We start from the raw sequence: 119,168 nt of genomic DNA, 5'->3' as shown, positions 1-119,168 counted from the left end.
TGATGATAGGACGAAACTTGTAGTGGCTGTTGGGCAAATACAGAAGGCGGTTATGCAAAAAGGGAAAGCGTGGTTTCTGAGATTGAATTGTGTTTGGTAGCGGGCTGAGCGGGGCTGTAAGTGGCTCTGGTCAGGGAGTGGTTTCCTTCCATGTTGCACCCGGTGTCACAACAGAAAACCGTATTGCGTGGGGTGGTGGGAGTTGCTCTAGGTCACTTATCTTTCATTTTTATTAGCAACCTGGATAACAAAATGGTACACACGTTAAATTTGCAGTCAACAGGAAGCTGGACAGATGTGAAAGATAAGATAGCATTAGAATTCAAAATAGCCTTGGCTACTTGTAGAAATGGTTTCGACAGGGAGGAGATGGTGGGGAAAGACAAGATCCTTTTCAGCAAGGCACTAAATTTAAATTGTGTTGAACAACTGCACAAATTCAGAGTCAGGCCAGCTAGTTAATATTATTTCAGATAAGGGATCTGGCAGTTTGTCCTGCTGGTGGTAGAAAAGCAAGCTTCAGGCTAAGGTTCACAAATGGTGATATATTTGGTGAGACTCAATCCCGCGCCTCACAGGAGCACCTGTGGTTTGCAACTTGAGACGCTGCACTTTGGACTAGAGCGTGCAGTGGAGGGTGGCATGACGTATCTTGAATATGTGGGAAAATGCACTTTGTGAGGATACACTGAAATAATTGAGCTTGAAATCATACAATAACTGGGCTTAAGTTACAGCTGGGATGAATGATAGTTTCTTATAAGGCCAAATATAAAAAAACCTAAGTGTAGAGAATCACTGAACAGATGTGTGGGGAGACAGTAGCTCTTCCACAAATGGAGATCAGTTAAGAGCAAGCATCTGTCAGGGGCAATAGCTGCATTTCAGCCTACTTTGGGGCAGGAAAAAGGCCATCTCACTTCCCACTGTCCTTTCCCATCCTATTTTCCTTTTCATCTGTGCAACCTGCATCTTCGAGCAAGACTAGAATAACAAGGCGAATCACAGCCGGAGGAAGAGGAGTTGAGAACGTGGCAAGGAGAGCACTCTGGAGCAGAGGGAGGAGCTCCCAGTGGTTCAGCTGTGATCTGTAGATTCCAGTCATAGTTGACATTTGCTAGAATTTAGGCCCTGATGATGTAAGCTTGGGCTAAAACGTCTTTTGCTCCTAAAGCACGTTTGGTTTTAAAAGACTTGGGGTGGTGGGAATGAGCGCTCTGGTTTGCAGCAGAAATGCAAAGTGCCCCATGGGCAGTTGCTGCCATCCAAGCTGTGTTGATGGCTGGGTTTGTAATCTCAGAGGAGACCCCATAGCAGAGGTTTATTATTGTTATTGTTATTATTATTATTTGATGGGGGCAGACTTTTTAGCAGGGCCTTTTGCAATAGGACAAGGGGTGATGGTTTTAAACTAAACAGGGAGAGATTCAGGTTAGACATGAGAAAGAACTGTTTTACACTGAGGGTGGTGAAACCCTGGCCCAGGTTGCCCAGAGAGGTGGTGGATGAACCATCCCTGGAGACATCCCAGGCCAGGCTGGACGGGGCTCTGAGCAACCTGAGCTGGTGAAGATGTCCCTGCTCATGGCAGGGGTGGCACTGGATGAGCTTTGAAGGTCCTTTCCCACCCAAACTATTCTATGATTCTGTGATCTTTCTGAAAAACATGAATGTGTATTTCTCTGTATCCAAGTTCGTTGTGGTAGGGTGGTGCCTAGTGAATTTACATTTGCCCTCAAATTGCAGGTAAAGATGCTGATTATCTGTTGCTGTAAAGCTACCCTCTGCAGAAGCCCTGAACACGCACAGGTTTGTTGTCTAATTTCAATGCTTCTTGCAATTAATTAATCTGAAAATGTAACTGACTCCTGTGAAACTAGTCCAGGCTACTGGGAGAGTAATGTGCCTTCCTAGGATGTCCTTACTGTCTGGTAGAAGTTGTTGAATGTTTTCAGTAAAATGCACTTAGAAACACAATTAGTTCTCTTTTTTTTTTTCTTCCCTCTCCTTTGTAAGTGAAATGGAAGGTCTGATTAGTGGAGAAATCCAGTATTTCCCTAATGAGGTTAAGCAATTAGATGAAGGAAATTCATGATCATAGTATGTCCTGGCCTAGACACTCCATGCAGGAGCCTGTGCTTCCCAGGCTGGGAGCAATTCAGCCTCCTGGCCATCATTTTTTTGTTGTTGTTTTTAGAGCAGGGATGGAAATATCCTTATTTAACCACCAACGGGACTGCCAGGATGATTCTGAGCCGTGGATGGCAAGGGAACACTTCCTTCAGGAAGCTGTGCGTTCCTGATTACACCTGTTTAGAGACGACAATACCATCACACACAATTTCCACTACTTTCTTGTACTCTCTGGGGTCTACTCTTGGTCTAATCATTGGGGCTATACCCTAAAACCGACGAGGGAGCCTGTGGCAGAGCTGGGGTGAACACAAGGATGCTCCGCTCTCGCTCCCACGTTGTCCCTTTGCTGCAGTGCTGGAGGGCTGGTCCTCAGGTTTTTTAACATCAGGTGTGTTCTCTCACCTGGTTTTTCCAGCAGGACCCATGTGCTAAATCACCCTTTGCATCTTGGTTGCACCTACTTTCCATAACAATGCACCCCAAATGGGTTTTCTACACTGTTTTGTAGCCTGGTTAATTTATTTTATTTTATTTTATTTTTAAATTTTATTTATTTTTTTAAGTTTTCCTGCTCTGGCTGGAAGCTGACAAGGTCTGTCTCCATTATGCTCGCTCAGCCTCAGCCGGGCACGGATTTCGGTTGAAGCGGTTTAACGAACGTCAGCGCTGGCCTCATTGTGCCGCATTGTTTTTTGTGGGTGCCTGCACCTTTCAAGCGAGTTCCAATTAGAAGAGGGAGGGAGAAGCAGAGGGAAAGAAAGGAAGCAAATAGAGGCAAAATGATTCAGCTTTCAGCAAATCTGCAGCCTGTTTATCAGACAGATGGAGTGGATGGCTTTGCTGCAGCCTGGCCCCCGAGCAGGTGGGTATTTTGGAAATGATGAGCGGTTTGCCCCTCTAGTTCGCGGCTGCGCAGCTTACACCGGACATATGTTGATTACAACTTGATTCGGCTCCTGCTGTTGCAGGATTCAGAACGTGTTCACCCCTCCCCGCCGGCTTTAAAAAGAAGTTGCTGGGATAAAAACAAAGAGAAAAAGTTACAGACACTTGTTGCATTGGAGTGGGAAGGATAAATGAGGGTTCAGAACCAGCTAGGCACGATTTCACTTAAGTACTAATTGCTGAGTGCCTTTCATTAAGAGACCATCGTGGTTGTCCCAGCAGCATTTTGAACATATATGCAGATGGGCAGATGGCCCTTGGCTGAAGTACAGGTGGACGCATCTAGTGTTACAGATGGATTATTATGTTGATTCATTGCTAAAAGAAAAACTTCTCTCACAATAGGGCATTCGTTTGAGCACAGTTCCTTCTCGAGCTTATGTTCCTCCTCAGTATTGACAGCGTTCACTCCATGAAACAGTTTTCAATCTGCAAAGCTAGTGTTTCCCCTTCTGTGCTGCAAAAAGAGAGAAAAAAAATAGTTAAAGAGGCTGTCTAAGAGAAAAATGGTCCTTTTGGGAACCTAGAAGATGCTGTATAACTTTGGCCACTGCTGGGCAGGGAGAGCACATTTGGGAAGTGTTTATTCTTCATCTTTCTAACCCATGCTGAGCTGTGATCATTCCTAGGTCAAGTTCTCCAGCATCGCTGGGTCAGGAGGAAGACCTGGGGCAGACACATCCTGTTGTTCTCATGGAAAGGAGTCACTTTGAAGCTCAAGGTAACTTGCCCAGAAGATGATACATGGGCTGTGGGCACCAGCATAGCTATTTGATTGGTAGATATGGGCCAAAATGCCTGCTCCACCTCTATGGTGGGATGAACGTGGTACTTCCACAATGAATACTGAGATGTATTTGTAAAGACTGCGTGGTGTCTTATCTAATTGTTTGAAGGGTTATCTTGTCCAATGTGAGGGCAGACACAACATGAGACCTGCCCTGTTCCAGCTCCAAGAGGAACAAAACAAGGAAAACAGGTGGGTGGGTGGGTTTTGGTAAATCATGGCTTCTCCTTGTGCTGGTGCCAAGACCAGCTTCTGGCTACTCCCATGGTGATCTTCATGGGCTGCAGGGTTTGTCACAGCCTGGTCCAAGGTAGTTCTTTTCCCTGGGACATCCTCCATGGGACACTGGAGCAGTGGGGGAAGGAGAGTCAGGTAACAGCCTCCAACATCACTTGTCACCACCTATGTTACAGCTGTGACAAAAATATCACTCTTGTTTCCCCCTGTTTCCAAAAGACACCCCGTTTCCAGCCTTTTTAACTTGGCGTTATTACCCCAACCAGAGCTCTACCAGAGATCTGGCCAACAAAATGAAACAGAAGGTGAACTCAAAGAATTCTAGAGCCACACCTGCTGCAGACAAGGTTATTCTAAAGCAGAGCGGCATTGCAGACTTTAAGAACAAAGCAGCAGCACAACGTCCCAACAGTAAGAGCAGAAATTGTCCTGTAGCTGAGATATGCACACCTATGGTTGTGTCACTCCCCAATAACAATCTGTCCTGAGATCACACCTTTTCTCTCCCTCTTTACAGGGTGTAGTTTAACACACCCACTGCCCCAGGGAGGTCTAGGGAGTTAAAAATCCACTGATCAATGGTGTTTCTCCAAATAAAGGGGGAAGTTGTGTGCCAAATGCTGAAAATAAACCTCAGGTAGTGGTTTACGTTCGTCAGTTGTTACCTGGGCAGACGTGCCTTCTACTCAGGCTTGATGCAGGATTTCTGGGTTTCAGATGTGTCTGGACAGTCATTAATCATTAAAGGTTTGAGTGTCTGGTTTACAGCTTGCCCCAGTGATATCTGCTTGAGGTTTGGGTCCAAACCATCCCCTCCAGTAGCTGTGAATGGGGCTTGCTGATGCTTTGTAGGGATGGGAGCTGCTGGGGACTCCAACGAGTGATGAAAGCCTGCAGATAAGGGACATTTCCAATAAATAAACAGAACACTTATCTGTGGTTGCAGAACAGACAACCATGGAAGCCAGCAAAAGCTAGAATAGACACACACGTAAAATACTAGGAAAAAAAATGCTTACATAACATGAAGTAATGTTACACAATACAGGGAATGGGAGATAGCCCTTAAAACAGCAAATGACCTTTTGGTTTTAGTTTCTAAATGACATCGAGTGGCATTATGCAACAGTTGACCTGTCTGCAAAACCAGGGGAGCTGATATTTACCTAACTTGCCAGGATGTGAATCATCAATTAATATTTGCAGGGCAGTTGGAGAACTTGGGATGAGTGGCTTTGCAGATACAAAGATACGCGTGACAGTCTCCTCACGGCCAGACGACACAGTAGCAAGTGCCTCCACGTGCCTTTGCACAACCACACGTGCCCACAAACAGCTTTCCTGAAATGTGGTTTCAAATGAGCAAGAAACACAATTTGCTGTTAATGAGGAGACCTTGTAGTCATGCTACAGATGCATTTGTCATATTCAAAGAAGGAAATGGTTTCTGTACTGGACATATGAGGACGGGCTGGATGCATGATGTAGGTTCCTCCTGGCCTCAGTTTCTTTGATAGGATGCACAGATTCAAAGCACGAAAATGTGTTTGCTTAAATAAGCCCAGCTATATCTAACACCGCTAACTTAGTGGTCCCCACCTCTTCCAGCTGTCTGATGCTACCAGTGTGATGTTCTTTCCCAGGCTGTGTGGGAGGCTGTAAAGAGGAGTGACTGTCGGCATGGGAAGATGTTTGGGAAAAGGTTTGATAGAAGGTCTCTGCCTTCAGTAGCTCCCACTGTGACTTCTATGACCTGATTTTTCAAAGAGCCTCTTAGTTCTGAGGGAAAAACAGACCATTTGTTTGCTGTGTATAAACGGGATTTGAACTAATCTTTGAAAATTTGGCCCAAGTATTTCTTCTATAACTAAAAAAAAAAAAAAAAAAAAAAAAAAAAAAGTAGTTTTTAGAGTTATAATTGTTAAGGAAATTCTAGTGTCTTTGTTATTTGAGGCATAGCCCCTGAGACTTCTCATGTCTATATTTTGCTGAGAGGCAGCATCGTCCCATGTGGCTCAGAAAAACAAGACAGTCAAAGCAAAGACTGAGGGAATCATAGGACCGCAGTGATAAGATCTTCTGCAGGGTTTAGAGTGATCTCATTGCTTGGTGCTGTGATTTAGCTGACTGTATTTTGAAAAAAGATAAAGTGAATAAATCAGGATTTGAGGGGGAAAACAAGCAGCCCATCGCTTTGAGGAAAAAGACAGGAAAGCCGGCTCTTGCTAGGAGCTTGTTCAGTGCTTTCCCTGCAAAGGACAAGTTTGGGCTGGTAACAGGGTGGGACATCTCTGTGAAGGTGGGAAAGAACATGAGCATGGGGCTCTGCTGCCTTCAAAGCCACTTTTGTGTGAGGAAGAACTGGAGCTTTCCTGCAAAAGAGAGTTGATGAGAGCAAGTCATTTGCAGCTAAACTTGGAGATGAGTAGGTGTCTAAATTGCGTTATACGTATCCAGGTCAGGATGTGAAAAGGGAAGATATTTTCTCCTCTGCTGCCTGTAAGATCCAGAAGCGCCATCTGCAAAGCAGCAGTGATGTTGGTGTTTGGTAGGGTCCCATCCACCCTGGCTGAGGTCTCTTTTTCTCTATGTGATTCACATCATCTGTGGCCTCCATCCTTCTTTCCTCCTTGCAGAATCCCAGTTTCCAAGCTGTCGGCCCCACTGCATAAAGGAAGGCGCTGGCTCAGTGTGTTAAGACCATGCCGAACATTTATAGAGTAGAATTAAAAAAGTAAAGGTGAAATGTGCAGCCCAGGGCTCCTAGTTCTTTCTTGTGTGCTCCTGGGAATGGAATTTTTGCCCATTGGACTTGAGCTGCTCAAAAAGCACAGAACAAAAGCTGATCTTAAAAGTGATCCGCAAAGGAGTAAATGGCAGGCTCACTCTTTGTTATTCATGTATGGTTCTCAAAGAACACTTGAAATGGTTGGGATTTTCTGCTGAACATTTTCTCTTCTTTTAATTCTGCTGGGGTTTTGGAGGGGCTGAGTATTTGTTTTAGCAGTGGCTCAGGCATATGTCCCTCCCGAAAAACATTATGGCTGGGCTGGGAAACTCATACATTAATGACATCAGGGGACGCATGTGAGTGAAACGAGCGTAAATGGGAAAAGCTGGGTGGTTGGGGGTCGATATTCTCCAAGAGGCAGCCTGGCCTTTGTCTTTTACTTAATTTTATTCCTGCCTGCCCTGTGCTCCGTGCCATACGATTTATGCACTGAATCATGCTCAGCAGCCGTATTCACAAGCTGGCATAAATTTATTTTCGTCTGCTGGCCAATTACGCCAACTGCCTCAACTGTTGTTTATTTTCTTCTGTTGCATCCTCTTGAGTTACTGTTAACAGTGTCCCTTTTGAGCAGAGATGGGCTTTTTGGCACAGAGGCCTGTCGGCCTGCCAAACTAATGGGCCATATCTGTTATCTAACTAGTTGTAAAGGCTCCAGTTTCAGGACAGCTTGCAGTTGCTGTGGCCACCTGTAGTGCATTGGCAGAGCTGGAGGCCACTGCCCACGTGGGACGTGTCACCCCAGCTCAAGAGTGTCCTTTGGCACCCACCTGCCCTTGAGGAGACACTTAGGGGCTTTGCCTTGGAGAACAACAGGATTTCTGTGACTGACAATGTCACCTCCCCAGGGGTGGGTGGCACGAGTCTGGCTGTGCCAGGGTACCCTCGCTGCCTGCATGGGGGACCAGGAGGTCTCCTGCATACAGCTGGTCTGGAGACCAGAGGGACCTGATCACGGGGAGACTGTGAGAGGGAAGAGCCCTGCAAGATGACAGCCCTTGGACTCCCAGTGATGGTGAAGAGGTTAAATTAAAGGAGGAATTAAACAGCCTGAAAAGCACAATAAGGTAAGAATGTCTTTCATGCCGTGCAACTATAACTCTGTCCATTTTGAGGAGCACCTGCGTGTACCAGTGGTGCCAGCAAGGGTGGGATCCTACCTTTGAAGGATGCTTTGGACACACAGTGCTTGCACCCTGAATCTTGTCTGGTTCCTTCTTTTAGCTTTCTACAAATATTTCTGCAGATATGCTGAGGTTTCGCAAACAAAGGCTAATTGTGCCTTGTCTACATAAAAACTTTGGGCCAACCCCACTCATATCACCCCTGGCTTGCAAAATACTCCAGCCACCTGAAAATGGCTCTATTGTTTTACTGTCTTTCTGGTCTCATTTGCTCTGTTTGCTGTGTGTTGTTTACTGACTACCTTGGAGACTCATCTGGGAACTGGAAAGCTGAGTTGACTCCTTTCTTTCCCTACAGCCAGGGTGTCCCAGCGCAAGCAGATGTAGCAGGGTGGTGGAGGACCACAGCCTCCCTGAGCCATGGCTACAGCCAAAGGAGAACTGCACTGAGACCACTTGCTGATGCTGGACCTGGGAGGGGGTTCAGACCACAGTCTGTATTTGCAGGGTTGGCATTTGGGAGGAAAACATTGTCTCGCCGGTCAACAGAGCACCAGTGGACTATGCTTGCCCACCCCTGCACTCCTCATTGTACCTGTGGTCTGGTTCTCAGGGTCTCACCTCTCCAACCTGCTTCAGCAGCAGCTTTGTTGATAAGCAAGAAGACGGGGTAAGTGCCATGGCAGTTCCCTTTCCCTTTGGGTAAAATATATTTTTTTTTCTTTTTTCTCCTCAAGTTAGTTGACCTTCTGTTCATCACCCTGCATTCTCTGTGAAGAGCACTAGTGCACAGGCACAGCTTGTCTGTGCATCATCCTTTGCAGCATGGATCAAATCCTGACCTGCCCTGGTAGGGAAGGAGCAGCTTTGCATTTTTCTCCCAGATTTCCTACCACATGAAAGAAAATGGGTTTGGTGTCCATATCATCTCCTTTACAGAAGCTCTTGGCTTTTCCCTTCCAGGTGAGCAGCGTAGATAGGTCCTACCTGGTGCACTGATGACAGTCATGGCTGTTTTCCCAATACATATGCCAAGTGCCTGGGGTTACAGCAACAGGAGACAGCAGAGCTGCCCCAAGAAGGGTCCAACTTAAAATGTTCCTTGCTGGAAGGTGGTGCCTCTTCCTCCATGGGGGGAAACAATCCAGCCCAAGAGGGAAAATGTTACTTGAGCCCTGTGTCTTGCATGGGATGGTGCTGCTGGCAAGGTGAGGATGTGGATCTTGATGGACGTTTGGCCTGGCATCATCTGTGCTGAATTATGGGGGGAGCGCGTTCCATGATGGACTGCATTGTACCAGGCTTGGAGAGGGGAGTGGGGAGATACTGCTGACGAGTGATTTGGTTAATGTGTGGATCTCCTTGTAGAACCACCAGATCCTTGCACATCCTACAAAGTCTGCACTTGTGCTCATAAGCCAAGCCATCACAAGCAGCCTTGAGGTATGAGATCTTCGTTCCCTCTGAGTCACATTCACAAGAAACCCTGTGTGATCCCACGGCAAAACAGCCTCATTTCTAGATGTGCTGTTGACACCACAAAATTCATGAGTCTGACAGACCAGTGGCTTCCCTGCATCATTTTAAGTGCAGTATGCACTGAGGGACAGGTGCTGATCTCCTCTCTGCAACTGATGACGGAACCCAATGGAATGGTAGGAAGATGTGCCAGGGGAGGTTTAGGTTGGACATTAGATAAAAGTTCTTCACCCAGAGGGTGCTGGACACTGAACAGGCTCCCCAGGGAGGTGGCCATGGCCCCAAGCCTGACAGTGTTCAAGAAGAGACTGGACAACACCCTCAGACACACGGTGTGAACTGTGGGGTTGTCACATGCAGGGACAAGAGTTTCACTGGATGATCCTTGTGGGTCCCTTCCAACTCAGGACATTCTATGATTCTGTGCTTTTATTTGCCTTCACTTTGATGGCTGTGACAAAAAGCACTGCTCCACTCACCTCCTCTGAGAGGTTTTGCTTTCTGCTCTCCAGCGAGTGGCAGGACGTGCAGGCGAAGATGTGCCTCGCGTTGCCAAGTTCGGAGTCATTTCCTCTTCCCAAGTGCTGGAGGCTGTCTGGAGCAGAGGTTGTACTTGGGGCTCATCTGTAGCCCTCAGCAAACTTTTCATAAACAGGAAAGAGCCCCCGGGGAGGACGACAAGACAGAAATCAGTCCCGCTCTGATCTTTTGTTCTTCCCCTCCCCTTTTGTCTTAAAACTAACAATGCGTCGCTTGATTTGTTGCACGGAGAGCTGCCAGATGGAAATAAAACTCCTTCCTTCCAGAGAGCGTGGAAGTCCTTGGTGGGGCCTGCAGCTCGCTGCACAGCCATGGCCAAGCCCTGCTTGCAGCTGAGGAAATAAATGCCACTTACTGGGCCTGGTCCCTGGTTGTAGCTCACATGCTTTTGCAAATTTATAGTGTGTAAGAGAGGAAAGCAGGTACAACCATGGCTGCTGCCTGGAAGAAGGCTCCTCCAGCCATCTCAGGGTACAGCGGTGGTACCATGGTGCTCAAAAATTTACCACAGTGAGTTCAGCAGAAATTAATTAGGGGGATCATAAAAATGCCAGCGAGTGACAAGGACCTTGGTCTTTGCAGCTGGGACATGTTCTCTTTCTCAGGCTTTGCAGCCTGGAAGAGCATGGGGAACCCTAGCAGAGGCTTAGACAGTGTACAGGGCATTATCTCAGCCCTGTGTTGCTTTTTGTTTTGTTTCCTTCCATAATGTCACTGCTGTGAAGGGGAAGGAAACCTTTTATTTATCAAACGTTCTCTCCAGCTTTTCACTGCAGCACCCCCACACCCCAAAGCTTGCTGGCAGCCTCCCTGTTGCCAGAAGGTTGTTGGGAAATCCTCCCTTATGCGAAGGAGTCTTGTCCGGCTCTGAGGGGGCAATGGGCCAGGGGCTCCATGATAGAAATCAGCTTTCTCAAAGTAGATCCCTTCAAAATCAAAGAAGAGAGCTAGTCCTCTCTGCGCAATCTATTCCTAGTCCTCCAAGATTGAATGGACCCCTTGAAAATATGGAAGGATGAGGAAATGAGTGGTGCACTGCAGAGTTTGTTCTGGAGACAGGAGACTGGTCTAATGATAAGAATACCCAGCTGGAGCAAGAAGTAGAAGCCAGGTCCCTGCTGAATGCCCAAAGTGTCAGATCTTGTATCTCTTCACCTGGAGTCTTTCCTGTGTGACTACAATTTGAGCAAACTTCAACAGGACATGCCTTGATCCAGTAGTGCCAGTACCACTGTGTTTAAGAACCTTCCAAGCAACACAGGGATCTGAGTCTTTTCCAGGTGGAGGAGGAACTCTCATTTCGCACATTCCAGGCGAGATCCTGCCAGTGAGCAGTACCACACAATGCGGCTTCTAGCAGCTGTTTTCAGGTTCTGTAATACCTCAGCTGTCTGTAACTCACCTTCATCACTTGCGGCTGCACCCACAGAGCATCCTGACTTCTCTTTGGCAGCTCTAGTACCATTGAAACCATCATGGGAATTTCCTTCCGAGTCTCCTTCCTTCTACTCCACCCCAAGACACCACAGGGGCGTGTGAAGGTTTGGATCCATTACACATCTGCGAGGCACTTGGCTGTAGACAGCCACATCATGAGGTTATTATACACCGTGTGGGCCTCTGTAGGGGTGAGGTGGTTAATGACTAACTTGTAAAACTGCTCAGTGCATGGGTGAACTGAGTAGGTGTTTTCAGAAACAGCTGTGCCAGTTTACCCTGTCAGGATGGGCTTGGGTGCTGGCCAACTTTCCTGTCACACTCTCTGTTTGCAAAGCTTTGTGGGGTTGAGTTTTGGTTTCTGAAACCTGTCAGGCACAACTGAAATTCAAAAGCGGCGTTGCTTGGTTTTGCTTGGTTTCCATACTGGTACTTTGTTCTATACTGGTACTTTGTTATTCTCTAAGAGGCTGAAGTCAGTACTACTGCCAAGAAGCTCCAATCCATTGATTATAGCAGGAAGAGAAGCCAAAATTAATTTGGATGATGCTTATTCACCAAGACTTCTATACTCAGGGGTCTGTACATAGTGCCTGGAAAGCTGGGTATTAGTATGGGTGGGAGCTACTAATTTGGCCATTTTGGTATCTTGGCTTTTAACGTCCTACATCAAAGAACTTCCAGTGTATTTAGCACTTTGTATGAAAATCTTTCTGGAAAGGACTGTCAAGGAAATATGAATTTGTTCAGCTGTCACACAAAAGTCTGGCCATTTAGGTCTCTGCCCCTTAGAGCAACTTGTGGCCAAGACCTGGAGAAAGCTCCCAGATAGATCTAAGGGGGATAACGCTTTTCTCTCACTGGTCTCGTTACTTGGGAACAGTAACAGGTGAGTCAGATTTTGTACATCAGCCCCACTTTGACACAAGTGATATAGTGTCCTGTCAACTGCTCTTAGTGCCCAGACCTTCTCCTCCAGGATGCTGAACCTGTCACATCCCCTGATGCTGATATTCCTGGAGAGAGCAGAGACTTCCAGAATTATTTATTCCCTTACAAAACTGTAAATAGGACTTTCCACCCACCGATAGTATTTATAAGTAAATAATAAAAGCATTAAACTAGAATCCCTGCCATTTCTGATGCCACTTCAAGACTACATGGTTGTTACAGTCCCATCATGGGGCGTGCGGGTGTGAAAGGAGCAGCTTGTTTTTAACCGTTTCTCATTTATTCTCATCGCACCCGAGCACCTGTGAGTCAGAGGTCTGTCTCTTGCTTTCTTTCCTTCTCTCAGTCTATCTCTGCAGACTGAAATGTGAATTTTCTGGTAGACCTTGCCACATATATGTAATATGGCCACCTCAGAATGAAATACCTATATGGTCTTAAGCTGTTAATTGCCCTGTCCTCTGCACACATTATGAGTACACCAGTATGAATCGTTAATAGTCATGGTTTTTTGCAAGGAACCTAATCCAGGGCTTGGGGAAATTAAACCTACAGATGAGACAGCCTGCTTCTGGTGGCATTCCCTCTGGGGACCCGTCTCTCCATCAGCTCTTTCCAAGCTGAAGAGCAGATGCTGTCACTTGGCCTGCAGATGCCACTCCAGGTTTCTGACCAGCATTGCCCTTCACGTCACTTTTTGTGGTTTTACTATTGAGAAATATTGACCAAGGCTGTCAAAAACTTCCAAAATTTGGGCATGTGCAGTGGACTTCTTATTTTTTTTTTTTCTCTGCCATTTTCTGGTAATTCCTATCACTCTTTTTCAAAGCTGCTGAGCTGAAATTTTCAGACAATTATTCACAGTTTATTCATTCCTTTTCCTATGTATGGCTAGGAAGATTTTTCCCACATACATTAATCTGTGCTTATTGAGACTGAGAATTGACTGTGGTTTCATTGCCTGGTTACTCAGTGTAAGGAGAATCTCCCACAATTACTCACATTCAGGCTTAGATCTGAAAATCCTGGATAACTTTTAGTACCTGATCATTGGTCATTTCATCACTCTTTCATCCCTTTTCCACATCACTACAGCTGCACTAAACAGCTGAAATTCCAGCACAGCTTTCAAGGTGTTTGGGAACTTTCCATAAAACATATTACATATGTCAGAATGTCCATATAAACAAAAATATATGCACATAGGTACACACACATATATATTGTTATTTATGCCTACTTATAACTTTCAGTGTTTAATATGATATCTGCTTATGATTATCCATAACAATGATTTCTTTAGAGCCTTTACCAGCTGACAATGTTTTTCGAAAACCAAGTGCAATGAATTAACCAAACTGCTCTGGCTCTCATGTCTGGCAATCCTTCAGAAGTATCTAATAGATTTTTCAGGTATGACTTGCCTTTCCAAAAGCTATGTTGATTTCCATTGATTGATTGATTGATCCATTGATCTATCTTTTTACAGAGTAATAGGCACACGGGTTGAAAGGGACCTCTGGAAGTCTCTAGTCCAACATCTCATGCAAAACAAGGCTATTGCCAACAGTTAGTTAGGCCAGCTCAGCCTTTGTCTCGTCAAGTCTTGAAAACCTCTGGGAGTGGAGTTTCCATCCCCTCTTCAGTTACAGGTCTCAGAGCTGCCAGTCTGAGCTTCCTAAGCTGTAACTTGGGAACCTCTTCTGCTAACTTTTATTACTGTCCCTTGATCTACCTGCTACCACTGCCAAGAAGAGTTTGGTTCCGTTATTTATTGCTCTTCTTCCAGTAGTCTGAATCTGGGGACTCTCCATCCTTGAAGATGCTCAAAGCTGGAGCAGACAGCTTTGAATCTGACCTGGTTTCAAGCAGGGGTTAGAGTAAGGATTTCCAGAAGACTTCCAACCTAAATTATTCCGTGATTTTGCAATTATGCTGGTCTCTAATAGTAGGTTTCTCCTCCAGGGACATCAGTCCAAGGTGACATATTAGGAGTTGTCATCTAGTAAAGCACAATTCTGGCACCCCAGGTGTTTTTTTGAATTTTTCAAGGCAGGTATACTTGAGAATCCTTGGCATGTTGGAGCAATGTGAACAAAACAGCACAGGAGGTGTTTTTCAAGCATTTCTTCCATGTGTTCACTTGGTGTTTCTGGAATGTGTCTGTCTTGAGAAAGAGGCTGTAAATTCTGCCACTCTCCTGTCATGGGTTGTCAGTCCATTTTCGGATCCAGTGCTTGTTAAAATAAAATGATGACTGGAAGACAAAGCTCGTGTCAGCCCTTACCAGCAGGTCATTCTCTTGAAGATAAAGAGCTGGAAGGCAGCATGGTAGGAGCAGTGAATCCTATCAGAGCCAGCAGCAAAACACTTAAATGCTGAAATAATTCAGCATCTGCTCAGAGCAAGAACTGTCCATGTGAAAGACACTAATCTGTCATGGACTTTAAGGCTGGAAGGGATTATGATGATCTTTCAGTCTGACCACCTACATGATTCAGACCAGAAGATATCATTTTGCATCAAGCTCATAACTTCCAAATGAGCTTGCAAAAGGCGTCACTCTTGGCTGAAGGACCCTGGTTTTGGAAGGTCGTGGTAATTTTATCCTCACAGCTGGGAAAAATACTATGTATTTCAGTGCTTTATTTCAGCTTTCACCCACTGGGATTTGTGATGGTGTGGGGTTTGGTTTGTTTTGTGTTTTCTTTTTTTCTTTTTTTTTTCTGTTTCTGGATTAATTATTCTTCTACCTTCAGTGGAAGCTGATCTTCTGAGAACAATTTCAACCAAGTTTCTTACCTTTTTCAGTACCTTCAGTAGGACCCAGAAGAACTATTTCTGACTGAGTTGTAGACATTTCAAATAACCTTGACCTTAGTTTGTTTCTGATAACAGTGATTCTCTTCAAAACAGAGATGATACTACTTCCCTCCCTCTCACAGGTGTTGGCTGGAAAAAGACCATTAACATTTCTCAAATTCTATAGTGGGAGGAAAATATTAAGTCAGTCAGAGATCAGAGGCTGGATATTGCATTCCAAAATATACTTTAGTGCAGTAAACTTATCTACTGGAAACCAAGTCATCTGATATTATTAGAAGACATGAGCTGAATTTTCATATATGATTATTGGTGTTCTGAATCAAATGACATAATGTGAAGACCTTTGTGTACAGCAGTAACTGGATGGACATGAAAGTAAGAAGGTATTTGGGGACAGTAGGGTTTAATTGTTTCCCTTGTAAGGGTCCTTGGGATATGGCAATGTAGACCTTGTTAAGAGTATTTCTCATACGTAAAGACTTATAAAGATGTGAAAACAGAAGCTGGTCTACTTGAGTCAGTTCAGCTGTTTACTCTAGATATGGCTTTTACTTGTAATAGAGCCAGTGATCTCAGCTATCAGCCACACCATTTACAGTCAAAGCCTAGACCAAAATAGCTCCCAGGTCCTTCTGGTTTTCTATTTTTGTCAATGATATACTTAAATGCTGACTAAATCTCATCTAGGACACTAAGATCAAACTAATTGGCTGAGCATCAGTTAGCTGCACAGTGGCAGAGGAGTGGATCACCTCTCTATATTTAAAACAAACATATACGTGGTGTCCTTGTGGTGGATGGCTACGGGCAGGCCTGGTATGGCCAACTGCAGAGTCATGGCTGAGGACGATGCTCCACCTCAGTACAAGACTCGAGTCTCCCACACTGTTGCTCTGTGGTGCTCAAGAAGCAAAGTGCTATGTAGGGATGAGTCAAGAAAGTGGATGCTGTTCTGCTGCTACCTCCTGTGCTGGGGTCAGTTTGTCCTCTAAGAGGTCACCAGGGCTTTTCTGGTGATGGGGAATGATTCAGTGGGGCAGGAGTGCTCTCAGCCTTGTGTGAGGGAACAGGTCTTTGCTCTTTTACGTCAGCTATGACCCTCTCCTGAAGGGCCAAGGAAGTTCTCCCTGTCGTCCACTGTTTTCTGTTGTTCATAGCAGATGCAGGTGGATTTTCTTATTTATCTAGTGCCCCAAACACATGCGGTGCTGGGCTGGTATTCGGACTTGAGCAACAGCCCATAAATCTATCCATATTTTCATACACAAGAACTGAAAGGCTAATGCAATTGTCTCTCTCTGCTGCTCTGTTGACAAGTTATCATAAGCAGAGCTGTCTCCAAGTCTGTCCGAAAGAAATAATTTATCCTCTGTGGAAAAAAAAAACCAAAACAAACCAACAGATATTGAACAGAAATCTGAGCCTTCTTCCAGATTATTCTGGACTGAAGTCTTTGGTCATGTGCCTTATGTAGCTGCTCTGGGTCATTTGCAGGTTCACAAAGAGTAGTCCAGCATTAACCTGCTAAGCAGAAATGCAGACAAAGTTGGGTCCAGCTGTCAGAATGATTAATCTGCACACTTGCCTGCTAGAGAGTCTCACCTTCTGATTTTCAAATCTTGAATACAATGAAGGAAGAGATTTTTTTAAAATCCTCCCCAGCCTTCCCTTGTTTATGAGGCTAGCTAGACTCTACAGAAAACAAGTGAAAAAGCAAATTTCCTCTCTATTTTTAAATACAAGTAGCTAAACCAGTGGAGTCCTGGGATGGAGTCGTCCATGAAGAAAGGATTGGGCCAGATGCCTGTTTGGGAGCTGTTGGGTGATTGTGCTGAGGGGCACTGGGTGCTCACAGCCTTGACTTTGTTTAGAGGGCCCATGCAGTCCTTATGGATTGACTTAAAATCAAATAAAATACAAAACCCAACATCACAGGACCAGACACAAGAAAGTCTGGGTAGTTTAGCCACAACTTACAGGTCAGGTCATAACTGACCATAGCAAACCCAACAAATTCTTTAATGATGTTACATGTTACTTAAATTAATTAAACACTGGGAAACCTAAATCATAGCCCAGGTCTCTCCTGGGGTAGTAATTACAAAAACTGCTTTGGCAGGGCCATATGTAGCTAGAAATGGTTGTTGGTTGTTTTTCTTTCTTTTTCTTTTTTCCTCTTTCCTTTTCTTTTTCCTTTTCTAACATTTTTTTTTTTCCCAGTGAGAAAGGTTTTGTAAATTATTATTTCCTTTCAAAAATTTTTGAAGAAAAAATAAAAGGGCTTGGCATTTTCCCACCCACCCATCTTGGATTTCATTCGGAAATGCTGTGATCATGATAGTATTTTGGCTTTGACAAGTGGGAAGCTTTTGGACGCCAGTATGGAATATAGGCGTGCCTTGTCTCTTCCTTCTGCTAAGGACGTGCCCTATGTTTTTTTGCTAATGGTCTTGTTCCTGTTTCAGGCTTTTCTGGTGTCCTATTAGCAATACACCACGGAATGTTTTAACTAACAGTGTTAGTTACAGGTGGGATGCAAACATACTGTTTCTCAGGCTCCTAAAAACGTTGCTTCTGATACATAACAAAAAAGTATATTAAATGGATAAAAACTCCCAATTCCTGCAGCATGCAAACTAAACCCTGGGTGCTTACTTTACAGCAGGAACTTTACCCTATATGTTATTCCAACAGCAACAGTGCAGTTGAAAAGGAATGGAAATTTCAGCTTTATTTGATTATATGATATAGGGAAAACTCATGTGGCATCACCAGTTTGAATTTAATAGCATGGCTTGGTTGATGGGGTGTTTCATTGCTCTTTACTGACCTCTGAGCAGGCGTTTCCTCCATCTCTCCACTCTCAGAGAAAGGAAAAGCATTTGCCAAGGTGACCTGCTCTTAGAAAAAAATGCATTTGTGAAATTAGCTTCTCTTTGGGAACATCTTTGGTACAAATGTAACCCTTATTTTTAGTGGAGAAGGTACATTGCCCTACGTTACATGAAAGCAGGACAACATGAAGATCCTTACACTTCCTGGGGACTCTGCATAAGCTGCATCAGCAACTTTATTGCATTTTTCCATGCTTTCCCATGAAGTTGTGGCTGAGTGCCCCTGGCACCCCAGCTGCCTCTGAGGTCATGAGATGTTCTGGAGGGATGGGTGGTCACTAGGTGAACAGACTGCAAATAAATATATAAATAAATGCCTGGAGGGCATATCAGGTTCAGGTGGCCTTGTGTGACAGGGAAGAGCATGATGTCCAGAATGGACGGGAACAGATTTTGTTTAAATTTAGCAGCAGTGTTGTGGCTGGAAAACGCTGATGGGAACTTGGCACCTAACTCCTCACCTCACACTGCTCCCCACGGTGGGGTTGTTGGCCTCCAAACAGAGCATTGCTGTGCATAGCCTGGGCAAGCACACTTTAAATAGCCTGTTCCCTTCTGTGGACTGTTTTGCTGAGCCATTCTCATTTCTTAGTGTCCTCAACAGCCTTTATGTGCCAGTGCTCCCATGTGCGGAGGGGTCTCAGTCCCACACAAGTGGATCATGAATCAGTGCGAACCTCCCCCATCAGGCCACCATCACCTGCATTTTTGGGTATGTGCCATGACCTCTCTCCCACCCCGTGGTCCAGGTAGCAGATACATCTGGTTGGGCTGATCTGTCACCTCTTGAAGTCAATACCTCCAGGTACCACGAGGCCACTCTGTGATGCAGAGGAGTTGGTTCCACCTTCCTCTTCTCCTTGCTTTCTCACAGCCTCCTCCCTGAATGAGGCAGGTGGGATCTGGGCTTATTGTCTCCATCTGTTCATCAGCCCAGCACCACTTCTAGACTCATCCCTCCCATACCAAGCCCCACCGTTTGTCCTCTGGGATGTGGTGCCTTCAAGCTGCCCTAGTGCAACCATAGGTCAGGGGACAGATCCCATGCAGGTCTGCGAACTTTCTTAACTCAGAGCAGGTAAGGGAGCCCACTGGACATTTTGCTGCCGTCAGCTTCCTCTCTGTTGGGAAATTGGATGGGTGTTTTGCCAGAAAGTTACAAGGAAAATGGTTTTCCCTTCCCCAAAACTAGGAGAGTGCCATGCTCGCTGGCAGGTCCTGCTAGGCAGCTGGGAAGCCAGTAAAGAGAAAAACTTTATGCCCCATCCATCCTTCCCACCCCAAAGGAAATAGTCCTGTGCATTTTCTTATGCTGGCACATCATGAAAACCAATGCTGTCATGTTTTCTAGTTGCATATTGGGACTTGGACTTTCCACCATGAAGACACCAGCGCTGTCCTTGTCACCGGCTCCTGGTGCTGTGAACATGCTGAATATGGCTGATGTCCCCATCGCTAGGGTGGGCATGGGGGTATCCACATTATATAGCCCTACAGAAAACACATGCTCTCTTCAGTGAAAACAAGAAATGAGTTTCACTGAGGAGTTCTGCAGACTCTGTCAGCTCATCACAGGTCTTTTCAGTGCTGCTATGTTTGCTTTATTTTGGGTGGCAGAGCTAATGACCCCTTAAATGATCATTTACCACTGCCTTAATTGAAAAAAAAAGAAGTCTTTTCAAAAACCTGAGTGCCCCTGTGTGAAGCAACAACCTGGCTTTCCCTCTGCCCCCCCTGCCCTGTCCTTCCAGATTACATACACCAGGCTCAATGTTTGTTTTCTACCCTTGGGATTTAATTGCAGAGTGTGTTAAGCACGCTGAAAAAAGAACCCTCGCTCAGTGTCCATCTGCTTAGCTCAGGTCAGCAGGGCTTGTAATTGAGATGGACTTTGAATGCCCTTAGTGCTGCAGGTATCTTTGGACTCTCTTCCAAGAATAGAAGGAGAAAGCTTGGTCTCTCTGTGCTAATACAAAATCAAAACGGTTTGCTGAAAAACCCAGAGAGGCTTCCAGACAGAAGTTTTCAGAAGGCTCATGCTGAAAATATGACTGTTTCGGCCAGTGTTTTTCTGCACACTGCAGTGGCCAGGAACTATGTCCCCACTGAGGCTGCAGGACTGAACACCAGTAAAGTGTGTGCTATGGGTGTTGGATGGAGCTGTGTATGTTTCTACACTCACGTTTTAAGGTCCTTTTCCCTTTCCTCCTCCCTACACAAGAGACAAGGCCAGGCTGCCTGGGGAGACCGCCTTTGTCAACTCACAGTCAAATGAAAACCCCCTGCACTGAGATTAGGAGGGACTTTCTGGTTAAAGGAACCTTTAGACAAGGTTCTATGAGCCTCCTGCTCCTGTCCTGACAGTCACCCCAGCTCAAATCCCAGTCCTGCAGTGTACAACCATGACTGGGGCAGCTTGTGACTCCTCTTGGCCTTGGAGCTCAGAGGCCATAAGGGCAAAATGTAAGGATGGAGTTCCAGAGGCAACCTCACCTTGTGTGGTGGCCTTGGGGAACATAAGGTGAACATAAGCATAAGTGCTTGATGAACAAAGCTGCTGGAGCATCCTCATGCCATGTGTCTGTCAAGGAGCAGCATCATGGTGCAGTGCCTTGGCGTGTTGGGGAATGGAGTCAAGACCTGTTGGCCACCAGAAAGGGGACAAACAAAAGGCTACAAAAATGAGTAGGGGCCTAGAGCACCTTTCTTATGAGGAGATACTGAGAGAGCTGGATCTGTTCAGCCTGGAGAAGAGAAGCTGAGAGGGGGTCTCATCAATGTTTATAAATATCACAAGGGTGGGTGTCAAGAGGATAGACCAGACTCCTTTCAGTGGTGCCCAGCGATAGGATAGGATGGGGGGCAATGGGCACAGATTGAAACGTAAGAGGATACATCTGAATATGAGGAAAAACTTTACTTTGAGAGTACCCGAGCCCTGGAACAGGCTGCCCAGAGATGTTGTGGAGTCTCCTTCTCTGGAGACATTCAAACCCGCCTGGACACATTCCTGTGCAATCTACTCTAGGTGTACCTGCTTCAGCAGGTGGGTTGGACTAGATGGTCTCCAGAGGTCCCTTACAACCCTGGCCATTCTGTGATTCTGACATGAAGTGTGTTGCTGCTGCCTGGGGAGCTGCCTTGGAAAGCCGTGGGGTATGTGTGTGTGGGGAGACAAAAAAAAAAAAGTCAAAAATAATAGCATAATTGGCTTGCTGGCAGGCAGAGAGGCTGTGATTATACTTGTCACTCTCTGCTAACCTCCAAAACAGGTGTTGTGGGTTTGAAGTGCCAAAATGCTGCTCAGGCTGCAATCTGTGTGTGTGCAGACTAGGGCAACAGGAGCAGGGGCTGGGGAAGGGCCAGGGGAGTCCTTGCCAAATGGGCATGGGCACAGAAAAGGGACAGTCCTGGGAAAGCAGTGTGTGTGACGCGAATGGACTTGGCCGGGTGTGAAAGGGGGAGCAGCTCCCGGCGGTGCTGGGACCCAGCAGGACATGTCCTCGGCTGATGGCAGACGGTGCTCCAGTGAGGAGCCCGGGGAAGGGACTCCTTTTGTAGGCTAATTTAACTGCTGAAGGGTTTGGTCCAGGTTTATTAAAGGTCTCAGGTTACTGAAATCCAACTGGAGTAACTTCAACTCCTGCCAAGATCCTGAATTTTTACTTGATTTTAGGAATTAGGACTATAATGCTTTGTTGCACTCTTGGTCCGGCTCAGTGCCTTTCATATATTTAGGGTTTGTTTCCTTTCTATAAATGTCATTAAAAATGTAAAACTTTTGGTTTTAATAACTGTTTTGGGTAATAAAGTAAGCATGTAATATTTCAGTGGGTGGAAATTTAAAAAAAAGTGCTTTCTGTTTTCTTCCAGGGAGTTTTTACATTATCAAACATTGCGACGACAAGTGTCTTGGGATCTTGCAAGGCTGAATTGTTAAGTAAGTCAAGAGGCAATGTAACACTTGGCATGTGTGGAAGGTGAGTGAACCATGTTCAAATGGGAAGATTAGGCAGAGCTCTGAAGAATACCTAAAAATCTGAAATAAATGGCTTTGGAGAAAAACGTCAGGGGTGAAGATCAGAAGATTGTAAGGTGCTAATAACTGGCAACTTGCATGGCTTGTAAAGCAAAAAGACTGTCGGCACAGTTAAAAATCTCCTCTTTTTGTCTAACTAAATGTAATTGGCTTTACAATCCAAACTCAAACTGGGGTGAAAATATGCTTATACCATATGTATGAACAAGATAATGTCACATCTGAGTTCCACTGTGAAATTTCTTTTATGCAATCCATAATTTAGACTATCTGATTACTTTTTAAAATTAGTATACACCTTTATCATGGCCTTGTCCCAAATGAGCACAGCTGAGAAACACATCTCGTCTGGACGTGCGTGACAGTCATCAAGCAGAAATAGCTGATTGTTGACATACTAAAAGGTTTTCTGTACTTGTTGATGAAACTCCGGAGTCAGTATTTTTTTCTCCACCTAGTGTTTGTCAAACAGATGTTGGTTTGGGTGTGAAATCGGCAGGTGTGGAAAATTAATTTCTATCATCAGAGGTGGTGCTGCAGGGTATGTCTCGGTTTGGGCTCTTTGTTGTTTTTTTTTACATATACTTTGGAATATTGCAAATCATGATGTGATAGCGCAGTACCTGTAAACAGTCCCTTGGCAGCATATCTTGATTATCAGAGATGTGATGCAAATGTACCTCCATACCATAGGCGTTCTCATAATGTGCGCCTCCCAACGTATTTCTGCAAGTGGGGGATTTTGTACCAAAGGTTGTGGCCTAGGATGACCTGAGCAAAATTGCTGGTCGTTTCTTAGAGACAGAGATGGGGAGGACAGTCTTGGTACAAGGGATTTACATCCCCTGCAACCCTGTCTCGGATGCAGTGTTATTTCCCAGCTGGGGCTGGAAGGACACACAACAGCATTTGGGAAAACTCTGTTATTTTCCTTCCCTTAGAAGAGTCAACAGGCACATCCAGAAGTGAGGAAGAACAAATTCTCAAAGAAAACAAAATCAAAGAGAAATCACTGCAAAGCCTTGGTTTGTACTTATTCTTGAAAACAGGCATGGTGTTTGCAAAAACCTGAGGGTATCTGCACCTTCAGACATTGTGCATTATGAGGACAGAGCTGTGAAGCAGAAAAGTTTCTATAAAGTTGAGCAACAATGGGGTCTTTGAAAGAACATTTGCTTTAAATCAGTAAGCAGTGCTTTCTGTATAGTCCTGAGGAGAAATTTTATTACTGAGAGAAATTTGTATTGAAATATTTCATTGGAAAAAAAGAGCTCTGTTTTCCTGCTGCAAAGCATTGGATACATTCCTCTCAAAAAAAAAGATGTTAAAGGGATTTGTGTGGGGTTTAACCTGCTGATCAAAGTGGGTGTCTTCTTCAGGGAAATTGCTCTCCAGATCTCACTGACTGCCTAGGCTGCGTTTCCACTGACCTCAGAGGGAATCTGGACACCTCCTGTGTCCTAATCTGGAATTGCAGTCCCACCTCTCAAATCACAGACAATTTTAAAGCAAGAGTGACGCTTTGGGGATTGAAAGTGAGTTTTGTCTCCATATGGTAAAAGGGCTGTTGGAAAATGCAGAAATAACTGCAAAAAGCAAACAGCAACGTGAACCCCCGTCATTGCCTGAACTCGGTAACCTGCCACTGCCTGCTCCATCTGGGAGTGGTGAATTATTTCAGAAAGTGGGATTATTTCAGAAAGTTCAGGGCAAAAAGGGAATTTGTCTCTTCACCCAAAGGAATTTGATGTGCCTCATTTCGGCAAAGAAATGACAGATTTTAAAAAAAAATGCTTCCGTTATTGACAGAGACCATGCTTCATGCCTGTTTCTGACTTGGGTGGAGACTAGATGAAGTTGCTGTTACTCTTCTTTCACATATACTTTATTTCTTTACATTGGAGGTTAACTACTGAAGTGTATACAAAAACAGAGGGGAGAAGAGTATCTCATATAATCTATGGGTTCCTGCAGCTGTTCTGGATCACACTGCTATGAAGCTTTATACCATTGCTAAAATATGACACTTACAAAAGTCTATTACTATATCACCACAACTCACTAAAAAATTTACAGCTTTCAGCCGGTAATTTTCAATGAAAAATTATATCAAATTGTACCAGCCCTAATTAGGACCTCCTCCATCCTTCTACGTTTGATAACAAATGTGTTTTTCAAGGAATGCAAGTCTGAATTTTGTGTCATGTTTTCCTAACCCCCAAATATTTCTTACCTGGAGGATAAAGTGAATATTTTGCATCTTTTGTGGAGTGGGAACAATTGAGAGCAGTGAGTCCTTTTTGTCTGTCTTTCACAGTGATTACATTAGTAACTTCAGAAGCTATGTTTTCTATAAATTCTTGCAAAATGTTGTTATTTAGAGTACTTGCTTGGATTCTTTAGCAGTCAAATCTTGTATCAAATTTGCTGTTATTGTTACCCTCAGTAAGTGTCACGCTAACAGACTTATTTGATCGTTTTCTTTGCTGTGTCCAAACATTGCTGTAATATTTACTTCCTCTAAAGCTTCTGCCCCTTCTGGACCTGCATTACTAAAATCAGCATCTAGAGGAGCTTCCTGCTCTTTTAGTAATCCTGGTGCAAGGTATCTGCTTGTACTGACATTGAATAGTTTTACTTTGATTTTAGTTTGATTATGGCTAGAGTAGAAAATAGACATCCTTTCCTTATGATATGAACACAATATCTGGTTTACTCCTGGCAAGGAATGGATGTTTTTGTTAAACACTTCTGGCTTTCTGCATTATTACTGGCTATTCTCATGGTCTTACTATTTATGGGCTTATAGTATTGGTAGGGTTACTCTTGGTCCCAATGGACTCAAACATCTGCTTCTTGCTGTCCTTTTCTCTGGTCATATGTATTTCCTTGCAGCCCTTTTCTTCCTTATTAATTTTATATAGCTTCAGGATGTATTTTCAATGTTTACAACATCTGCCTTCTAAACATCCATCCGTTCATCGTTATTATTGTTCGTCTTCTCTAATCTGGATTGTTTTTTGAACAATGCTTCCTTACTTATTATTTTAGTTCATTTTTGTTGTTGTTATTTGGTTCTTTTTACATTTATCTAAATAATTTTAAACTATTAATTACGTGCATCACATTTAGTCTTCAGTCCTTCTTTACAGCTGGCTTGTACTTGATTCAGCTTTGTGAAACTGGCTGTCTTGACATACCATGTGTTTTTAACTGGCTTGGACAGGAATCAAACATAATCACTTCCACCTTAGTTACCATTAACTTTTACTTCTTTGTTAGAAAACTGTCATCCATGATTTGTAGAAATTCCAGAGAAGTTAGTACTGCTAGCAGGAGATTTTTATATATATCATCCAGAGTTACGTTTCCCATGACAGTCCTGCACCCATGGTAGATAAATGGCTTTTGAGCTGCCCCACCTGATTTTCAGGGTGGTTTAGTGTTTTGGGGCAGGCAGCTATTAAAACCTCATTTTGTACTTTACCAATCTGAACAAAATCCATACACAGTCAAAATAATTTGCTCCAGAGCCATCACTGCTATGGAAGAAATTAAAGCCAGCCTAGGTCTTTTCACACCTGATACGCCTCTGGAAGGTTATGGCCACTACCCCCACCCCACTCATGAAAGCAGATGTTTTCTCTGGGTTTCACTAGCACAAATCAAAAATAGCAATTTGACAATTAATTTTGAGAAATATTTCACAAATGTAGATGAACATTTTAAATTGTTCTTCAAAGGTTAAAGTTTTGAACCTAAACCCTATGTTTCCCCATCCCCAAAACATCACTTTGTTCTCTCACCAGCTTTAGTTATAAAGCCTACAGAATGCCTTCTCTAATGTAAGTTTTCTTTTAAAAGTTGTGAATGAAGGAAATAAAAGTCCATTGCTTTCAAAGGCTATTTTCTGAACTGTGCTCTTGCAGACCTCAACAAAAACACATGGCAAAAATGGAAGCAATGATAAGAACTTCAGAGGCTAAGTCACTGTTGGTGTGACTTTTGTGTTCATCAGCAAGGGCAAGAAAAAACTCCCTCTGTAATCAGAAAAATTGTATAAAGAAGTTCAAATGATCCAGAACAGAACACATCCTCATACGTTCTGTCTGTGGTTATTTGTGAACTTAGGCTTTTGCTGTCTTGGGGTTCAGTAGACCTCACACAGAAGAATTCCCAGCATTTCGGTGTCAATTATCAGCACTGAAAACTGCTGGTCCAGAAGGGGATACGTGGGAGAGCGGGGACATCCTTGGGGTAGGAGGCCCCATGGAGACAACGCTGTCCTCAGGGTGGTCTCTCTCAAGCCAGTGCAGGGCCTACATGTGCCTAAAAGACAAATATTGACCTCTGACAGAGTCTGAACAAATTCATTTGGGTGTTTCTGAGAGTTTATGAAATAGCCAGAAATGGAGATAAGTCCAAGGTTATCTATTTCATCAGTAAAGAAACTGTTGACTGAAGCCTAGCATGAGCCAAGTACCTACATGTGCAATGTTTGAAAGAATTAATCATGTCTTCAGATATGGAGCCTGGTAGTTAGTTTAATTACTGTCCTCTTTTTTTTTTTTCCTTTCAGTAGCTAAATGGATCCAGTGACAATGAATCTTATTTTATTTTTTAATAGATGAAAGAGAAGCAAGCTTCAAAACAGATAATGAATTTCTTCTAACTCGTCTGGAGACTGAGAGCCATAATTCTGATTGATCAGATATGGCCTGCTTTGGAGAGGCACCAGATGTGATCCAGATTTTAAATAGATGCTGCTACTGTCAAAATGCATTTGCTCCCTCCTGGTATAACAAAGTAAAGTCCATCTGTCTGGAGTTGTGCACTTTTTTTAGTGGTAATAACAGTTAACATCAACAATAAGCTTTGTTTCATTAGTATCACATAATCCCTACTACCAAGTCCCCAGTTTCTGGTCCCCATATTATCTGCCATGGAAAAAATAAAGACCACAGCAGGAGCTAAGAAGGTCAGTGCATTCTCAGGGTAATCAGCTGTAGTAAATTCAATTCTGACAAGACAAGACTTGCAAATGTCTGGGGAATTAAGGGATCATCTATAATTTCATATGTTGAGTGGGAAAGTGTCCTTCCAAACATTTATTAATTACAGATGAGGATGCTTATAGTGATCATCCTCAGAGAGACTTCATCTGAAGCAAAGCAAGAAAATAGATTTAACTGTTTGATGCTGCTTCTAAAGAAAAACTACTGATCTTAACAATTGGCCTTGCAATAGTTTCAGTCAGTATTCTTTCTCTCCCAGTTTTTATTGCTCTGTCTTAGCAACTGGTGCCTGTCACCCTTTTTGAAACTTCTTGCATAACAGTTACACGCTGTAATTGATGGGGAAGCACTGGCTTTAGTCTGGGACAGTGTCATCTCTCCAGGGTTTGCACTCCTTAAGAAGTAACAAGCAGAGAACAACAGACAAAAGAGCTTTTCATTTAGAATTGAACTCTTCACTTGAATATCTTGGGCATTTTAGAAACCTTAATTACTCCTCTCTGAGGTCTGTGTTGTCCTTTCTGTTTTATAGATGAGGAAATTAAAGCACGGGAAGGTTAAAAGCTAATGTTTTCCAGCTTGAACAACTGGAGGTAAGAGCTTACATCCACACCTTTCTTCCTCAAGAGGAACTCCTCAACAATTTAAAACTATTTTTTACACCTTTTTCTAGCACATGGGCTACAAGCTTCCCAAGCTCACCAAAAGCCACCAAAATTGCTGACAAGGCCATTAAAATGTCTTAAGAAAAAGAGAGATCCAAAGTGTGTGGCTTTTTTATTTCCCTTAGTGAAACCAAGGCTGAGGAGGAGAAATGAATGATAAATTCATCACGGGGCTAAACATCCATGGAGGAAAAGAGCTATTTAAGACAAAGAATAAAACTGGCGTGAAAGAAGATTTATTTCAATTAATCAGAAACAAGCATGGGTTGGAAATTAGAAGGGGGTTTGTAACCATTAGAGGAGTAATATCTGGGGACAAATGGGGAGCATGGGGGAAAATACTATCACTGGGGTTGAGATGGAGTTGGATCAGTGTCCAGAAACGATAAGGGGATGCTGTACCAGCACCTCAAAGGGACTGGATTTGGTTGTCCAGCGTGTCCTTCCCTGTGTTGTGTTCACAGGATTGCAAATCAGTTTCCTAACCCCTGGACACACATAAATGTGGGGAAAAACTGGTCTTCCTTCCTGCAGGAGACCCTGGGTAATTCTTGTTTAGCGTTTGGGTCATTTGGGTGGGAAAATGCTGTTGCTGCCACAGGAAGAAAATTAATACCTGGTAATACCAAATACCGCTCTCCTTTTTAGACCTACAGTGCCTCGCATGCCAGATTGCAGCTATTGTATGAAGAATTTTCAGTTCCTTTTTGTGTCTGGTGGCTGATTGAAAGTTCATATTATTTATGGCAGAAAACAGCAGTGTACTTTTGAGTCAGAGGAAGCTGGGAAAGTGCAGTGAGTGTCAATCAATTAAGCCATTCAACTTATTTATGAAACATGACAAAACAATGTCTAGGATATGAATTCCCATCTCAATAGGATCTTCCCTGATATAAAATGTCAGAGCTCAAAAAGGGTCATCTTGTGACCCCTGGATATTCTTTTAAACTATTTGCAAATCAATACCTCTTCTCTGGGTTTGTTCAGGGACCATCGTTCCCTTTTATTGTAAGTCACAGGGCATAGACAGCTTATCAGCAAGTATGGAGACAAATCATTGGACTAAAGGAACAGCTGGCTTTGGAGACTGGGTCTGACTCATTTATAAGTTGGGCTCAGTTCACACCATTCTGGCAGCGCAAAGAGTTTTAAAGTTAGTATAATTATGTTTTTTGCTGACTCTTGGGCTCCTTTATATCTGCTGAAAGAGCAAAGAAGTCCCTCACTGCGCACAGGATTTATTTAGGATTATCCCTGTTTTACTGGTGCCTTTATCAGCCATGAACATCATCTCCCATTTTCTCTTCCACGTGCTTCATGTCAGAAGGTCCTTCTGTGTCCCCATGTAGCTGGGTTTTGGGTTTGCAGTCCCAAATTGTCTCCCTCTCTCTCTTAACAGTTCTGCTAGCCATAACCTGTTTGGTACAGGTAGGGCTTGAGTAGACAGATGGCCTGCTCCTCAGCTGAGCATCTGGCCTATTAAGCTGTCTAAAAATGCATCATCTTTACAAATCCTGGTCTTAATCTCATTGCCCACTGTGTGACCCGTGGGGGTTTCAGATCAGTGCCAAAGAGGGGAAGAGAAGGAGGAGGAGGGTGGCAGCTGGAGGATCCACCAAGTCAGGGGAGGGAGGTGTTTGCAGGGCAATTTGGCTGGGCTGAGTGTTGGGGACGTGCTTGATTCTTATGATGAGGAGATGGAGAGGGACAACAGGTCTGGCTGGACCAAAGAGTCTACCTCAAGCTCTCCTGCAACAAGGACATACACAAAAACCATCTTTGAAATAATTGGGCCAGGCCTTTGGGTAGGTTTGTCTAAGGGTCATACCATTGCATCTCCTTGTGATATCTTCTTTCTCCATGTGAAAATGTGGCATCATCCTAATACTTTCCGGTAGTGTTTGGGCAAGCTCAAGTCCTAGCAGGTGAACTGAGGATAGAACAGAAGAAATGCTCAGTTGTCTACTGAGTTAGATCAATAAGAAGAGGACTTTTTGCAAAAGGGAGGCAAAGAAGACAATGGTTTGTAAGGGAGTGAGTTGTTCACATCAGTGATCCTGTCTAACAGCATGGCATTCCTCAGAGAAAACCAAGGTTACATATTTTTTGGCTAAATGGCCAGCAATGTGGTATACCCATAAAACAGTTGTGAGAAAGGGACTTTTCCTCTCATTTATCCCTGTTATAAAGTGAATTTTGAGACAGATATTTGGTAATGGTAATCATTTGAGAAGTGACTTCTCACTTGAGAAATTAAACCTGCATAGTGCTGAGTGACCTGGGAAAAGTCTTGAATTTGGCTCTGATCCCTCCCGCTATGGACTGATTTTGAGGTAGAACTAAATTTTACAGGTTTTTGATGGACTACCCCAAGACCCCATCCCCAAATATAAAATAATTTGAACTGGGCTTGGATCAGATAATTTTTGAATGAAATCTATTAAGTTGACTGTGTTCCCTGAGATTTTCCCTCACAAAATTCAAAAGGATTCTTTAAAAATAACTAAACACAGATACATTAAGTTCTTTATGGTAAACAAGTGTAGAGATGGTCCCCTTTCTGATTTTCAAATATGAAATATTTTTAAAATGTATTTTTAAAAAGTCAAGCTAGAAGTCTTTTTTTTTTCTTCAACCCACTTCAATATGTGAAAAGCTGAGTAGTTCTGATGCCTGGAATTTGTGCTGCTGGAAAGAAAGTATCAGTGAAAGTCTCCCCCGTGTTTGTAAAAGAAAACTTGGACACTGCTTCATGTGCAAATTTGTTCACACTCATCAATTTTGATGCAGGCCTGTACTGATGTCTGCATAGGTAGAAAATGTGAAACAACCCCCCCGCCAGGGTTTTACAGGGTTTTCCCTTGATTAGGGAATCTTGGAGAAATTGCTGTTCACTTGCATGTATGATGTACAATGAATTCTTACATCAACATGAAAGGGTCAAAAGCAAAATGAACACCTAAGCATGAGGCGGACTGTAGCACAAGCTTTCTGTAGTTGTTGTAGAGAACCACTCTTCTAACCTTAAGACAGTGTGCCAGATTTTTGGTTCAAGCCTCCATCTAGTAAAGTTATTCAGGGACTTTCTTAATTTTATGCACATAGGGTACTACAAAATACCATTCAAAAAGGACTGTGCACAGATACAGCTTAAATTTGATACGTGTAGGGAGGTGTTACAAACATTATGTTTGCCCCTAAGTAATCAATCAAAAATGTTTACGATCACAATAAAAGCCAAGCAGCTCATGTGCTGCCAATTTGCAGTGAAGGTAAAGAAGGGCAGTCAGAAACCAAGAAAGAAACATCTAATTTCTAATTATAGGCATGAAAGAAATATATTTAATACAGCATTTACCAGAAAACTTTCTAGACAGTCTAGACAGCTCTGTCATTGAATAGTGAAAAAAAAAAGGGTAAAAACTTTTCGAAGAATGGAATATGAATGTTGAAAAAGGAAACTTCCAGTCAGCTCAAGGTTTGTTATTAAGAGACATTTGCTGCACAGTGCTTCTTAGAAATAGATTTGGAGTTGGAAGTTCACCATGAATGTGGCTATAACAACAACAACAAAAAAGTCACAGTTGCTTCCCTGTATATAAAGAGTAACTAAGCGAGGAACCATCTGTCGGTGTATGATTACCAACTTTCTTTTTGTCTTTCAAAACAGCCTGAGAAATCAAGGGCACTGGGAGTGAAGTGGAGAGCACACACATGCGGCAGCCTCGCCAGCAGCCAGACCCAGAGGATCCAATCCCATCCTTGCCTTTTTCTCTTGGCACACTGATTTCTTTCTGCTGGTTTTCATCTGGCATGCCTGGATATTTCAAATACACGCTAAACACTAAAGGGGTTATTCTGCAGTAAATGTGGCTAGTTTTGGTACAGTTGAGACTTGGAAAGCAAAACTATTCTAAGAGAGGGAAACCCTTAAGTCTTCTCTCTTAGTTTGTGAAACCAACAGAATAATATTAATTCATTTTTTCCCCCCTGCTATTGAACAGTAAAAAGCCCGGGATACCCTGGGAAAACATTTTCTTAATGGTTTTCTTAAGGCTGAATGCCCTACTAGCAGTAAGAAAGACAAAGCAGTAAGATCTAAGGCCTCTTAGTCCCTAGAAAACTGCAGAGGTTTTTATGCCGGAAAAATGAGGGATTTATTCCTTTTTTTTCGGTCAAATGAGTTCAGGGTCAATGTACAATTTCTCTTTTTGTTTCTATTCCAATGGCCACTTATTTTGGGGCATTTTATTCCCTCAAACTCTGTCTGACTCTGATCAAACTCTCTCTTTGTTGCTCAAGGGGCTTTGCCGTGTCTGTAGCCACGTACCCACAACTCACATGAAATCCAGAATACTGATGGACACCAACAGATTTGCCAGTGAAAACCTGCTCACATCCTAGCCAAAATCATATATGCTGTGGTATATTTTTACAGTTTCCCCACCTCTGCCCGTGACTCCATCCCTTGCTCTCCCTCATTTCCTCCAGCACCGCTGCTCTGGGATCCCCTCTCAGCTTTTCTCCTCACTGCATTTCCCCTTGTCCCCAGCCCTTAATCCACTGTTCCCACCTCTGGTCCAGTGACTGAGAGCAGGTGGAAAGGCAGATGACAGTATAAATATTTATGTCAGGAAGGCTGCACCTGGAAGTGTTTCCTGCTAAAGCTGTCACCCTAAAAAAAAAACAAATTAAAAAATCCTATCCATCCCAAAATGCAATCCGCGGAGGTGTCTTTCATTGGCACGGCCACCAGAGCAATATGTATAATTATTAGTAAACCCTGGGTGTATGAAATTAAACAGACCTGAAGTTGCCAGGATCAGATTATTGATATATTTCTAAAGGACAGTTACAATGGGAAGCCAGATGACTACACGAGTAAAGCAACCATTTAAGTATATAACACATCTTGTCAGTTTGATATGTTGGTTTCTGACTCTGGTCAAGTGTAAATGGGAAAACTCCCACTGAAGTTTCTATTTTTTTACCTAATATACTGACTTCCATGTTAGTCTTGCACCAGCCAGTACAGCATCCAGGTGCCAGTGAATATCTTATGGACACAGAATTAAGCAAATAAAACAATTTGCAAGCGGCTCTAATAAGCACCATCCCAGTGCATGCCTGGAAATTCTTTAAGATTCATTAAGCAGTCAGCAAATAAGACACATTTGTCTCCCATTGAAGAGTAAATTGGAAATACTGAAATGAAACCTATGCATGGCTATGATTTGTCAGAGAGCATATTAGCAGGAACAGCCACAGTATGTTTAGCAGTTGGATATGAGTTAAAGCAGGAACTGGAGTGAGAGGAACTATTTTAAGTCATACTCTGAAAGTACATTTAAAAGCATCTGCAGTTACAGCCATCTTTGACTCTTCCAGGAGGAAGTTGCCATTTGTTGCAGAGCTGCTGTTGCTTTAGTTTGACACTCAATATGTGTTTTCCCCACAGTATTAGATATCTTGGGCTCTATCCAGGACACATTTGGAAATGAACTGATCCCTATAGTTCCTATGCAACGATGAGATTTACTACTTAGGCCGACACGTATCTTTGGTGAGTCAAACAAACATAAGGGGCATTAATTAGGGCTGCTTGTTGAATTCAGATTGCATTCACAGAACCTGATATGGTAGCTGGTACAGGCAGTGATGAGGGCCTGGATCAGCTGTGGGCTGAAAAATAAACCAGCCCAGCTGAGCTCCAACCCAGGCTCTAGGCTGACTTTGGAAAACTCCTTGGAGTTTACCTGAAATGAAATAATTAAGGCATTTAAAAAACCAAACCAAAACAAACAACTTTTCCTGGATAAAGAGAAGTTTGAGATCATTACGGGCCATGTCAGCAGGAGAGTGCTTCTGTGATATTGTAACTGATGCTTTCGCACACCACAGTAATCAGATATATATGTGAGTAAATTAGTGTTACAGGTGTTAAAAATGCAGCTTTAAAATATTTTAAAGTCAGGTTTTCATGTAGGAAGTTTGGAAGAGGGGTTCATGAGTGTTGTTGCTATCTATTCTCAGGCTTGCATGAACTGTGGTCTCTAACCATGGAGATAACACTCTCTTGAGCTGTTTGCCTCCAGTTGCACTGAAATAAAGCAACCTGGGCTGCTGGTTCAGAAATCACAACAGCTTTTTCTTCCTTTGGCTTTTGAGTGCCAAGTCCTTGTAGTTTCAGAGGGGAAAGATTTTTGAGAATTAAGGCACTGCTCAAAAAAATCATGCTTAGCCAGCAGAGCCAGCATATTTGAATGCAATTGCAAGCATTTTGCAAATTATTTGACATCTTGTGCTGAGGAGGAAAGCTACCTGGTGATACCAAGTCAAGTCTTAGCGGAATCACTCTAGTTTTCAACAAGCCCAAGCTGGACAGGGGAAGTCTTCAGTGTCCTGCCTGGAGGGTTGTGATCACCTCTCCTTGGTGTCCTACCTGAACTGGGGTGGTGAACAGCTCTTTGACTGACTTTTTTTTTCAATTGTTCCCCTACCAGTGGTTTCTAGGGTCACTTTTGGTGAGGTTACATGAAGTGGGGCCGGAGCCCACTGTCACTCAGTTGTTGTTTCAGCCTGACTATGGCAGAGCACTGCAGGGACCTCAGCGTGGGAACTGCGATGTTGAGCATCATGGAGGGAACAGGTAAGGTTGCAACTCACTCATGTGTTTGGGAAGTCAAACATGGGTGAAGCTCTCTTGCTGAGACATCCTCCTTTTGCAGCATGCACAGGGACTAGCAGGAGAGACTGAACACATATAAATCTCCTAGTATTTCTGTTTGAGTTATCTTTACTGTGATTGCTTTTGCTTTTTATGTCAGATGTTTTTTGCCAGACATTTTAAAAGTAGAAATATTTTTCACAGCTTTACTTTTGCCAGTGTCATGTTAATTCACTGCAGACTTCACAGAGGTGGCTTTGGGAAGTGCTGGTTCCTGTGTGCAACAGGGAGGAGGAGCAGAGCAAGGCAGACCTGCATCCTTTGAACCTTGCCACAGAGGGTCTGTCCAGGAAAACGCTCATCCCTGCTGCAGGAAAATAAACAAATAAGTCTCTAGGCAATGCTAAAGTCTCCAGCAGAGTTGAAAACTGGGGGCCGATTACTATGGCTTTTCCTCACTAATGGGGGGCAGAGACATTTCTGTAGTGTCCTGTTCCCCTCTCTCTGGATCCCTTGTCCTTTGTTGGTGTTGGTGGAAATAGGGTATGGGATTGAGTCCCACCATTTCCCATCCATTGCTATCACAGCGTCTCAGTGACATGGGATGTGGATGAGATTTCACCTGGCTTATCCCTGATATGGGACATATCCTCTGTTTGTGGGTGCTGGAAGGACTGGGAGTAACTTAAATGCTGTGTGGTTGATAAAGACTTGATGTTCAAGGGAGGTCACATATCTTGGCAGGTTCGCTCAGCATGGCCAGAGACGAGGAGATGCAGCTCTGCTCACAGGCAGTAAGCACCTGAACCAGGCCACATCACTCATGGTAGAAGATCCAGCTTTACCCACTGCGGATAGCCAGAGGGTAGGATAAGGATAGGAGAGTCCCAGAAGAATAATTTTGAAAAGGAGAATGAGGTCGCATTACTGAGGATGAGATCAAGGAATAAAATAAGCATGTAGGGCAGAAAGGTTGCTGTGCTAAATGAATTACAACCACTGAGGAGTGAGTGTTAGGAAACAAGGAGAAAGGTGCTATAAATACAGTAAAGTAAAAGAAAGACAGCAGCAAGCAGAAGCCCATTACCTAATTGGGAACAGGAGAGGCACAGATGACCTAGAGAAGGCCAACATATTTAATGCCTTTTTGCTTCAGTTTTCTACACCAAAAACGTGCTTCACTGTGATATAAAGATGGCAAGACACAAGAGAGAAGAGGAAAAGAACGTGGTAAAACTGAATTTATTCACTAGAGGGTACAAAGGTAAGCAGGCAGCTTTGGCATACAAACAGAATGTCTGTCCTCAAAGGAGTAAAAAATGTGAACCTGGGGTTATATACAGCAGTCAGCACCAACACTTACCCAGATAGGCGTTGGAATAAAAAGTAATCAAACTGTACACACCTAGAGATGTATGCTGTTATACGAAACAGCCAGTTGGATTGACTGAGGAGCAAATATTGTCCAGCTGATCTTGCATGTGTCTGTGAGAGGGCAGGTGGCTCAGAGAGGCAGACAACGCAGCTGCACATCTCAGTGTGTATGGGTCCAGGTGTAGTAAGGCTTTTGGTGCAATGCCATCCCTGAGAAATGTTTGTTTGAAGCAGGTCTGGATGGGAACCGAGGGCACCTGAGCTTATCCAGTGGCTTTGTCACAGCTTCTCACATGGCTTTGGGTAAATGGAGCAACCATCTTGCTCTTTGTCGGAAAAGTGGAATAGTTAGCATCCCATATTATATCAGGGAACAAAGAGATTTTTTCTGCTTTGACTAAACTGGGTCTGTTTTGTGTCTGCAAACAGGACCACCACTGGATTTTTAGATGCCTCCAAGAGCAATTAATAAGGAGGGGTGTCCCCACGAGGAAATTGCTAGATACACTCACATGAAGGATCTCCTTGTGGAGTGCTTTCAGTCTGCTACTGTGAGCTGTATAAGGGAGAAGAAGGAGATGGGTCAATTAGATTTATTTTGCTTTTATGCATGGTAGGTGTTTCAAAACACTGAAAAAGTAAAAGAAGGCTGAAAGGCATGGATAGCTTGGTGAGAGGTGATTTTGCTGGTATAATTGAGTGAGAAGAAGCAAGGGAGAGGGAGACCTTTCCTTTGAAGACAAAGGAAAAGGAGATCATTTTTAGGATTTCCACTTCCTAGCACTTCTTCCATCAGTACCTACTGATCCTACAACCAGCCTTCTATTTGTAGGTTAAAAAAAGTTCAGAAATTCTCAGGTTTTTTTTCGAAGGGCAGAGCGTTGTTTGGGGATTATGCAACAGGAGGTACACACCACAGAAAGACAAGAACCTGCACATTCAACCCTGCACAGGATTAACATGCACATGACAGCACATATGAGTTTCATGCATTGCAAAAGCTTTGGTGTACTGATCAGAACCTGATATATTCAGCTTATGGGCTGGTGTTACTCTTCTATTTATGTGGTCTAAGAAAAGGAAAAGAGAGAGGCAAGCCTTCAGGGGCAGTGACCCTTTCTTTATGCAAACCTGAACAGAAGGAGGGGCTTTACTTCCAATAACTCATATTTTCTTTCTTCTTGCCACACAATGAGAGCTCTGAAAGAAAAGGTCCTTGGAACTAACAAGGCTGATCATCAAGGAAACCTCTGTGCCTTCTGAATCCTTGGGCTGTGGAAAAGATTTAGTGCTATACTGAACCAACCTTCAGAAGCAGAAGTTACGAAAGCTCAATTTAATGGTTGATTTTAAAACTGGCTCTGCACAGATATTTTCTGCTCTTCCCTGAAACAACACAGCATGGACCTATGTATGCATTCATCTCCCAAAGAGCCAAATAATGCCCAGTATTTCACATATGATTGCAGCAGATGCCTTCAGCAGTCAATAGTGGGCCCAAGGTTAATGTTTGACATTGAGGTGGGAGGAGAAATACAATGGCGTTAAATTATGGTCATTATAATGGTAGGTTAAAACCAGTGTTGCTGCAGAGAGGTCCTGGTGGGAATTGTCTTCTTAGAGGGTGTTAAGTAGAACAGCCTGCTGGAAAGGACAGCATGAAGAAATATAAATAACTGCACACAGGAGGACAGGATGTGCTTCAGAGGAAAGAGCAGTGCAAGGGTAGGGCTGTGCTTTGAATAATGTTAATCTGATGGTTTTATGCCTGCTTGTTTTTCACACATGTAACATGGTGGCAAGAGCAAGGAAAAAGGCTGTTGGGAGAACTGCTGGTCCCAGCCTTCAAACCTCTGGGTGACAGTAGCTATGCTGTGGCACTGACTTAGTTAATGCTGTCTGGAAAAATACATAAAGACACTCAAAAATAGATAAAAGTACTCACATGATGCTGTGTTTTAACCATCAAATTCAGTTCTTCCTATGGTCCTTTCTCAGCACACTGGCTGCCCTCATGATGCTCTTGAATGTGTCTACCAAAAGTGTAGCTCCAGCATTGCAGAGTTATCTCCTTGGACACTGGTGGAAATGCTAGCAGGAGCCAAAGTAGACTGCCTTAGGAAGAATGTCATTGAGAATGGCTTTAGTAAGTTTTCTTGATTCTTGTGTTTCTGTTGCCAGCCTGATTTCTTGCTGCCCAGGTGTACCACTGCGGTTTGAACTGCATAGCTGGGCACTTGGTGTATCTGAAAATAGCAACCTGAAAATCTACTGCCTTGTGCTCTGCTATAGGAGTGCAAATCACAAAAGGAGCAGGCCCATAGCCTCTGCCTTGCACAAGAGTGCTGACAAATGCAAGAGACAGTTAATATAAAATGCATGATGCAGTTGCTGATTTTGTTGCAAACCCAGGAAAGACATCACTGACATCCCTGGAGAGTCAAAAGAATAAAACTGATGTGAGAAGATAATAAGTTTTGTCAGTTGTACTAGTTTTTCTAGTTGTACTTATTGTTTTTAATTTTTAAATTTGGCCTCTGCTAAGACCCTGACTCCTGTTGATCCAGCTGGAAGAGGCAAGGTGAAGTTGGTTGACATCAAGCTACTGCAGTGTCCATCCTCACTGGCAATGGGCAATACACCACCACAGGTAGGCTGGGATGCCAAGTATGTGCCAAGATGTACCAAAAAGATGTAGCATTGGGATTAGCACGGCAGGGAGGTGCCCAGGACACTATGTGTTAGCCACACTAACACTCTGGTGTTAGCCAGGCTTGGTGGTGACCCACTGTTCCAGAGCTGATGTACCCCGGATATTCTCTTCCTCTTCTGCTGGACCATATTTCACAAGTCTCATCTTCCACCTTCCATGCAACATCTCTGACTCTGTCCCATGGAGAGAAAGGATGGAGCTGACCTCAAGTAGAAGCCATTACTGAGCACACTGATGTCTGGTGACCACTGACCCCAAAGGCCAAGGGCAGGAGCTGAGTTTCACATCCTTTGGGATCCTCTTAACAGCAGAGCTGCTATGCTGATGCTCACACAGAGAAGAAGAAAAGCAGGGGTCATCAGTACTGTGTGTAGATAGATACTAATGACATTAGATGGGCACTGAGCAACAGATTTGGTGGAGGCTGCAATAACACACACCTCCCCGGAAAGGTCAGTGGTCCATGGGGCTTGACCCCACATTCCTTGTGCATCCTCGACCCCCACTGAGGCCAATCAGACCTATTCTGTGGCACCATTAACTTAGAAGATTTATGTTCTTCAGGCAGTGGGAGGAGAACTTGATCTAATTTCCAGCATAGTTTTTTGCTTTCCTACCCTCACTCATGTTAATGATAACAGACGTGAATTCAGCTCAAGTAGCCAGGGAAACAGCTGAAGTTTGACTCTGTTCCCAAGCAGATGTGAACAACTGGCTTATTATTTAACTAAGTTGTTGACAACTAATGGTCTAATTGGGGGAGCAATTGATTTTGGAAAACATTTTAAAAGTGCAAACGCAGCTCAACAATTTATAACCCAAGTGATGGTTTATTGCTTTGACAGAGTTAAGTGGATTGGTTGGTCATGAACTTTCATTGGTTTCTTGTTACCACGAACCACATTTGATGCTTTGTATTTATCACTTTCTGAAAATGTGAGTTTTCTTTAAAAAAGAAAGCCCCTACAGTCCTGGATGTCATAAAGAAAGGTGTCCTGTAGCATGCACATGAAGTTTAGCTTCAGAAAATGATGATTCTCATCACACCTGGCCTATTTTTGGATAATGTTTAGTTGTTATGCAGTTTATTGAGCTGAGCACACTTCATTCCTCCCACAGCAGGAACAGGACGTGTTTAGCACTGGATGAGCATGAGCCCGCACTTTTAATCCAGAAACTGTTTGGAGAGTTTTGAAAGGCATGAAACAAGGGTGTGAGCGTGAGAACTGACTGTCATGTGAGAGTTGCAGCAAGAGGCATCCTGGGGCAACCTGTGGTCTAAATCCCCTTTCCTGAACCCAGACTGATCCGAAGGCATCCCTTCTTTCAGCTGACTTCCAATTAAGCCCTTTATTTTAGAATAGGTGGGATTTTCAGCACCACTAAGAAGAGCTAAAGGAGAAATCATCTCTGTGGCGAAAGACAAGTCACCCAACTTTGCTACCTGAGCTCTTCCCTTCTGCAAAACAAGGACAATAAAATCCAGCTGCTTCAACATGTTGTGAGGATTAATGGATTAAACAGGCCTGATCTTGCATGAATTGAAGGTTACCAGTTGCCAACTGTGTTGAACATGGCAACCCTACGTGCTGGTAAATATCCAGTCATTAATACTTAATTATTGTTCTGGATAGTCAGGTTCTTCTAAGTATCTACCAGGATTCACCCTGCAGTCCATGGGACTGGGCACAAAAAAGGGCAAATGTAGTCCACCCTTTCTGCCGTGTGAAAACAGTCAGCACTTCAAACATTTGGTTGCATGAATCATCTTCACCACCCTACACCAGCAGTAAGGTCTCTGGCAAAGGACATTGTTGAGGTCCATGTCTGGGCAGGTGGCCGGGTCCTTCCTCAGTGGCTCTCGACACAACTGCAAAATAATCATCTACCCAGAGCAACCTGCGTGACTCCCCGTGGGATGCAGGCAGGGAGGAAAGGCAGGTGGACCAGCACAAGGCAGCGAGGTTGTGGGCTGCTCGCACACCGTGAAATTTAACACCCTGAAACCCGAAGAAACAACATGAGGAGAAACGAGGTAGGCTATGAATGAACTGACTCAGAGCCGTCGTGATCTTTGGTCATGGTGAATGAAGCGAAAGAAATGCTGTGAAATCTGTACCTCTGTGCAATACCTTTCTGGCTAATCCTGCTCCAGCAGTGACTCCAGAAAGCTGATTTCCTGGGAGCTTTAGCTCATGTCACAGTCAGATCTGGTACCTGATACAGAGCCCAAGACAGAAGCGTGCACACCTAGCAGACCAAGGGATTATCCAAACACTAAATCGCATCAGACAGAAAATGGCAGGGCAACTGTTTTGGGGGTCATTTGTATAACTTTTCTAATGTGTATTTTTTGGTGGGTTTTTTGGTGTATTTTAATTTTAAAGTGCTTGGCATCGTTGAGACGGGATGTTTTGGATTAACAATTATACAACTCAAGTGCAAAAGCGAAAGGGCCTGCTAAACTAAGTGAGGGCTTTACTTTGAACTTTCTTGGAAAAAGAGCCACGTCTATAGGGTCTAAGGATATAGTCCTGCAATACTGGTTTATTGTGGAGAGTGCACAAGAAGAAACAATAAAATCAATGAGGCTTTACAGAGATCTTGGCAAATCGTGTATTATCTTGTTTTAAAATGCACTTCTCTGGGGCAAAAAGAGAACATTTACAAAACAGTGGGTCTTTTTCTAATTTGGATATGAAGCATAATCCTAGTTATCCTTGTGTTCAGAAAGACAGAGGAGAACTGGCACAAAGAAAGGCAAAAAGGATGGAGAAGAATGCAAACAACTTTGGTGCACAGACTGTGACCCTTCAGCTTAGAAGTGAGGTGGCTGAAAGCAGTGCAGTGGAGACACATAAAATTCTGAGCGTTGTGGAGAAGGCAGATACAACCCAAAAAGTCAAGGACACCCAGTCAAACTATGAGGTTTAAAAATAAATTATACCAACGCACTATTTTTCCAGCCAGTGGAATTGTGGAACACATTGCTAGAGATGATGTGGAGGCCGAAATCCTAAATTAGTTCAAAAAGGCATTTTCAAGGAGGAAGAGTCCATGAAGAGTTATTAAATGTTCTTCCTGCTTGGTAAATCCCTGGATGACTGCACTTTGAGAGGGTACATCATGGAAATAATTGACCTACATGTGCCGTGTTTCCTTTCGCTATGGCATTGATACTGGCGAAGAAGGACTAGGTGGGGTATTGCCCTGACTTGGGGTGGTCTCTTTTGGTCTTACACCACATTTTTGCCCAGAAATGTCTGTTCAGAATGAGAAATGAATGATTGTATGTATTTTAATCTTAACATACAGTGTCCTAATAGTAAGTTTTAACTGCCTTAGACCAGCTTTTACTTTACCCAGACATTCAGGATTGGTTTCACATCTTAAGCAGAAGCAGGGCTCCCATTAGTGGTGCCCTTATTTGCCTCCTAAAAAGAATGCAAAATTAAGATCCCTTTTCCATTATGCCCTCTAGAAATATGAACAATTTATTCTTTAAAAGAACTAAATGTGGTTGTCAGTGCATCTTTGAGCTATGACCTATAGTTATCTGTGTTATCTGTGTTGCTCCATCTTGCCACGGTCTCCTTGCGTTTCTGGGTCAGGGAGCCCAACTCCAAACACATGCCCACTTCTTTTCCCAAAGATCTGAAGCTTTTCATGAGTAGGACAGATCTTAGTCTTGTGCAACTGGCAGAGACCCACTGCCTGCAGGAAAGCTACAGTGCTTTGTAAAGTATTGCTGAATACTTACATTCACGACTCTTTGCATCCACCTCAACCATACCCTGGAGTTCCTGTGTGCAAATGTAGCCAACATCTGTTGCAAAAGTGATATTAAACAGCTTTGGGTTAGCATATTTACCAATGAAAACCTGCTTTTACGTGGTGGAAGCAGTTATCCTTCAAAAATCATTTTCTTCTTCTGCCAGTTATCTTAAAACTCTGGGGTGATAAATGGCTTTTCTTCAGCTGTTTTAGACTTTTGTTCTCTGACCTTTTGAAGTTATACTTCTTCATCTTTCCCAGTGTTATATTCTCCTGGAGCTGGTTCTGATATCTGAGGCACTTGCGAAGATTTTTCTTTCCCCTTAGCTTTACTGACAAAGTCTAGATAGACTGTTGAAACCAAGTTTCTTTGAAGCCAAGGATTTAGCAAGGTTCAACTAGGAATTGGACATTTTTTATTGATAGCAAGTGCAGAGAGAACTGTAACTCTAAAGCTAACAAAACTAGAGACTTGGAAATATTATCAGACCTCATTCTTCAGGGTTTAAGTGTTTCAGTATAAAGATTTAAGATGAAATTCTCCTAGCAGGCAGATTATCCCACAGCTGCATTAATTTTCTCTAAAGCATCTGATACTGGCTTACATGTTAAAAAATGTCTTGCATGGATGTACATTAGGTCTGGTCCAGGGTGTCCCTGTTGACTACTGCCCAATTCATTATTTTAAGCTTCTCTGTAAGAGCTTGTGGAAAATCACAGTGGGACTTTCTTATAATCTGAGACAGACCTCTCTTTTTAAGGAATTCCTTCAAGATCTTTTAGTAGGGATTTTATCTTTTTTTCATCTTTTAAGGTTATTAAAACTCTGCTAGAACAAACACCAGGCAATTTATTATGGTGTGATCTTAGCAAAACCCCTTTCTACCTGGAGCCATAATAGAGCTTGCTCATCTTTTGTAAAAGCCAGTACAAACTGGTCTGAGATAGTTAAAACTGAGATCCATACACTAGATACTGCTGATCTGAAATGTGTAGAATAAGTGACAATATGAAAGAAAGATCAAACAATATTTTTTCAAGTTAGGAAACCTCCTTTGTATCCAGTTCTGCCTCAGAGATGCTTACCCTTATTTTCTCACATTTGAGATGAAATTAAGATTAACAGTGGGTATTGCAGAGTCTCCATCACTGTAGATTTGGCAGAATAGTTCAGAGAGATGGACAGACATTGGGAATGGTCTAGGCAGATGGATTATCTGATTTCTGCCCACAGGACCTTCAGTCCTTGGAAAAACTGGGGCCATTGCTTCCATGGAAAAGCAATGTCAAATAGAGGTACATTCTTTAAAGATATTTATTTACACATTTTACAAAAAGTTTAATAAAGAAAGAGGTGTCATAGTGAAAGCAATAGTTGTGGGTAACTCGTATTTTCAATATTTTCATGAATTGGATCAGTAATCCTCAGGGAGATCAGCCTAAATCCCTATGCTGTATCTCCCCTGTCACCATGTGAGTGACCCCATTGAAGTTTCAGGCCTCCTGGCTCTGTATGGATATATTTGTGGTGTAAAGGACTTGCTGCTAAGGCTTCTAGCACATGCTAAAATGGTTGTTTGGGGCTTTTATCTTTGTAATAGATTCTCTACTTCTTTGTTAAAGCACTGAAATTGCTAACAGTAACCCAGAGACCATCCCACTAGAGGAAGGATTTACCAGGCAGGGAAGGAAAGGAAGGAAGATAGGGACAAACATGTATATAAAAACATAATAAAATAAGTTATCTTTACAGGTTTTCTCTTTATAATCCCATTCCACCATGCTGTACCTACTTTCCTGCTGTAGGAGCATTAGGTGTTTGTTTCCCATTTGCAAAAATCTCCCCTGTGATTTAATTTCACAACAAACTTCGCTCACTTTCTCTTATACTTTTCCTGCACTAGTAATAAAAGTTGCTGTAAGATTTATTTGGCTGTAGTTGCATGTCTAGGGGCAGATACTAAACTGGCAAAACCTTGGTACCCATCAGGCAGCTCTGGCAATGCCCGTGATTGAGCCTCTGAACACCATTGTGGCTCCATCCCATGCTGGGACTGTGCCAGAGAGATGGCAGCTTGGCCTTTGCGTGGATACAGCGGTGGTCTTCTAATGCTGACAAGCAGTGGCAATGTAAAAGTGTACCTAAAACAAGGGGTTTCAGTAGGTCGTGGGTGTCCCAGGGTAAATGGTGTTCCTGCCACCAGGGAGCAGTCCACGAGCTCTGTCCCGAATGCAGAAGCATCTTTCCTGATGCTCTTCTGCTTCCACAAACAACTTCCTTTTCCAGGAATGAGCAATTTCTAACAAAAAAGTTTTCACTGAGAAATTTCTACAAAGGGAGCATTTATCTCCCCACTTTCTTTAAGAACTTGTGGAGATTTTGTTTTTTAGAGGTAGGTAAGAATCCATATTTATATAGCCGTCATCACCAGGTCATTTGCATTTTGGGCTATGTAAAGGCCTCGTTCATCTTTGACTTGAAAAGTTCCTCTACTTTCATTAACTGAATTTTGCGCAGGCAGAGATTTTCAGTCCTGCAAGACTTTGCTTAAAATTCCCCAGTGTTGTGCCGATTTTCTACCAGTTCATACACTCCACCTCTCTAGTCTTTACCTTTATGACAATTATGTGTTTTTGCCAAAGGGTCTTGGCACTGAGTTCTTGCCAGCCCTCTCTTCTCAGCATTAACAGCTTCCTTCTGCAGGCTGCTAAAAAGCTTCCTGCTCAGGGCTGATGTAAGGCAAAGCCACTACAGGCTCGTGCCCAAGGCCACTTCTCCAGCACTGATGTGACTGCATCATCTTTCAGCTCTCATTTATTAGGAAAAACAACTGTCTAGCTCTTATGTTTGTAAAGAAAGGCTTAAATTTACTCTGAATGAATTTACTGTCATTAAATCTTGAACTGTTTATTCACTGTTAGGGATAGGCTTGGTCACAAGAGTCATGGGGCTTAGCAGCTCTTCTGGGATATTGCAGGGTACAAGAACCAAAACCATTCCATGCCTCATCTAGTCTGACCGCTGCCTCCCCTCTCCTGTGCCGCTCTCTCCCCCTCAGGCACAACCCTCTTTTTCCTGAGCTTTATTTTAAAATCTCCACCCACTTTCTTTTATCTGAAACCTGGACCCTTACGAGGCTTCTCAGGACAATTTCCATGGGAAATATTTGTCTCACAATGGAGTCCTTTCCTATGGTTTTGGGAGCAGAGGGGCAATTTTTTTCTCATAAACTGGACTATGCACCATTGTGCATACTGTAAACCTCTGTCAGAGGCCTAAAGAAGGATCAGTTGCCTCCAGCTAACAATACCACTGGGCTAATTGGTAGAAATAATTATCCCAAACGCTGGAAAAACTCAATTAGAAGAAAAACACATTAAAATATTTTTCCCAGATACTCTATCTTCATTATAAGAGACCACCCATGTGAGTCCAGTCCTCCCACAGTTATACAGAGGTGTTATTATTTTTTTAAAAGTAGCAAATTTCAGGCAGAGTAGGGAAGGAGGCTAGGGGAGTGTTTGGGAGAGACACAAATCACCCTGTTATTCTGCGCTGAAGAGACAGTGTTAGAGGAGTAACAAGCCATTAGTGAAAGCCAAGTGCCTAGACTTCATCTTTTTTAATAATGTGTGGTCCAAAGCCATTGTATTAAACGTAAATGGAAGGAAATTATATTCCATATAGTCCACATTGTATTGTAGTCGCGCAGACAGCTGGTTGCAGGACACACAGCCTGAACCACCTCTCCAGCGGTACATGCCATCCTCACTGAGGTCAGTATTATTTCTTGTCCTGACAAGGATTCTCTGCTCAAAAGACTTTAATTTTTTTGTCTGCTTCAAGCAACAGCGGGGGGTATGAGCAGGGCATTTTTGTCAAGTGATGAAGCCTGTTCCCACGGCTGTGGGAAGGAAGATGGAGGGAGAGGGAGCGGGAGGCAGGAGCAGGCGGAGGAGAGGGATATGCAGAGACATCTGACCTTTGCCAGGAAGATTTGGGCAAAAACACTGAAAGGAAGTTTAAAGCAGTTGTTTGAGAGCCAGGAGGCAACCTCCTCTGCGATAGGTCTGCAGTCAGCAGAGGGTTTGCTCTGGCCTGTGCCTGAGACACAGCTGAGGAGTTATTTACCCGATATTCCTAAACTTACATGCCCAAATCAAAGCAAGGAGACACGATGAAAACCTGCCTCACCCTCTTTGTGTTGGGTCAGCAGCATCTGTGTCTCTGGCTGCTCTGTGAATATCACTAGGAGAGATATTTAGGAGCCCTGATGTGCACGGTGTGAGCTAGACAAGAGGCAGGGCTGCTGCCTGCCCTGACCGCTCACCACGGCTAATCATCTGTATTGTTGTTGTGCCGGGAGGCCCTGGCTGGGACGGGGCTCCCACTGTGAGCTCTTATCTGCAAAGCTCCAGCCCGATGAAATCCCTGTCCAAGTGCTTAAGTAGCCTAGACAGTCCAGGCGTGGGAGAAAAGAAAAGTTATTCCATCTTTATAGAGGGAGTGTTTTTGGCACAGAGGGTTTCCTGATCATGGAACCATAGAATAGTTTGGGTTGCAAGGGACCTTCAAATGTCATCTAGTCCAAACCCCCTGCAATGAGCAGGGACACCTTCACCCAGATCAGGTTGCTCAGAGCCCTGTCCAGCCTGGCCTGGGACGTCTCCAGAGTTGAGGCATCCACCATCTTTCTGGGCAACCCGGGCCAGTATTTTAGCACCCTCATTGTAAAAAAAAATTTCCTTATGTTGTGGCACAGCTGGGAGAAACATTCAGGTCAACACCTGCTCATTTCTGTTTAGTAGGACAACTTGACTTTGTATGCTGGGCTGGTCTCAGTGAGATGGTTGCATTTCTTCATCACATGCAGTTAACCTAGGCAGGAGAAACACCTGGAGATGCTACTGGTTCTCACACTCCTGGGGCTGTGGGGATACTCTGCTCCCAGGAGCCTGCTTGCTGCTAAAATCCAGATTCTGGCCTCCAGGAGAAGCATCATCCCTGCATGTGAAGGATGGTTGTTTCTTCTGCTCTGACCAGACTGAGCCAGAAATGGGCAAAAGATGCTTCTGATCTATGCCTCTTCCCTTAACTTCAGAGTCCAGGTTAACTTCCAACATCACCACCTTTGAGTGCAGCTTCCCCTTCCTCTCCTGTACATCCTTCATCAGATAGATCTGACATCAAAGCTGCAAATAACAGTGTCCTTAGGTAGTAGATAACATCTGACTGCTCCTCCTTGCTCTCAAGGGTCATCAAAGTTCCTTGTTAGCTAAACACTCCACTTTTTTTTCTCTTGGTGCAACTTGCAGTCTCAAAGTGCAACTTGCCTGTGGAAAGGCCAGCCAAAGCTCTGACCAAAAACCATGTAGGATAAGGTTGCAGTCATATATTCAGTAATATATGCATAGCTGGAAATGAAAGAGGTAGCAACAATGGGCATTTTGGAGACACAAGTCAGAATTTAAGAAGCAAAAATACTTTCCTCATGCTTAAATTTGAACTGGATCCACATTTTGGATCGCCATATTTGCAGATAGAGCAGCTGTAATCATGTAATTGCCTCGCTTTGTGACCAGGAATGATATATTGCTATTGCAGTACAGAGCAGAGGTGTTGAAAGACATTTTACAGCTTAGAAATGGGAAAATTCTTCCCCTCTTCCTCCACACATATATGCCATAATGTGAGCAAATATGGCAAAGTGCAACTATGTGGCACATGTTGAAACTGAAATCTGCCTGGTCTTCTCCTCTGGGACTGAATTTGACAAGGCCTTACTATTTCAGGAGTGCTAAAATGAAACAGTAATATACTGCTGAGTTTCATCCAAACCCAGTTTTATTATATGAGCGACTTTCATCTACTGCCTATGCCTCTTCCCATCCAAATATGGACAGAATAAACAAAGCAAACCCACAAACTCTGCTCAGAGCACACATCAGCTCTCCAGTACGCTCATGAATAAATGAAGTTATCTCACCTCTGTATAGGAATGTTCGTCTGTGGTCCTCAGCCTGGTTTATAAAGGAGATAAAGGCAGTGTCTGTTTTACTGCTGAAAATGTAGGATGAATAAAAGTAAACCCAAATTCTTTGGAAGTTTGAATCTTGACTCCAAATAGGAAGATGTAAGTGGCTGTAGAGAGAATATAAAGATATACTAATATATTCAAATATGTCCTATGCTGGGAATCTTCAATGGACATGGCTCAGCCTCTCACTGGGTGGGGATGCTGTAATTTCACCTTTCCCAGCTCTGGAGAGAAAAGTGCCTCTTTTTTTTTTCCCTCAGAAACTGGGAATTTCGTTTTAGTGAGGCTGGTAGGAAGACTGGCAGGGCTCAGCAACACCCCCAGGTGTGCTGAATTCAGTGGGACTCCTTCTAACCAGACCAGGCCTTAGTCGTAAAACAACTCCTAGGTTACTTTGAAAAGAATAATCAAAAAGCTCCCAGTTTAGGGATTTCTAGATCTCCTTCTTTTTTCATGACCCTTCTGTAGGACAGTTCTCCTGATACCCAGGTGGAAAGCAGCCAGCTGAGCTGGTGGCTTAACAGCAAAAGGACAAATATGTTCACAAAAAAGTTGTAGTAGTGGCTGATGAACAGTATAAATAAATAGGATGCAACTAACAGCAATATTATACAGACATGCATTGTAGTCATTTTAGCTGGATGAGCTCATTCAGTACCATGAAATTAAGTTTTATAATTGCCAGGGGGACATAGTGGATGACTTTAAGGGACAAATGATATTAATTATGTTTTTCAAAAAGATTAATGCCATCGTATCACAGAGTCCCCCATGATTCCAAAGAGCACATCTATTAATGAACTTACTTATGATTAAAACATGCTGAGCGAAACAATAGTTAATTGAGCAATGGAAAAAAATACAAGGGAAGATTTTATCTTCCATGAAAGCAGATTTATACAATTTAGCCTGTGACTAAAATTGTCTTTGAGGTGCGTAGGATCATGTTTGCAATCAGAGAATGTCATTGCTTGTTGGACAGGACACAGGAACTGGCCACTGTGGGCTTCTTGCCATCCCAAATTAACCACTGCACATCTGGCATGAAAGAGCTTCAACACTTTCCACCATTTTACTGTTGTAATATCTACACTATTGCTTTGACAGGCCTGCTGAGGGCTACTGAAGCAAAAAGACCGCGACAAAGCTTATGGATACCAAATGTCTGTGGTTTTGGAGAACGGCCACAGTGAGAAATCCAGAGAGTGGTTAAGTGGTGTTGCAGGGCATTTGCTGAGTGTGATAACTGCTGGTGTGCCTGCTCCTGCTCTGCGGGGGGAGGCAGGGAGCGCTGGCCATGCCATGAGGGTCTCTGCAGACCACAGGGACTGATCCCAGGAGGAACTCAGAGCTGTGGACCTTGGTCTTGCAGAGGGACCTGCTGCAGGGTTGCCAGGAGGTATCTGAGGTGGGGAAAGGGATATTTCAGGCAAGGTCCTTGCCAGTCCTGTCAAGGCAAGTCCTGTCCTTGCCTGTCAAGGTCCCCTTGACAGCAGACATAGAAGGATCTGGCTTGTGGAGGCCCATCCTAAGGGACACACATCTCCATCTGCACTTGAAGTCCTGGATGAAAGGTCTTGGAAATCCCCAGGGTCTGTTTGGGTCTAGGTCCATTATACATTTTTTCTTGCACACATACAGTGTTATGTGTATAAAAGATACTGCTGGGAGTTAGTCATGGACTCCTCCTACAGTAGGCAGCTGAAGCTGTGAAAATGTTGGATGACCTGACTTTATGCAAACTGTTTTCTAGGCAAGACCTTTTTCTGGGATCTTTCAACTCTTTTTATGAGTAACAGCCTGGCAAGATCTCCACTTCAACAAGCTACCTCAAGAAGCAGTTGGAGATTTTACTGAAACCTGAAATCTCCAGACCTGTCCTAACCTGCAGCTTCTCAAGTGGTTTCGATTATTTCAAGAGCCATATGGCTGTACTGAAATTTTTCTTTCACTTCCTCAGGCTTAATTCCCCAAAATCACCAGAGACATCTTGATCAAAGCATGGCTCTGGCCCTCTGGTCTCTGGGAACCTGCTGCCAGAGTATGCTGCCTTCTGCCTTGCCCAACCCCACGGCCAGAGGTGGGATGTCCACACAGGATAAGGGATAATGGTTTTAAACTAAAAGAGGGGAGATTCAGGCTGGACATGAAGAAGAAACTTTTTACACTGAGGGTGGTGCAACAGTGGCCCGGGTTGCCCAGAGAGGTGGTGGATGCCACATCCCTGGAATCATTCCAGGCCAGGCTGGACAGGGCTCTGAGCAACCTGATCTGGGTAAAGATGTCCCTGCTCATGGCAGTGGTTGGACTGGATGGACTTTGAAGGTTCCTTCCAACCCAAACTATTCTATGATCTCAGGGTGTCCATTCCTGCAAGGGGAATGGTGTTTCCTGGGAGCGGAGCAGGGATGCTGGTCTCTGAACCTCTTGCTGACTCTTTTCCTGGCCATCTGCCATGGTCTCAGCTGGAGGTTGCCCCTTCTCCATGCCCTCTGCTGGATGAAACCTCTGCCACCTCTCATCCACTTTGATGCAAACTCCTCCATCTTCACTCGAGCACTCAGGGCTTGTGGGCCAGCAAAATGCACCCCGTTCTTCTTTATAAGCAAACAGCTGCAGTTCATTTTCCATCTCATACCCTCTTTTCCCTTACAGGCTACACTGTACATGGCTTTTGCTTTAAAAAATACCGCTCCCCCCCATGCACATATCCCTTCTTCCACCCTCTGTACGTGCCAAACTCCGCATGCGCTCGGTGTGCTTGGCAAGCCCTGTCTTGGCACCGCGGTGGGGGTCTTCGTTCTGGGGCAGCTGGTGTGATCTCACCCTGGACACAGGCATTTTCCTTCTGCTGGAAAAAAGAACATTTGGGCTGTTAGCAGAGAGGAAGCTCACAGTGTCATGCAAGTTTATATCAAACAATTGTTGTACCAAAGGAGCTGGAAAAACAACTTTTTTAAGCACCACTGTATCATTTCCCCCCTTTTTTTTTTTAAACAAAAGTTCAAATATTTCAGCTATAAAAAAGTGGACAGTGTATTAACACTTTATGTTGCTTACATACAAAACCAAAGTATCTGTAGGTTGAAGCCCAGAACACTGTATGTCTAATCCTTCATGCTGGATCCTTATCTTGAAGTTGTGATTCAAAATAAGCTCTAACAAAAATTATGCACCAGCCAAGGCAGGAAATACAATACTTGCCCTACCCTTTCTATCTTGTTCCCCATGATTACAGACCTATTTAGTGTGCCATAAGGAAACACACAATAGAATGAGATCAAATAATAAATGGAAGCAATACATCAGCCATATACTCCTTTAACTCAAAACAACTTTCACCTCCAGTTTCAGTCTATAAGGCCATGAACAGAAGAGCACGTATTACCTTTTGTGGAAAATAAGCATATTATGGGTAAAGGAAAAAAAAATCAGTTGGTTTTGCTGGTGATCATACAACAGAGTTTCCTAAAAGAAACCTAAGGTGAAATGATGTGTGGATTTAAGTTCCATATCAAAATATTGACTTTTTTTTTCTAGTAATTTATTTCAAAAGATAGGTATTTTATTGGTATCTGTGAAATTTTTTTAGTTGGGGATGTGAAAAGCTGTAGTTCCCTGAACCGAGTGTGTTTTCTCATCTCTAGGGACACTTAAGTCTCTGAGTATTTGCTCAGAATTGGAGAGAAGCAAAACATCCTCTCATGTTTTTTACCCTGACTAAGCTTTGATGAAATCGGTTTGCATGAACTCAGTTCATGGCCTGTACTGGTCCCCAAGATACAAGAGTTGCTCTGCTTTGCTACACAAAGTCTGGGTTAACCCAAATTTTATCATAGCTTTATTTACTATAATATAGTGACATGTTGCCTGTTGTCTGTAAAACTTAGCAGGGAACTGAATTACGTGGTGTAAACAACGTTACACTATATGCTGTTGATAAACAAATTATGTGTTACAATAATCTTCCATGATAAAGAACTCAAAAAGTTACAGAAGGCTGTGCTATGAAATTGTTCATCTATTTGTGAAGCTGCAGTACAGTAATATAACTTTAGCATTCAAAATACACTTTTACCGCTAATACCTTATTAGATTTTGCAACCTAAAAGGCATTATCATAGAGAGAGTGAAGCTCCATTTTGTCCGTAAAAGGTTTAGCAAAGGTTATATATCCTTAAATTACACTCATGGCAGTATAAATGTTTTGAGTTCTTTTGCAATCACAGTTTTGTTAAGCAGCAGAATTACTTTTGTTGAACTTGTAAACTTTCCAGTACAAACTTGCTTTTGTTGACAGTATGTTTTTTGTAGCATTTTCAAGATAAAAAACTATTTTCGTGATCAGAAGAACCTGGCACTTACTTATAAGAAAAATAGGAACAAATGTTGACATTACTTTTTTGTTCTGTTGTGACAGGCACTTACAGAGGACAAAATCCCTTAATGCATAGGAGCTAATGAGACATAATGTTAATAAGAATGATGCAAATACATAAGTAGATAATTGTCTGGACAGCTGAATGGACTTAAGAGTTTTAAGCATTTATCTGTGTTTATTAACTAGTCCATAAGTCTCTGGGCCTACTACCTGATGAGCATTACTAGCTAGGAGAGGTGAAAAGCTGCTGAGAAACGGTGATTCAGGGAACTGCTGAAAGCTGTGACAAAGGGCTGTTCCAGTGAGCTTTGACTTTGAATTAGAGCTGGGGTAACCCTGATGGGTTGCAAAGGGAAGACCTGTCTGACTTGATTTCCAGTCATGTCTTTACTCTGATACTTCAAGAGCCAAAACTTTTGCTATCACCATTCCTTAGCAAAAGCCACCCCAGCGTGGCTTCTTGTTTGCAAAGCGGCTGTGAGCGCAGCTGCTGGGGCACGTAGCGGTTGGTAGCCCTTTGCTGCATGTGTTGGGGAGGATGAACTAAATACTCACAGCCTGTGTGCAGGAGGAGAAAACGATACTAATGCCTGTGGAAAAACAAAAGGAGACAGGCAGGAAATAAATGAAAAAAATCCATGAGAAAATGGATTTTGTGGTGTATTTAACCATGGCTGGGAGGGGAGTGCCTATGAAATGAGAAAGTTTGCTTGCTTGCCTGTGGGGTTTATTTGTTTTTTAAAGTTTCCTTTAAAAAGAGCAGGAAAATTCGAGCAAAAAGTCAAGTTTCTCATCAGCTGGTGACTCAGACAGCTCAAGCTGCGAGCAGCTCTGCGATTTCTCACTAAACAGCATGTGGTTCTCTCAGCCTTGGTGCAGAGACCCCCTCGAAAGACCCATTTGGACAAGCTACAATTTATGCTGGTGTCTAAAGCTAGACAAGCAGATGGATTTTTATTGGAAGAAGAATGCTCTGAATGAAAGCAGGATTAGCTTTGTGGAAAATCACCTGTGCTAAATACTAGTTTGGGCCAGTGACTGATTTAGTGGTAGCAGATAGAAGAAGCCAAACATCTGTTTCCCTCGATCCTTTTTAAATGTTTCCCTCATCCTTTCATAGTATCAAGCCTGCAAGTATTTCAAGATCAAAGGGTTCAGCTTCCTGAGCCTTTCCTATATTTAGCGAATACCTGAATGAGGCAATGACCTTTCTCAGTAAGAGATGAGCTGGTAACTGAGATGTGATTTCTACATATGTGCACAACTTTCTTCCCTGGAGCCAGCCTGGTCACAAGTGCCACAGTTACATGTCCCCATAGTGTCAAGCTCAATAGGAATAAGGTCTCATATCATGTTGATCAATGATGGGCAGCACCAGGATCTCCTTTACTATATGCCATTGATCTGGGATGTGTAATATTACAGGAGGGCTAGACTTGGGTTTCTATCCCATGTAAATTGCCAAAATATTGACATTTTTTTACTTGAATCCCTTCTTTAGCATTTAATGCAGACCACTTGAAATCTTCAACTTCAATCATTTCCAAGTATTTTTGTAATTTTTGCCTTTAATGGTTCCTTCCAACCCAAACTATTCTATGATTCCTTGATTCTATGATTTTATATATGAGTCAACTTACTACTAATTTGCTATATATTGTATAGATAGACATTGTAGAATATATGTGTATATATCAACATCTACTAATTTTTTTCTTTCATTGAAAAGGTTAAAATGGGGCATTCTGACAATCTTGAATCTGAAATTCTTTTTTCCAGTTTCACTGGAGAATTTCCCACCAGCCCTATAACGAAGCCATTCAAAATAGACTAAACAGGCAAAGTATTTAAATGACAATATTCCAAATGGCAGACACTTCAGAGAGAGGCATTGGTACATGTGATGTGTTTTTTGACACATCTTGGTTCTTCGGTACAGTATGTATTAAAAAACCTTTCCATTTTTCCATGATGCTCTTTGAGGAGGGTGAGCTTCTTGGAGCAAACTTGCTATCCAAATGCACTCAGGATGAGGGCTATTACAGTTGTACAAGCTGTATAATTGGCCTTTTGTTAATTAATGGCAATATACCATGCATTTGTTAATAGTTATGCTATGGGTTATTTTATTTTTGTTAAAGAACAAGAAACACGAAACTATCTGTACCCATGCGCAGCTCCCAGGAGAGCTTAGATACATTGAAAAAGCATTTCCAAGAGCTAACTGAAATGGGTAATTTTTGTTTTCCAGATTTCTTCTCTCTTTTTCCCATCCACACTGACATGACTGTCATTTTAGTTACATAATGTTACACTTGTTCAAATTGCATTTCCCTGTTGCTGATGGAATAGCAGTTCTCCCATCAAGATGCATGAAAGCGTATACAGTTGTGGGTGGGGGAAGGAATTTAATATATTTTTATGCAGAGCTCATCTATACTCCAAAAACGAGGCAATTTCCATGTGGAAACAGATTTGGCCTCCTTTAAAAACTGGCTGACTTCCCTGGAAAATGTATCCATTTCGGCCAACAGCTCCCTAAACTAACAGAATTTTCTTTGCGAACATTTTGAACCCAAAACGCAGTACAGAAAACTTTTCAGGATGAGTTTGTTTGCTGTTTTATACTTCTTCAGTTGTCACCCAGCTATGAAATTGGCTTGGTCTCATGGTGAGCAACTTCAGTCTTTCCAGAAGCGCAAAACAGCAACTGCAGCCACAAGTAATTGAAAACCTGAGTTTATCCTCTCATCGGGAGCGTGGTACGGACCACAGCATAGAGCTCCCTGGTGCCATGCTGGGATATTCATTCTGCATTCATGGAGAGGGAAGGTCAGCCCAAGCCAGTCCCAAAAAACCTAGACCAAATGCTGCCTCAGGGTCTGAAATAGCCTGGTGTTTGTCTTATTTTATAAATGATGTACTATTCTTATTGCCTCTCTATCATCCCAGTCCTGCTAGATCTCCGAGTGGTTGGCTTTTGGTGGCGGCATCTATTTTGCACATCACAACCAGCACAAACTGGTGAGGCCTCTACAAAGTACCCAACTGGAGGAAGCTGTCATAGGAGCCCCAAGTTCTAGCACCAGTCCCTGTTAGCTGGCCCACCACATCCATCTCTGATGTGACCCACTGCTCCAGGTGTGTCACCTGCCACCAAAGAGGACACAATGAAGAGGACACTCATCAGACTGAGGAGTCCAAACGCAGCTCAAGGGGGAGAAAAGCTGCAGACTTTCGCTTGATCTGAGAGCCAGGAGACTTCATCATCATGAGAGCAATGAGTTCAAGTAGTTTGCTGTAGGACGGGCAGAAAATGAATGGGAAAACCTGTTTTACAACAGGTTCCTCTCAGCATTAAAGCACACAGTTCAAAACCCACTCACTAGCTGCTTAAACAGGTAAAGAAAATACTCTCTGAGGATTTCTGCATTCACAGTGAGGTTTAACATGTGATCTTATCTTTCCTTTGTGAAAACGTATATTGAAAGCTCCAACACCATTTCTTTTCTTGCCAATGTCGATGTGATAGGAGGAATAATATTGTCATTTGAGTTACCAATGTGCTATTCTGGGTTGTCATAGCAATAAAATATGATTATTCTGTTCATTTTTTATTTAGGAATTGTCTTTAAGCTTTGGAATTAAACAGAATTAACCAATTTTCTCAAGGAATCGGTGTCAAACTTTGGACAAGAAGATCCTTAAATGGAAAAGAATGGCCAGATCAGGTACTTTTTCATCTTTCTGATGATTTTACATCTCTTCTTGACTTTGCTGTCCTTTAATAGAGACATCCTGAAGCCAGTACAGCTAATCAATGTATTTATGCAACAGTCAGGAGCTGCCATATGGTGACATTCTCCTCTGAGCCTGTTCCCGACTCCTGGCTGGGTCTATTCCTGGCTTTACTGAGAATCCTCTGAGAATAACAGCTGGGTGTAAAATGATAGCCCGAGGGTGCTGTCCAACACACACTTCAGATTTCGGATTATTTATATATTTAGGCAGAGAGTGATGAAGTGGAGCTCACTCTCCTTATGGCTTCTGATTATAGAAAGCAGGTTTCTGCACAGGCCCACCACATGCTCTGTGACTGAGGGAGTGCAACGGCTTCCTGGAGGAACGTGGTCTTGGTAGAGGCACATCTACAAATTGAACCCAATGAAACACATAACTGTTGGCTTAAGGAAGTGCTTGTCTTTGGTGCTGGTTGCTATAAATACTGGGACTGCTGGAAAGTCCTGAAATCTTTAATGGTGGATTGAATTTTTGGGCTTATCCAAGGGAAATTTCTGGAAGAGGTGGTAGAAGTGAGCTCCCTGACCTCGAATTATATCTGCTTGGGCTTCTCAGGTTTATTGATGTGTAGTTTTGGTCTATTGTATTGGCTCCATAGCCATTTCTGCACGTGCACAGAGCAGGAAAGTACAAACTAATCCATTCTATGTTCGGCTGCACCTGGAAACCACCAATTTCCAGACATTCTTAGAGCTGCTTGTGTCACTACCCTTCAGCACACACTGTTCAGAACTGTGGCCAAAGGCAGCTAAAGTTTTCCCCATTGGAGATTTTCCCCTCTCAACATTCCAAGGCAAGTGAACTGGTTTGCAGTTCACTCAAGATGCAACTCAGTCAGGGGATATGTTCCCAGCCTGTGTACATTTCCACAGCATGTCCAGTCTCAGTGCTGGAGGTCCACAGCACATACGAACCAACAGTCCCAAACACTTGTCTTTGGTTTGGAAAGGAGTTGTCTGTGTGGGAAGAGATGCATGCAACTTAATCTGCAAAAGGCTTCAAATGACCCCAAACTACCTTTTTAAATTTTAAATTTTAAAAGACCCCGCAATTTAGACCAGTCTTTTTTAAGTGGATGGATAGTATGGAGTGTGAGGGTATGAAATGATGAGGAAGAAGAATATTCAGGTTTTACAGATAGAGTAGTTAGTCTAGATGTCAGGCCACCACAGGTTGTTCAGTGTTTGGTGGTTGAACAGCTCACACCTCCTCTGTGAGGATGCAAACTGCTCTGGGGCACCTGAGATAAACCAGGTGGTGCTGGCACGGCTGGATTTCTGCCTTCCAATGAATGTGTGCCTAGCACAGTGACCATTACTTGATGTGCTTTGTTTTAGTTACACACTAACCCCATTTCAATCCAGGACCTTCTTACACTTGTAATTGTTTTCAAGATTGAAGCTGTAGGCACCACTCCTAAATGATCCACATTTCGAGAGGCAATTGTTCCCATAAAAGACTTTGTTTTATTTTGTACATAGGAGTGAATGACCCTATGGAGAGTAGAATATTTTCCTAGCCAGTTTATTTCTATGCTGGAAAACACTATCCTAAGATTAACTCATCCAAGGATTTCCAGATACAACTTCCAATTGACTTTAAAAGTAAGATGGATTTTCCAGGCAGACAGAGGCCAAAGGACATTTTAACCTAACTAGTCACTGGCAACAGCAAGATGTGCATTAACTGATTAGAAAAAAACCTTTGGTATGTCATGATAGGACCTCTCAGTTTAGTTCTGTGTTCCACCATTAGTGGAAAAAAATGCCCTAAGTTCTGTACCATCTACTGCTATTTCTCTTTCTTAGTACAGAAGGCAGAAAGAGAGAAGAGACAGTTTTAAACACAATTTCATGCAGACCTTTGAAGATTTATGCTGGAAAGTGTTTTGACATTTATAAGGCACATTTAATCACCACAGGTGGTGTAGGGTAGATTGATACTTTACTGCTGACATTGAGAAATTGCAGGAAATATTTCAATGTGGTCATGGTATAATGGGAGGTGTTGGTATCTCTTGAGGCTATGCAGTGCATTTAGTACTTCATGGATGAATTCCTGGTAATATTCATAGAACACAGACATGAGGTTTGAGCTGGCTATTTTATTTTAGCCCTCTGTCGCCATCGCCCCCTGGAATCCAATTTCTGCCTTGACTTGGATGTTGTTTCCTGTCGCAGTAAATAACACAGCCGTAAGGGAGCGCAGGTCGTGGCCAGACTGAGCATCTGGATAATATGGTGATCACTGTTCCCAGAGAACGTTATGTTCTATACCTTATCCGTCTATATGACCCAGAAATTATGCTTCCTACACATGTAAATGAGCTATCAGAATAAAAACCAGCAGCATGCATTTGGTTCAGAGAACAAAACCAATTCAAAACATAATTTAAAAAAACTGTTTCATATTTTAGGTAGCCTCTTATCAACCCAGAAAACACTAAACTTCTTGAATGACCAAGGCCTGCCCATACTTGGAACAAAATAGGCACCTTCTGCATATGGTGAGAGGGAGCCCAAGGCAGATGAAGTCCAGGGTCCACCCAGGAGTGCTGTCAGGAGTAAAAGGAGATGGGGCTGGACACAGGACTACCTATGCCATAACTGAGGCTGATGCTGATAGGCCTGGGCTGAGCTGAAATGGGGTTCTGGACCATGGGCAAGGGTGTATATGGGGATCTCGGGGGAAGCTGGGCAGGCACATTAACACCCAGTGATGCCCTTAGGACCTGGACACTCTGTGCTGTTTCCTTTACGTTTCTTAAATTATCTTCACAGGACCAAAGGACAGGGACCAGCAGCTTGGCAAGGTAAGCAGGAATGTGCATTCGGAGGTGTCAGCTTGTTAAGGACTTCTCTGAGCTTAGCAGCCCTTGAGGGGGGTGAACCAAGGAAGGGAAATTATTGAATTGAGCCAGTGTCCGAGGAGCTCTCTGCTATGCATAAAAGTTTATAGGCCTCAAGTAACCTCGAAGAAAGTAACCTGTAAGCTCTGTAATTGATTTCAGCAAGAGTAAGGTTAAGGCTGTATGTTCAGAGACTCCTGTTAGGAAAAAGATTTTGAAATTCCCTTTGAAAACAGCAGCTTGGTGTGATGAGGACTTTAATCGTTGTTGGATGTTTATTCAGAACAAGAACAACAGTTACGTACTATTTGAGTATGGCTGAACCACATGAGAGGGTCTGTCCCTAGCTGTTTCATGGCTACAATCCAAATATAGCTTCATCCCATATAAATGCCCATATAAACACAGGCACTTTGCTAACATGCATGAGTTAGGAATGAATTTGCCATAGGCTCTTTTTATAATAAATGGAGTTAGAGACGAATCTATGACTAAGATCTCAGTGAGATGAACTAATATCTTGAGAGAGAAAAAGGCTTCACTTTCCTCAGATTACTGCTTTTTATGGGGACAGGCAGACTGCCATCTGTGTATCTCCTGCACCTAAACCAAGGTCAGATGAATCCAGGCTACAGAGCTTTCTCCTGTTTTTCTTGTCTTGTCTTTCTCCCTCACCTGTTAAACTACATATATTGCGGTCTTCTCTGTGCAGCCATATTCTGGGAGGGAAGGTTTGATTAATGCCCAAATACCTGTGCTGCTCTTCTGCCCGTGAGGCCAGCATGTGGCCAACATGTGGCACCTACAGTTTTAAGTTAGTTTTCTCCCTTAAAATGGAATCCTAAACCCATGTTTCTCTAGCTCGGGTGGTGAGGAAAGTGTGCCTTAAGTGTATCTATCAAAGTTCATCCCCTTTCTGGGACACTTACTGGGGCAGCCACTGTTCAGAAAGAGACACGTGCCTTGGAAATATTCACTGGATATATTAAGAGACATCATGTGTCAGAGCCTTTTTAAAAGCCAGCTAATTTTCTCATTAGTACATACTAGTTCTTAATAAGCCAAATAAAAGGTGAACTTAGAGTCAGGAGAATCAACATAGCATTAATTTATTTTCTGTTTGCTCATTCACAGCACATTGCCAATAAATCCCTTAGGGTCCAACTATTGCCCAAAGGGCTTCAATTTGGGCATGGTTAAGGACCCTCCAGGCTACCAAGCAGAACTGCAGCAACTGGCTCTCCTGATGTGACTGCATTAATGGCATCAATAGAACACTAATCCAGGAGAAATGTGAGCAGTAGGTGGGGAAAAAAAAGCCAGAGTGATATAGTTGGTATAAGTGTAGGTGTTCAGCCTAGACAAAAATGTAGAAGTGTGTATCTGATGCTTTTGAGTATAGGACCCTACTGTGGAGTCCTAAGTGAAACACCACACACCTTTGCTCAGTGTCTAAGTTACTGCACTTCAACATTAATGAGACAAAAATATTATTCCCCCCAAAAAGGTGTGTTTTGTTTTCTGACAGTTAATGCAGTGAAGCAGATTTCCCAATTGGCAGGAAAGTGAGATGCTGTAATTTCCGAAGTGTATGGGTAGTTTGGAGGGCTAGGCAGACAGTGGAAACTTTTTCAAGAGGTGGAGGCCAGAAAGTTGTTTGGCCAAATAAAAGCCTCCCCCTGCACCCCCACGTGCTCCCCACATCTGACCTTGCACCCAGGGAAGATGGTGGAGGTCTGGCCCTTGTCCTCATGGGGAAAGTAGCAGCCAGAAGTGGAAAAACACCTGCACTGAGCCCAGCCAAACAGGGCTGCCAGTCTGAATTAGTCCAGTTAGGAATGAAAGACCCAGCTGACACCCTGTGTTGCCAGTAATATTTCTTTTTAGTCAGACTTTTTATATAGACTTCACTGGGCCTACTAATTTACACCAACATGTATGAGTATTTAATTTGCTATATGTTTCTGTGAATAAAAGAAAACTGCATTGGGTCTAGCAATTTCCATCAGTATGCTCTCTGGGTGTTTAACTTTGATACACACTTCTGTGAATGAAATCTGAGCACAACGCTGATTCTAGTGTCCTTGAATGTCGACACTGCTTATGACTTGTGTCTGAATTTAGTCCCAGTCCAGACCTGGCACGTCACCTTTGCCTTGAGCGAAAACACAGATCCAAGCACTTTTTGTTCTTGCAGTGTTAGATTTCTTGACCCAGCTTCTTAGCTCAAGAGTTCCTTTTTCTCTTTCGCTTTCGCTTTCACTTCTTGATTTCTTTTTTTCTTCTCCCTCTGAGTTACATGGGGGTTATTTCTGATTTCTGACAATGTAACTTATAGATGAGAAGCAAAGGCAGTCTCAGCTGTCACATGCCCTCCTTGTTATATACTTGGTTTCTGACCCTTATGGCCTAGTTTTGCCATAGTATCACCATTATTCTTCAGGAAAGGTAATGAAATAAACCAAGTCACATAGCCGAAGACTTCCTAATAGATTTACTAGCATTTCCATACTGCTATGACTGGTACAAGTAATGCCAGTATTGCTGTCTGTTGTGGGCTGTCTAAAATTAGCACTGGTTTTCCAAAGAGCAGTACTGATAAGTAATCTGTGAACCTGAAAGCAGCCTTCATCTATCAGATCTTCAGCACTGATAGGTTGTTCAGGCTGTCTCTGGGCTGGCATGCAGCTGGAAAGTGAGTAATTATCTAATTGCAGTCATCCGTCTTTGGTCAGAGTTGCATCTCATATCATAGACAAAGCCATACTTGAAAGTGGAGGAATCTGTGGTCTACCAAACAGCCACTGAGAAACTGTTACATGCAAAAAGGAAGAGAAAAGGATCTCGGTAGCCTATTTTTCACTAGGAAGGGGCCTGTTGGATCACTTCTGGCACTGTCCTTTTTTAAGTGTCACTAGGAATTATGGTACATTTTGCCAACGTGGCAAAAAGTTTGGCATGGGGTGGCATGCAGATGTGTGATGACTTTTTTTTTACTCCTCATTCTAAGATCTCCACCTGGTTCGCATAGCTCATTTGAAGTTAACTGATTAGAAGTCAATGAGGCTGCACAGATTTCTGTCAACTGAAGATATGGCAAGTAGTTTCTTCTGCCAACTGGAAACAAATGAATCTGTCTTATGCTGGTCTTGCAAGTGTGGAAGCTGTTGTAAACCTCACTGATCCCTTCAGTTCAGTGTGATATTTCTGTTACCTTGTGCATAGCGTGCTAGAAAAGTATCTGCTGCCTGAGCAGATGTGAGTAATCCAGTGTTCATGTACAACCAGGGATTCAGACTAGATTACAGCTTGCAAATGTGAAAAAAATTAATCACTGAGTAGCACAGCCTTTATTCAGTAATTAATCAGTTGAAGAAGTGCCTCAAGGAAGGAAATCAACCAGACTATGTGTGTACATGTATATATGCACATTTCTTTCTCTCTCTCATTATACATATGTTGTCACGGATGAGTGGAATGCAGCTCGCTTGAAAGAGAGGAGCAGCAATATGTTTTATTGAGGTAAAATAATAATATGAGAGAGTTCAATGAATTTTATGGAATTTAGCAAAGCTAACAGTCGTTTGACAAGCTTCAACAAGTTTGATGGCAAGATTCACCTTCTTAATTACTCTATGAAGGGTCTATACAGAGGGAAATTTAGTTAACCTTGAGTCAGAATGATTTACACAAAGATTGGGGATGCAAAATGTAAGGAAAACCCTCCCATTGAGTCAGAAAATTCAGAATGGATCCCCTTACTCTCTAAACTCCTTCTCAGAGAGGACTCCAGGTGCAGCTGGATCCAGACATAGTCTCAGACTTGGTCACTAGTTTATATCTAAGGGCAGAGATACAGGGAACAAAGGTAAGGAATACAGAGGTTATAATGATTAATATTGGATGGCCACATGGATTGGTAACATTTCATTAGTATCAATCAGCATGCAAAATCAAAGTTACTATACTACAAGGTTATACACAGGATCAGTCATTTAGGAAAGATCTGCCATTGGTAAAAGGTCTCTCTGCCTGGAGGAGGAACCTTGAGAGGGGTCCCAACTCAAGGGGAGGTCACTGCCATATGGCCACGCTGCCTAGTAGGGAAAGCTCAAAGAAGGCTCACCTAGGCTGTTATGTTTTTGGAATAAAGTGGTTGGCTTGTAGTCAAATCATATGTGACAGGAAAGGTAGGATTGAGACTCCTTGTGTCCATAACTTTGTTCCTCAATAAATGAGTCTCAGAAAAGCCACCTGTTGTTCATGCATCGCTCACATGATCGGTGTTCCAAGCTCATATGCACCAGGGCTCGCTGTACCATTCTGCTCCTTTGTGGGGAAGATGGAGGAGCTCATGGCCTGATTACAGCTCAGGCCTTTGCCTCCTTTGGAGCCTACCAAACCACTGCCAGTCTATTCAAGGGGTTGAGCACACCCATTACACTCCACCCCATGTCTACATTCAGTCCATTATATTGACTCATAGAGTGGTAGTACAGTTACCTCTTGTCCCTCTGTCATAAATATGTAGTGTGGCAAGAGTCCAATTATTCGACAAAATGTTTAGTTTAACCATAATTAATGTTAGTTTTATACCATTTAACATACAGAATCAATAGATTGTACATGATTTACATGCTCAATAGATGCAGTTGGTTTCATTTTTTTGCTAAATTTTGATATATAGAATTATTATAAGCAATAAACATAATAAGGTCAAAACTAAAAAAACTACAACTGGATGTAGAATCAAATTCAAAGTTCCAGTTGCTGTTGTTGGCCATCCAAAAATACTTTTCCTTTAGTGGTGTTGTCGATCTTTATTCACTCTTTGGGGGACATGGTGTATCTTCTCTGCATCAGCTATTTTAGTCATATAAGCCATATATACAGCTAAATTTATCCTTCCGTGAATCTGGTTTGCTCCCTCAGCAGATAGAAGATCTCAGATTATGGAGAACTGGAACATCTACAGCCTCTTTTCCTTGGCGCTCTGCCAGATGGCCTGGGGTAAATAGATACAGCCCAGAGGCTGCTTTTGGCACCCAAGAAAAAGTGGATCCCAGACACGTAAAAGCTGCAGTGAATTGTAATGTTTCCAGAACAACTTCCCCAGTAAAGCTTCGTTGGGACTCCATAAGAGGGCAACAGCATGGATGCTAACGTTGTCAGCTGCTCCCAGAGGAGAATGAAACACCAACCATGCACTGTCCAGAAGAGCACAATGGTATGGCAAGCCTTGGGTTACTTTATTGAAAACCAGTTAATGTAATCTTTACAGAAAGGAAGGACTATGCAGATCATATTTGTTCATAGAACGGTGCTTCTCCCATTGTTAAGGCATGCACGATGACATTTTGCAAGGATCTAAAAAATGTAAAAAATGGTTATTGACAATTAAACAAAAATTACTAGGAAAAGTATGCTAAAAATCCTGAAAGCCTTAGTTATTGTTCATGCTTAGCAACCAGACTTTACAATCAGGTCACGGAGTTGGGCAATGTGTTTTTAATATCCAACAGAATTGTTAATATATTTCTTTGACATTGTCCTGAGGACCAGGTTGAGGATCTCATTTTCCACTGGGATCACTGAGAGTTATGGGCATGCAGTAGTCAGAGCACTTCATAGACTATGAAAACCATCTCATGCTGACAGTTCCCCAAAAGCTGTTGTCAGTGGGGGATTATTGAACAGGGTTTTTTCTGGAAGGGGGACATAGCAATAAGAACCATATGAGTATTTGTAAGGATCTTTTTTATGAGTGAAACAAAAGGAAAAAAATATGTTGCTGATAAGATTTAGGGGAAACTCTGAAATTGGTAGTGTAGCCAGGAAGGAGAACTGGATGGTCATCTAGAAGCAGAAATGTGTTGATAAAACATATTGCAATGCAGCCAAATGCAGTACATCCAGGAACAAAGAGAGCAAAAATGAATTCAGAATTGTTCAGTGGCCATACTTGAAAAATTAATGAGCCTGAGTTCTGCTGTCATGGTTTAGCCAAGGGGTTGGTATGAACCAAGAAACACTTTGAGTTTATTATGGATTTGGCCTAAACAATGAAAAGCCGTACTCAGTTCTGCTGCCTACAATTGACAGAAATACCATTACAATGATTTGAAGATTAAAGAAAATACTTTCACAGGCAAAACATTTGGGACTTATAGAGTTCTATGTGTACAGCAAGCCCAAAGGAAGTGAAGTAGTTGAATTAGTTACACCATCTTCACATAGAAAAAGAAACAGCATTTAAAATGTTTTTTCAGCTTGTGGAGAAAGTTGTAATAAGAATGAGGGTCTAAGCACGAAAGCCAGGCAGTTTCAAGTTGACAACGAAGCATGAGTTTTAGCAGTGACAATTGTTAACCTTTGAAACAAAAACTGGGAAAAGAAACAGCCATTTCTCCATCCCATATTGTCTTCAGATCAAGACTGGTGGCCTTGCTAGAGAGACAGATATACTTTAGAGTTATAAGACTGAAAATTCTTAGCCTGGTATCAGATAACTGGGAGAAATGTAGTGCCCTGTGAGAAAAGTTATGCAAATTTATTCGAAAGCCCTTTATTTTCAGTTAAAAATCTATGAGTTCTATGAGCAAAATTGCACATCGATCTGTCTCAAGGTGAACTCCCTGATTAGGGAGTTCTATCTGGTTTCCGATTGGACTATTTCTGTCTAGTTATCCATTTCAGTTTCAAAATATATCATTTGCATGTAATGTTTTGAGCACTGCGTTTTACAAGCTTATAAGAAGATAGTGTCCCTATTGCAAAGAACACTTTCTGTGTCATCAGTGAAGAGCTGAAACAACTTCTTTATTTCAGGCATCTGACTCAAGTCAAAGGTGATCTCTCTCTGCTTTCCAAGAAAGATCCATCTTCTGGCCAACCAGTCAACCTGGGTTGGCCAGCAAAGCAGCACGTGCTCCTCCTGGCTCAGCAACAAGTAAAACAACACTGGGACATTGCAGAAGGTGAGGGGACACGGGAGATCAGAGTGGTGGTGCTGGAAGTGTCCTGGAGGGAGACACAGCAAGCATGCAGGCTGTAACAAGAGGAGGGGGGGATGAGATATGGGACGTGGTGGAGCTGTTGGTTTTGCAGTGGGACAGTTATAAGGGACAAGGCAGACGCAACCGTAACATCTGCTGCCCACTGAGATCAGGTGGAGGCTGGATGGTAATGCTTGAAATGAGGGCAGTGAGTATTTAGCACCTTCCCTTGCTGAGGCCCTCACCGTTCATCCTTGAATGTCTTTTCTACCCAGCCAAGCCAGCTTGTGCTTGGGAGAGATTTAATATCAAACGCGGTGTGAAATTCAATCTCTCCTGTTAGACGAGCTCTGACAATGGAGCTGCCATGTGCTTGGTGGGTCATGTCAGCATTAATTTACTGCCCCTGGGTGCTGTGGAAATGTCTCAAGACTGTCACGCTCCCACACTGCTGAGCTCTTGGCTTGTACACAGCAACTGGGCAGAAAATAATCACAGAGATGGGGCCTTTTAGAGGCCAAAAAAAAAACCCTTTAAAAGCAACCATAGATACCCTCCAGTATTATTAGACCTGTTTAAATTTATGTGGACTGAAACAGTATTGACAACACAGAAAGCCACCAAATGACAAAAGTCAGTTGGTGACAGAGGAATGCGTAGGACATTTGAGGAAAAGAGGGGGAAGGGAAGAAGTATTATCTTTATAATCAGGGGAGATTGAGAGTTAAAAAAGTGTCAGACAACCTCCTCCTTTAGTGTCAAATCCACTTAGACTGCAACAGAGGAAGTTAACTTCTTTTGCCATACGTAAAGCATACACAAAACTTCAATTTTTTTAGTGGGAATAATAATCAAAAAGGGAAATAATCAATAGCATCTTTCAGCTGAGCCAGCTTGAATGTCTTTCTCATGCCCTAACCCAGATGTTACTGCTGTTGTTCAATTGACACTGTTCTTCCCACAGTGTACAGAGACACAGCACATATGAGGTTAATTCTCCAATTTTAATTCCATTTCCCACTGAACATTTTTTTTTCCTGTATTTCAAACAGTGCAAGCAACAGACATTGTTTTACTTATAGAAACTGAGCATAAAGAAACCGGAGCTGTAATAGCAGGACACCCTCATTGAAGATGAAATATAGATATTGTATGGTGCTGTTTAGTAGCCAGACTGTGCAGAGTTAAACTCTCTTAACACTGTATGAGCTCAAGGGCCCAAGTGCATTTGCCTGTCCCCACACTGCCCCTCTCCGCAATTCAGATACCTTGTTTTGTGCTCAGTTCTTTAGCATTTTGTGGCAGTCCATGTACTTCTTTAGCTCAGATTAGTGATCTGCATGGGAAGCCACATTTAAATAAAGACAGAGGAAATATTTCTTTCTAAATAAATACTATAAAGCCAAATATTCATTAAAATACTGGTTTTGTAGGAAAGAATCCAGTAAAATCACGCATTGCATGAAGGTGATGAGCCATACTGTAAGCTTGTTGTCTGACCTAGAGCCCTCTGATACAGCTTGTGGAGGCTTCCTCAGCAACAGCCAGCAAGACCTTCTTCAGCAGCATTAGTTTGGGGAATGAAGCTATGGATTTTGTGATGGATGCCCCTCATGGGTCTGCCAGAAATTCAGCTTTCATTCTCTGCTCTGGATCAAGATAGTGAGATGTAGCTCAAAGTGGATCTGGTTGGTATATTGTGAGGGTCCCCCTTCCCCCTGCTCCCAGGACCTGAATGCAAAATATGTGGGTGACCCCTTGGACACAGGTTCTTTGTCCTCTTCCCCAGAAAAATACCCTGATCCCAGTGCTACAGGATCTCTCTGGCCATGTGAATTTTGTGGTCCTTTGTTACACATCAGCACAAGGTCCATGGAAGAGATCCTGTAGTTCTCCAGGGATGCAGGATCTGAACTGCCTCAAGCAGAGCTGAGAATTGAACCCAGGACTTCTACAATCTGCTTTGCCTGCTGTTTCCCAAGGGAAAACACAATCTTACTGCTTCTGGAAATGACAGAGACAGGTCCTGTAAAGTCAAGACACCCTTGAGAAGCATGTGCTGCTGTGTCTCAGAGGAGTAGCGGTATTCTTCAGCTCACTGACGGTAACTCCATACTGCAAGGTGGTTGAAGTTGAGCCTATCTGCTTGTGAGCCTATCTGGTGTTTTCCTAAAAATCACAATAAAGTGACGTTTCCAAGTTTGTGAGAAAAACCTGTGGCTACTGGGGCTCCATTTTTGGGTGGAGTCTTACACCAGCCTTTGTGTTCCTTGAAACCCCGTCAAAAATCATGCAGCAACCTTATCAGTCCTGGCATGAAGTTACACTGGTACAGCCTCAGGTTGGAAATTACCTCACTGACCTTTATCCATCTACACATTTGGCCTTCAACCAAACCTATTCATGCATGCTCCTGCTATGGCCAGTGAAGACAGACACCTCCAGATGGCAAATCATCCTCTCCTGAGAGAAACATCTAAGCCTGCCTTTCCCCATGGACTACAGGCAGACTGGACGACTGGTTCAAGCTAGGTGGCTCAGGACAAATGAACTGAATCCCAGCTTAAGCCACAGAGTCTTAGTCTTCACAGAAAAGCTGCTTTGGCTAAGTGAAACCAGCATTTTCTCTAGTGCATGCACTCATGGCTGCCCTCAGGATAGCCCTGAGACATGCTTCTGGCTTCTCTGAGCTGGAGCTACCTTTAGGTGTAAAGGTTACATCGAAAGCTGCTTTCCAAATTTCCATTTCTGCCACAAACAGAGCTGTACAGTGATAAGAGGCTGTACTTTTTGTTATGAGATGGTGTTATTCTTGTTTTATGGGCTCCATTACTGGGGCAAAGGTTTATGGAAGAGGTGCGCCTATCGCTCATTTGGTATCCGGTGCTGTCAGACTTGGGAATGATCTGATCTTTATTATCAAACTGTTCCCTGGCCCCACAAATTACTGGCTAAAATCCTGTAGCTCATTAAGAAAGTGACACTGAACAATCATAATGGTTCCTTTTGGCTGTTCAAGATCTTTTTGGTCCTTACATTAGTCTTCTTCCTGTTTGATTCCTCTAACTTTATGTAATTTTGAAGGAAAATTGGACTTTCTGAAATCATGACTTTAAAACTGTCTCTGAGACAGCTGTGCAAAAACTAGGACTCTCTTCTGATGAGAATTTACTCAGAGGATCAAGGTGCAATGTGTACAAGTTCTTCCTGTACAGTAGCAAAGAAGTTATGGAAAAATTAACTTGTCATAAATCTAGTAGGGATTGTTGTGCCTTATACCGTGTTTAAAATCACTTCTTCATGCAAATGCCACAGCCCTCTGGTTTTCCACTGCTCTTATACAGGCATTTTTTTTTCCTAATTTCGTTGTTACTGTTGTTCAAATCCCACCACCCCCGAGCAGCACTTTCTAAGTATGTAATCTGCAGTCTAATGGGAGGTGAGGTCACAATCCAGATCATGGACACCTGACTCGCAAATGTCTCTACATCTCTCCAAACACCTTCTCCCTCTTCCGGTCCCCTCCTGGCTTGCAACACATGGAAAGGTTTTGTCATAGAGGACACTCATGGGCAGGAAGGAAGTGAGGGCTGAGCACCATTGCAGGCACCTGCTTGAATGTTCACCTCAAAGGGCAACCAACCAACAACCCCAATGTGCAACCAGCCAAGCTGAGCACATCCAGATGCAGAGTTTGCCCACTCTCTGGGGTTGTGGGATACAAGACCTTTGCCTGGACTACATCTGATCCGGGATCCTCAGACAACAGCAGCAATAGGATGGTGCCAGTGAGAGCTGAGCCAACATTGTGCTGGATGTGCTCTGTGCTGTATTACGTCTGAGGGATGCCATTCTTCCCACATACATTGCTGTACCCACCCAATTATGAAAGAGGCCTTGGCTGCCTGCCGTGCTGCTCCAACATTTGCATCTTTATCCTGAATTAAACTCCAGTCCAAACTCTGCTAATATTCCTTTCCACTATTGCCATTTGGAAGAAGAGGACTATGATGGTTTAACATCCTGGAAAGGCTCCTAACCAAGTGCTGCCAAAGCAAGAAGAAGGTGGGCTTGATGTTCGTGGTTTAGACTAGCTTATGTAGGTTAAAACCAGCAATGAAAATGTTACTAGAGAGACATTAACTGATGATAACAACCCCACTACTAAGCTGGGCTTTCTGGAAGATTTATTTCCTGGCTACATGCATGTGCTGATGTCTGGGCCATCCATGTCACGGTGCAAAATAATATTTTCTGAAGAAAAGGGTCATTCACAAGGAGGAGAGAGGAAAGGTTGGAGGAGTGGAATAGCAAAGGGGTGGAGGATCCTGGGTACTCCTTGGAAAATGGCAAAAGGGTCTCCGTCTCTCCTGGAGAAAGGCAGCATGACTTGACCTCCTAAGGTTAAATGAGCAGCCAGACACTAGTCACGTCTTCTTTTTGCACACAGATATATTTTCTTCACAGCTGATTTCTTTGCAGTTGCCCTTATTGTCTTTGCATGCAGAGTGTAACATAACACTGGGACCTGGCTCAACATCCTGCCCATTGTGAATGGACCATTGCACACAGTGCCTTTTTGGACGTAAATTCACGTGGTTCTATGGTGGAGCTGTATTATTAAATGAAAGCAGTAAGGAAAAGAGAAATGGAAAACAAACAAAAAAATTTAAATGTTAACTCCTACACAGGTTCAAAAACCAAGAGAAGCATGGCTGTTGCCAGTCTTTGTACACTTTTATTCAAAATAGGGAAAAATGTCACTGAAAATGTGGTTCTTTGTGTTTTTAAATGGAGGAGATTGTCCCAACACCAAAATTAAATACTGTATTTCTGAAAGACCATCTCCTGGGATGTGTTGAGTAGTTCTACTCACCACAGTAACTGCTGCTCACCGTGGTCTAGAGTGACAGAAACAGGTGATCGAGGTGCATAATGTGGACATGACCTGTTCTCAATACATTTGGAAGGAAAATTTATTCAAACCTGAATTAAAGTGTTGAGTAAGACCCATATGGTACACCAGGGGCTGGTGAGTGCCACATGAAGAGAGGGTGAAGGGCCTGGCACATCTAGTGAATCATGAATCATGTCATCACAAATTTGTGAGAGTCTGTTTGTTTTAGCTGACTGTGTTTGAGTTACAAGATGCAGCATTTGGCTCCATATCTAAAGGTAATTGTTTATCGCATATTTTATGACTGTTTACAAAAGCGGTTTGAAGAAAATAATGAAATATGTAACACATTGTCTTTCCTGAGGCCTTTAATCCATTAACTTCATATTATCTTAAGTGGCTAGACTAGAAATTTAAGTCATTGTTATTTATATTAGAGATGTAACTAAGGATTCAGTTGAAGTCTAGGTTGCATTATGAAAGTTGCTGTGTCAGGGTTTGAAAACAAGACAGGTATTGTCTTGATCTGAAATACAAAAGGATCAGGACAGGTTGGTTCAACCTGCAATTAGAGCTACCCACAAACCTTGTAAGAACAGGCCTCCACTCTTGAGCTTCCTGAAAATTCCTTCTTGCATGACCATGGTCAGTCTTTCAGGGTTAATGTTTAAAAGGCATTTATTAAAATAAAATAAAAAAGAAAATAAAAAAAGGATTTTTAAAAAAAAAAGTATAACCATTTAGCCATTTAGGATATTGGCATTAAGGGAGACCTAGATACCATGGTAGATTTAAATGCTATAATGCTGAGCTTAATTTTTAGTTATTTTCTACCATATATTGTGTACCACTATGAAATGACCCTCAGGAGTTCAGCTAGGTCAGCGTATGCCTCCATCCCATGTTAGTTCAGGTCGTCCTATACAGCACGCACTGCCTTGTAGGGATAAACCTCAGCAATTCCCATCTGCTGAGATCTGTAGTCTCCAATTAGTCTTCCTAGTTCACTGTGAGAGATTTTGACAAGGTCTGTAATGACTGAAGGATGTTGTTCGACTGATGTTCAATGGTTTATTAGGTAACAATTACTACTGAAATATCACTCATAGGCAAAAATAGAAAAGAGAGGTGTTTGTGTTTAATGAACAAGAGAGGGCTGCAGAAATTGTGGACGCTGCTCCCAGCTGTCCTGCAGACTTGCTGAGTGATAGGGCGGGAACCTGCTATGATCTCTTCGTATGTCAATTCGCCACTTAATAATAATTCCTCCTTCTTCCTACTGTCTCTTTAGCTTGTCAAGTGTCCAAGGCAGGAAACATCCTCATGATATTCCTTGACTGGCATCACAAGGACATTGTCAGGTGAGGAACTTTTTGGGGCTGAGTGTGTTGAAATAGCTCATGTAATGTGATAACCAAAACCTTTGTGGAGCAAAGAGGAGAGGGACGCCAAACCTGGAATAGGCAGGAAGACTAAACTCATCATGCTGAGAAGTGCTGCCCTAAGGCAAGACAGGGATTTGTAGAGGAGCTTGCCTTGCCAATGCTCACACTCTACCTGTTCACAGAAGATCGTGTACCGTGCTCTAGGGCTGGCAAGCCAGGACATATCTGCTTAAGAACAAATTCTGATAGAGACTGGATGTCATTTCTATGCCTCGGGTTGGTGTAAGCAATTCTTCTTCTGCAACAATTCTCATAGGATCCAAATCCAAGGTAGGGTTCTAGCTATCCTGAAATATAGGATCCATTGCAAAATCTGCAGGCAATGGTGCTGGTAACTTAGGAGTTGCCTCTGGGTCTGGCATGTTCTTAAACTACTCATGAGATATCTGGGCTTCTCAGCTTGATTTCCATCCTTGTTTGACTCATACTTTATTTCAAGGATTGTTTGCATTTTTATGCCTCTGAGACTAGGTCCCGTGGGAATCCTTCCCAAACTCTCTACCTTGACCTCCTATACTTGCAGCACGTACCCCCTTGTCAGAACAGGTCATTTGATCCTCCCCCTAAATACATGAATCACCACTTTATGCTTTTATGAGACTTTTCTTGACTTTGCTAGTAGTTTCCTAGCACCTCTGAAGAGTTTGCTTTGACCATGAAAGTCTCCCAAGACCTTACTTTGCCTGCAGTACTGTATAAGGGTCACAGCACAAAGTGATTTGCCTGCACATGAGGGACTGACTGTGAGCAACTTGAGCTCAGTAACCAGTCAATTGGCTTCTCTTGATATTGCAAGATTCCTCCAGGCTGCCTGGCTAACACCAAGAGACATATTGTACATCAGACCACTGTGCTATAGCGGAATTAGATGGAAGAGATCAGAGAAGCATTTTGAGAAAGCTTAGCTAGTTCTCCAGGTAAATCATCAGGCAGTTAGTTACAGGTGTTAAATTAGTCCCACCCAGTTAATTAGATCAACACCATTTATCTAAAAGACATCTCATCTAACCAAGTAGTCTATGGATATGGGTACCTCAGAGATGGATAACATGACGGGCTGAAGGTACTGCTATAGTTCTCTTCTGACCCTCTAGGGAGGCAAAACTCCTCTCTTGAGTGTTTATTTGTACATGACAGAAATAAGTTAAATCCCACCTTCACTACAGAGGGCAGGCTGTGGAAGCCATGCCTATGTATTCTTAGAAGAGTGCCCGTAATAAAAAAAAAATGTGTATGCATAAGAATTCATAACCAGTACCTACCAAAGCTCATTCTGACTTATCTGAGATTTCAAAATAAATAATACATTTGTACCTGTGTACTCATGCTAGTCACCAGACCTAATTTTTCAATAGGAACCCATAACATCACAGGCTGTTCAGCGGAAAGGTCAGTGCAAGTTGCTCAGAGCCTTAGTTCATTACACTTTCTGGGCAGATGTTACTTCCTATGGCTATTGACCAGGGCAGAGTTAGCAATACCCATAGATGCATAACTAATTTATAGATACCAGAGGCCTTTTTGCTTGTATGTGGCCCATTAGCTGCCTGTATGACGATATGCCTGGGCATGTATTTGATGTTACCTGGTTAATTATCAAAGAATGTACGTGCCACTGAATATAAACCAAAGAAATTGTATCTTCCACTAAAATGAGATGAATGTGTTGACCAAAGCCAGAGTACTCCTCCTGTGCCTCTGATCCATGCAACAAGCACCTTCATCTGTGAAATATACAAAAGAATACACACAATGCTTGGATAATTCATGGGTAAATGAACAGGTTTGCAAAGGTATATGGAAAAATCCTCCAGGGTGGTGAAAGAAGAGTTGCTGGGAAGGTCCAGAGCCAAATATCTGACCTGGCCTCCCTGTTCCCCCCTTGCTCCACAAGCTCCCGGGCACCTACATCTGCCTCACACCAGTGAGGAAGAGGAGGCACAGGAGGGACTTGGGCACCAGCCCCAGCCTTGCACACCTTTCAGTGCTCTGTGACTTCAGGAGTGGAGTGGCTTGGGTGGGAAAGGATGGCTGCTCTGTGCTGGGAAATGAATGGATGGGGCAACACCTCCCAGCTCCTTGGCTAAAACTGGGGTGTCTCATTCTCCTCTTTGATGTGGTTTGCACTTCACAGAAATGTTGCAGCTGACAGACCCAAAGAACAGTGAGCTCTAGAAGTCAGGGCAAGGAAACATCACTGAGTCTTGCTAATTTACAATAATGTTGCTCCATCTTTGGTGTTATCCTGAGAAACTTAAATTCCTCTGTTCCTTAGGGCTTGTGGTGAAGCGAATGGCACAGCCTCAATCACTTCAAGAGCAGAAAAAATTGGGCTTTTATTCAGGTAAGTGTTTTCTCCCCTCCCAGAAATGCTGTGAGGCCATATCCTCTACTGTAATCAAACAGTACTTGTACTTGTCAATCACAGTTTCCCTGCTGTAGTATGCTAACTAACAGGCACACACACACACACATGCACAAAGTCCAATTAAATAATAAACAAAACAAAATGAACAAAAAAAAAGGCAAAAAGAAAAAAAAAAAAAAAAAACCCAACTTTCTCTGAAATAATTTTGGCCAGACTCCCTTTATTTAATAGGAAAGTTGTGATACAGTGCAACAATACCTCATGCATGCCAGAACAAGAAGAATGCCACTTTTATGCAGGTAGAGAAATAGTTTTGATGTACAAAAGATATGTCATTTTTCCACCACTTTGGCCAAACTTTACACTTAGCTTCTTGTGTCAGGAGAAGGTGTGACAGTAGATAGGATGTAGCCTTTGAAACTCCAGCTCCGCAGAGAAAAGACAGATGGAATCCAGCTGGCGGATATCACACACGTTTTCTGTTCTCCTTGCTATCGCAGATCTGATAAACACGGAAGAATAACAAGCCTTTATAGAATGCAGATGAACTGGGGAGCCTATCTGTATGTAAAAGAGAAGGGCCTCAGTTGGCTGAATACTTATTTCTGCTAAATGAAAGTTAACTCCCACGACCTCATAAAGCGAGAATCTACCTGTTCAAGGCACATATTTGATTATATACCATACGAATTTATTGACCTCCCATGGTTGTTGTTATCCTGATCTCATTTAACATTGTGCCATGTCAGACTCATATTAATAGCAAGGAAAAGCAATGCAGAGGGGGGAGGATGTTCAGCAGGAGTTCATCAGATTGTGTTAATCTTTGTCTCAGCGAGCGTGATTGGTATTCTGTGATCATCCGAAGTCTGCACTCTAGCTTTTAAAATAAAATCTTAGAAACCTGGGAATGATGTGCTAAGACAAGTGCTGTCTAGTGATGGGAACCAGGAAATGGTAGCTGCGAATACCTGAGTGTGAATGACTCATCCAGTGACCTCCTTTGGCTTCACCGTGTCCTCCTGTAACCTCCCCATCTTTCCTGCTTCAGACGGAGCTGCAAGGCTTTGTTACCCAGAGGAGTTTGTGATGTGATTTTTGTGCTTCCCAGCAAACCTGCTGAAATTAATGAGAGAAGAGGCCTAAATTGAGATCTGTTGTTGCATAGGCTATTACTGTGCATTTTACCTGTGTGTATACTAGGTCACATTCTAATATGCTTTTGATTAACACAGGGTGAATTTTGATCTCCTTTTACCGAGTAAGGCAACACTGTCTTAATGGAAAGTGTACCCATGACAGAAGGTGGCATCATGTTTGTTTAGGTTTCCTCCTTATATAAAGGAGCTGATGTTGACACAAGTTCCACAAAAACATTAATTTTAATTGTATATTCATTTAATTCAGTTCTTTAGTGAGGTGGTACTCACACATCTTTCTGTTTTCTCCTGTGCAAGTTACAATGAAGTATTCCCTTCCAGTGCTGCTATTACCTTATGTGTGGAGGAACTGGTGTCATACAAAGAAAATCCCAGAGGATGGACACTCTATTGGGATCAGCGAAAGTCTAAATTGCATCTTAGATCTCAGGTCTGAGCTTGGCTGACTGCTTATGTTTTAATCTATTAATAATTTGTGAGGTCATGGCCACAAGTGTTTCTTTTATTTCTCCTCAAAGAGAGCACTGAAACCTACTTTCAAAGGACTTCTGGATTGTTGAAAGACACTGAAATGCTATGAGATCACAGGTTGTTACAGGAATGTAGATTATTGGACCTTAAACTCCTGTCTCCACCAGTGGATACATCTGCTGCTTCAGAACATGTTCCCATCTTGTCTCACTCTGAAATCCTATGGAGTCCCTCTGCTTTTGACTGCTGGATTTCAAACCAAGAATATAAACCCACCATAGTGAGATACCTATAACCAAAGACACTTTTAAGAAGATTTACCCAAAGCCAATTGTACTGAGGAGGCAAAATCTACTCATAACTTTCACTAACTGACTTTACTTACTCCTCATGTATTTTTTACCTCATTCCTTCATACTGAAATTCTGGGGTTTTTTACAACCCTAGCTCCTGCACCCTCAGAAAGGTACTTATATCTATGTCCATTTTAAAGTACGAGAGTAGTCTTACTGAAGCAAAAATTTTGCTTGAGGTTAAGCATGTGATGTGTCCTGTTGAATCTGAGGTTGAGTCCCCTGAGCCTTTGCCTCCTGTGCACTCTGCTGTGCACTGGAAACAACTCCTCTGTTTCAGTGCTGGTTTTCCCATTCAGGGCAGCAAGCATCTGCTGTATTTTCCACCTGATGTCTGAAAAACAAAGATCAGGAGAGAACTACTGCTCCCTTGAAGAATAAACAGGCTTTTGCAGGTGATAGCTTTCATCTGTCTGATAACAAGATAACCACAGAAGCAGAAATTGAATCATAACTGCATTTTTTAGGGGAATCGTTTCCTGTGCCAGTTAAATTTTGTTTTCTGTTTCCTGAAGTCAGTGTAGTGACTTTCCTAACATTATTTATCTATTTTCAGCCAATAAAAATCATGTAGGTTATAGCATTAATAGATAATACAATATACTAAGGGCTTTGGGAATATTCTGGAGCTGTGGATGCTTTCAACATTTTCACATTAAGTTTTCAAGGGTCCTTGGTTTATCTGCCCTTTTACCTCTTACTTTTGCCCAAATTTGATTTAGATTCACAAGGTTCTGGGAAAGAAAATAGCACAAAAAAGCCCCCATTAGTACCTTCTCCCAATATGTGGAATGGTTTTCCAGTAACATATACTTTATAGAGGATTTTCTGTTTTGTTGCTTTAAATAGATGTTGTGTATCATTTGGGAAGGCTGAATTCTAAATGTCCTTTCTATAAGAGTACACAGTAGAGGGAAAAGGAAAACCTAAGCTAAGCCTGTAAGAAGTAAATTTGACACTTAAGAAGAACAAAGACCAAGTGGTGACCAGTTTTGTAGTAGTCATGTACAATGGAGAAGCTTTTCTTATGCAATGGGTATAGGTTTATCAGTTCCTAAGCTAGCTGATTTGAAAATTTCATTAGACCAAATTTCACGTAGTACTGGTTTCAAGTACTGATACTTTCAATTTGAAATCACAAAGGTAACGCCACGCTGCTGCAGCCAATAGTTGTCCTGTTTCCCTGAGGAAACAAGGGGTCAAAGTTTTGCTTTACGACTTGCTTTCTCTGGGATTCACTTTTCGCACTTGCAGCTGTAACACACATTACGTATCTTCTGAGAAACCTGCCCTGCAGTCTGAATTTTGTCCAAGGCTCAAAACTGCCAAGAACATACATCCTTTGCCATAACCTGTAAACAGAGATCAAAAAGTGCAATGGGGTGAAAATAAAACACACTGTAGTCCTGAATAGCTGTACGAAAGGAAGTTTCTCTTGTTCTTGTGCGGCACACAAGGTTGTAGACTCACTATTCATGTCACCTTGAACTATAATGGTTGTTGACAGTGAAAATAACGGGCTCTACCACCAACACTTGAGAAGAGAAATCAAGGAAATTAGTGAAAACAAGGGAACTTCACCTCCTACATTTAATCCCTTTCTCTCTGTAGACTTTGTGTCTTTCCATTGCTGCTGCATAGCTGCTGTGCTGTTCTTCTGGCTGGGCCCAGCTGAGATGAATTGGGCTGAATCACACCCCAACCAAACCGGAGTTGGGGTCAGTGAGCTGGGAGCACTTGTGTTAGCAAATGATAAGTGATATTTCTGCTCCTTAAAGGTAGAAAACGTGGGCCTTATGAAAAATGGTTCTTAAGGTTTGGCTGAATAAAATAGAGGCATTTACCCTATTTCACTTCACCAGGGATGTTAAATAACCCTCAAGTCTTTGTGTCACTTTTCTTTGGGTGCCTTTCACTGGGCTTAATAGCACTACGCAACTCACAAGCACAAAATCAATATTTATTGCCAAAACAGGGAGTAATGGATTGGGACTAACCTTCTAGTAGGCTAAGCATTAATAACATTTAGCATGTACTATTGCACTGCATTCCCCCCAGCAAGTCTCTGCTGGATGGGCAGCCGTCAGTTGCTTGTCCTTTTGCTCCTTGGGATAAGTTAAACCTTGTTCTTGATGAGCTCTGCTTCTTCTGCCTTTCTGCTCTTTCTCTTCATGTTTTGTGTCTTCTGATGTTTCTAGCTTTTTCTCTGAAGGTTTGATGACATCCTATCTTTGTTTTTAACTGGGGTTAATTGTTATTCTCTCATTTCTCACTGCTGTGTTCTGCTTTCACACTTTGCATGTGTCAGTGGTCTATGTACTCACATGCACACTAAGGGACTCTGGGTCACAGATAGAACAGAGGTTTTTCTTGAAAGCTATAGATCTGAGCTGTTTTCTGGACAGAGTAGAATGTCCTGAGTTGAAAGGGACCCACAATGATCATCGAGTCCAACTCCTGTCCCTGCATATGACAACCGCACAGCTCACACCATGTGTCTGAGGACGTTGTCCCATCTCTTCTTGAACACTGTCAGGCTTGGGGCTGTGACACTTCCCTGGGGAGCCTGTTCCAGTGTCCAGCACCCTCTGGGTGAAGAACCTTTTCCTCATGTCCAACCTAAACCTCCCCTGGCACATCTTCCTGCCATTCCCTCAGGTTCTGTCATTGGTCACTGAAAAGAAGACTTTGGCACCTGCCCTTCCTCCTCTCCTTGTGATGAAGCTGTAGACCATGATAAGGTCTCCTTTTAGTCTCCTCTTCTCCAAGCTGAACAAACCAAGTGACTTTAGCCGCTCCTTATATGGCTTCCTCTCCAAACTCTTCACCAACTTCGTAGTCTCTTCTGGACACTTTCTAGCAGTTTAATATCTTTTTTATACTGTGGCACCCAGAACTGCACACAGTGCTCCAGGTGAAGCCACACTTGTTCACCTGACCGCTTTTCCCAGCACATGAAAAAATTGCATCTGAAGAGGAAGAAAACAGATAGTGAAGGGTCCTTTAATCTAGCAGTAAAGAAGCATCAGAGGAACCAAATTAAAGCCAGACTCATTCGTATGAAAAATAAATAGCAAAGATGAGTAACCATTGGAATACAGTACAGAGGCAAGTTATAAAATTATTCCCTCTATCCTGGTGTCTTCAAATCAAGACTGTATTCTGTCCTGTAAAATATGCTTTGGTCAAAGAAATTATTGGACCTGACACAGAGGAGGTCAGATTAGATAAGATGATCATTCCTATGACCTTAAAACTCTACAGGTATGTACCTTTAGAGAGAAAGGCCAGACCGTGGTTGTGCTCTGGCACAGGGACACCAGAAATTTGAGTTCGAGGCCTGGCTCTGTTACAGATTTCCAGAACAACCATGAGCAAGTTGTGTAGTTTATCTGTGCCTCTGTTCATCATCTGTAAATCTGGAGAATAATCCTTCTCCTGTTTAGCTTGTTAACTATTTGGGGTATGGAAAGCAACTTATTAGGTGAGGGTTCAGACCTTCCCTAAGGTCTGCAAAAGAAAGTCTGCAAGCATCCTTGCAAGGCACACGTATCCACAAGGAAACCTTGGTGATACAGAAGGAAAATATATTGGTAGGGAGGAAGGAAATGCTTTGCTTTCATCAAAAGCCTCCTGAGTGCAGTTAAAAGACAACACATCAGACTGCAGGGATGGTCACTGAGCCAGAGAATTATGATTTCATCTCAGGATGCTTCTGGATACAAATAGCATCCAAGGCCTCCTCATGAGGGAGCCTCTCACTTCCTCCAGTGGCATTTGCAACATTGCACCCATTTATGTTCTCAGCAACAATAATCAAATGGCCAGTGTCTGTCTTTATCCATGCACAATGAAGACTTGTGCTCTCTTTGCTTAGCTAAGAAACTTTGTGAGCTTCTGCCAAGAAGTGAAAGATCATTTTGAATGGTTGGAAGAAATTCAAACCATGTTCCAGAGAGCTGGAAGTCTCACAGCCTTGTCCACTGCCCAGCTGCTCCTCCCTTCCTTACATCTTCATTGTGTCTATCAGTCTATATCACTGCTGGAGCTAAATTAGCTGACGGCTCCACCTGGTAGCTGGACACGCTTCCAGCTTTGCCCTTTGCCTGTCACCAGGGCTGAAACGTGAATAGCCTTTCACAGCATGTAGGAAGTAGGTTTTAGGAAATAAGCTGAGCATGAGCTGGGCTTCTACTCAGCCACAGAGAAAAGGACTGCATCCCAGCTGGAACATCTCAATGAGTCCTTATGTGAGCTGCTGTTACTTACATCTACTCCAGAGAGAATGGGAGCTTATGCAGAAGTCTACTGCTAAACTTGCAAGGGCACATAAGATGCTCTTTGTTCCAGAAACTTCTGTTTCAGTCCCTGATGGTGGCTGACATGGCACCATATATATATATATATATATATATATATATATAGCACCATATATAGGTGTATATATAAAAAACATGTCATATATATAACATACTTAACAACAGCACTTTGCATTTGTGAAGGAAAGCATAAACTCCTTTATCTATGAAGATAACTACCTCAACAGTGAGTTACGGCCCTACTAAGGCATGTCCTTTAAAAAGAGAAAACACCTAACAAAAGAAAGCAATAGCCACCAAAACACAGATTTTCTAGGGCTACTCTAAGGGTTGCAAGGAGAATAATAGTGATCATTGTTTCCAGTTCCCCACTACTCCTAACAAACCTCATCAAGCTACAAGCATGACCAGTGTCAGAATAAGGCACTGAAAGATATATGAAAGGTTGGAGAAGGAAAGGAAAAGACAGCTGCTGCGATGAGTGGAGAACCATATCAGAAATACAGTAAGACACAGCTCCACAGAACTAAAAGATGCACTTATGTTATCCTGCCAATCCCCCCTTGGCACAATGTCTCTGTATGTGATCCTCTTAGACTATCACTGGTTCTCTGTGATATGTGTCTATCTGGTTTCTCATGGCTGCAATAAACCCTTCTACCGCACTAATCTCATTTAACAGTTCCACTGACTTGAAAAGAACCTGAGTAAAATTGCTGTGCAATTTCTGCTGGCATTATTATGGCTGTATCCCTTGTCAGCTTTCATAAACAAGATAAATATAGTTAAACTTAAAGCATCAGATATGAAGAAATCTGGCGTGTTATAGCAGCCCATCAGAAATATTTTTAGACAGGTACCTTATAAAAAAAGAAACAAGAGGATGCCAGAGAGCATAATAACTGTAAGTTTTCCTTTTTCAAAATTCTTTTGCCCAAGGAGGCTGTAAGAACTTAATGTTCGCTGCCCTACCTTTTCAGCACCATTAGCTAATACAGCTCTCACATACGCAGGGTGTACCTGGACTGACTTCGAAAGCAGTGATTTTTTTATATCAACCTCGGTATCTTACAGAACCTCTCACCTTGGAGTGCACCACTGGAATCCAGCTGCCTGGAGCCTGGAGAACAAAAAGCAGGAGGCATGCAAAGCTGGAAGGGAGGCAGGGGAAAGGTTTCTGACAGGGCACAGGGAAAACCCCTGTGCACAGTTGATTTCTAACTTGTTTGCACAGTAAGAGGACATTCCATGTGAAGGGCCTGTGTGAAAGATCATCCCCCACTCTTCCCCACACAAGTGGTTGGTTTGTGCCTGCAGCTACTCTGTGCTCCAAAGAAGACAAGGATCTCCCCTCTAGCACCTGCATGAAAAGACCAAGCCCAACGAACTTCCCCACACCCAGGAAGTACCCACGCTCCCTTATCACCTCTGGGAGCAAGGTGATGGAGAGATGGGATGGTAAGCCCACAGCCCCACACTGTGCTGACTAGGGAGGAAGAACACCAGCAGCACGGTGCACCAAGGGCTGCCGCAGTAAGAGGCACGGGGAGATATGTGCTCAAAAACTGTCCATGGGGTAAGCCTGGATCCCCCCTTACTATCGAGCCCCATTTCAGATTGTGCAGAGGTCAGACCAATGGAAAACATGAGTCAGCTGAGCCCAGTCCTGAGCCCACGGCCTCAGGGAAAGTAGGTGCTTCCTAGCCTGAGGCTGGGACATCTTCTGGAAGGGATTCAGAGATCATGGGAGAGGCTGCATTAGCTCCCAGCCAGAGAGGAAAAAACAGCCCTAAAAATAACTGAATTATAAAGACCAGTGACAGAGGTCAAGCCATTGATGCTCAGTAGATAAAGTGGCTGGTTTCTACCATTGTCTAAGTGCTATACAGTCAACAAAGAACTCCAGTAACAATATACAGCTCTTGTCTCTTCTTCAACCATAAAATATAATGGGACAGATTTTCAGCATTAAGAGAGTTTGGGACTTTTATGATGTCACCTTATTTTTTTTTCAGCAAACATGGAAATACTGGGCATCAAAGTATTGACAGAGACGCTTGTACAGAGAAGTGTTGAGATTTGACAATGGCAGACTGGGCAGACAGGTCAGGATGGTATGATCAAATAAAGAGCTCTTTGCTTTATGACATCTTGCTTTTGAGGAAATAAAATTCCCATCTCTCCACACTTCCAGAGAGAGAGAGAGTTTTCGAATTGCCTCTCCTCTTGTGGTGATGAGTGAAAAAAATGAAGTATTTCTGGTGGAAGCTGATGGGAAAATATTTTCCTGCTTAGACTGAGGTAAAGCAGCTGATTATGTTGTCTTTAAAAATTTCCCTCTAAGAAATAAAGATTCCCACTAGAGTTGTAAGTATCTAAACTGTTTGACATGTATGAATTTGAGCCTCATCCTGGACTTATGCTGAAGGTCACATTCAGTTAATCCACACATAAATAGGCATGTTCTCCACCAAGATAGGAAGATACAGTCAGTCAAGGGTGATGCCAGCTTCTTCTGGGATACAGGCTATGAAGCCCCTGCACCTTTAGTGCTGCAGATCTTACCACATTGGCTCCAGACAAGCTTTGGGCAAAAAACCATCTGCAGTCTCCAGTGAGTCAGGACACACACAGTTCTGGCACCCCAAATTATCTGATGCCCAGAAGCAATCAGGGAAAATAAGTGAGAAAGAAAATTCTAGCTGAAATGAGCTCACTGCTTTTCTTATTACCTTGGCTGTAGCAGGCTCCACACTGACTCCTACCAGATCTGACTGTGGTTTTAATGAGGGACATACGTATGCAGGGAGAGTATTTTCCCACTGATTAGTTATGCTAAATTCTAGAAACATCAATAAATAATCTTGCAAAAATGCCTATTAGTATATTTGCATACGAAGACAGCTATGACCTTTTCGTATATCAGCCAGCCATTATTGATCAGAATATTATTTTTTTTTTTAGTTTATGTACTTTCTGAACATTTACAGCCTTCTTTCAGCTAATTAAAAGTCACTACTGATAATAGACAATAATTCATAGAAAACGTAGTACTGGGGACACTGGTGAGTAAATGGCCTCAGTCCGTCTGTGTTTATGTAGAAAGTTTTCCAGATCTTTAAGGATTAAAAAGCTGAAATGAACCAACTGTGAGTGTATTTTGGACAGATAAGAAAACTCTCTCTCATTCTTCTCTGGCCATTGCAATAAGTCATATGCCAAACACCTTGTCATTAAAGGAGAAAGGGAAGAAGAACTGGTACAATTCTCACAGTAGAACAACCTTCACTACTTTCTCATACACCAGCTCAGGTCTTAGCAACGATCTTATTAATATGACTGCTACTGTTGTTCAGAGTTGTCCTGAGGCCACTGAACTGGAGCCATAGCAAGCAAACTGGATTTCAACCAGTTCTGCTTTCTTCAGCCTCTGGCCCCCCATGTGGATCACAGCTGGGCTGGACCTCAGCTGGCTCTGGTGGGAGAGCTTCAGCTGCTGCTGGAGTTATCACAATGTCCGTGACAAACCAATTGTGTGTGTGAGAGAATGAGAACTGGTGAATGTTGTATCAAAAATATATTAAAAAGTACAAGAATAGAGGCTGGTGGATAAGGAAATACTTTCACGGCCATTCCACTTTAGCCCCCAACTAAACAATAAGCCATGTCTCCCTTTGTTTCTCACCTTGTGGTGTAGGAACCCAGGCAGTTATTTTGTCCATGGTTATCAGAACAGATCCTGAGCTGCACAGGATCCTGCTCATTCTGGTTTTCACCACCTACAGCAAGTGGATGTGAACCCACAACATCCTTAACTACATTCCAATCCAACCAAAACACAAGCACTAATCATATGGTTACAAAGTCCTTCGGCTGCCTCAGATGGAAAGATTTATGTTCTCAAAGACTTGGCTAGCCCATTATTGCTCATGCATTGTGTTTGCCTACAAGTTATGACTGCTCTTTCTATTTAATTTTTAATGCAGCTGTAGCCTTGCCTCACTAAGCTCCAGGAAAACTGTAAAGGCACCGGCTGTTACCATGAACATATTAATCTCTTGGCAAAAGCAGCATGTGCAAGCAGTCTTTCCCTGTTGCACGGCAGTTCACAATACCCTATTCTGGCTTTTATGTAAGAACCACGTTTTTCTTCAAAGCAAGTGTACAGTTTAAATTTGCTTCAGCCAGAGGCTTGAGCCAGAGAAGAGTAAAATTTCCCAGACGAGGCATATGAATTCACTGAACATGTCTGAATCACACATTATGGGTCTAGATGCGGTTTATTGCTATTCATAAAGCTCATTGCTGTTCTTATCTAGTGTTTCTCTTCTGTTTTATTTTTGCTGAGTGCTCATCATCTTGCTATCAGTAGTCTAGGTCCTGAGGGGGACTTTAATATTTTTATTCCTTAGATTTTAACCCAAATCAGATCATATTACTATGATACTGAAGTTAGTGACTCAAGATGTTTTTGATTCCAGTTGTTTCTATTTAGGTAACATATCCCAAATTGTCTCTTCTTCTAGCTTTCCAAGTATTTAGACCCTCTATGCAGGCGTATCCAAACTGTGAAGCCTGATGCCAGGTATCAGTAAACCACCTGCACAACAACCGCCATCCAAACACAGATGAAATCTTCATATATAGGCAGGAGATGCTCTGTCTGCTGCCGTCGGTATGGTATACCAGCACGGCGTGTAGACGCCTACACAGACCATCAGATTTTGTCCCTCCGAGCCCAGGTGATTCAGCCAAAAGGCAGGACATTCTTGCAGGCCTCTGAACCACCAGTGATTTCCAGAAGAAACTGGAGGTGCTCAACAATGCCTAAGAAAAGGCAAGAATGGAGAGACGCTGCTGCAAATCCTCATGCTCTGGGTTCAATTTCCTTCTTTCCCAAACAGCTGCTTTAGGTCCAGCAGCTGCAGTATTTCTGGTAAAGTACAAACCACATCAGAGAGGAGGATCAGACACCAGGTTTTAGCCAAAGAGCAGCAGGGGGTGCCTCACCATCCATTCATTGCCCAGCAAGCAGCCCCAGCAGCCATCTTTTCCCACGGAGGCCACTGTTCGGTGGACCCCTCAAAACAACTGACAAACGAGGCAGTTCTGCTGACCACACTGTGAGCAAGCTGCACAGAAAGAGTGTTCTTTGCTGAGGCACCAGTATCTCATGCCATTTAATGTTGTGTGGAGGCCACAACTAGCTTCTGTTGCAGCGAATGTTGTTCCATGACAGACAATGCCTCATTGTCTGCAAGGTGCCATGGGGTTCCCCAAAGCCCTCCCAGATACCAAGGGCTTTGTTCTGCCCAAGTACATGTCTGAAGCAGAGGACACTGCAAGGCAGACCCTGCCCTGGGTTGGAGTGTCCCTTCTGTGCCTCCATTCCTGTGTCAAGGAGCTGTGGAAAAGGTGACTCAGGCACTTGAGGTATCTCCATTGCGGTTGAGTCAGTGCAGGGAGTGAAGCTCCAGTGGCTTCAGCCCACGTCACCCCTGGCAGATCAGCCATGGCCATGGAGGAGAAACCCCAGGTGCTGCAGCTGATGATTCACTCACTGTGGCTGGGGGGACCAGCAGCTCCACAAGCAAGGGAGTGCAAAAATGGCCTCCTGCGTCACCCACCAGCACTGTGCTGACCGCACGGTGACAGGCACCGTTCTCCTGCTTTATGCATTTGTGTTCACAGCCTTTGAGGCCAGGAAAGGCTGTTGCAGCCACCTAGCCTGACACTGCCTCACAGAGCTTGTAATTAACCAGCATTTTCTGCATCAAGCCTTAACTTGTTCTTTGTGCAGCAGCATGCCTTGCGTGACCCACAGGATCCATAGCCATCGCCTGGGGTTTTATAGATATTCAAAGTTCATTTGGACCTAACAGGCTTCAACATTTCCCTTTGTACTTTCTGATTTCAGTCTCTCACCATAGGCAGCAAACCAACTGAAGAATAATTACTGCAATTAACTTTCAGAAGGTAACAGGAAAAAAAATCAGATGGGGTTTGTGGTTGGCAATCTGGAGGTCATAGAGAAAAATCAATGTACCCAATAAAAATGAAAGTACCGTTCCTTTGTTTATCAAACAAATTAATAAGGGATTTATGCATCAAAGAGTATGCAGTATGGCATAAACTAGAAAATTAAGTGAATTTTAGTAGCTTGCCTATGTCCACATAGTGGTGGTGAACCATACCTTTCATTCTTTATTACCTCTTACAAATTATTAGTTTGGCAGGAAAATTTTCCACAAAATAATATTCAAAGATAAAAAATAGATCCTTTTTTTGAGTCAAATTTTTTTTCTTATGACAACTGTGTACTTTCTGGAGGAAAAATATCACCTTTGTGTCAATAATTGACCCACTGGAGATGTAGGTTATAGCTGAGGCTAATATTTTCAAACCTGGGTGTCTAAAACTTGGCCTCTGGATGGAAAAATGGAAAATGGCTTCAGTCAAGGGTCTAACAATTTCTCTCAAATGTATGTATTGGTTTATTAAAAGGAGTCTCTGCATTAAATCTGTGGATGAGAAGGCATAAGCGAGGTGATCTTTCAAAGTGCTGAGCACTCTCAGTGTTAGTTAGATAAACTGGAGCTGTAGGTACTCCAGGCCTGCAAAACTAATTCACTTCTGCATAACTACTTAATTTCAGGTTTGGACATTTTTAAGATTGGCAAGGTTGGAAATATTGAGTTGACAGAAGGAAAAAGAATCATGGAAGCAAAAAATGGCCCAAGGCTTTGTTATAGCTTGGCGAGTCCAAGTTGCTGTGTCATGTCATGGTCACATGCCCATCTGACATGGCTTTCTTTTGGGACACAGAGTTTGCAAACCCCTGTTTAGATGGGGCTTTGGTGACTTTCAGAGTTTTCCTCATCTAGGATGTCTCCAGAGGAAATTCCCTTGCTGCACTGACAGTGTATCAGGAATAGCTGCAGAAGACACAACCCAAGGTGCCAGAGCAAGGCCCCAAAGGCAGCAAATCAGAAGGACTGTCTATCAGCAAGATCCAAGCTCCCCACTGGACATCCAAGGGCAGTCATGAGGGTGAAGAATGGGAAGGAGGCACTGTGTGTCATCCTTGCAACTGGTGAAGAAATATATGATGTCATCACATAGACTTAATACTTTGTTGTCCAAAGAACCTTAAAATTTTTCTATTTCTGCAAACTGTTCCTCAATACATGCTGGCCTCTGTCTGGGGCATCATTATGCTTCCTCAGTGAGAAATTATTATGGAACAAATTAAATCTGAAGAGATAATTTTGCCTCTGGGTTGGTTATATCCTGGGCATTAATCCTCTAAAACTCCTGTGAACGTACTAATTGACAATGCATTGCTTGTGAAAAATAAAGGCCACTATATACTGATACATTTATTTCCATCTTTTAGATTGTAACATTGTGATAACAGCTTCATCAGAGGATGTTTCCTAAGTGACAGTCAGAGGTTAATGGCTTTGACTTTGCTTCCAGCCATACTAGCTCCTCCCAGCTAGTCATTAATTCCCAAGAAATATCCTCTGTCTTGAGTGTTATTGGTTTAAATCTACTTTTAATGCCATGCCAGCCACCAGGAGTGGTGCCTCTTGTATTGCAAAGACAATCTCTTGAGTAATAGCTTTATGCACTCTCACTTTATTTAGTACTTATATCTTGTCCCACAAGTCAGAGAGTGGATTTACTGTGACAGTAATTTGATAATGGATAAGCCTGTAAAGGAAATAGAAGAAAGGTGGGAATCCAAAGCTGCTACACCATGAGGAGGTAGGCTCAGGAGCTGAAACTGGAGGTGGAGATTGCAAGTGCAGTAAGGTGCACAAACTCTTCATGCCGATTCCCAGCCCCTCCTGGAGCTCCTTGCACATAATTGGCTTCTCTGTGTAGCACAAGTCAATGCTGTTGAGTCACCTAACACGTAGGCATGCACTTTGGTGGCCAAGGGATTAGACAGGGAGAAGGTCTCAGCTCTGTTTGCAGTTATTCTTCACTTGGGGCAAATTATTCAGGCATATTCCTCGACTTTCTCCGGCTTATAGCCTAACGCAAAATCTGATCAGACAGGCTAAGGCAGAATAACTTCCAGAACAATGATGTGTTTGACAGTCAGATGTGCCGATCCAATGATACAAAAGCATAGGAAATCACTCTTCTGTCTTCTTTAGAGCACAAGTCTGAAGAAGCTGAAGTACATGGTACTTTCAGACATCTGCCGGTATCCCTGAATCCCTTGGCCACCAAAGTGCATGCCTACGTGTTAGGTGACTCAACAGCATTGCCTTGTGCTACACAGAGAAGCCAATTATGTGCAAGGAGCTTCAGGAGGTGCTGGGAAATGGCATGAAGAGTTTGTGCTCCTTAGAGAAGTAGAGCAAAGAGCACCTATTTTTACTCATGCATCTTTATTTCCTGAGCCAGAGGCTTTGTTGTTGTTGACCGTGATTACACATCGAGTAGATTTTGTATCCCCATTCAGATTCCCATTTTAAACACCTTTATATGGAGCTTTCTTTCATTCCCCAAACCAGTAGTCAGCATTTTGCAAAAACAACTGGGATTAACAAATGCTTACCTTACTGCGTAATGCTGATGCACAACTGCATCAAGAGTTGAACAGTGCCTGTCCTATGATGGTCAGAACAAGGTGACTTGTAAATGATGTACACTTTGTAGCTAAATGTGTCATCAAAACATAATGGAGCACTTTGCACCTCTTTCTGTGTCCTCTGATCACAGCCCTCAGAGCCATTTTGTCAGCTCTGACCAGATGGGAAAGGATGCCTACGTGTTATAGTAAAATGATCCGGCAAGGAAACGCCCAATGGAACAAAAGAAGACTGCTTTGTTGGGTGAATTAAGAACAACTATAACTTGTACCAATAGCAGAAGTATCAATACATCACAGAACTAAAACCAAATCCTAACTTGTATTTTTTAGGTCACAGAACCACTCTGGACAAAGGTTAACCTTTTTATTCATGGGCCCTGATACATATCTTGGGTTCTGTAAGAGTGAAAACAAAAGAAGCTTGGTTTAATTGTACTGTATTTATAGACAGGTATATATTTGTCACTTTGCTTCAAGGAATAGATTGACTAGAAAAAAATTGTCTTCACAAAAGCTTCCAGGGATACTTACTAAACAACTAATTTCCCCGTTTTTAGCAAGAAAACACAAGCATGGTTACAGCATAAGCCAGCTAATGCATGTTGTTATCACTTGTACTACAGTAGCAACGAAAGCTCTCAGTCACGATCAAAGACTTTTTCAAGATCATGTACAAACTTGCTAGAAAACATGATCCTTTCCTGGCTTCCCCTGAGCTTTTTTATTCTCTTTTCCCTCTTTCCACCAGAGTGTTTCTAGCTTTAAGGTTAGAAACTAATGCTTTTGAGTGGATGTCAAACGTCTCCCCCCAAAAGAGAGGATATTTGGGCGGGGAGGGCAAGGGAAGGGGAAGAGGGGTCCAGAACGAACCACACTAATAACCTGCATCAGTCTTTCTGTACCTGGGAGAGCTGTAGTGGCCAACTAACCTCTTCAGTGTAGGTTTTTAATGAATTGCTCTTAATGGGAATGATAAGATCACTGCCAAAGATGGACCTAGGCACTGCCATGAGGTGCTGTGCAAGAGGGGCAGCTCCAGTAGTGGAGAAAATAGCTGCAGGGTCTTCTGGCCTTAAAGAGAGGGGAAAGCAGGGCAAGAAAACACCTATGTTCAGTGTTTATATTAAAAAAAACTCCTAGACAATTCATTACAAATGCTGACATCCAGGGTATCATCTTTGTCATGAGTTTTGCTCACCAGAAGGAAGGAATCAGGAGAAAGTTAGACAATTTTCTTATTTGGGATTTATACGTATAGCTGATTTTTTTTTTTTAACATATATATACTTATCTAAATAGGTATAACTGTCATGTGAGAAGGTGGGAAGGTTCAGCTTAGGGGAAGGGGACATTAAATACTGGATGCTGAGATAATAACATCTTTCTGGTGTAGCTGAATTAGCAACCAAGACCTTGTAGTGAATAAGTATTTTGGACCTGAAGTCTGAGAATGCAGAACTGAGAGGTTTCCTTCAAGACCAGACTCAGACATACACATCTTGGTTTAATCCATCCACCCCAGCCAAAAATTAAATGTTGTCTGCTGACTCCACGTTGAAGATATTGCCCTTATTTCCACTGAGCCATGAAGTTATCTACACACTGCTTCATGAGAAATTTCACTGGAACCAATGAAGCTTTTCTCACCCAGTGAAGTCAACCCATCATGATTCTCTGAAACAAATGCAGGATTTCTAAAGAACACCAGTGACATCTAGACATGAAGATTCCTGGCTAACCATGACCAGTCATTGCTTTTTCTTATGGCTGTTATTGTGAATCAGCAAGAATGTTCCATCCATCTAATCTCCTCACCTTGACAGAGCTCTAAACAGAGTTCACACACATTATATAGGAGACCATCAGTCTTTTCACTCTGAAAATAACGGGATAACCTTTTATGGTTCCTACATGACACAAGATAATCATCACCGTGCCTTCTGACCCTAAAGATTTCTAAATCTATTTGAATTCAGTGACTGCACTGCATTCCTATGCAATTCCTTAAGAGAAACGTAATCTACCCAGCATGAACATAGTGGCTAGTAAAATATGAGTGTACTGCCTGATAGCAACACTGTCATGCAGACATACGTAGCAGGGAGTATTTATTCATTGAATAACTTTACTTCTGTGGTATTTTCTTACAGATACTTAACCATTTAATTAACTTTTGCTCAGTAGAAACGTCCCTTTTGGTATAATTACACCAAATGATATGTCTATATCTCTTGACATATTTACATAATTTAATACCCTTAGCATTAATTTATTTTGAAACATTGTTTCCAGCTGTCTTTAGAGTGATTATCTCAAATGACATAAACTGTGTTAATTCATGATGTTTTTCATCTCAGTTTGTAGAAATTTCTGTTGAAAAGTTATGATGAACGTGGAGTAGGTTCATGGCACTAATCTGTGGCAAGTACATGACTAATTTTTCTCCTTTTTCCCATTGGATCCTTTAGAAGTTTTCTGTAGTGGGACCTGTTTTTTGCCATAAGAGTTTGAACCTTCCATTTGTCCACTACTGGGTGGGATTAGAGCACTGCTTCCTCCTAAACCTTCTGTGTGTCCCTTTCTGCCACCCCTCAAAAGGATAAAACCTCTACATATCATAGGAGATATGGACCAACACAACAAAGACCTCTGACTTTGTCTCCATCTTTTGAACTTTACCCAGTAATGCTTGCTGTGGATGGAGTCACTGTGTACCGTGTATAAGCCACATATTTTTGGTGCTTGTAGACTTCTCACAGAAGAAACTGTCACTGCTTTATCTTGTAAACACTCAGAAACAGCAAAAGTTGCCAAGATTCAGGGTAAAAACATTTAGACTTTGTACAGAAGTCCAGAAAAGCCTTTCTGCCATAGGAGATCATCGTAAACCAAACACGAATATCCTAAGAACAGTTTTTACTTTAGCATTTTATTATTTTATTTTTCAAACGCAGATGAAACCAAGAATTAAAGAGCACGCAATTATGACAAATTACTTTGACTTTCAGCTGGGTTTTGCTTTGGCTTTCAGGGAGAGAGAAGCCTCAGAAGATGTTTCCAGACTAGGACTGAGAAGATTGAGAGTCTTCTGCTCATGCTGAGTCACTTTATGCTTGAGAAAGCCTTTCCCCCATCCAGACATACAAAGAACTTGCTTCTGGGCCACCAAAGTCATTGTGGAAGAGCAGAGTCATAGACTTCGCCATGGCGCTGTAAGGTGACAGTATCTCCTAGATATTGGCAGAAAGACTTTCCCTACAACTGTACCCAGTCAAGGGTCCCAACTCAGATTCTGAAGTAGATTTTACCAGCTTGTTCCACCCATGGATACCTATGGATATATCTGCATTGCTCCTGATGAATCATCTTACAGTGCTTGACAATCTTGGGTTTTTTTCACGTATGTAGATCACAGGAGGCACCTGATAACGTAGGCATAGATTTATTGAGGGAAAGACACCAGTTTACGTCACTTAAGATTCCTATGTTTACAGATGTGAAATTTGAAGTATATACTTGAATTAGTTTCATTAACAATAATTGTTTTGTCTGATTCAGTTTATGAAAGCATAATATTAAACAAGTTTTATGTTATGCCTTACACCAGCTATCTGCATACCAAAGTCCTAACAATGTCCTGACTCCTGCTGGGAAAATATTAAAAATGCTTAAACTTCATTTTTGTATATAAATAGTAATATCAACAACACAAAATCTACTTATGGCCCAATTCAGCAGCCAGAGCTCTTGTTCTTTCTGGTTGTCACTTTGATAATGCAATACAATCACATGGGCTTGCAGCCCTGCCTGCTTGGTGTGCCATCATTTATAACACATTATCAGAGTGACAGCTGGCAGCAACAAGAGGCCAAGTGCCAGATATGCACAGTGCATCTTACTGAAAAATATTTCCCTTTTAAAACACAGATAGGTTGATTAAGAAGTGAGGGAATTCCTCCCCCTTCCCCCAGATGGCTGCGATGATTCATTGGAAACCAACCCAGTCGTAGCTTCACAGTGCACTGGCAAAACTCCACGCTCCACCTTTCCTCCTCTATTCAGGTTATCTCCCATGGGGTTCATCAGGAGAATTTTCCCTGACAAGGACTGAAAACAGTGATCTATAAGCAATGAGCAACATCACCGTTTGCTTTAATTAAGTAGGACAAAAAGCCAGCTCAAGGATGCATTTTATGCAGTGCAAGGATATACCCTGAAGAGTAGCCTGTTTGCACTCCACTTGCTTTGTGTTTGACCAGCCTGTTTCCTCTGTGGTCCCCTTGAGTTCAGGCCCATACGATGTGCTCTCAGAGCTTTCCAGTCACTATAAATCCCTGCCTCCTTCTTTGCTGAGATTCCTTCTCAGGTACCATCTCAAGGCATCATAACCACCCTTCCCTGATCTAGCCTGACCTGTTAATCAATATTATTTAACAGTTACCCCTTTGAAATGTAGGAAGAAATCTAGTGCATTAATTCCTCCTTTTAGTTTCACTAAATAGTCCTGTGGCATCCCTAAAATCTCCTCAAAAGACAACAAAGGATTTGTGTCCCCTGGCACAGGATGCTCATTGGAAAACTACAATGAGTTAAAGGAAGAACAGCATTAGAGAAGACGACTTTACAAAGAAGTGATAGAGTTAACTGGTTGGTGTTTCACAATTATGCCAGCTGACTGTACAGGACTCTGCAATGTTCTCAGGGATGTGAGGAGTGGTGTGTGTTCCCTGGCAGAGACCCAAGATCTAGATTAAAATCTCCCAAAGTTAATTTAGGAAAACAATAATATGTAAAGTTGAAAGGTTTGGGTTCTTTTTGTAGGCTATATCTCACCATGAAACACGTGATGCCTGGGCCTATTCCTTGTCCATGTAGACCTCTCCTTGTGAATTCTTGTGAAAACCTAGCCCCACATTTTCAAATGAGAGAACCTAACAGGAAGTACATAAATTAATATTTTTGTATTCAAATAAATATCATGAGTTTTCAAGAAATGTTTAACTGTGGTCTCAATGAAAAAATTGTCATCAGCCCTAATGCTTAATACACTGATTATTACTAGTTACCCAGTTTGTACAGTAAGTCCAGTATTGACACAAGTCTTGGCTGAACTTTTGCAGCTTTTTGTATTGTCCTTATAACTGTTCCCCTGAAGTAGTTCTCCTGACACTTCTAGCATTTGCTCCCAGGACAGAGGATGGCAGGACATCTTGCAAAGTGCTATGGGACCTGAACGATTCTGAAGATTACTGCTCACATCTCAAAACCACACAGCTGCCATCCTCTTCCAAACCACCACAGCAGGATGCTATCAGCCATGCTCACGACCACAGAGACAAGAGATAACTAGGTTGTTTTCCCCAGATGTTGTATTTATGGTCAGGGCTACAACAGAGCCCTAAACTGTAGGATTTCCCATTGTATGCTGTGGTTCCCCTTTTCACCTCTGCATTTCCATGTGTTGTTCAGTGAATACTTAAAGATTTTCTGTCTCTCTGCTCTTGTCATTTGAACTTTTCGCACTACTTGGCATGTTGCTGTGTGCTAAGAAAATATGTTTCCTTGATCAAAAGTTACTCGTAGCTTTGTTTCCAGTGCCTGACCTTCACAGATCTTAGTTTTTCTACCCCCGTGAGGAGGTAGAAGAGGTAAGGGGATAAACCAGTTCAGGAAGACATAGAGGAGGACTATCAAGAACCTTAATTTCAATGCATGTACCTCTTTGTTTGAACCAGGAATGTAGTATGTGAAAGATAAGAAGCCACCCTTCCTAACCCATTACAATGCAGCTTTGTTCGAATGTCACTGCTGCTGCTGACTGGGTGTTTTTCTCACCTCACCTCTGTCATATGCACTGTGGCTAACTGAGAGCATGATAGGCACATTTCAGGGAAAAAAATTAGCATCTTTATCTACTGTGACAGAGTGGGTTGCTAAAATCCACTCTTTTTGTGAATGCTGTTTCTTTTCAGATGCTTTTCTTTGTATTGCAATCTTCATTTTGGAGCATACCCTCTAGACTGAAAGACATTTAGTGGGTCACTACTGGATACATGTTAAAGCACCTCTGGGAATCCCATCTGGCGATGTACATCTTTAGGCACCTAAAACCTGCTTCTGAACTGCACTTTCAAATCCCATTTTCAGTGTGTTAGATGTCTGCTCTATGCAAACATTTGTTATAGTGATATCAATTCTGGGAAACATTAATTTTGTTTTCTAGTCAGCAAAGTCCATCCAACAGAGCAAGCAAATTTGTACTAGTCTAAAAATATCAGCTGCAGCTCGTTTGCCTTCCTGAATAAAACTGAGCTGGCAGCATTGTAACCGCATGCAAACTTGGGTGTACACTGCTTTATCTATTTGCACAATGTCAGTGTGCAGATAAGGCCTTAACAGTCACTTAAGTGTCCCAGTCATCTCTGAAAGTGAGAGAAGCGGTACTTCAAGAAATTCACTTAAATAGCTTAATCATCAAAAAACCCTGGAAAAGGAAGGCAAAAGCTTTCTTGCCACTGGAAGATGCACTTTGAAAAGTAGCTTTTTACAATAATACAGTCATGTTAAGATAGCTGGAACTGCCTCTGAGCTGTAAAAAGGGCATTTTTTTTGATGCCATCACTCTTAAACCTTCCCTTTTAGCAGTTAATAAAGCATTTAGCAAACCCACATCTGCATTTTGGCTTTGCAGTAAAAGTATCAAAGTGATTTGAACCTCTTTCTCCTCCTCTTTCTAATTGAATCAGCACTATTAAAATGACCTCGCTGCTCAAAGAGGACATTGATGAATACTCTGAGCACTGTGGCCCGTAGATGTTGATCAGAAACCACAAGGATACATACTATCTGCAGAATGCAAAAACTACCATAGAGTTTTGGACCTTTTAATATGAAAACTTTGTTTCAGTACAATAAACTTCTTGAAGGTATAAGAAGAATAGTATGATGTTTAAACACATTTTCTCATTGTATTCTTATTCTAAAAATGACGGTTAGTTTGGAAGTCTATTGATTTAACTGTATTTTAGGTCCAGTATGCTAACTTTGTAGTAGATTAAAATCAGCATTTAAAAACTTTATACATTCTTATCTCTTGCTGTTAACAGCTGATAACAAGACAAATTTTATGAGTTATTCTAAGTAGCTTCCAAGGAAAATTCATCAGATCCTTCTGTTGAATATGGCTATTTAGATCAGGAAGTTCATTAAAAATACATCAATGAAATACAGGTGTGAGAAGATACTTAAGACTATTGATTTCAACTGGAGTTTGCATGAATTAAGAAAGAATAAAGAGATTCACCGTTTGTTTGGTGGGTCTTTTTGTTTTATGTTTGTTTTGTTTTGTTTTGTTTTTTTCCTGCAAGAAACCTGAATTCCAAAGAAATGTGGCTGAAATAATTTCCAGTGAGTAATCAAGTAGGTTATTGGACTGATTAAAATCGTAATGGAAAGAGCTAGAGACATCATTTGTGGGAAAACAGCTATATTTTTGAGTTGGGAATTTGCAATAAAAATGGAAGTCTTTGAGAATGCTTGACCCAGTATATTAGACCATGTTTTTACCTGGTAAAAGTGGTGCATTGCCACAGACTGCAACCAGTGATGTGTTCTGACAAGGTGGTCTGTGTCACCTAACTGATGCGGAAACGTAACGATCAGAGAAAAGTATTAGAAGATAAGAATAGGATAGGATAGGATAGGATAGGATAGGATAGGATAGGATAGGATAGGATAGGATAGGATAGGATAGAATAGAATAGAATAGAATAGAATAGAATAGAATAGAATAGAATAGAATAGAATAGAATAATGAAAACAGAATGAAAGAGAAATGATGATCAGACAGAAGAGGAAGAATTGATAGACATTATTCATAACAGCATGAAAAGGTATTATTAGGAGTAATGAACTCAAAAGAAAATAAATGCAGAATGGACACTTTAAAGAATACCCAGAACAGTCTTGTGGCAGAGGCAAAGAAACTCTGTGACATCTTCTGTCCCAAGATTCATCTCCTTCATAATGTTCTGCTTTTCTTCGCCATAGCTGGAAGCAGTTGTGGTTGGGAAACCGGCTGAAAGCAACAGCAGTTAGTAAATCAGACCTAGAATCATGAAGGTATTTCTCTGTCTAATTCTTATTGAAATCAGGGGAAGTTAAACTCCAAAAGTAACTTTAAATTTTGGGCCTTGGTCTCTGTCCAGGTTTATTTAGGTCAGTGTGGATCTGTTATCTTCCAACTTGTACTCGTTTTGAACAATTGCTATTGTATATTTTTTCTTTGCTCTGTCAATATTTATTCTAGCTTATGGCCCTTTGAATCAGTGCTCTGGTAGACATGGGCGACATGGGCTTCTTTTTAATGTCGTCTCTAGTCCTAACATGTTTTTCTTTCCAGGCTTTGAACTGGAACTGCAAGGATGGATCCACCAGTTATTATCTTCTATGGAGAAAAATATAACCCAGTCTGTTTCCCACGTAAGCACTGAATAGAAATGTTCTACATTAGTCCATTTAACAGTGCCATTTGCTTGGCTATCTCTGTTCTGTGGATTTTTCATTTGCCTGGTGTTATATTACACTTTCTTATTTTTTTAGTATTATTATTATATTCTGTTGTTTCATCTTTGGGGAAAAAGAATTAACAGCCCTCAAACATGTAGTACGTGCTTACTTAAAAGCATTTAGAAGTAACTGCCAGTAAATCGATCACTGAAGAAGAAAAAAAATTACTCTGGAAGAAGAATTTATTAACGCGGTGAATAAATAAATTCTCTCCTTCATTGTCATGACATTTTCTTTACCATTTGGCATTCACTGCACTTGGAAATTCCTCCAAGCCTTTGTGTTCCTGAGCTTTGAGATTTCAGAAAACAGTCCCTTGGCCTCCACTCCCTGCCAAGGTTGCTACTTTCATACTCCTTTTCCTGTGGATTACAAAACAGGATATTATTGTAAAAACAAATAGAAATTGCTGTTCACCTCTGCTAATCTTGAAGAGAACCGTGGGGGAATGAAAGCTCTGCAATTCTTCCTTTTTTAAGTGCCTTACACTGAGACGGCTTCTGTTCTGCTACTGTCGGATGAAGATCAAACACTTTTCATTGCTAATCACCAAAGGTCACAGCAGATAACTCTGCAATCTTCTGTCCTTCCTTTGAAATTTTAGTGACTGAGAGATTAATTTAAGTTTTAAACTTTCCCAGTATGGTTGATGGTAAAGAAGGGATCATTTATAAACCAAAGGCTTCATAGTTTCATAATAGAAACCTAAGTAAAGATATTTTTCTGTTCTGTACATTGCCACAGGCAGTTTCAGCACTGGGCAGAAGGGTTGCTGTGTGTTGTTTTCTTGCCTTTTTCCTGTGGGTGCTGTAGAAGGTGTTAAAAAACATATATTTGCCCCTTCTGCAACTGTGAACCAGGAATATCCTACATGCTTGCTTTAAATTAATAAAAATATGATGATGCCAAGAAAGAGAAATCGTATGTTAATCATGTAACTCAGACACGGGAGTCCAGAGTGATGTCTCTGGAAAAGACAGGTCTGAGAACAAGCAGTTTATTTTTTCCCAAGTTATTTAGCCTCTTCCCCATGGTATCTGATCCCACTCCATCATGAAAGGATTTTTTCTCCACAGCTCTCTCACAGGGCTGGAAAGTGTGAGCTGTGCTTTTGACAGATGGAAACTGGAATAAAAGCAGTTACTTTTGCTGCAGCCCTTGCAGAAGGAGTCTGGCTGAGATGGGAATAGTGGTTGGGACTTTGCTTTGCAGCTGTAACACGTGACACCAAATTTAACATTTCTTTCAACCTTCCTGGTTTTGGCCATGAGGATGTTCTGCTGAACTATTAATAGGATGCAAAGCCCCCAGTCATGCTCATCAGGCTTCCACCATGTGCCAAAGCAAATCCTTCAGGTTTGGTGAGGCCATATTTGCAGGTTGGCATGACGTGTAGTCAAAAGGGCTGTATTTGAGGACAACATCAGATCATTTCCCAAACAGCATCATGGAGTACATTTGGGGCCTGTTGACTATTGACTGCTTGGTTCCAAACCTGAATTAACCCCATTTTCCATTTCCATGCAGCAGTCACAGTCAGCTAGCACCGGTTTTACTTGCAAGACGCACTGCAGAGGGCTTCATCCACCTCCTCTAGGAAGTCCCCTGGAGCCATGTGAGGTGCCCTGGGGTGTCCCAGGAGGGGACAGGTGTCCTACCAGTCCTGTTCTAGGCACGTGGCCATCTCAAGTAGCTCAAAGTGTCTCAGATTGTGTTTAGGCTGAATGGAGCTAAACATGTATCTGCATTCTTTCGTGAGGGCACTCCCTTCATTGAAAGACTAGAAAGCAAACTAGGCTTGGAAAAAGCAAACAAACCAAGACCCAAGGGTAGTGAGGTCTGGGGTGTGTGCTCTTGGGAAAGGCACCCAGGGTGTGGGTAACAAGCAAGTGGGTGCTTGAGGGCTTTCAGGAATAGGATCGGCTTTCTGATAACACAACAGTAGTTCCCAGGCTCAGGCAATAGATGCACTCGGGTGGATGTTTAAACTGCAGATATGCATAAAAGTTGGATCATTCAGTGGGTTAGGATTGCTCTTGTCTTGAACTATGTGTTCTAGGTGGCTTGTGTGGTGGCTCTGCAGGTCAGTTTGCCAGTCTTTGAAGAAGTGCATGCTTTATCATGCATACTAAACTGAGACTGAGTTTAGAGACTGAGCAAAAACAGTAATAGAAAATGAGGAAAATTTCCTGATGTTCTGTTGCTACCTCCAACAAAACAAAAAATAAAACCTCAATAAAGGTAGGACTCAAAGATAGGATCCTAAGTACTGCATAATGTGTTGGACAAATAAATATTTCCACTTCTAATATTATTTCTTCTCTGTGGGCAGAGGAGTTTAGGACAGTCTCTTCACCATCTTTGGAATGCCTTGAAATAGCCACACTCTGACAAAACCAAAAAAACTATGGAAACAAAGGCTCTGAAACCAGATGTAAATCAAGTGTTACTTGGCAGCAAAACTTACCTGGGAAAAGTAGGGAGCTCATAGGAGAGAAATAGATATAAGTCTAAGACCAGGTCAAATTAAGGCATATTAGATGTGTCATGTCACTAAAACCATGTGAGAACTGACGTTACTGGGGAAAAAAAGCAGTTTGTATTGGTAGATTACATAATATTTTACATTATTGACAAACAGAGATGTGGTATGATACTTATATTTTCTTATGTTTTAAGATCACAGCAACATTTTATCAAAAAATACTTGAACCTGCTGTTAGAATTTTTTGTCGGCTTAACATACCACAGACATTGTTAAAACGTCATTCTAAACCCATTTTTTGACTTTTCACTATAAAAGGATTAACTTGTCTTTAGAATGTTAAAAATGCTTAAATTACTTGATATTAGATAAGAAGGTTTAGCTCAGGCTCAAGAAAAACTGGAGCATTTATTAAGAAAATATGGATATTTTTTCGTTTGCTTGGTTGGCATAAGTCAACCTCTATATGGAAAGGATTATGCTGATGCAGGATAATTGGAGCGCAGGTCATTTGCAGTCCACTTGCCAGGTACCTGACATTACAAGTAGATGAAAACTGATTCAAATCCCAGAGTGGAGAGCCCTAATACAAGTGCAAGTCCCAGAGTCCAGTTTGTTTGTAGTCCACGTGAATGGGACGCATGTGACATTCATTCATTAGAATGATGTGGAATTGCCATTTAGTCTCTGTGTGTCCAAGACTGATTCCACCTGTTATCTGGTATTTAGAGCTCTGCCAAATTGATGCTTAGGGTAATTTGCATTTCAGTTTTGGGAGCTCCAGGACCAATGGTAAACCCCAAGGATCTGGGTATGATACTCAGAACACCCTGTATATCTTAGTTATTTCACACCAGCTTATGTTGTTTCATGGTTCTCCTTCACCATTAAATGTTATTGTCTTCCTAAATGTAATTTTATCTTTTCCTTTGAGACACAGCTGAAGAAACCTTCCATCACTCACTAGCAGAAAGCTGCCCCTTGAAGTAGATTGGTGAAAAATGACAACCTGATTTTGCCTTTCTTGTCCCTCATTTAACAGCTGGAAAATATAACACACCAGAAGGACTACTGGAGACAGGAGATCATCTATGCTTGTGATGTGTTTTTCATCCCAGAAGATGGTCCAACCAGTGGTCCAGGAGACATGCACATCCAGTCCATCCCTTTCCAGGCACAGGAGATAGGAAATGGCCATTTGGGTTGCATTGGCTGCTCACACAGCTGAAAGATTCCTTCTGGCCCCATGTTCAATCAAGCATTCAGAATCATCATCCACACTGAAGAAGAAGTAGTGTTGAAGACAACTCATCCTGCATGTGCAAATGAGCCGTCCCAAGTGGCTTGAGAAGCATCACATTGTATGAGTAGAATTGCAATGCTGGAGGGAAGAATAACAAGATAAATATTAAGCATGGAGAGCAGGGATCATAGGATCAAGGAGAGCAAAATACACAAAGAACCCACTGTGTTCTGGAGGTTGATACTCATAAGCTGACCCAGCAGCACTCCATTCAAGGCTACGCATCTGCCTTAATGTCTATAGACAATGAAGATGTGGGGAAAAGAAAGAGAGAAAGCGCTGGGCAGTCTGCATTGTGGATGGTTTGAGATTAAGATTTCTGTTGGTGTCTATTGATCAATAGAAATCATTGTTTTGTCCAGAAAATTCATAAACTTAATAAGAAAACTTCCCAATGGAAACCGCATTTAAGCCATGCTTTTATTCAAAGCACATTAATCTCCCAACTATGTGCAGGTTTAACAGTGATCCAAGAAAGCAAGCAAGCATGCAATAACTTCGTCTGATTTCAAACCTTCTTTTGCTGTTGTCCTAACAGGACAGATGTCTATGTCTGTCTGCTACAGAAAAGGCTCTGTCCTGTCTATCTGTAACAGACTTTTAATAAGGAAGGACTGAGTTAAACTCACTCAGAATCGTGAAGGGGAGGTGAGCTACGGGTTTCTCACCATAAATACCACAGGCAGATACAGTCTGCATATCACTGAACTTTTGACCATTTATTTTCTTAGTGGGGGTAGCAGTGAAGTTTGCAAATGCAGCATTTGGCTCACCTCCTATTGGGCTGCTGGGAAGCAGGTCCTGCTGGGATTGCACAGCATGCTCACCACCTCTGAATGTCAGGGGCATTTTATATGCTTGTTCTAACCAGCCCCCAGGTTGGCAGAAATTAGAGATGAGGGTCAGTCCTGTATCCTGACTTTGTGACAGAACTGGAACTTCACCTCTCCAGCTACTTTTCCCTTGCTGTCTCCACCTCATTTCAAGGAGGTGCAAAGCTCATAAGCGGGCTGAGCATAGGGACTTGCACACTCTCCATCTCCTTCATGATACCAGGCACAAACGGTCTCTTTGCAAGGAAATAATTGCTGGCAAAGGCAAGGACAGTCTCTCAGCTGATGTATGCAGGCTTTGCACATGTAGTTTGCACCTCACACACAAGCTAGGAGTTAGGTGTGACCCGGTAATTACTCTTTAAACCCAAGGCCCTAACTGTGCCCAGAAGCAATCAGTCCTGTGTGTGATTTACCACTTCCTCCTTGACCGCCCTTTCATTTCAACCTTGCTTTGCAACAGCCTGATTGATTTACCCAGTTTGTGCCATTCTCTCCACACAGGTCTTGGATTAAAAATAAACCCTGTAAATTGCCACTACATATTTACTGACCATTGTGCTCCACAGCACCTCCTGCTCAGAAAAAAAAAAAAGCTTCCTCCTTCTCTCAGTTTAGCTGGAAAAGACAGATAACTTCCCACACTGTAACATAAATGGTAGGGTTGCCTATTAAGCTGGACTGTGGTCAACAACACCACCCTGGCAAGAGTGAATCAACAGGTCAATGCAACACTGCAAAACCCTGAGTATTCTCCCACCCTGAAAGAGTCATTAAAAACATTACAGACAATGGAAGGGTATGCCAAGTTTAAGATTAACTGCAGTTATGACTGTGAAAATCGTACTGGGAACACTCCTACAAGCAGGCTTCAGTCTGAAAAGACAGCATTATCTCCACTTGGCACCAACGTGCATGTCCAAGCGATAATTCTCTGCAGGGCTCACATCAACAGAAAGAGCACAGTGCCTTGCTGCAAAAGGGCAAATAACCCTTAAAAAGCAGAAAGAATTTCTCAGAAGTGAGCAGCTTGAATTTAAAAAGTTAATGGCATTAACGGAAAGGACGTGACAAAAGATCCTCTTAAGACCCATGAAGGGAATAAGCTTTAAGAAAGGGCATGAGCTTTAAGAAATAGGAAAGAAAGGGTTAAAGTGGCAGTTCTACCAGGGTTTGTCCTAAGAAAAATAGGATCCTGTGTGTGACTCATCTTGCCCATCCTATGGCATTTCTCACACACCCATATAGATAACCAGATTCTTAAAAGTGCTTGGAGCTCATTTTCAAGTGCTAAATGCACAAAGATCTTGAAAGACCTCTGTTGCTGACATTCTTTAGAGGCTGGATACCTGCTGCAAGGCTGGGATAGGGCTGAAACTTTCTGTCTTTTTGGTGAGATTTGAATGTCTGTTTGATGCCAGCAGGGGGGGAGCAGGGGTGGCAGAAGCCCAAGCTCTAAAGCAAGATAGCAAACAGTTGGAAACACATTTTAAAAAGATAACATCAAACTGTTTCTTAGAAACATCTTGTTGGCTTGTTTTTGATGAGGAGTATACACAGTCAAGGAAAAAAAGTCTTGTAGTTTCAGTTGTTAAAGCAGTCAAGGCCTATGAGTCCAAATGCAACAGCAGAACAAAGATGCCAATAGCAAAATGCATTCGTGCAAGAGTTCTCAGTTCTTGGGGAGGTGAGATGAGGGCAGTAGCCACCCTCTGACAGCCTGTTTGGCTCCTCTGGGAAAAGCCCTGCAGCTTTCTTCTCTTACACCTTTCTTCTCTTCCCGCTTTCTTCTTTTCAGATTTTCCCCCGATAGACAGATGTGACCCCGCTCTGGGGGTGGGCAAAGGGAAAGAGCTCAGCACTCCAAATTTCCCCCCTTTTAACTCAGAAATTCTGCTGAGTCTGTTTGGTGCCTGAATCCAAGTTCTTGTTCTGGTGGCTTCACCTCACGGTAACACCCAGCACAGCCACAAATGGGAGAGATTCAGCTAGTGTCAAGCAATTTTCAGATGGTATAATATTAATCTTCTCTTTTATCAACACATACCCACATTACTGGTCTTGAACACAGCTCAGCCTGGGAAAAGGGGTTGTGCATATGTCCCAGGGATTTTTGGCTGCTGTAGAAGCTCCTTAGAGACCAAAAGTAACATTTAGACAAGAAATAGTTTTGCTGGACTCTCAGTATTGCTAGAATAAATGTCTCTCAGCAAATTTACACCATAACTTTTAAAAGACAACAAAGTTTATCCTAAACTTGGAAGAAAGATGTTTTATGTATTCTCAGAAGAAGACAATTTGATAAAGCTCAAGGGGAGTTTTCCACAGCTAATGCAAAACAGTAAATCTATGGCAGTTAACAAAGGACAAAAAAGCTACACAAAGAGACTCATCTATTCATATTCAGTAAAATTCTATAAATTATTTGCATCTGTGTTGATACCTGATTTTGGGTTTTCTTTTTAAAGGGGTCACATATCAAAGCTAAGTCAGTGACAAATAGCAACAGAATAACTGCTCTGTTAATGTGAAAGCAAAATGGTTAACTATGTTACTGGATATTTTTAAGCTCCCAGATTTCATTAAAGAAACATTCAAAGGCAAAATAAAGCATCAGTCATCAAATGTTTGTGGATAAATGTACCGGCTTATTGCACTGAGCAATGAAATGGGTTTTGGGGGGGGAAAAATTTGCAAGTGAGTAATGGCTTCTTTAACACTAATGTGGCTTAATTCTGAATTAAATCCTTGTCCTGCAGACAGAGGCTGTCATAGAGATCAGTATTACTTCATCTCCTTTTTTTTTCTTCATTTAATGTCATTACAGAAAGCCCAGTACTCCAGAAACATTTGCTGTTACCCAGCATGTATGTATTAACAATAACTACTTTATGCTCCCTTGAAAGAATGACCAGTAAGCCTAGCGAGTACATTGAAATATAAATTAGGGAAATTTTAAAATATCCCATTGGAACTAACAAGAGAGCAGTACAGTTAAAACAGCTCGGAACTGAAGGTTTGGCTGTGCAAATAGCTGCAATCTTCTCAGAGTTAAAATGTGTTCAATTCTAATGATCATTTTGAGATATTTAAAAATTGTATATTGTGCTGGAGACTCAAAAAAAAAAAAAATCCTACATTAAACTGTAGGCTGCATTAATTGTATAACAATTGTACCATTGTTGGCCATGACAACCAAAGTAATTTGAATACAAACAGGTCAGCTGAAGTTGTGACAGCTCAGTTTCCTTCACGGAGTGACTCAGTCTCATGACTTTATATATATTGTGGTAATTCCAGGGAAAAAAGAAAAAGAAAAAGAAAAAGAAAAAGAAAAAGAAAAAGAAAAAGAAAAAGAAAAAGAAAAAGAAAAAGAAAAAGAAAAAGAAAAAGAAAAAGAAAAAGAAAAAGAAAAAGAAAAAGAAAAAGAAAAAGAAAAAAAAAGAGGAAAAGAAAAAAAGAAAAAGAAACAAAGAAAAAGAAACAAAGAAAAAGAAGTGTTTGCTGAGCTGGGCACTGAATGGGTCTACGCAGATAGTCATGTCCCACTTCAGACACTTTGGAAGCTGAGGTGTCACCAAAAATCTGTGATACAGTCCAGTGGTGGCTTTAGGACAGTACAAATGACATTGAGCACCAGTTTCTAAAGAATACTGGGCCTTGGGCACCAAAAGGCTTGGCCTAGACCAAACTGCCTTTTAACATTAATTAATGGACTGTTATAAACAGCTAAACAGCTGAGAGTGTATCCTGGCTGTTTAGCCTGTGAATTTCCTGGCTTTGTTGTAGGAAAACTGCCGGTGATAGGTAACTTTCTACTCAACAGGCAGTGAGTACTTTTAATTTGCTTGTCAACAAGTGACCTTGCTTCCTGGAAAGTATTGGAGAGTATCCTTTGTGGGATGGTGGAAGGGAAAGATGACTTGTGGAACAGGATGAAAAAGGCTGCTGCGTATATCCCTCAATAGTAAGAATCAGCAGCTATTTGTGTCCAAGAGATCTGCATGATCAAGCAAAGGAAGAATAAACCCCCAGACTGCTTGGATTTGTAAAAGGAGCTGAAGGAACACTTTAAAATAGGCTGGAGTAACTTGCTCTAGGGGACCTTGCTCTGAACAGGAGGACAGGACAAGACAATCTCCAGAGGTCCCTTCCAACCTCAGTTATGCTTATCTGTGTATATCAGTGTAACCGACTGTGATTGACCCATAGCTCCTTCCTGAGCTTCACAGTAGCCACACAGGGAAAAAGTCAGCTGGCCCGTTGCCATATTTTTTACCTAAAAACTTTAAATATGACGTTTTTTAGTCATATCCCAGCCTTTTCTCCTCTCTTCTCATTTTACTACTGAAAAAAAAAAAAATGGGGAAAAAGAAAAATGAGTAGGGAAAAAGTAAACCATAAGAAGATCCTGATGGCTTATATCTCTTTCAATTTTAACGAAATGGTGTTTGTCAAATAAAAGTTTGACTCTTTTCTCCCATGCAAATTTAGCTCAACTTATCATAACTGTTCGTGGGAAACAGGTGATGTTTAGCTATATTATCATCACCAAGAGCACACTCCATGTTCCCTGACCCAAGGATTTCTTCAAATACTCTGTCTTCTAATCAAGGGCTTCATGAACAGGGCCTGTGCGGTCCTTGTCCCTAAGAGATAGTGTCCCTAAGTGCTGATAGTCCCCATCTACTCAAAGACTACCTCTTCCTCACTCTTCCCCCACATAAAATGATCCCAAGTCCCCATTTTTGATGATAATCTAGCATACCCTCAACACAACATTTTGGCCTTTGAGCAGAAAACCCAAGCAGATTCTTCCCTGTCTCCTGTTGCAAATGCCAGAAGTGTGGCTGGAATCCACCTTACTTTCTCTGAGAGGAATTAGAAATTACCTTATGAGGGAGGTTATAATCCACTGCCAAGTGAGAGAGTCAGGATTAACCAGAGTAACCTGACTGATCTCTGTGTGAGGTTTTTTTGAATGAAGCTCTGGTTGTTTTCCACTGCAAGAAGCTACAAAGCGAGGTAACTTGTGGGGTGCTCTCAGGGGAAAGTTTGTCTAACAGCCAGTCTGTTCAGGACTGTGTTCACCCAAATCAGAAGCATGCTGGCATGCTGAAGGAATATTCTCTGGGAGAATGCATCAGTCAAACAAATAGTGAGGATACACAAACAGACACAATTTCCAGGCTTTGATCCCAGCTGAAACACAAGTTCAATGTCTGCTTCTGTGAGTGTGCAAGTCAGCCACAGCCTTGGTGTTGTTGGAAGAACTGCTTATCAGGTCTGTCTGAAAAGGCTCATTTGTTGCCTCCCCAAATCCTATGATAATGGGTGCAGTAACTGTGGGTGCCTGTTGAGCATCCCATATATTCTGGACCCATGAAAACTTCCCTCCTTCCCCAAATTAGATATCTACCTTTAATTCTGGTTATAAACAATTGTATAGCACGTCTGTGTTTTGATTATCATGAAAATCGTATCCTGAGGGTATCTGCACTGTGGTTCTCTCTATGTTTCACTAAAGAGGTGAATGAAATCATCTCTGGCAGTCCAGTTTGCACAGCGGCTGTTTAGGCAGTACATAAACAGGATCCTTTTTATTTACATCGGCTGCATAAAACCAAAATTCATTCAAAGGATTTGCATGTTTGCAGGCCTAATCATGTTAGCCCAGTGCACATTTGCAAATTTGCTCTCTGTCAATCACTGGAATCTGGAAATCTGTCTGATTGCTGCTGGAGGCATCACTAAGTGCCAGAGGCAGTGGAGGGAGCAGGTAGGGGTGCAGTAGCTGAGGGTGTGAGCAGACGGATGCAACCATCCATGCCAGCAATGGAAATGCTGGCTGAATAGCAACTGATCTATTGTTCCTGGTTAAGTAAATAGCACCAACTTCCCGTCCCTCTGGAAACTGTATACGTAAACCGATGCTTCATGCATCCCAGATCTTACTGCTGAATCGTTGCATGCTCATGTTCAGACTTGCACAAAGTGTTTAAATCAAGGAACAATACAGAGGGACATATTTTCAGAGAGGCTGAACTCTCACTGAAGTATAGACTAGGACTCAAAATTCTGCAAGGACTCAGATGTCTCCTGTTTTGAAATGACAGGCAGAGTTTCAAAACAGAACTAGATTTACTGAGGTCTACTGAAACTTAAGCGTGCTTTCACCGCTCACAAGCCAGGGTTCTTACCTGGTGTTATTCTTAATGCCCTCTCAGACACATTCTTCTCACTTGTGTCTAGCAGAGGTGTTCTTCTGTGCCTACTGATTTACATAGAGGTTTGGGTTAGAGTCCCAGCTCTATTTCCTCGCCTGCTAACCTCGCACAACCCGCACAAGTAATTTAATATTTGAATGCTGATGACCCACCTAAAATTCTTTCCACACCCCAGGGAAACCATACACATTCCCCCACAATTCATTAAAAAGCAATCGCAGAGTTGCTGGCTTCATTGAAGCGCAGCAGCCCGTCGGGCTGGGTCCGTGGGCAGGGAAGGAGGCAGGAACAGCACCGAGCGTGCGATCTCATGCCGTGGCTGCTCACACCTGAGCCAAGGCAGGGGCTCCAGCCGGGGGGCAAACCCCGAGCCAGCTCCGCAGTCAAGATACACCTTCACATGCATTTCTGGAGGAAAGGTTTAGCTCATCGGGGTTTCAATCCTTAAGTGCCAAATAAAGACTAATATAAAACAATACTTTCAAAAAATAATGTTTCAACAAGCCCCTAGAGGTTTTTACATTCACTCTTTTTTCTGTGCTTTGTGGAGATTTTAGGTTGCACTGGGGTCAGTGTCTGGAATATATTTTTTTCTTCTTTTAAGGGGGGATTGTGTTGGATAAGAGGGGAATAAACGACCCAGTTTTATAAAACTGTGGTTATTACACTCTATATCACAGTTAATTCATTGTTTAACATGAGGCTTTAATTCAGTTGTCTTCATCAACGAGCTACTTTGTGTCCATATGGCTAATAAGTGTTATTCTGCATTCAAACTAATGGGAAAATAGAAAGTATTTTAACAGTGCAGCTGATCTAACAAAAAACACATCTGAGGAGGATTAACATTTCAAAGGAACTATTTGCTCAAGTGAGCTGTCTTTATTATGATCTAAAGGGGGGGAGTTGAAGAAGAAACCTTGAGTAACATTTTCATTATGGTAGCTTAGATACTGGAAGTTAAATAGACCCAACTGAATTATAAAAACTCCTTGTACTTGAGCCTAGAGATAATTAAAACTATTTTACCATGTGTCAATGGTAACAAATGAAAATTGGTAGAGATGAAGGATAATACAGCACTGTAAATACATTCTGACAAACAAAAATATTGCTTGCTTTAACTGTAGCCTGTAAAAAAATACGATTTACCAGAAAGCATAAAGAACAAGCAGAACTATATCAATATGTTTTTATGGAAGACATATGGCTCATTCTCACTTCTTAAAAATGTGTGGTTCTGGTAGTAGGCAATTGTTTTACTACAGAATACTAGCACAACTTTATTTTAGTTTAAAAACATGACAGGTTTCCAATGCACAGCAGATAAGTGGTTAAAAAAAAAATAAATCCCTATTTCTCCAGTTTTTTAAACCTTGTTCCATTTACAGCTGTTCTTTCACTCTCCCCAGCTGATGGGGAGGGGAAGCAAGCACCTGCTTGCACAGTCAAAGCCAGCATTGCTTCTCCCAAGCCAGCTGGCCAGGGTGCCATGCCGGGTATGTACTCCTTCCTCTCCAGAGATTCAATGCATCAAGCACAGCGTGAGAATGGTCTCTGCCAGCCCAGGATCCAGGTCCTGGCTTTCTGCAATTCCACAGCTGTGGAATCTGGCTGCAAAATAGCCCCTCTGCTGAAGAATTCATCAACTTTGCTCAAAGGAGTGGAAAGAGTAATTCCCAGTGTTGAGACCCAGGGTATCCAGCATTAAGATGGTTTTACAGAACATTATATGCTGGAGTCGTATAATGAAGAAGGATTTTGGGGTTCAGACTTGTTTGTGTAAACTGATTATTTCAATTGCTGAAGCTATTATACCCTATTTAGTGTACATGACAAGTCTACATAGCTGTAGGATGCTTAAGGGTGACACTCCATTGTCACATCCTGCACATTCACCTGAGGTTCTCTATGGTCTATGGAGCTCCTCATGTAAGCATGTGAAGGGTTTTTGAGGGATACCACACTGTGAAGTCAACAACAGCCCATGCTCATGTGGCTGGTACAATCTCATAAGTAACACCAGTTGGTCTTGAGCTACTCAATGGGCTATTTGACAAACATTTGTCAGGAACTGAACATATTGCTGAATTCCCTATGAGTGGCACTATTGATTGGAAAAGCCCATTTGTACTATGGGAGCAGGACAAAAAATGGAGCTTCTGCTGATGTGGGTGGATCCATTCATACCATGGACTCAGATGTCACAGCATAAGAATTGGCTCTCTCCCGGATGAAGAGTATACAGTGGCTTTCTAAGCCTTGTGGCTGTTGTGTTGTTGCTGAAGACCACAGAAGTCCTGGAGTATGAAAGAAGGTACACTCCTTGCAATTATATTAACTGTGGATGTCTGGTAATAGACTCTACATAAATACATACTTTGGCACTTCTGGAGGGAGAGGCCTGAGATATCTGTGATGGCCACCAACACTAGCATATGGACTAGGGCCTTTCCAACCCCAGTAATAGCTGTGTCCAGGATACACTTGCTTGTTCAGGGGTGATGGATATCAGAGGGTAATGCTCATCTCCTAGATCTGTGTGTGGGTCCCTCCCAAACTAGTGGCCCACTGACGACTATCTATCATTCTTTCAGATGCTAATCATGATGCATGCCCAGAGCTGTTATAATATGGAGACCTCGCTTTAAAGTGCAGCCCTCCAGCTGTTGTACTTTTCTGTCAGTTTATTGGTGAGGGGCTAGAGATATATGTGTACTGGGACATGCAGTTGCAGCCTCAGAGAGATGGAAGATCCATGGTCTAACACTATGGAAATGTGTTCGACTGCAGGGAGGATGGATCTTTGCCAAGAGATCAAGGCCACTGTAGTTACTGACAGATATTGCCTTATTTTCACAAGAACTTTAAGAATTTAGATGTTTCGACTGATCAAGGTAACACTAAAATTTGAAGATAAGTGTGTCAAAAAAGCACCGTTTCTCTAAGTTCTGAGAAATGTGAAATCTGGCTGCTGGAGTGAACTAAAATTGTAGCTATTGAAATACATACAACTTCTTCTGATTTCACACATGAAAGGTAGCTGCTGAGTTGCAGACTCAGTTTTAAGTCCTCTGGTTGTCTAGAAATGTGATTGTCTCTTGAATATGATCCATCGATTTCAAGCAACATAAATGCACATACATATTTAAGTGTATTCTAAAATGACAATATGCATTGAATGTTTAGCAATAATTCCTGAAACATCTCTACATTTGGGTCACTTTCTGTCTGCCAGAACAGTGTCTCCCTGTAGTCTCCTGGCTTGGTCACTTTCTTCTGTGATTTACTAATTTCCTTTTCTCCATAGGTTTTAATTGTTTTCAAAATGTTATTTATTTATCACTATTATTTATCATGTGAGCTCCCTCTTGTGTCTTGTTTTGCACCTGTGTAATCCTATTGTGCAGCTGCAGGCCTTTTGTTTCAAGTGAAAAAAATCTTATTTTAGTGCTTTTAATAAGTAATTAATTATTTTAATTTCTTCTTTCCTTTTCAGGACAACTTTGTTGTGCTTCATTTAACTAATAAAAAATCAGAAAAAAAAAACCCAACACCTAACAACTAAAAAACTCAATAATTAACAAGAACAATATATTTTGGCATGGAGTGCTATTCTCTAGCTTTCACACAGACCCTGTTGCAACTGAGGGCAATGACAAATATAGAATTCTGCTCAGACAAGGCTCAATACACAAGGGAGTTTCACCGATGATCCAGAAAACCTACACAGGACATTTACGTAGAAATTATACAGAGAAAAGTTACACCATTACCCTTGCAACTGTCGGCATGTGAGCACAAGTGCCCATCCACATGGAAACACTGGCAGAGCTGGGACCTTTCAGATCATGTTGCTCACCCAAACTCCCAAGGGTGAATTTTTAAATCCTGGGAAAAAGGAGAAACCTTGGCAGTGGCTAAAGTTTACATATACCTAGTGCTCTTTGGAATGACTAACTTTACCCCAAAAATGACTCATAGAGTCAGTGTCTTTGATCTGATTGCATTCGTTATTATTATGAACGATAATAACAGTACTGCAGTCATGCCTCAAGGCCCCAGCTGAGATCAAGGCTCTGTTTTGATAGGCATTCAACATGCTGAGAAGACAAACCTTGCCCTTAGGAGCTTACACCTGAGCTAAAGAAGACAGACAAAATGCAGGGAGAAGGAAGTGGTGTTATCTTTATTCTGCCTCAAGAAAGAGAGGTTAAGTAACTTGCCTGAGGTCAGGCAGGGATTTGGAGGCAGAGGCAGCAGAGGGGCTGTGCTCAAAGCCCCCAGGAGGTGGAAGGGCCATGTGGGGATCCACCAGTCCTTGTCTTCCTAAGTGTCTTGCCTGATGCCTAGCAAGAGGGACTGCAAGTTGGCAGCAGGGCAGTGCAAGACCTCAGCAAGGCTGGAAGGGTTACAAGAGGGAAGTGGCCAGCACTAGATGAAGGTGGGAGTGAGCACCTGGCCACATGCCTGCTTGCACAGCAGCTCCACCATTCTTAGTTCTGCAGTACAACAAACCAAACATCTCTGTCCAGGGCTTTGAGCCATAACCTGCTTGTAGCCTGGGGAAACTGAAGAGCCAGGCACTTCTTTGGCTGTGTGCCCCCAAATTGGTTTGTGGCATGCCTCTGTGTTAGCTCAAATCTTGCACCCCAGGATGGAACCAGGCAGGAACTGCTAACACCTTGTGCTTCACCACCTCAAACATCTCCCTTTTGCAAGACCATAGCAGTCTTGTGACTCTAGCTAGAGAAGATGGAGACCGGCAGCAGGGGTGAAACTGCTCTCAATTATCATTAGTGTTCTTGGCCAGATTTAAAAAAAAAAAAGCTTGAAATTAGACTCCTCTTGCTACATTTTGGCACCTAAACACATGACCTGCTTTTGCAAGAGTGCTGACAGCCGTTGGTATGGCAACTGTGATCACTGGAAATTTCCAGGGCCTTGGCTTTTGGAAAGCTGGCCAGTTATTTAGGTGCCAACATGCAGGTTTAGAAGCCTAAATTTAGACACCTTTTTATTTTCTTTTAATCACAGCTATTTACTTATGAAACATTGATCATGAGTTTAGACACATGTAGGACACAAGATATAAAAAAGGGACATTCCAGTGTCTAACAGCCAGCCATGGGTAAAATACACTATAAAAAACTATTTGACTTAGAAGTGAGACAGAAAAGGTGCAAATACAAAAGCTATCTGGACTCTATATCTAAAATTACTTTAACTCTGAATGTCCACCAATAACCCTTTAAGATAGCAATTTTCTGTCAGTGAGTTTAATGGCTCCTCAACTGGGGACTATCTAGTCCATTGAGTTTTAAAACGCTTCCCTGTATGGTTGTATAATCCCTTTTTGGAGATTGATTGGTTCCTGCTACACCCTATGGCAACGAGCCCCATGGTTTAATATGCACTTTGTGCACACAGCAGGTAGTCTGAATATTGCGCATAGACACTAAGCTTCAGAATTTGCAGGAGCATCTGTGCTATGGGTATCCATTTAGTGATACACTATGGGACTGCTTCTACTATAGTGACTTATCAACATCCGTGGAAATTGAAATGCTAACAAAGTATAAATTCTTCTAATTTAAACATGTATTTATTTGCCTGATGTTGAAATTGAATCTATTCCAAAGCAGTAATTTCATAGCTGTTCTCTTTGATTAGCTTTCCTTCTGCTTCTGTTCAGAAATATGGGGACTAATTTAGCACTCACACCAATATAACTGCAGCTGGATTCACACTCCAGTCAGAATTTGACCTGTTTGTTTTTATTCTCCTAGTTAGTTTACCTGCCTTTATTTAATTTTGTTTACATATGGTCCACCTCTGTTGCCATCTTTTAAAGGAAAAATATTTAGGAAGAAAGTCATGCACATGGACACGATGTATATAAACTAGTGTAATGTACATGTATGCATAAATACATGAATATACACATACAAAATAAATATATATAACTTAATTTGTACGTGTAGAAATTCATGGAAAAAGCCACTTTGATAAAACATTGAGAAAAATGTTTTTGCTCACAGCAATTAATACACATCCAATGTTTTTTAGACATCCTTGGAAGGAGGGGTATGTCAATGGACTCCAGTGGCTTGGGGCCTTTATGCTCCCCTGAGGACCTCTCTCTGCTGCTGGAAGTGCTACAGTCTCTCTCTCCTGAGGAACCCTGAGGTTAAAAGTATTGGTATCATCTTCTGATGACTTTTTGACAGTTGCTCACTGGCAGCAAGTGTGAGGCGGACACTGAAGGTGCATTTGCCAATTCCTTTTCCATCCTCTGATTTGTCATGCTTGGTCTGTCACAGACAAGGGCTTGGGGTTTCTGAGCAGCAGGGATTTGCTTTCATGTCCTTGACATTTCAGTAGCATGAAGAAAACCTGAACCATCTTCAGTAGGCTGTTAAGTATCCAAACCGGCACAAGTTCACCTACTTGCTTGGCTGTTCTGTTGGACATCCAATCAAAGGCTTGGTTTTCTCCAGCTCTCAAATTCTGCCACTACCTAAAATTAAAAAGAAAGTTAATTCCAGCCTGGAACTGGCTGACAGCAGTCTACCAGGCTCCAGGAATTAATCCAGAGGAAATGGATACTTCTGAGATTGCCTTTATTTTCTTCCAAGATATCCAGGAACTAATATATACCCTTGTCAGCTCCATTCCAAAAAGCTGAGAATACCGCCCAAAAATGAAGAAACTGAGAGCAAGGATTAGCCCACATCTGCTTGTTGTTGTGCACAAAGTGTCCTTTCATCTTGATTGAGAATTTTTTTTTCCAAATGATTTCTCTTATGCCAGTCATGTGGCTCTTGTGGCAAAAGACGCTGCTCTGTTAGTTAAATTGCTATTATAAAGGGGTAATTAAATTACTGTGTGGTGCAGCAAAGGAGTGTGCAATTCTTCATTCCCTTACCCTTATCATGGGTAGAGGTTTAAGCTCTGCAAAGTAGTAAACACTGAAGTTAATGTATTTTTTTCAAACATTTCTGTTTATACTACAAATTACCTCAGCAAAAAATACTCCTGAAGTTCAGCATCTTAGGTAACATTATAAAAAATGAGGGGAAGTCAATACAGACCAATGGAGAAGATCCATTACATGGGCAGAGGTGGGTGTCCCAGCCCTGGATCTGCCACCAGGGCCTTGAGAGGCCTTTTCCCCCTCTGATTTCTTATTTGGAAAAAGCTTCACAATCACAGTGCAAGATTTTAAATACTTTATTTCTTTGTTCTTGCACTTACAATGGCTAAAACCATTACAATCAACACATTAAATTATGTGTTAAAAAATGTGTTAATTTTTAGAAAGATTGTTTTAATCCTCTCTTCACTAAAATAGTATTTTTCAGGTCTGTCCACATACTACCTGACCAAATACCCTACACATCCTTCTATTAAATTATATTAATTTAAATGACACATCATTCTATCAAATTAAATTAAAATAAAATATATTAAAAATAATGAAGAAGGAAGTAAAGCTAAGAAGATGTTATCTATGAATGTAGTAAATATCAAGCCAGTGTTCATTTCCATGCAAAAATTCAGTAAGAAACAAATCCTGAAATAATCATATATACAGAAATGAACAGTGGAGAAATACAGAATGTTGCCATTACTATGTAACTTTTCCCCATTTGCTGTCTCTTCACTTGCCTTCTGTTGGTTTTTCTCATCTGCTTTGATTCTGAAAGATGAAAATCATCAGACCTCATTTCTTATTTAAACAATCTATTTGCAGCCAAGATCTCTGCTGCCGTTGAAGAGTGACCACGTGAAGGGACCAGCTTGTATTCATACTGCTCAATAACTGCTCTGGCTCTCAGACCTCAGAGAATTCCAGTATCATATTTGCTTCACATGCTCTCCGTGGAGAGAGAAAGTCACGCCAGTTCTTCACTTGATACGGGTCTTGTCCCGCTCCTCACTGGCTGTGGGAATGGAGCTGTGGATGTGAGGCTGTTTTCTCTCATCTCGGTGGTTCATAAACTGAATAGCCCATGCAAGGGTATGTGTCTGTGTGCAAGGACATGATCAGGGGTAGTGGTTCAACGGGGACATTCCATGAACCCTCTTTTTGTGACGTGCCACCTTGTTAAACTTCCTTGCACAAAAGTTCACCAATGCAGATAAAATTTGGGCAATCAATATGCCTATTTTTTCATACTGATAGTGTATGTTTAAAATAAAACCTGCCCATACTTAAGACGGTTTTAATCTTGACTATCTTCTACTTAAGTTCTTAGAATACTTTCCTCAGGTCTACAAATACCTATTGCTGTTGTATGGTTTAAGTTAACCCCTGATCTGCAATGTTTAACATTAAGGAAGCTAAAGACCATAGACACTTACAGAAAGAAAAAATATTTTGTGGTTGAGAGCTGTTTTATTTCAGTACAGGATAGGTATCATAGATTGAAAATTGAGATTAGAACAATTCAAAGCAGAAATGCGTTTAATTTCTTTCAAATAAAGAGCATAGTTGAGGGTGGGAAGGTTTGCCCATTTCAAATGAGGACTCACTAACTTTTGTAAAAGTTATGAGATGTTAAATCAGCTGAAAAACACTGGGTTTCGATTATATAGTCAGGTTTTTGCCTTTCTGCTGTGCAAGGCCAGACCAGGTAGCTGAAATAAGCCAGCCTGGCTCACAGTCCAGACTATGAAAAGTGGAGATGTGTGCTGTTAACTATTCTCTTTATGAAAACACTCACAATATAATTTATGGCTATGTCCAATATCCACTTATTATAAAGACAATTTGTTTGTTACTTACTTGAGGAAAAGACTTACAGTTGTGTATTATTCCCATTGCTTGAACAGCTATAAGGTAAGACAGTAAATAATTTATTGTTTTAGTCTATTATCTTCTGTGTTAACAAGAAACATAATTGTGTGACTAAATATTTTGCCACTTAAAAATCTAATATTTATTTTTGCCCTGAAACAGCACAAATGCAATGGAGGAACAAAACCATGATACAACTTCTCATTTTGAACATCCCTGCTACTGCTCTGTGGCTTGAAACCAGCAATGAAAGCAGACTCACATGCAAATGAAGGTCTGCCTATTACTTATAGGACAGAGATCCAAAAAGCTAAATCCCTCCAGGCATGTAAAAACACTCTTATCAAAGGAGCTGTTCATAGGCACTCACAGAGTGCAAGAACAACTTGGGTTTTTCCATGATTAATGATAATTTTGGAGGAATGCAAGCCACACTATACTCAGGGATTAGCTGTTTATCAAACAAAATATATTAGGAACTGGGCCAGCTGGGGCTGCGGAGCTACACACATGCATTTGTTAGGTGCCTCTTTCCTCTCCCATTTCATATGCCAAAGGTGGGTGTAGGTGAACCCTAGCAAAGTCCCTTAAAGAATAATTGTGCACAGAAAGTCTGTTTTACCTTGAATGTGGTCTCTTCTGTCTTCTGAAGCACTGGAGGTCAAGATTTTATGAAGACATAATGTCTCCCCTTATTTTTTCCACCAGCAAAAACTGAGCTTCATAGACTGAACTGGTACACGGTAACTGATATGCTTTCACTTAAGGTCATTTGCACTGCTATTATTGCTTATTTCCTCTGCTGCCCAGCTTCCTAGAGGTTATGCAAATCAGAGATGTGGGATTATTTGTGTCAACAGTAGCTGTT

The 119,168-nt window shown here is 42.2% G+C and overlaps 1 protein-coding gene across 23 annotated transcripts; it reads left to right on the top strand.

Moving 5' to 3' along the window:
• Nucleotides 1-8,700: 8,700 nt before the first annotated feature.
• On the top strand, nt 8,701-100,378 carry LOC110364253 (uncharacterized). 23 transcript variants are annotated; one of them, XM_065060350.1, is made up of 11 exons: nt 18,870-21,704; nt 22,021-22,127; nt 26,814-26,992; nt 27,734-27,794; nt 31,537-33,429; nt 34,370-34,515; nt 56,436-56,544; nt 59,395-59,426; nt 72,646-72,715; nt 75,075-75,143; nt 82,545-88,343. In XM_065060350.1, the coding sequence occupies exons 7-11, from the start codon at nt 56,522-56,524 to the stop codon at nt 82,705-82,707; spliced, it is 357 nt and encodes a 118-aa protein (XP_064916422.1). In that variant the 5' UTR covers nt 18,870-21,704; nt 22,021-22,127; nt 26,814-26,992; nt 27,734-27,794; nt 31,537-33,429; nt 34,370-34,515; nt 56,436-56,521; the 3' UTR covers nt 82,708-88,343. The 23 variants fall into 23 exon arrangements, 7 of the variants coding, with proteins under 7 accessions (XP_064916422.1, XP_064916415.1, XP_064916420.1 ...); XR_010472061.1 differs by lacking the exons at nt 18,870-21,704; nt 56,436-56,544; nt 59,395-59,426; ... (1 more) ...; nt 75,075-75,143; nt 82,545-88,343 and adding exons at nt 8,701-8,870; nt 8,984-9,228; nt 35,278-44,322; XR_010472062.1 differs by lacking the exons at nt 56,436-56,544; nt 59,395-59,426; nt 72,646-72,715; nt 75,075-75,143; nt 82,545-88,343 and adding exons at nt 23,128-23,211; nt 35,278-44,322 and having other exon boundaries at nt 18,880-21,704.
• The last annotated feature ends 18,790 nt before the right edge of the window (nt 100,379-119,168 follow it).

The sequence above is a fragment of the Columba livia genome, chromosome 4 (genome assembly GCF_036013475.1).
Source record: "Columba livia isolate bColLiv1 breed racing homer chromosome 4, bColLiv1.pat.W.v2, whole genome shotgun sequence".
Lineage (NCBI taxonomy): Eukaryota > Metazoa > Chordata > Aves > Columbiformes > Columbidae > Columba > Columba livia.
The sequence above is the reverse complement of the archived record's forward strand: the minus strand, read 5'-3'. Positions and strand labels throughout refer to the sequence as shown.

Excerpts from the sequence above, each read along its gene's own strand:
- LOC110364253 (XM_065060343.1), top strand. The coding sequence starts at position 59,257 with ATGGGGTTCTGGACCATGGGCAAGGGTGTATATGGGGATCTCGGGGGA. Across the intron at positions 59,427-66,290 it reads GGGACCAGCAGCTTGGCAAG|GCATCTGACTCAAGTCAAAG; the intron begins GTAAGCAGGAAT and ends TCTTTATTTCAG. Across the intron at positions 72,716-75,074 it reads CATCACAAGGACATTGTCAG|GGCTTGTGGTGAAGCGAATG; the intron begins GTGAGGAACTTT and ends TCTGTTCCTTAG.